At 43.9% G+C, this 144,179-nt stretch overlaps 3 protein-coding genes and 1 long non-coding RNA gene across 8 annotated transcripts in view; 3 read left to right on the forward strand and 1 right to left on the reverse strand.

Moving 5' to 3' along the window:
- Positions 1-17,439: 17,439 nt before the first annotated feature.
- Positions 17,440-47,632, forward strand: alpi.1 (alkaline phosphatase, intestinal, tandem duplicate 1). Its single transcript, XM_071342379.1, has 11 exons — positions 17,440-17,620; positions 18,253-18,378; positions 19,944-20,059; positions 20,773-20,947; positions 28,178-28,350; positions 29,132-29,266; positions 31,080-31,155; positions 31,763-31,897; positions 36,528-36,719; positions 36,922-37,038; positions 39,791-47,632. The coding sequence occupies exons 1-11, from the start codon at positions 17,524-17,526 to the stop codon at positions 40,060-40,062; spliced, it is 1,614 nt and encodes a 537-aa protein (XP_071198480.1). The 5' UTR covers positions 17,440-17,523; the 3' UTR covers positions 40,063-47,632.
- A 1,730-nt stretch (positions 47,633-49,362) lies between these two features.
- On the forward strand, positions 49,363-70,547 carry alpi.2 (alkaline phosphatase, intestinal, tandem duplicate 2). Of its 2 annotated transcripts, none has more exons than XM_071342380.1 (11): positions 49,363-49,511; positions 52,564-52,680; positions 56,759-56,874; positions 57,432-57,606; positions 60,018-60,190; positions 61,549-61,674; positions 61,947-62,016; positions 62,586-62,724; positions 63,791-63,981; positions 67,992-68,108; positions 68,604-70,547. In XM_071342380.1, the coding sequence occupies exons 1-11, from the start codon at positions 49,421-49,423 to the stop codon at positions 68,882-68,884; spliced, it is 1,596 nt and encodes a 531-aa protein (XP_071198481.1). In that variant the 5' UTR covers positions 49,363-49,420; the 3' UTR covers positions 68,885-70,547. The 2 variants fall into 2 exon arrangements, with proteins under 2 accessions (XP_071198481.1, XP_071198482.1); XM_071342381.1 differs by having other exon boundaries at positions 49,364-49,511; positions 62,586-62,720; positions 63,790-63,981.
- A 449-nt stretch (positions 70,548-70,996) lies between these two features.
- Positions 70,997-89,612, forward strand: LOC139539430 (uncharacterized). Its single transcript, XM_071342382.1, has 9 exons — positions 70,997-71,596; positions 71,996-72,148; positions 72,473-72,578; positions 78,654-78,774; positions 79,017-81,596; positions 84,731-84,905; positions 85,108-85,270; positions 85,526-85,658; positions 87,854-89,612. The coding sequence occupies exons 1-9, from the start codon at positions 71,529-71,531 to the stop codon at positions 88,024-88,026; spliced, it is 3,672 nt and encodes a 1,223-aa protein (XP_071198483.1). The 5' UTR covers positions 70,997-71,528; the 3' UTR covers positions 88,027-89,612.
- Positions 89,613-95,289: 5,677 nt separating this feature from the next.
- LOC139539431 (uncharacterized) overlaps positions 95,290-144,179 on the reverse strand; it is a 52,018-nt gene continuing 3,128 nt past the window's right edge. The window contains exons 2-5 of one of the 4 annotated variants that reach the window (XR_011667941.1): positions 122,480-122,622; positions 105,084-105,132; positions 101,793-101,859; positions 95,290-95,480 (exon numbers count right to left, since the gene is read on the reverse strand). This is a non-coding gene — a long non-coding RNA (uncharacterized lncRNA). Of the gene's footprint in view, positions 95,485-101,792; positions 101,860-105,083; positions 105,133-122,479; positions 122,623-144,179 lie in introns of all 4 variants that reach the window. The other 3 variants (XR_011667942.1, XR_011667940.1, XR_011667939.1) reach the window with 3 other exon arrangements.

Below are 144,179 nucleotides of genomic sequence, written 5' to 3' on the forward strand. Positions count from 1 at the left end.
TTTGATACAGGGCGAGATTGTTATTGGACCTTTCACATCTCCTCTTAAATCATCAGCTTCTTTGTATCCAACAAACTGTCCATCGTGTGAGGGATAAATTGCTTGTATGGCCCCAACAACAACACACACAGGTAAAGGGATTCTCCCCACTTAGAACAAACTCCAAAAGTAATCAGTAGGCCACCAAGCGGTATTGTCTGTCACAAAAACACTGTTAGACATTCATGGGATATCGTTGTGTACTGTCTGTATTCCTACTGTAGCAGCATGGTGTATAATATTAACACATCTCACAGACACGCGTTAGCTAGTTAGCTACAACACACAGGTATAGTTACTCCAAGACTAATATATGAGTCATAAAGCCAAAGGCATTCATGTGCTCTTCGTCATCATCATCACAACACATTTATCCAGTTTTACTCCTAATGAGATGCACTGAGGCTAGCTAGCTAACGTTAGCTAGCTATAATACGAGCTACAGTACATTATTTTGTATAGGCCAAAAAATTAGCTATCTCAACTTGGTGAAGTGGTACTAGCAAGCCCCGTTATAGCCGAATCGATCACAAAAGTATACTGTACTGAACAACACCGCCTCGTGAAATGAGAGTTTCTATTGCTAGCTAGCTAGTAAAAACAAAACAACTTTATTATTTTCCCTCCTGGTCCAGCTTGTAGAGGCTGCCGTCGCCAGTTGATCTCGGAGGTTCTGAGGAACATCTCCAGCACCCATCTATTCCTACATGCGTCAAAACCTTTATTGTCTGTCACACATACATGTTCCATAGGGTCTGCAGTGACCCTCTCCACTAAGAACTGTCCTTAATCTAATCCTTTGCAGCACAGACAATCCTGTTCTGTCTGCATGGCTGGACAGCACCCGCATAGACACCACCAGTCAGAGTCTGACCGTGGCTCCCCGTCAATGCTTGCTGGTTTCGCAATTCTTGTTCTCGCTGTCAACTCATCTTCAGTGTTTTCCGGCTCAAATGAATAGGGCAGTATGTCCTTCATGTTAGCATGTAAAAGAACATTAAAAAAACTGTTTTGTCGTCCAGCTCTTCTTGGAAAGAGGAATCGTCAGAAGTAACCATTATAATTATTTGGCAATCTTGGATAGACAGTGCATGGTAACATACAGTAGCTCCCATGAACCTGTATAATCGTTGAGACAAGTTCAATTACTCGATTGAAAAAGCGTGATCGTGCAATCTGTGTAACACAAAGGCCACAATAATTGCTACGAACATGACTCCATTTAGTTTTTAGATCAGACAGCAGGCTCAATCAACCAATGACATCATTGGTTGGAATCTCCCGGTGCAAAAATGTAAAAATACTGCTATAGTGTATAATTATGTCTGAAACACCTCTCATCCCTCATAATTAATAGTAAGACTGGAAAAATAACCCAAATAATGTCTAGCGAGGAAGTTTCCCTTTAGGATTATGTGACATTGTACATAAACGCTTCCCAAGGATTTCCCCACCTACCCTTTGACTTATGCAGCACCCCAAATGCACACAGAGGTTTAAGTATGGTGATTAGTAACTTGACAAAGAAGTCACTTTGCGTCAATGAGATCATATATTCACAATGTGATGGTAACGAAGAGGATGATAACGACGAGTGATTTTAGTTATATTGGTAACTATCAAAGCCACCTGCTCTTCAGACTCTTCAGTCATTTCCCAGAATCCACTCAGTTTAAGGACTTTGCTCTGCCACATTTCCTCTTGCCCTCTTACTCTCCTCAACTGCCTATACAATCTCACCCCGTCCGTCTGTAAAGTCATTCCACTGAAACGCATTGTGCCGTCACCCGGAGAAGTGAACTCACATGAATCCCTTCTGCACATGTGCAATGTGAGCGTGACCAAGTGAACGCAGATCACAAGGTTAATGTTTACATGTGCGGAGGAGATGTCCTTTGGCCCTGCCACGGTGGCCGACAATTCCCCTTCTAATCATACACGATACAACAGTCTTCTATTCCTATGCTTCTAAATACAAAACAATGTCGATTCCAAAAAAAAGAAAGTGGGCATTATGTCAAATGAAGGCAAACAGCATGGAAATACATTGCACACAGAGTATCAATCAATCAAATGTATTGATTAAGCCCTTTTTACATCAGCTCATGTCACAAAGTGCTATACAGAAACCCAGCCTAAATCCCCAAACAGCAAGCGATGCTGATGTAGAAGCACATAGAAGAGTCATAATGCAAGCTGCAGTTTTACAATCTGTTTTTGATCAGTTGGCCCTCCCTGCTAGAAAGGTTATGGTTCATTTAGAAGTGGAAAATGTTCTCTATGTATGAGTCTGCCATAACCTTTTTTTCATCAAGTAAGACACTAAATGCACCCCCCCAAAGTATCCATGATAATCCATGCAGATTAAAAGCTTCCTCGTATCATGCTACCTCATGCTTCAGTCATGTGGTGTCAAATTACAGTGTGAGTCATGATGCCAAAGGTACAAAAGACAAACACGTCTGAATACATGAGAATACAAAATACAATCATAAAACAATTACACAAAATACAATCATAAAACAATTACACGAAATATAATCATAAAACAATTACACATAAATACCATTGTCATATATGATATATACATATATTATGGAAGTTATGCTTGTAATGGTTGATATGTGGTTGTTTTACCTACTTGAGTTGAATGCACTGAACTGTAAGTCACTCTGTATAAGTGCGTCTGCTAAATGACTAAAATGCAATATCGGGTTACTAAGAACATCTAGTGAGGCACATTTCATTCAAAAGGCTCAGTCCCTCAGTCCCACAGTCCCTCAGTCCCTCAGTTCCTCAGTCCCTCAGTAACTCAGTCCCTCAGTCCCTCAGTCCCTCAGTCCCTCAGTCCCTCAGTCCCTCAGTAACTCAGTCCCTCAGTAACTCAGTCCCTCAGTCCCTCAGTCCCTCAGTAACTCAGTCCCTCAGTAACTCAGTCCCTCAGTCCCTCAGTAACTCAGTCCCTCAGTAACTCAGTAACTCAGTCCCTCAGTCCCTCAGTAACTCAGTCCCTCAGTAACTCAGTCCCTCAGTCCCTCAGTAACTCAGTCACTCAAACAAACGTCTAACTTCCAGATAGTTTCCATTTTCACACACACACACACACACACACACACACACACACACACACACACACACACACACACACACACACACACACACACACACACACACACACACACACACACACACACACACACACACACACACAGACACACACACAGACACACACACAGACACACAGACACACACACAGACACACGCATAGACATAGACATAAAGGCACACACATGCACACACACACACACACACACATAGACATAAAGGCACACACATGCACACACACACAGTCCCTCAGTAACTATAGATAGTTTCCATTTTCTTTCTTCTTCTGCAAAACGTTTCCCTTGAAAATTCCCCTGTTGTCCTAGTAACCTTTATCACAACATTGATTATTGATTGCACTTCCCGAAAGGTGTCAGAAGTGCACTTGAACAATCCGTACTTATATTGAGTACAAGCATGCCTCGTTTCACAACACACTGAGGATACGTTACAAATGGCACCCTATTCCCTATAGACCGTGGTCAAAAGTAGTACACTATATAGGGAATAGGGGGCCTTTTGGGACGCAGCCTCTTAGATTGTCACGGTTCAACCAACATTGGGTCAGAATACTAGCAAAAGCATTCAAAGTATTCAACTAAAACATACTTCTCATTTTACTCATTATTATGTTTGTTTTCATACACACAGTACCAGTCAAGAGTATATATATATATATATATATATATATATATATAGTACCAGTCAAAAGTATTATATATATACACACAGTACCAGTCAAAAGTATTGTACAGTACCAGTCAAGAGTATTATAAATATATATATATATAGTACCAGTCAAAAGTATTATATATATATATACAGTATCAGTCAAAAGTATGGACACACCTACTCATTCCATTGTTTTCTATATTTTTACTATTTTCTACATTGTAGAATAATAGTGAAGACATCAAAACTATGAAATAACACATGTGGGATCAAGTAGTAATCAAAAAAGTGTTAAACCAAATCAGAATATATTTTATAATTTAGATTCTTCAAAGTAAAGACCCTTTGCCTTGATAACAGCTTTGCACCCTCTTGCCATTCTCTTATCTAACGTCATGAAGTGTTGAATGAGTTCCCACATAAGCTGAGCACTTGTTGGCTGCTTTTCCTCCACTCTGCGGTCTGACTCATCCCAAACCATCTCAATTAGTTTGAGGTCAGGGGGTTGTGGAGGTCAGGTCATCTGAAGTGTATTTAACAAGTGACATCAATGAGGGATCATAGTATTTCACCTGGATTCACCTGGTCATGGAAAGAGCAGCTGTTCTTCATGTCTTGCACAGTCAGTGTGTTACCTACACTGTGACTTGTAGACTAAGCTACTGTTATACCCAGATGTTCTCAGAAGAAGCAGACCATTGTTGACGAACTCATGTTTTCCCACAAAGATGCCACTGTTACATATAATTAGTCTGGTATAAAAAAAAAAAACTTTTTCATGGGCAGGTTTTTTTTACTTGTCTTATTGCACGGTGTGGAAATGCCAGCTGAAAGCTTGGTCTACTCTAAAATCTACACTGGTAGCTAATGGCATTGAAATACTGTACCTTTCAGTTGCCTATGGTGATCCGATACTATACACAAATCGAGAGTGAAACTTTGCCAAAAATATCCTCCCGTACGTAGGTTTTGTAAATAATACCCAGTTATGCAGTAGAGGTCACCTCTGTTTTTTCTCAGTTTTTTTTGGGCCTTGTCTTGGGAACGCTTCTGTGTTGCTTTTCAATGGTCATTTCCATTAGTAGTCCTACATACATATATATCTTCATTTATTAATTTAGACAGGCCACAACCGACAAAGGACTCTTGCATTTACAGTATGTTCGTCATAGACCATGTTCACCATCTGCAGCCCACGGTGATGGTGTCCTGTGTTACTTCCAGTGAAAACCAATGCAGAAATGTCACGTTCCTGACCTATTTTTATGTTATTTTGATTATGTTTAGTTGGTCAGGGCGTGAGTTGGGGTGGGCATTGTATGTTGTGTGTGTTTGGTTAGTCTATGGGTGTTGTATGTGTATGGGATAGTGTTTGTTAGGTTGTCTAGTTATGTCTATGGCTGCCTAGATTGGGTCTCAATCAGAGACAGCTGTCATTCATTTGTCTCTGATTGGGAGCCATATTTAAGGTAGCCATAGGCAGTAGGCTTTTGTGGGTGTTTGTTTCCTGTGTCAGTGTTTGGACCACACAGGACTGTTTTGAGGTATGTCACGTTTGTTGTTTTGTAGTTTGTAGTGTTTTCTTGTTATTTACATTAAACATGTACAATTACCAATCCGCATCTTGGTCCGATCCATGCTCCTCCTCGTCTGAGGAGGAGAACGACTTTGACAGCCATTACAGAAACACCCACCAAACCAGGACCAAGCAGCGTAGCAATGGGGAGCAGCAGCGGCCCAGTACACAGGACTACTGGACACAGGAGGAATGGTCTTGGGAGATCATGGACGGAAAAGGACCCTGGGGAAGGGTTGGAGAGAATCGCCGCTCTCGGGAGGTGAAGGAGGCAGCCACAGCCCAGGAGCGGTGGATTGAGGAGGCAGCACGTAAGAGAGGCTGGAAGCCCGAGAGGCTCACCCAAAAATTTCTTGGGGGGTGGCTAAAGGGGAGTGTGGCGAAGCCGGGTAGGATACCTGAGCCAACTCCCCGGGCTTGCCGTGGAGTGAGAGGGCGTCGTACTGGTCAGACACCGTGTTATGCGGTAAAGCGCACGGTGTCCCCAGTACGCGTGCTTAGCCCAGTGCGGGCTATTCCACCTTGCCGCACTGGGAGGGCTAGGTTGGGCATCGAGCCGAGTGCCATGAAGCCGGCCCAACGTATCTGGTCTCCAGTACGTCTCCTCGGGCCGGCGTACATGGCACCAGCCTTACAGGTGGTGTCCCCGGTTCGCCTGCATAGCCCAGTGCGGGCTATTCCACCTCGCCGCACTGGCAGGGCTACGGGGACCATTCAACCTGGTAAGGTTGGGGAGGCTCGGTGCTCAAGAGCACGTGTCCTCCTTCACGGTCCGGTATATCCGGCGCCACCTTCCCACCCCAGCTCAGTACCACCAGTGCCTACACCACGCACCAGGCTTCCAGTGCATCTCCAGAGCCCTGTTCCTCCTCCACGCACTCTCCCTATGGTGCGTGTCTCCAGCCCAGTGCCTCCAGTTCCGGCACCACGCACCAAGCCTCCTGTGCGTCTCCAGAGCCCTGTGCGCACTGTTCCTTCTCCCCGCACTCGCCCTAAGGTGCGTGCCCTCAGCCCGGTACCTCCAGTTCCGGTACCACGCACCAGGCCTAGAGTGCGCCACGAGAGTCCAGTGTGCCCTGTTGTTGTTCCCCGCACTAGCCTGAAGGTGCGTGTCCTTAGCCCGGTACCTCCAGTTCCGGTACCACGCACCAGGCCTACAGTGCGTCTCAGCCGGCCAGAGTCTGCCGTCTGCCCAGCGGCGCCTGAACTGCCCGTCTGCCCAGCGGCGCCTGAACTGCCCGTCTGCCCAGCGGCGCCTGAACTGCCCGTCTGCCCAGCGGCGCCTGAACTGCCCGTCTGCCCAACGCCGTCTGAACTGTCCGTCTGCCATGAGCCTGCAAAGCCGCCCGTCTGCCATGAGCCTGCAAAGCCGCCCGTCTGCCATGAGCCTACAGAGCCGTCCGCCAGACAGGAGCCGCTAGAGCCGTCAGCCAGACAGGAGCCGCTAGAGCCGTCAGCCAGACCGGATCAGCCAGAGCCTTCCGCCAGACCGGATCAGCCAGAGCCTTCCGCCAGACCGGATCAGCCAGAGCCTTCCGCCAGACCGGATCAGCCAGAGCCTTCCGCCAGACCGGATCAGCCAGAGCCTTCCGCCAGACCGGATCAGCCAGAGCCTTCCGCCAGATCTGACCAGCCAGAGCCGTCAGCCAGCCATGACCAGCCAGAGCCGTCAGCCAGCCATGACCAGCCAGAGCCGTCAGCCAGCCATGACCAGTCAGAGCCGTCAGCCAGCCAGGATCCGCCAGCCAGCCAGGATCCGCCAGCCAGTCCGGAGCTGCCGTCCCTCAGCCCGGAGCTGCCGTCCCTCAGCCCGGAGCTGCCGTCCCTCAGCCCGGAGCTGCCGTCCCTCAGCCCGGAGCTGCCGTCCCTCATCCCGGTGCTGCCCCTTATCCCGGTGCTGCCCCTTATCCCGATGCTGCCCCTTCAGTTAGGTGGGTTTAGTTGGAGGGTGGTCATTGGGTGGGGGATACGGAAGCGGGGAATGACTATGGTGGTGTGGGGACAGCGTCCAGAGCCGGAGCCACCACCGTGGACAGATGCCCACCCAGACCCTCCCCTAGACTTTTGGTGGTGCGTTCGGAGTACGCACCTTGAGGGGGGGGTTATGTCACGTTCCTGACCTATTTTTATGTTATTTTGATTATGTTTAGTTGGTCAGGGCGTGAGTTGGGGTGGGCATTGTATGTTGTGTGTGTTTGGTTAGTCTATGGGTGTTGTATGTGTATGGGATAGTGTTTGTTAGGTTGTCTAGTTATGTCTATGGCTGCCTAGATTGGGTCTCAATCAGAGACAGCTGTCATTCATTTGTCTCTGATTGGGAGCCATATTTAAGGTAGCCATAGGCAGTAGGCTTTTGTGGGTGTTTGTTTCCTGTGTCAGTGTTTGGACCACACAGGACTGTTTTGAGGTATGTCACGTTTGTTGTTTTGTAGTTTGTAGTGTTTTCTTGTTATTTACATTAAATATGTACAATTACCAATCCGCATCTTGGTCCGATCCATGCTCCTCCTCGTCTGAGGAGGAGAACGACTTTGACAGCCATTACAAGAAAACTGACTCATACATAACTGTGTTTGATATCTAGCGAGACCATTGTATAAAATAGGTTTATTATTCATTTTGCAGATCCTTAGCAATGTAATAAAACAGATGTTTTATTATGGAGGAATCCATTCCCCGGCTAATACACTTGAAAAAAGAACAATCATGGGTGAATCTCGCTAGTCTCCAGCGCCTTCCTCTATTTGCCTCCTCCCATTTGCACTGAGAAGATAGCAAAGGCAAAGCAGAAAAGTCCACTCGTAGAAACAAAGGATTTGATATCAAATCAGAGAAGTTGAAGGGAAGGAGACAAGGAGAGGATATCGATTTAGACTATTGAGATCCACCCTTTCACCGGTTGAACGATAGAAGCACCATGATCCAGAGCTCCAGAGTGGTAAGCTTCTCTCCAGCTAATAGGCTATGTCTGGTCAACACCTGTTGGACGTGGAGGTCGCCGCAAGAGGATGTTTTTGGACTGGGGCCTTTCTGGCTAAATGCACGTGGGTAAATAATCCAGGGTCTGACCTCAAGCCCCATCGGTGGGACTGTTGACCTCCTTGTTGGGTAACATGTTCCCTCATGTGCGGTAACTGGAACGTCACGCCCCGGTGACCGTGCAGGAAAGATTACCCTCGTCCTTTAGGAAAAGAAACCACCAGCACCGTCAAGTCAGCAGGACACACACACACGCGCACACACACACACACACGCACACACACACACACACACACACACACACACACACACACACACACACACACACACACACACACACACACACACACACACACACACACACACACACACACACACACACACACACACACACACACACACACACACACACACACACACACACACACACACACACACACACACACACACACACACACACACACACACACACACACACACACACACACACACACACACACACATAGCCTCTCCTTAATGGTGAAACTGCCGCGTCTGTCAGGAAAAGAAAACAGCAGCATGGTCAAGTCAGCAGGACACACAGACACAAGCAGACGTTGACCACCATGCACAACCACACAGATTCTCTCCACCTTAATAAAGGAGACATGTTTAGACAACGTTGACCACCATAAAATGCTGACAGACTCTTTCACATTTCAGTATCTGGCAGCGGGTATCTATGCATGTGTATGTGCCCGGTCGATGGAGGGTTACTATATGGTGAAAATAAATGAAACAGCTGGAGGTCATTTGGTTTCAATGGAGTTAGAACGTGATTTAAATAGGTTAGCTCTTTCCTGGTATTTTTGTGTGAATGTACTATATCTAGGACAACATAACATTTAGAATGTACATTTTGATTTATGTTGGTACTAACATCGCTTTGTAATCGAGATGTCTTTGAAGTAAAAAAAATACAGGTTAGATTGAGAGTTGATTAAAGTGTACAGTTTTTTTTTCTCTCACTAGGATCGCCATCAAATCCTTCTTGGATACTACTGCCTTCTCGTCCCCTTTTTATATCAGTTTATCTATTATATCAGTATATCTATTATATCAGTACCTATTATATCAGTGTCTATTATATCAGTACCTATTATATCAGTACCTATTATATCAGTACCTATTATATCAGTATATCTATTATATCAGTATATCTATTATATCAGTATATCTATTATATCAGTGTCTATTATATCAGTACCTATTATATCAGTATCTGTTATATCAGTATATCTATTATATCAGTGACTATTATATCAGTACCTATTATATCAGTGTCTATTATATCAGTACCTATTATATCAGTATATCTATTATATCAGTATATCTATTATATCAGTATATCTATTATATCAGTGTCTATTATATCAGTACCTATTATATCAGTATATCTATTATATCAGTATATCTATTATATCAGTATATCTATTATATCAGTATATCTATTATATCAGTATATCTATTATATCAGTATATCTAGTATATCTATATATCTATATATCAGTACCTATTATATCAGTACCTATTATATCAGTATCTATTATGTCAGTGTATCTATTATATTAACATCTATTATATCAATATCTATTATGTAAGTATATCTATTATATCACTATAGACATTATATCAGTATATATTATATCAGTATATCTATTATATCAGTATATCTATTATATCAGTATATCTATTATATCAGTATATCTATATATCTATTATATCAGTACCTATTATATCAGTACCTATTATATCAGTATATCTATATATATATTATATCAATATATCTATATATCTATTATATCAGTATCTATTATATCAGTATATCTATATATCTATTATATCAGTACCTATTATATCAGTACCTATTATATCAGTATCTATTATGTCAGTGTATCTATTATATTAACATCTATTATATCAATATCTATTATGTAAGTATATCTATTATATCACTATAGACATTATATCAGTATATATTATATCAGTATATCTATTATATCAGTATATCTATTATATCAGTATATCTATGATATCAGTATATCTATATATCTATTATATCAGTACCTAATATATCAGTACCTATTATATCAGTATATCTATATATATATTATATCTATTATATCAGTATCTATTATATCAGTATATCTATATATCTATTATATCAGTACCTATTATATCAGTATATCTATATATCAGTACCTATTATATCAGTATATCTATATATCTATTATATCAGTGTCTATTATATCAGTATATCTATTATATCAGTATATCTATTATATCAGTACTGTATATCTATTATATCAGTATATCTATTATATCAGTATATCTATATATCTATTATATCAGTATATCTATTATATCAGTATATCTATTATATCAGTATATATTATGTCTATATATCTATTATATCAGTATCTATTATATCTGTGTATCTATTATATCAGTATATCTATTATATCAGTTTATCTGTTATATCAATATATATTATATCATATATCTATTATATCAGTATATCTATTATATCAGTATATCTATTATATCAGTATATCTATTATATCAGTATATCTATTATATCAGTATATCTATATATCTATTATATCAGTATATCTATTATATCAGTATATCTATTATATCAGTATATATTATGTCAGTATATCTATATATCTATTATATCAGTATATCTATTATATCAGTATATCAGTATATCTATATATCTATTATATCAGTATATCTATTATATCAGTTTATCTATTATATCAGTATATCTATTATATCAGTATCTATTATATCAGTATATCTATTATATCAGTATATATTATGTCAGTATATCTATATATCTATTATATCAGTATATCTATTATATCAGTATATCAGTATATCTATATATCTATTATATCAGTATATCTATTATATCAGTTTATCTATTATATCAGTATATCTATATATCAGTTTATATCAGTATATCTATTATATCAGTTTATCTATTATATCAGTATATCTATTATATCAGTACCTATTATATCAGTATATCTATATACCTATTATATCAGTATATCTATTATATCAGTATATCTATTATATCAGTATATCTATTATATCAGTATATCTATTATATCAGTATGTTTACATGTAACTCCTTTGCCAGCTGTGGTTGTGTCTCTTTGTGACTGTTTCTAAGTGTGTGTGTGTGTGTGTGTGTGTGTGTGTGTACAGTATGTGTGTGTGTGTGTGTGTGTGTGTGTGTGTGTGTGTGTGTGTGTGTGTGTGTGTGTGTGTGTGTGTGTGTGTGTGTGTGTGTGTGTGTGTGTGTGTGTGTGTGTGTGTGTGTGTGTGTACAGTATGTGTGCCTGTGCCTATTTCTTTCTCTCCTCCTCATGAACCCTCAGTCCCTCTTCGGTTCCTCACAAATAAATTCAGAGAAGAAACCTACATATAGCTACAAAGCCCCACAACCTGAGAAAGTGACGGAACATAACCTAACAGGCTTGTGTTCACAAAGATAAAGAACAAAATCGGACTTCAAGTGTGCTACTGTGGTGGAGAGAGAGAACAGGAATGGGCCATCTAGCTTTCAAAGCACAGGGATATTTCTGACGTGAACGTTTGTAAATGGTCAAAATCAAAAGGTGAGTGGTGTTTTTACTTTGATTTCTCCTTCCCCCTCCTCTTTAACACAATAAAATGAGGAGCTACGCTGTGGAAGTAGGGGGATGGAAGCTAGCTAGTGTTTACGTCCATAATTTATGACTTCTGTAATTCCCAGAGGTGAGAAACTTTGCCAGCCATTGTTGTGGAAGGCCTTTTAAGAGGCAGATTGCAGATCTGGTGTTAATGGTAACATAGAGAGGGATACAAGACTTAAATAGAAAGACTCAACGTCAGAGATTCTGAGGACGAAGATACTGTACAGACCAAGATACTGTACGGACCAAGATACTGTACGGACCAAGATGCTGTACTGTCCTAGGGCACACGGGGCAAGATGAGGCTTGTGGCGCTGTACCTGCTGGTATTTTCTGTGGATGCTGCTGCTCTGCAGATGTAGATTCAGGTGTTGTATCTTGGTTGACAATTTAATGGGCACACATCCATAATGAGGAGTAAACATGAATAGCAGAGTGGTAACACGTGAAATTCTAATGAGATTATAAATACTGTAGAACAGTAGTCACCAACCTTTTTTTGAGTCAAGATCATTTTCTGAGTAAAAATGCAGGCCGCTCAGATTTTTTTCAAAATGACTTGCAACATTAACCAATTAAAAACAGTTCTGTAGCAAATGACGTTTGTGCAGTAAGCTATAGGCCCATTACATTATTACTGCATTCTGGCTAGGCTTAAATTGAAAATAATATAGGTATTTGATTACACTGATCATGTGTTGTATTAATTGTGAGGCACAGCTCCCTCCACTCACCGTCCCTCCACTCTCCCTCCCTCCTCTCTCACTCCCTCCACTCCCCGTCCCTCCTCTCTCACTCCCTCCACTCATCGTCCCTCCTCTCTCACTCCCTCCTCTCTCACTCCCTCCACTCATCGTCCCTCCTCTCTCCCTCCCTCCACTCACCGTCCCTCCTCTCTCAATCACTCCCTCCACTCACCCTCCCTCCACTCACCGTCCCTCCTCTCTCACTCCCTCCACTCTCACTCCCTCCACTCACCGTCCCTCCTCTCTCACTCCCTCCACTCCCTCCCTCCACTCACCGTCCCTCCTCTCTCACTCCCTCCACTCTCCCTCCCTCCACTCACCGCCCCTCCTCTCTCACTCCCTCCACTCACTGGTCCCTCCTCTCTCCCTCCCTCCACTCACCGTCCCTCCTCTCTCACTTCCTCCACTCTCCCTCCCTCCTCTCTCACTCCCTCCACTCCCCGTCCCTCCTCTCTCACTCCCTCCACTCCCCGTCCCTCCTCTCTCACTCCCTCCTCTCTCACTCCCTCCACTCATCGTCCCTCCTCTCTCACTCCCTCCACTCTCCCTCCCTCCACTCACCGTCCCTCCTCTCTCAATTACTCCCTCCACTCACCCTCCCTCCACTCACCGTCCCTCCTCTCTCACTCCCTCCACTCACCCTCCCTCCTCTCACCCTCCCTCCTCTCACCCTCCCTCCACTCTCACTCCCTCCACTCACCCTCCCTCCACTCACCCTCCCTCCACTCACCCTTCCTCCACTCACCCTCCCTCCTCTCTCACTCCCTCCACTCTCACTCCCTCTACTCTCACTCCCTCCACTCTCACTCCCTCCACTCTCACTCCCTCCACTCACCGTCCCTCCTCTCTCACTCCCTCCACTCCCTCCCTCCACTCACCGTCCCTCCTCTCTCACTCCCTCCTCTCTCCCTCCCTCCACTCACCGTCCCTCCTCTCTCACTTCCTCCACTCTCCGTCCCTCCTCTCTCCCTCCCTCCACTCTCCCTCCTTCCACTCACCGTCCCTCCTCTCTCACTTCACACGTGTATACAGGGTTAGTGTGTAATGGTGTATCCAGGGTACATATTTATGGTGTATACAGGGTACATATTTATAGTGTATACAGGGTACATATTTGTGGTATATACAGGGTCAGTATTTATGATGTTAACAGGGTTAGTGTTTAATGCTGTATACAGGGTACATATTTATGGTGTATACAGGGTCAGTATTTATGATGTTAACAGGGTTAGTGTTTAATGGTGTACATGGTTAGTGTTTAATGTTGTATACAGGGTTAGTGTGGTGTATACAGGGTACATTCTAATGGTGTATACAGGGTTAGTGTGGTGCATACAGGGTACATATTTATGGTATATACAGGGAACATATTAATGGTGTATACAGGGTTAGTGTTTAATGGTGTAAATATGGTTAGTGTTTAATGGTGTATACAGGGTTAGTGTTTATCGTGTATACAGGGTACATATTTATGGTATATACAGGGTACATATTAATGGTGTATACAGGGTTAGTCTTTAATGGTATATACAGGGTCAGTATTTATGGTGTATACAGGGTGAGTGTTTAATGGTGTATACAGGGTTAGTGTTTAATTGTATACACAGGGTCAGTGTTTAATGGTGTGTATAGGGTTAGTGTTTAATGGTGTATAGAGGGTTAGTGTTTACGGTGTTTACAGGGTTAGTGTTTAATGGTGTATACAGGGTTAGTGTTTAATGGTGTATACAGGGTTAGTGTTTAATGGTGTATACAGGGTTAGTATGTATGGTGTACACAGGGTTAGAGTTTAATGGTGTATACAGGGTTAGTGTTTAATGGTGTGTACAGGGTTAGAGTTTAATGGTGTATACAGGGTTAGTGTTTAATGGTGTATACAGGGTTAGTGTGGTGCATATAGGGTACAATCTAATGGTGTATACATGGTTAGCGTTTAATGGTGTGTACAGGGTTAGTGTGGTGTATAGAGGGTTAGTGTGGTGTATACAGGGTTAGCGTTTAATGGTGTATACAGGGTTAGCGTTTAATGGTATATACAGGGTTAGTGTTTAATGGTGTATACAGGGTACATTCTAATGGTGTATACAGGGTTAGCGTTTAATGGTGTATACAGGGTACATTCTAATGGTGTATACAGGGTTAGCGTTTAATGGTGTGTACAGGGTTAGTGTTTAATGGTGTATACAAGGTTAGTTGTTAATGGTGTGTACAGGGTTAGTGTTTAATGGTGTATACAGGGTTAGTGTTTAATGGTGTATACAGGGTTAGTGTTTAATGGTGTGTACAGGGTTAGTGTTTAATGGTGTATACAGGGTTAGTGTGTAATGGTGTACACAGGGTTAGGGTTATAATAAAGTGAGTTTCCATGACATTCCACTCTGTCACTCTCCACAGTAATAGAGTCTTGGAGCATGTTGACAAGTTCATCATGATAGAATTATCACAGTAAGTCATTAGTCATCTGCTGAAGAAGTCAAATTTGGTGACTGCCGTACTCTTCTGTGCTTTAGGAGAAAAACTCAGCCTGTTAAAACACGCTTTTTTAAGTAAGTAATTAACTTACAGACGTGAGTTGTTGGTGGAAGTTGAAGCTGTGTTAAGACCGGCAGATCTTGTGGTATTTCCACTTGTCTTGATGGAAACCCAGCAACTCTCTCTAAATAAACCAGCCTTCCTTTTAGAGTCGAGAGACAGATCCCTCATTATAATAGACAGACTTGCCTCCACAAGCTCAGAGGCTCTCGTGTCTGCTCTGGTATTTTGGTTGGTGTTGGTGCAACGTAGAAATAGAATGACTTGAACACAGTGGTGGAAAAAGTCCCCAATTGTCATACTTGAGTAAAAGTATAGAAACCTTAATAGAAATTTACTCAAGTAAAAGTAAAAGTCACTGAAATTCTACTTGAGTAAAAGCCTAAAAGTATTTGGTTCTAAATATACTTAAGTATCAAGAGTAAATGTAATTGCTCAAATATAGTAAAAGTGTAAATCATTTTAAATTCCTTCTATTAATAAGCAAAGCAGGCGGCACCATTTTCTTGTTTTTAACACTCAGACATCATTTACAAAAGATGCATGTGTGTTTAGTGAGTCCGCCAGATCAGAGGCAGAAGGGATGGCCACGTGTTCTCTTGATAAGTGTGCGAATTGGACAATTTGACTGTCTTGCTAAGCATTCAAAATGTAACGAGTACTTTGGGTGTCACGTAAAATGTATGGAGTAAAAATAACATTATTTCCTTTAGGAATGTAGTGAAGTAAAAGTTGAAAGTTGTCAAAAATACAAATAGTAGATTAAAAAACATGAGCTGGCGCACACCCAGAAAAAATAGTTTGTGTGGAGGTGCTGACTAACGGCGCATAAACTATAAACTATGCAAAATAAAGAAAGTCGCACACGGCAGGGAAAATATAAATAGTAAAGTAAAGTACAGATACCCCACAAAAATACTTAAGTAAAAATACTTTAAAGTACTACTTAAGTACTTTACACCACTGCTTGAACAGACATCCTCCCCATTCAAGTCAATGTTCTGTGATGGAGCTTTGACTTGCCTAGTTAAATAAAGGTTAAACATTTCCCCCATTCTAGTTATTCTGTTTCCATGGTGGTATATGTGCTGTTACCCAAATCATGTGATGCCCCTCTGCTCTGATTCCTCTTCTTGATTAGGCACACTGTACACGTGACTAACCACAATCTGCTACTCTGCGTGTGAGTCACTATGACATGGCAGAGGTTTCTCATGGCAACAGGGATAACAGGATGCAGTCCCCTCTACAAGCCTTTGTTTTTTTTCACATCAACATTCGACATTCAACATCAAGACCCAAACCTTGGAGTCAGTCAGTGGTTGTAGGAGGAACAATGTTGGCTCCCGTCACTTCGTTTCACACACTAACTGTTGTCTTTGTGTGATGTTTTATTTTATTAACACCACAGGCAGTCTCCACTACCTCACGGAAGAAAAATGCAACCCACTTTATATCCCATTACTTCCCATCAAAAACAGCCACCATTTCTGGATTATTATTTACCGTACGGTAGAAGGTCTTTTACATGCAAAGAACACATTTCACATTGTTTTGGAGTGAATTTCCCCTTTAAAGGAAAGAAAATTTGAAATTTGAACCTTTTCCAACATGAAAAGCACAGCACAGATCATGACTCAATAAAACATCCCCAAGAATAAGAATGGGGAATTGTACATTCTCACATTTTTAAGAAATGAAAAGAGTAATTTATGATTTGCACTACAGTACGTCAATGCCAACACACATTGGGCAGCCATTTTTCCTTTCTGTTAAATTAACTGGCGTATAAAAATACACATTAGAGCATTTCCCACATCAAAGAAACATTTCCATTTTAAATAATACACATTTTTAGAGAGTGAGCTGGAGAGAAGAGAGAGGGGGGGGTGGGGGCAAGCCTTTTAAGAGAGAGGGGCTCCTCTGAGTGTGGAACGATACTGGAGGAGTTTGGTCTTGTGTGGTCCCTGCTTCCCCTTTCTCTCTCTCTCACTCTGCCTAAGCCTATGAGCTGGCTAGGGCCCTTTGCTTACAGCACACCCTGAGCTTTAAAAGGCTGGGCTGGAGGTCTGAGGAGGTACACTCTCCTCTCCTCCTGAGTGCTGTGTGGGTCGGTGGGACAGCTTTTCCATCCTCCAGGCCAGTAATGCAGGCATCACCACAGAGCTGGGCCTTCAGGCTGCTCCCTCTCCTCCTGGCCTCTCTCCTGCTTGCCGTTACCGGGAGTACTGTCACAGTTGAAGGTGAGGATTCAGGACCCAGCAGTGGCATTGTCACTGCCGGTCATATTACCAGGGGTCTGGGTGGACGGGCGGATGGATGGGGCTTACAGCTAACTTCAGCCGCGGTTAGTCTCACAGTTAACCTCAGCCGCGGTTCATCTCACAGTTAACCTCAGCCGTGGTTTGTCTTACAGGTATTTTACCCTGATGACGACAGCTTGCCTGTCGAAACGGTGGTTATTAAATTATTGCATCTGAGCTCCTAGACTGTGAGGCTGTGAACTTTTTAAAGTCATCTCACATGTAACCTTAGGCTTGGTTCGTCTCACAGGTAACCTCAGCTGTGGTAATTGTGGTCAGGTGTGTGAGTGGAGAGAAAGAAAGTGTGTGTGTGTGTGTGTCAGATCCAGCTTATGTAAATTGTTATGACACAACGGGATGGATGGACTGTTTGTCTTTCCGTTGTTTTTGTGTGCAGTCTTCCTCACACCATCAGGACTGCTGCCACTATTCTGAGACTGAGAGGCATCAAGGTGTTTCTTAACTGGTTTTGTCCATTTTTGACGCCTCCTCAGAACCCAAGTCCCCTAGGAAAAATGTCTACTCAATTGTCTCAACTGTAACGTGCTTTTGTGTTTTTTTTTCCAATATAGAGGAGCAGGAGAAAGAGAGGGACCCAGCCTATTGGAATGCTCAGGCCAAGGAGACACTCCAAGCCGCGCTGAGACTCCGCCCCCGAGTGCACCGCGCCAAGAACATCATCCTCTTCCTGGGGGACGGTAAAGAGGCAGAACCATAGACATACGATAACCAGATGGTGTTTACGTAAAGCACAGCATTATCTGGCACTGCAGAGCACAGCCACTTCACTATCTAGCACAGGGATTTCTTTGTCAATTACAGGAGTAAAACTGGAGGAATACTGTTGGATAAATAATTGGAATTGTAGTTATCGAGGCCCAGGCGTGCATCCAACGAACGTGGTTTAAAGAGAGTAGAGCGGCTTTGAGATGCACACTTAGAGGGACACAAGGTCTCAGTGTTTCTGTCATTGGCTGACAGAATTTCTACTCTAGATGAAAAGGTCTATTTTGTGATATTTATGAGGAAGTTCTTCTCCTTCTTCTCCTTCATGAGTCATTTACATTGCCATTTGAGTTATTTAGCAGACGCTCGTATCCAGAGTTAGTGCATTCATCTTAATTAAAACAGCTAGGTGAGACATCCACATATCACAGGCACATTACAGTCACAGTAAATACATTTTTCCTCAAGAAAGTAGACATTAGCAAAGTTAGAGCTAGTCTGAAATGAAGAGTAATGTGAGTGTCATTTTACAAACTGTGGGGGGGGGGGGGGGGGGGGGTGTATTTAAGATACTCTTTGAAGAGGTTTCAGATGTTTTCAGAAGATGGGACTCTGTTGTACTAGCTTCAGGGTGAAGCTGGTTCCACCATTGGGGTGACAGGACAGAGAAGAGCTTGGACTGGGCTGAGTGGGAGGGTCAAGAGACCAGAGGTTGGCAGAACGGTGTGGGAGGGTTGGGGTGTTGGGTTTGAGCATAGCCTGAAGTTAGGGAGGGGCAGTTCCTCTTGCTGTTCCGTAGGCAAGTACCATGGTCTTATAGTGTATGCGAGCTTCGACTGGAAGCCAGTGGAGTGTGCGGAGAAGCGGGGTGACATGGGAAGGTTGAACACCAGGCGGGCTGCAAAGTTCTGGATAAGTCGCAGGGGTTTGATGGCACACGCAGGGAGCCCAGTCAACAGCGAGTTGCAGTAGTCCAGAATGGGAGATGACAAGTGACTGAACTAGGACCTGATCCGTTTCCTGTATGACGTTGGGTCGTACTCTACGAATGTTGTAGAGCATGAACCTGCAGGAGCGAGTCACTGTTTTGATGTTTTCAGAGAAAGACAGGGTGTTGTCCGAGGTCACGCCAAGGTTCTTAGTAAAGCCCTTTTGTAAGGAAAAACGAATTATGATTGGCTGGGACTGGATCCCCAGTGGGTCGGTCTGGCTTCCAAGTGGGTGGGCCTATGCCCTCCCAGGCCAACACATGGCTGCGCCCCTGCCCAGTCATGTGAAATCCATGAATTAGGGCCTCATTTATGTATTTATGTCTTGTGAAATCCATGAATTAGGGCCTCATTTATTTATTTATATGAACTGTAATTCAGATATTTTAAATTGTTGTATGTTGCGTCTATATTTTTGTTCAGTATAAATAGAATTGTATCAATATAAGAGGCTTCTCAATTAAAAACATTAGGAAATACGTTGTGTTTGGTCTTAGAGCACATTAATGAGGGAGGATAACATCATTGTCATCTCATTTGTCACTCAGGGATGGGTGTGTCCACTGTGTCCGCGGCTCGCATCCTGAGGGGCCAGATGGACGGAAGGTCGGGGGAGGAGACAGTGCTCGCCATGGATACCTTCCCTTACCTTGCGCTCTCTAAGGTCGGATGGAACCCTGCACTATTTCACCCTAAACCTCTCACTATGCATCCATTCAATTCACTCAGTCCTTGGTTTCATTTCAGGAAGATGTTTTGCATGCTCTGTTCTCTTGACATGTTGTATCTTGTCGTATTTCACCCTACTACAGCTCAGTACAGTCCTCTTGGTGTTGTTGTAAGAAAATGTTACACAGCTTAAGTTGAATTTGACAATTTAAATTTAAATGCAACCATTGTGGTGAAAGCAGGAAACACAGAATTTAGGTCTATGGTCAGATAGAAGTTAGCCAAACATAATTCCAAAATCTTTTCATTCTCCATTGAATTCTACACATTTTGATAAGAATTTCCGGTCTCTTCGATGTCCTTTCCAGCTTCTCTCACATTCATCAGATAAGGTGCACTGAATGGCAAAGAAAATAATGTAATTTACAGGGACTCAATGACCCCTCCTTTTTTTTTTTTTTTATGTTTCCCTAAGATTCCAACCCAAGATAGACTGCAAAGTTGTACGTTATCTTATAAACTAGTGTTTAAGAGTCAAGAAGAGACTTCGGACTTTGGACTTTAGTAGCTATTGCAGCTTAGCTGTTACGCAAAGAGCTCTAAGCCTCTTGGCGAGGTTCCTAGGTGTTGGGGAAAGGTTGTTCCAGTACTTATGTATCGCTATGCCCCATAATTTGAGTGTGTATGTGTTTGTTTTGTGCCATACAGACGTACAGCGTTGATAAGCAGGTAGCAGACAGCGCTAGCACAGCTACAGCGTACCACTGCGGAGTGAAGGCTAACGCTAAGACAGTGGGCCTTAGCGCCAATGCAGTGGCCTACGAGTGCAACACCACGTTTGGGAATGAAGTGTACTCCGTGCTACATCGCGCCAAAGCACAAGGTATGTTGTACCGCAACACATACACACTCATTTTATACAGACAAGCAAAAACAAAAAACACACAAACGCTCACTTCCACTACCCATCCACAGCCACCCCATACACATTCCATTGCACAATTGACCCTTCGCTAAGTCCCGCCCCAAACATTTTGGAAAACCAATCGCAACGCTCCGGTGGATAGCAACTGTCGCTAACCTGTTTTGTGTTTGTAGCTATAGTATCGGAGTCGTCGGAGTCAACACTCTCAATTCTGACTCCAATTTGACAAGACTGGACCAAAATGAGCTAAAAAATAGTTACAGCTGCAATGCCAGCGTAGACATGGCAAACATGTTTAGACAATGTCTGGTATATCATCAAAAGTCATTAATCTCAGCACATTTTTGGACTCATTCAGCAGTTTTTAACCTGATTAAGTTGAATACTATTGAAAACATAAGTTCAAAATTATGCTGTCACTGCTTCCTGTCAGTAACTTTTGATAAATAGACAGATGTACAGTTTTAAAGTTTCCAAATCACTAACCAATATGCAGAAACAGTTTGTGATATATTGAAACCTAAACATAAAATGTACTATCTACATATACGCTCCACTACATACATTTATTTACATGGACAGTGAAGCAAAACCTTTCACTTTGGCTCTATACTCCATCATTTTGGATTTGAGATGTTTTAATTTAAGGCGACAGTACAGAATGTCACCTTTAATTTGAGGGGATTTTCATACCTATCTGTTTGACCTTTAGAATTGAATGCCCTTGATGTATCTAGTCCCCCCATTTAAAGGTGTCATAAGTATGTGGACAAATTCACTTACAGTGTATCAAAGTAGTCAAAAGTTTAGTATTTGGTCCTAAATTCTTGGCAATGATTACATCAAGCTTGTGATTCAACAAACTCGTTGGATGCATTTTCTGTTTGTTTTGTTTGTGTTTCAGATTATTTTATGCCCAATAAGAATGAATGGTAAATAATGTACTGTGTCATTACGGAGTCACTTTTATTGTAAATAAGAATATAATGTGTTTCTGAACACGTCTACATTCATGTGAATGCTACCACGGTTAAGGATAATCATGAAGGAAATGTGAATAATGATGAGTGAAAAAGTTACTGATATGGTATGATATTTATACCTCTGTAACTTTCAATTTAACCTTTTACTGCGGTGGGCTAAATGAAGGGGGAAGAAAGGGGGATATCTAGTCAGTTGTACAACTGAATGCATTCAACTGAAAAGTGTCGTCTGCATTTTAACCCAAAACCTCTGAATCAGAGAGGTGTGGAAGGCTGCCTTAATCGACATCCACATCTTTGGCGCGCGGGGAACAGGGGGCTAATTGCCTTGCTCAGGAGTAGAACAACAGAGTTTTAACTTGTCAGCTTGGGGCTTTGATCCAACAACCTTTTGGTTACTGGCTCAACACTCCTAACCACCAGGCTACCTGCCACCAGGGTCACACAGAGTATTTCTTGGTAGTCTTAAACAAATCTACTTTGAAACAAAAGTATACACCTCACACACATGGTTATGGGCTTTAAAAAAAGTTGATACCTGTACCATGTCAGAAAAAGAGGTTGCGTCCCAATATTACCTTTTTATATACATCACAGAAGACTGAAATATAACAAAACTGTTTGACATAGCAACACACAATTTTCGCAGTAAAAAAATAAATATATATCTTTATTAATTATGAATTTCTAAAATATAATAGGCTGAAGGGGGCGCTTTTGGTCATTGACTTCAGGAAAGGGCTATGAAGACAGTATACAGGTAACTGCCAAAAAAAGGAAGCACTTGAGTAAATGAGAGATACCAAGTACAATATATAGAAAGCAGGGGCTTCCACACATGGTCAAGTAAAAAAAATGGTGGGCAGGTCATTATTTTGGCTACCATGGCTACGCCCCTATAGGATGACAATGCCCCCATCCACAGGGCACGAGAGGTACCTGAATGCTTTGATGAGCATGTAAACGATGTAAACCATATGCCATTGCTGTCTCAGTCACCAGATCTCAACCCGATTTAACACTGATGGGAGATTCTGGAACAGTGCCTGAGACAGCGTTTTCCACCACCATAAAAAATACATTCAAATGATTGAATTTATTGTGGAAGAACGGTGTCGCATCCCTTCAATAGAGTTCCAGACACTTGTAGAATCTAAGCCAAGGTGCATTGAAGCTGTTCTGGCTCGTGGTGGCCCAAGACCCTATCAGGACACTTTATGTTGGTGTTTCCTTTATTTTGGCAGTTACCTGTATGTTAAACACAAATTATTGCCACAATTACAGTAACAGTCAAATGTTTGGACACACCTACTCATTCAAGGGTTTTTCTTTATTTTTTACTATTTTCTACATTGTAGAATAATAGTGAAGACATCAGAACTATGAAATAACACATATGGAATCATGTAGTAACCAAACAGGTGATAAACAAATCAAAATCTATTATATAAATTAAAGTAAAGTAGCCACTCCTTGCCTTGATGACAGCTTTGCACACTCTTGGCATTATCTCAACCAGCTTAATGAGGTCGTCACCTGGAATGCATTTCAATTGGCAGGTGTGCCTTGTTAAAAGTTAATTTGTGGAATTTTTCCCTCTTAATGCATTTGAGCCAATCAGTTGTGTTGTAACAAGGTAGGGGTGGTATACAGAAGATAGCCCTATTTGGTAAAATATCAAGCCCATATTATGGCAAGAACAGCTCAAATAAGCAAAGAGAAATGACAGTCCATCATTACTTTAAGACATGAAGGTCAGTCAATATGGAATAAAATCAAATCAAATTTATTTATATAGCCCTTCGTACATCAGCTGATATCTCAAAGTGCTGTACAGAAACCCAGCCTAAAACCCCAAACAGCAAGCAATGCAGGTGTAGAAGCACGGTGGCTAGGAAAAACTCCATAGAAAGGCCAAAACCTAGGAAGAAACCTAGAGAGGAACCAGGCTATGAGGGGTGGCCAGTCCTCTTCTGGCTGTGCCGGGTGGAGATTATAACAGAACATGGCCAAGATGTTCAAATGTTCATAAATGACCAGCATGGTCAAATAATAATAATCACAGTAGTTGTCGAGGGTGCAGCACCTCAGGAGTAAATGTCAGTTGGCTTTTCATAGCCGATCATTAAGAGTATCTCTACCGCTCCTGCGGTCTCTAGAGAGTTGAAAACAGCAGGTCTGGGACAGGTAGCACGTCCGGTGAACAGGTCAGGGTTCCATAGCCGCAGGCAGAACAGTTGAAACTGGAGCAGCAGCACGGCCAGGTGGACTGGGGACAGCAAGGAGTCATCATGTCAGGTCGTCCTGAGGCATGGTCCTAGGGCTCAGGTCCTCCGAGAGAGAGAAAGAAAGAGAGAAAGAGAGAATTAGAGAGAGCATACTTAAATTCACACAGGACACCGGATAAGACAGAAGTACTCCAGATATAACAGACTGACCCTAGCCCCCCGACACATAAACTAATGCAGCATAAATACTGGAGGCTGAGACAGGAGGGGTCAGGAGACACTGTGGCCCCATCCGATGATACCCCCGGACAGGGCCAAACAGGAAGGATATAACCCCACCCACTTTGCCAAGGCACAGCCCCCACACCACTAGAGGGATATCTTCAACCACCAACTGGAAAATTTGTGCAGTCGCAAACACCATCAAGCGCTATGATGAAACTGGCACTCATGAGGACCGCCACAGGAAAGGAAGACCCAGAGTTACCTCTGCTGCAGAGGATAAGTTCATTAGAGTTATCGGCCTCAGAAATTGCAGCCTAAATAAATGCTTCACAGAGTTCAAGTAATAGATATATCTCAACATCAACTGTTCAGAGGAGACTGCGTGAATCAGGCCTTCATGGTCGAATTTCAGCAAAGAAACCACTACTAAAGGACACCAATAAGAAGAGACTTGCCTGGGCAGAGAAACATGAGCAATGGACATTAGACTGGTGGAACTCGGTCCTTTGGTCTGATGAGTCCAAATTTGTGATTTTTGTTTCCAACTGCTCTTTCACAAAAAAATAAAAAAATAATTGTTAGGGGAACGGATGATCTCCGCATGTGTGGTTCCCACCGTAAAGCATGGAGGAGGAGGTGTTTTGCTGTTTACACTGTCAGTGATTTATTTAGAATTCAAGGCACACTTAACCAGCATGGATACCACAGCGGTCTGCAGCGATACGTCATCCCATCTGGTTTGCGCTTAGTGGGACTATCATTTGTTTTTCAACATGATCCAAAACACACTTTCAGGCTGTGTAAGGGCGATTTGACCAAGAAGGAGGGTGATGGAGTGCTGCATCAGATGACCTGGCCTCCACAGTCACCCGACTTCAACCCAATTGAGATGGTTTGGGATGAGTTTGGGATGAGTTGGACTGCAGAGTGAAGGAAAGCAGCAGTGGTTTAAAGTACTTAAGTAAAAGTACTTCAAAGTACTACTTAACTAGATTTTGGGGGTATCTGTACTTTACTATTTATATAGTATTTACTTCACTACATTCCTAATGAAAATAATGTACTTTTTACTCCATACATTTTCCATGACACCTAAAAGTTCTCATTACATTTTGAATGCTTAGCAGGAAAATATATTTTTTTAACATTTAAAAATAGATGGGCCGTCTGGTTTGCTTAATATAACCAATTTGAAATGATTTATACTTTTACTTTTGTACATAAGTGTTTTTAGCAATTACATTCACTTTTGATACTTAAGTATATTTAAAATGTATACTTTTACACAAGTAATATTTACTGGGTGACTTTCACTTTTACTTGAGTCATTTTCTATTAAGGTATCTTTACTTTTACTTAAGTTTGACAATTTAGTACTTTTTCTACCACTGAAATGCAGCCAACAAATGCTCAGCATATGTGGGAACTCCTTCAAGACTGTTAGAAAAGCATTCCAGGTGAAGCTGGTTGAGAGAATGTCAAGAGTGCAAAGCTGTTATCAAGACAAAGGGTGGCTACTTTGAAGAATCTAAAATATATTTTAAATTGTTTAACACTTTCTTGGATACTACATGATCCCATAAGTGTTATTTCATAGTGTTGATGTCTTTCATAGTGTTGATGTTCTACAATGTAGAAAATTGTAAAAATAAAGAAAAACCCTTGAATGAGTAGGTGTGTCCAAACTTTTAACTGGTATTGTATATATACTGTGTGTCTCACTAGCTTAATTACCATTTAAAGAGTTAAAAAATGCTAACCCTAATGATCTGGGTAATTGATTAGCAATACACATGGAGCCTTCTTACAATCTCTACTTACCAAAATATTCAAGGATAACCAGTAACCTACGTCAGCCTAGCTGCCTAGACAGGAGTCAAGGAGTCGAGGAATCTTCTCTTCTGAAGTCGACTCTCCACCATTAAGTTTCAAACGTATTGGAAGCCAATGAGGACAATGGCAAAAGTCGTACTGGCAGAGTCTTTTCATGAAAAAATGTATCGCTTAAACGGCTAAATAATTGAACTGTGCACCAGGGGTAGTCACGACTGTGATTCCTGAAATACAGAGCCTATTGATGGAGTATTTTACAAATCAGAAAATGATGCGAAGATGTATTGTTTGGTAGCTGGTTAGCTAGCTCTCAGTCTTGGTCTTGTCTTAGTCTCAGTGTCTCATTGACCACCATTGCTAACGTTAGCTAGTCAGTTAATATAACTTGTTTTCTCCAAATGCATGTTAGCTAGCTAAGTTAGCCAACGTTATATTATGAATACAACTCTCATCTACTGTTGACAGCAGGATATGATTTTAGATGACTAATTAGTTCCAAAATTCAGGGTGAAGCTGGTTCCACCATTGGGGTGACAGGACAAAAATTGGTTAGTAGCTTTGACTGCACGCTGACAATGCATTCAGAGCCATCCAGTGGCTAGCCAGACTACAAACTTGATTTTAACCAGGTTTATTTTTACCAATTTTACCGTCAAGCAGTTTTAATGACAGTTCAACAAAAGCGAGTCTCCAGATTAGCAAGGGGTAGTTTGTGTTTGATTTCATTGTCAAAAACACAGTTTGAGTTCATCGAGTGGAGTTTTCTCCAGTAGTTTCAAAGTGTAATTGAAACGGTTGATTGAGGTAGCAACAGTAACCAAGGGGGCGGGGCTTACAAATGGTCAAGGTTCACTATCATTATATATATATCTTGTATCCACACCCTCACACACTCCACCATAGATAGATAGATGAGGATGATAGGATTGCAAGGTTATCTAAAGTGCAATGTTCTCAACTCGTTATCTACTGTGTCTGGGAGTAAAACGATAATCTGATATTAAGTAACCCTTAAAGGTCCAGTGCAGTCCAAATTATATTTTTTCCCCTGTGTTTTATATTATATTTTACAACAGCTGATGAAACTAACACTGTAAAAGTGTGAACAAATTCCTCATAGTTGCTGTTTGAAAATAAAATCGGCACAGGACCTTCTAATCAGCAGGTTAGCTTGGGTGGGAGTTTCGGCTTTCCATGGTGACATCACCATGTGGTAAATTGGTTAATAGACCAATAACAAAAAGAGTTCCAAACCTCTCTGCCAATAACAGCTAGTTTTCCCTTTTCCCATCCCCACTCGGAGCACTTACAGGCAGTTGTAGCACATTTCTTGCTTGAGAAATAGTTTTTTGCTAAAAAGCAATTTTTGCCCATTTTAATGGAAATCTATTACTGTAAAGTACTTAATTGTTACACAGAAATGATTTGATATTGATTTAAAATGGCTGCATTGGGCCTTTAAGACCCATAACCCTTATACTTGTTAATCATTGATTCTTATATTTAAGGCCGGGATTCATTCCTACACAGATTAACGACCTGCACACAATAAAATACTTTTAAACGCAATTTCCCAGACATTTGTGGACATTGAGTTGGTAGTTACCATGCTGTAGATGTAGACTCAAGTAGAAATCATTTTGTGAGCTGCAGGTAGCCCAGTGGTTGGCTAGTAACCAAAGGTTGCTAGTTCCAAACCCTGAGCCGACTATGTGAACATGCTGTTAGTCACTAAGAATAAGAGCGTCTATTTAAAATGTTTGTATGCCTCAATATAATTTCATAGATGGAGTACCATTGTAGAATCAGTTGTTTTTGTGTCTGTCAGTGACTAGTGTGTGCATGTCTAGGGTGTGGACGTGTGTCCTAATATGGACACCGTACACCTCTGTGTTTTGTCAATGGGATATGTGTTCCAGGGAAGTCAGTGGGCATCGTGACCACCACTCGTGTACAGCATGCCTCTCCTGCTGCCGCCTATGCCCACTCGGTGAGCCGCAGCTGGTACAGCGATGCTGACATTCCCTCTAGTGCCCGCCGACAGGGCTGTGTCGACATTGCCACACAGCTGGTGACCAACGTTGACATTGATGTAAGTCTCCCTGAAGGCCTTTTATTGGTATCACAGTGTATATATACTATCATCTCCAGTCATTGCTTTTCACTGCAGTATTTCCCAAACCTGGTCCTAACCCACTGGGCACAGATGTCAGTTCAACGACTATTTTTGATTTGGTTCAGTTGTCAACTAAACTGAATTTAACACGAAATTGACAAAATAATTCACCATGTCATTGGATTTAGGTTAAACATTGAGTGAAAAATATAAAACAGAAATTCCCTTACATAGATTTTTATTCAAATACAAAAATGTTTCCACTTTGATTCAATGTCATCACATTGACTTTTTTTGGGTTGAAATGATGTAGAAATATCATTAATCCCAACCAATGGTTTGCCCAGTGGGTAGAGTCCCAAAGGGATGCAGATTTTAGTTTTGGGCCCGAGCACTCAACAAGGACAGAGAGAGTCTTTTTTTGAAACTGCACTGTTGGTTAGGGGCTCGTAAGTAAGCATTTCACTGTGAGGTCTACACCTGTTGTATTCGGCGCATGTGCCTAATACAATTTGATATGATTTGGAAGAGGGAGGAGGAGAGAAAATAGAGAAAACAGAATCTGGGGAAAGCAGTTCACCCTGTGGTAACAGTAATCAACATCAAGCATTTGACCTGATTTACGTGTGTTAGTCCAAGGGCAAAAAACTCAAATATGCACACCTTTAGGTCCCCAGGACCAGGATTGGGACATACTGTACTACTTACTGTGTGTGGAATGTACACAGTAATATGAAGTATCTATCTGGTGCATCAGGTTATCCTGGGTGGGGGGCGGATGTATATGACACCAAAGGGAACTCCAGACCCTGAGTACCCCACTTCCTCGTCCCGGAAAGGGGATCGGAAAGATAAGAGGAACCTCATTGACGTCTGGATGAAGGCCCAGCAGGTACACATTGATAATGTCCGTTGTTGGTCACATTCAGGGGATATTGTATGAGCCTTTACATCTAAGGATGTGTTAGTGTTCTGGAACCTGTTGTCTGTTAGAACCCCACAAAACTGTGTTAGTGTTCTGTAACCTGTTGTCTGTTAGAACCCCACAGAACTGTGTTAGTGTTCTGGAACCTGTTGTCTGTTAGAACCCCACAGAACTGTAGTTTTCTGGAAACTGAACCCCACAGAACTTCAGCCAGTTCCCTTATGAAAGTGGAAAAATAACTTTCATGGTCATGTTCATTCGGGCACACAATGTAAAACTAATTGCAACAGATTATTTGTTACTCTACAATACTAACCTAATTGACATAGTGAAAATAAGGAATATTCCAAAACATGCAGCCTGCTTGCAACAAGGCAATAAAGTACTACTGCAAAAAAGGTGGCAAAGATATTAACTTAATGTCCTGAATACAAAGCTTTATGTTGGCGCAAATTCATTACAGCTCATCACAGAGTACCACTCTTCATATTTTCAAGCATGGTGGTGGCTGCATCATGTTATGCGTATGCTTGTCATCGGCAAATGGAGGGAGGATAAAAAGAAAATGAATAGAGCTGAGCACAGGAAAAATCATAGAGGAAAACTTGGTTCAGTCTGCTTTCCAACAAACACTGGGAGACAAACTTACCTTTCATCAGGACAATAACCTAAAACATAAGGCCAAATATACACTGGAGTTGCATACCATGACGAAATTGAAAGTTCTGAGTGGCCCAGTTACAGTTTTGACTTAAATCAGCTTGAAAATATATGGCAAGACTTGAAAATGGCTGTCTAGCAATGATCAACAACTGACTTGACAGAGCATGCAAATATTGTTCAATCCAGATGTGCAAAGCTCTTAGAGACTTACCGTGAAAGACTCAGCTGTATTCACTGCCAAAGGTGATTCTAAGATGTATACACTCAGAGGTGGTGAATACTGATGTAAATTAGATATTTATGTATGTTTCACTTTGTCATTATGGGATATTGTGTGTATATGGGTGAGAAGAAATTGTATTTAATCAATTTTGAATTCAGCCTGTAACACAACAAAATGTGGAGTAAGTCAAGGGGTATAGATAGTTTCTGAAGGCATGGTGTGTATAGAGAGTATGGACAGTATATGAATAGAAAAGGTGTGTACAGCAGTAGTTAAATAGGATGAGCCATGACTAGAATACAGTATTATACATATGGAATAGGTAAAACAGTATGCAAACATTATTAGTGACCAGTGTTCCATTATTAGTGACCAGTGTTCCATTATTAGTGACTAGTGTTCCATTTTTTAAATGACCAGTGTTCCATTATTAGTGACCAGTGTTCCATTATTAGTGACTAGTGTTCCATTTTTAAAATGACCAGTGTTCCATTATTAATGACCAGTGTTCCATTATTAAAGTGACTAGTGTTCCATTATTAAAATGACCAGTGTTCCATTATTAGTGACCAGTGTTCCATTATTAAAATGGCCAGTGTTCCATGTCTATGTACATAGGGCAGCAGTCTCTAAGGTGCAGGGTTGAGTACCAGGTGGTAGCAGGCTAGTAACAGTGACTAAGTCCAGGTTGATATCCTGTTCCAGTCTGTTTTCTTCCATTTGTTACCCGCTGAACATGAGCCAGGCGTAATTTACAGCTTAGGCCTGTATTTACTACTTAATTGCCAGTAAAAATTGTTAGGTGCAACTGATGTTGTGTTATCGCTTGACGTCAATGTAAAGCTATGAATCAAACAGTGTCCTCTGTGTCTCTCTATGATGTCTGTGTTTCAGCACAAGAATTCCCAGTATGTTTGGCACAGGAAGCAGTTTGACGAGATTAATGTAAAGACTACCGACCGTCTCCTGGGTAGGTTGGTTTTTATCAACATTCTGTATAAATGGACACACACACACACACACATCAGAGGCGGCTGGTCGGAGGAGCTATAGGAGGATGTAACGTCTGGAATGGAATACATGGAACGGAGTCAAACGTGGTTTCCATGGTTTCCATATGTTTGATACGTTTTCTACCGTTATGTCTTTTTTCTCCATTCCAGCCATTACAATGAGCCCGTCTTCCTATAGCTCCTCTCCCCAGCCTCCTCTATGTCACACACATATGCGCACACCCTACACACAGCCCCACGTACTATCAAACACACTCACAAACACCCACAAACATACATTCCCTTAGCCGCTAGTGTATATGAATGTTTTTTGGTGTTGGTGTTATATATACCATGCCATTCTATTGACTAAGTAATGAATGATAAGACTGTCACTGAAGTTTTGTCTGAGAATTGATGATTTCCTAATATGGATGACGTACACGGGGGGCTTCATTTTTTCTTCACCAGGAAAAACGTACCTCTGTCATTAACCGTTACCCAAAGGTGAACTGCGTTCCCAACATTGTGTTCTCTCTTTTATTACTTTCTTCCTCCCTCTCTCTTTCCTTCTTGTGGCGGCAGGTCTCTTTGAGCCAAAGGACATGCGGTTTGAGGTTTTCCGGAATGCCACACGTGACCCGTCCATCGTCGAGATGACAGAGAAAGCCATTCAGATCCTCAGCAAGAACCCCAAAGGCTACTTCCTCTTTGTAGAAGATGAGTACCTTTATTTAAAACCCAAAGGCTACTTCCTCTTTGTAAAAGATGAGTACCATTTATTTAAAACCCAAAGGCTACTTCCTCTTTGTAGAAGATGAGAACCTTTATTTAAAACCCAAAGGCTACTTCCTCTTTGTAGAAGATGAGTACCTTTATTTAAAACCCAAAGGCTACTTCCTCTTTGTAAAATATTCTTTGTAAAAGATGAGTACCATTTATTTAAAACCCAAAGGCTACTTCCTCTTTGTAAAAGATGAGTACCTTTATTTAAACACATACTGTAGCAGGGGCTACTATTAAATATACAACAAGAACTGCTAAGATGAAACATTTACCCAGGCTGCATCCTGTTTTGCATTTATGATATTGTAATTTTTGACAGCAATTACTGACAGCATGTATTGACAGCTGTGGTTGTATTGACAGCTGTGGTTGCATTGTCAGCTGTGATTGTATTGACAGCAGTGGTTGTATTGAAAGCTGTGGTTGTATTGAAAGCTGTGGTTGTATTGAAAGCTGTGATTGTATTGACAGTTGTGGTTGTATTGACAGCTGTGGTTGTAATGACAGCTGTGGTTGTAATGACAGCTGTGGTCTGCTTCAAGATTGTTTTGATCACGTGGACTGGGATATGGTTTGGGTAGCCTCTGAGAATAACATCGACGAACATACAGATACGGTGACTGAGTTCATCAGGAAGTGTATAGGAGATGTTGTACCCACTGTGACTACTAAAACCTACCCAAACCAGAAACTGTGGATAGATGGCAGCATTCGCGCAAAACTGAAAGCGCAAACCATTTAACCATGGCAAGGTGACTGGGAATATGGCCGAATACAAACAGTGTAGTTATTTCCTCCGTAAGGCAATCAAACAGGCAACAAGTCAGCACAGAGACAAAGTGGAGTCATAATTCAACAGCTCAGACACGAGACGTATGTGGCAGGGTCTACAGACAATCAAAGGGAAAACCAACTACAAAGGGAAAACCAGTCACTTCCCGGACACCGACGTCTTGGTTACGGACAAGCTAAACACCTTCTTCGCCCACTTTGAGGACGACACAGTGCGATGACGCGGCCTGCAACCAAGGACTGTGGGCTCTCCTTCTCCGTGGCCGACGTGAGTAAAACATTTAAGCGTGTTAACTCTTGACATGTAAGACATTTTAAGCGGGTTAATGTTGACATTTACGCGTGTTAACCCCTCACAAGACGGCATCCCTAGCCGTCATCCTCAGAGCATGCACAGACCAGCTGGCTGGACTGTTTACGGACATATTCAATCTCTCCGTATACCAGTCTGTTGTCCCCACTTGCTTCAAGATGTCCACCATTGTTCCTGTACCAAAGCAAGCAAAGGTAACAGAACTAAATGACTATCGCCCCGTAGCACTCACTTCTGTCATCATGCTTTGAGAGTTAAGGATCATATCACCTCTACCTTACCTGACACCCTAGATCATCTTCAATTTGCTTACCGCCCCAATAGATCCACAGACAATGCAATCGCCATCGCACTGCACACTGCCCTATCCCATCTGGACAAGAGGAATACCTATGTAAGAATGCTGTTCATTGACTATAGTTCAGCATTCAACACCATAGTACCCTCCAAGCTCTTCATTAAGCTCGGGGCCCTAGGTCTGAACCCCGCCCTGTGCAACTGGGTCCTGGACTTCCTGACGGGCCGCCCCCCCAGGTGGTAAAGGTAGGAAACAACACCTCCACTTTGATGTCCTCAACACTGGGGCCCCACAAGGGTGCGTGCTCAGCTCCCTCCTGTACTCCCTGTTCACCCATCACTGCGTGGCCACGCACGCCTCCAACTCAATCATCAAGTTTGCTGACGACACAACAGTAGTAGGCCTGATTACCAACAATGACGAGACAGCCTACAGCGAGGAGGTGAGGGCCCTCAGAGTGTGGTCCCAGGAAAATAACCTCTCACTCAACGTCAACAAAACAAAGGAGCTGATCGGGGACTTCAGGAAACAGCAGAAGAAGCACATCCCCCATCCACATCGACAGGATCTCAGTGGAGAAAGTTCCTCGCCGTACAAATCACTCACGATCCGAAATGGTCCACCCCCACAGACAGTTTGGTGAAGAAGGCGCAACAGCACCTCTTCAACCTCAGGACGCTGAATAAATTTGACTTGCCCCCTAAAACCCTCACAAACTTTTACAGATGAACCATCGAGAGCTCCCCTATCACTGCCTGGTATGGCAACTGCACCACCCGCAACCGCAGGCCTCTCCAGCGGGTGGTGCGGTCTGCCCAACGCATCACCGGGGGCAAACTACCTCCCCTCCAGGACACCTACAGCACCCGATGTCACAGGAAGCCCAAAAAGATCATAAAGGACATCAACCACCCGAGCCTGTTCACCCCGCTATCATCCAGAAGGCGAGGTCAGTACAGGTGCATCAAAGATGGGACCGAGAGACTGAAAAACAGCTTCTATGTCAAGGCCATCAGACTGTTAAACAGCCATCACTAGCCGGCTACCACCCGGTTATGTAACCCTGCACCTCAGAGGCTGCTGCCCTATATGCATAGACTTAGAATCACTGGTCACTTTAATAATGTTTAAATAATGTTTACATACTGCTTTACTCATCTCATGTATATACTATGTTCTATTCTACTGTATTTTAGTTAATGCCACTCCAACATTGCTCAATCTAATATATATTTATTTCTTAATTCCATTCTTTTACTTTTAGATTTGTATGTATTGTTGTGAATTGTTTTAGATACTACTGCACTGCTTGATACTACTGGACTGCTTGATACTACTGGACTGCTTGATACTACTGGACTGCTTGATACTACTGGACTGCTTGATACTACTGGACTGTTGGAGCTTGGAAGACAAGCATTTCTCTACACCCGAATTAACATCTGCTAAATATATGTAATGTGACCAATACAATTTGATTTGATTTAATGGCAGCAGTGGTTGTAATGGCAGCTGTGGTTGTGTTGACAGCTGTGGTTGTATTGACAGCTGTGGTTTTATTGACAACTGTGGTTGAATCGGCAGCTGTGGTTATAATGACAGCTGTGGTTGTGTGGTTGTAACGGCAGCTGTGGTTGTATTGACAGCTGTGTTTGCATTGACCACTGTGGTTGTAATGGCAGCTGTGGTTGTAATGGCAGCTGTGGTTGTAATGACAGCTGTGGTTGGAATGGCAGCTGTGGATGTATTGACAGCTGTGGTTGTAATGACAGCTGTGGTTTTGTGTTTGTAGCAGCAGCTGTGGTTGCATTGACAGCTGTAGTTACATTGTCAGCTATGGTTGTATTGACAGCTGTGGTTGCATTGTCAGCTGTGGTTGTATTGGCAGCTGTGGTTGTATTGACAGCTGTGGTTTTATTGAAAGCTGTGGTTGTAATGGCAGCTGTGGTTGTGTTGACAGCTGTGGTTGTGTGGTTGAATTGGCAGCTGTGGTTTTGTGTTTGTAACAGCAGCTGTGGTTGCATTGTCAGCTGTGGTTATAACGGCAGCTATGAATGTAATGATAGCTGTGGTTGCATTGTCAGCTGTGGTTGTATTGGCAGCTTTGGTTGTATTGACAGCTGTGGTTTTATTGACAGCTATGGTTGTATTGACAGCTGTGGTTGCATTGTCAGCTGTGGTTGTAATGGCAGCTGTGGTTGTATTGGCACCTGTGGTTGTATTGACAGCTGTGGTTGTATTGACAGCTGTGGTTGTATTGACAGCTGTGGTTGTAATGACAGCTGTGGTTGTAATGACAGCTGTGGTTGTAATGACAGCTGTAGTTGTGTGTTTGTAACAGCAGCTGTGGTTGTATTGTCAGCTGTGGTTGTAATGATAGCTGTGGTTGTATTGACAGCTGTGGTTGTAATGATAGCTGTGGTTGCATTGTCAGCTGTGGTTGTAATGATAGCTGTGGTTGCATTGTCAGCTGTGGTTGTATTAACAGATGTGGTTGTAGTGGCAGCTGTGGTTGTATTGACAGCTGTGGTTGTATTGACAGCTGTGGTTGTATTGACAGCTGTGGTTGTAATGATAGCTGTGGTTGTATTAACAGATGTGGTTGTAGTGGCAGCTGAATTGTTTTTTGTTAGTTAACAAAGTGAAGTTCTACTTGATTTTGAAACAATATTGTTCAAGATGGGTCAAGTCCTAAATTGCGATAGGCTACTCAAATGTTCACACAATTTTCACAATTAATGATTCATGCAGATGTGTTCATTTTGAGGATCTCAATTTAGGATTCAATGATAAAGGAGTAGAAAGATGTCCATTTTTAGGACACCCTCAGTCTTAAGACCCCCCCCCTTCTTGAGTCAATCATCAACTCTCCTTGAGTCAATCATCAACTCTCCTTGAGTCAATCATCAACACTCCTTGAGTCAATCATCAACTCTCCTTGAGTCAATCATCAACTCTCCTTGAGTCAATCATCAACTCTCTTTGAGTCAATCATCAACTCTCTTTGAGTCAATCATCAACTCTCTTTGAGTCAATCATCAACTCTCTTTGAGTCAATCATCAACTCTCCTTGAGTCAATCATCAACTCTCCTTGAGTCAATCATCAACTCTCCTTGAGTCAATCATCAACTCTGTCTGTGTTGTGTTGTTCTTGTTTTACGAGGGAGAATTGACCACGGACACCATGATGGCATTGCCAAGCTGGCGCTGACTGAGGCTGTGATGTTTGACCGGGCGGTGCAACGAGCCTCCCGGCTCACCAGAGAATCAGACACCCTCACTGTCGTAACCGCAGACCACTCCCACGTCTTCACCTTCGGAGGAAACACCCCCCGTGGAAACCCCATCTTTGGTACGGCCCAAAACAGTCGTAGTCCCATGTGTGTTACAGATAGTACTGTGTATATTTTAGGAGATCCTCAAGGATCGCAAGGATGTCCTACAATGTACACTGTACTGTATGATATACAGTCAAGGGTGCGATGTCATATATTTTTGTGTCCAGCATAGAATGTAATGTTCACCGTCATGTTATGTCAACCATTTTGTGTCAGGTTTGGCACACAAGAAGGCAGATGATAGGATGCCATTCACTAGCATCCTGTATGCCAACGGTCCTGGTTATGTACATGTGAATGGAACGAGAGGAAACATCACATTGGTGGATTACTGTAAGTATACTTCAACTATTAAAGTAATACAGGCGGTAGCTGTTTTGTAAAATGTGTGCGCATGGGAATTGTTTGTGTGTGTGTGTTTGTTTGTGTGTGTACAAGCGTGCATGCATGTACATGTATACTTGCAGACGTGCTCATGATCCTCTTTCGCACATGACTGTGGTATAGTGTAGTGCTTTTCATACTGTTTTGTTCTTAGCCCCTGGCTAGACTGGCGCTGGGCTAGCTTATTCTGTGTTCACACAAGCATATGTTAACACAGGGCTAAGGATTCACACTTGTATTCCAAAGCCCTGGGCTAACGGACAAACACACATGCGAACAACATTCTATCTCTGCCACATGACCAACATTCTTTCTCTGCCAGGGGACCAACATTCTATCCCTGCCACATGACCAACATTCTTTCTCTGCCAGGGGACCAACATTCTATCCCTGCCACATGACCAACATTCTATCTCTGCCAGGGGACCAACATTCTATCCCTGCCACATGACCAACATTATATCTCTGCCAGGGGACCAACATTCTATCCCTGCCACATGACCAACATTCTTTCTCTGCCAGGGGACCAACATTCTATCCCTGCCACATGACCAACATTCTATCTCTGCCAGGGGACCAACATTATATCCCTGCCACATGACCAACATTCTATCTCTGCCAGGGGACCAACATTCTATCCCTGCCACATGACCAACATTCTATCCCTGCCAGGGGACCAACATTCTATCTCTGCCAGGGGACCAACATGCTATCTCTGCCAGGGTACCAACATTCTATCCCTGCCAGGGGACCAACATTCTATCTCTGCCAGGGGACCAACATTCTATCTCTGCCAGGGTACCAACATTCTATCCCTGCCAGGGGACCAACATTCTATCTCTGCCAGGGGACCAACATTCTATCTCTGCCAGGGGACCAACATTCTATCTCTGCCAGGGTACCAACATTCTATCCCTGCCAGGGGACCAACATTATATCCCTGCCAGGGGACCAACATTCTATCTCTGCCAGGGGAACAACATTCTATCCCTGCCAGGGGACCAACATTCTATCCCTGCCAGGGGATCAACATTCTATCCCTGCCAGGGGACCAACCTTCTATCTCTGCCACATGAACAACATTCTATCTCTGCCAAATGACCAACATTCTATCTCTGCCAGGGTACCAACATTCTATCCCTGCCAGGGGACCAACATTCTATCCCTGCCAGGGGACCAACATTCTATTCCTGCCAGGGGACCAACATTCTATCTCTGCCAGGGGACCAACATTCTTTCTCTGCCAGGGGACCAACATTCTTTCTCTGCCAGGGGACCAACATTCTATCCCTGCCAGGGGACCAACATTATATCCCTGCCAGGGGACCAACATTCTATCCCTGCCAGGGGACCAACATTCTATCCCTGCCAGGGGACCAACATTCTATCCCTGCCAGGGGACCAACATTCTATTCCTGCCAGGGGACCAACATTCTATCTTGCCAGGGGACCAACATTCTTTCTCTGCCAGGGGACCAACATTCTTTCTCTGCCAGGGGACCAACATTCTATCCCTGCCAGGGGACCAACATTCTATCTTGCCAGGGGACCAACATTCTTTCTCTGCCAGGGGACCAACATTCTATCCCTGCCAGGGGACCAACATTATATCCCTGCCAGGGGACCAACATTCTTTCTCTGCCAGGGGACCAACATTCTATTCCTGCCAGGGGACCAAAATTATATCTCTGCCAGGGGACCAACATTCTATCCCTGCCAGGGGACCAACATTCTATCCCTGCCAGGGGACCAACATTCTATCTTGCCAGGGGACCAACATTCTTTCTCTGCCAGGGGACCAACATTCTTTCTCTGCCAGGGGACCAACATTATATCCCTGCCAGGGGACCAACATTCTTTCTCTGCCAGGGGACCAACATTCTATTCCTGCCAGGGGACCAAAATTATATCTCTGCCAGGGGACCAACATTCTATCTCTGCCAGGGGACCAACATTCTATCCCTGCCAGGGGACCAACCTTCTATCCCTGCCAAATGACCAACATTCTATCTCTGCCATGAAATTCACAGAGATTGCTGTGAAGGAACGAGACATCAACTGTTCTGATCTAGGCGAAATCATGCAACAATATCATTATCATGGATATATCCAATTAAATGTCAATAGAAAAGCTATGAAAACAGAGGAGTGTTTCCTGCCCGTCCAGCTGTAGCTTTAGTTGGCTACATGAGAAGATGTTAGCCAGCTGGCATAGCAACCATTTTTTGTTAGGCATAGCCAATTATGTTTTTGCATTGATGAAAGTATTTTGTTTTTTGTCCTAGAAGGATGAAATAGTATGGACTTACTTATAAAAAATAAAATGCAGAACACATTAAAGGCATCACCAGCATATGTAAATTAGGTGTCAGTGCAGCTTTTGTGATTGGACAGTCAGCAGTCTAGGCGTGGTTATTGTCCCCGTTTCACACGGGCTATTTTGGCACTGTTTTTCTGGGGCTAACTTCAAAAAGTTGGTGCTAACCCTGCTCGGGAGCAGGGCCAGCTAGCCCTGGGCTAATGTTGGTGCTAGCCCACTTACAATGTTCAAGTGTGAACACTCGCTTAGCCCCGGGCTAAAATCTCCCTTAGCTCAGGCTCTCAGGAGGCTCTTAGCCCAGGTGCAGTGTGAGCGCGCCTTGTATGTGTTTATAAACATGTAGACAAATTGGGCTTTAACCACTACCTCTCTGGTTCTCAGACGATGAAGAGTACATGCAGCAGGCTGCAGTTCCTCTGGACTCTGAGACCCACGGCGGGGAGGACGTGGCCATCTACGCCAAAGGCCCCATGGCGCACCTCTTTCACGGGGTCAAAGAGCAGAACTATATCGCCCACGCCATGGCCTACGCAGCCTGCATCCCACCCTACACGGACTGCCCACCACATCCGCCCGCCTCAACCGGACACACACACACTCTCTCCGGGTTGCTTCTCTGTCTGGCCAGCCTCCTCTGGCTCCTGTTCAGATGACGACACACAATCCGACAATCATGGGTACAGTGTACATATTAGGACAGTTACCGGTCCACGAAAGTTGTGTCAGAGATGGTGGAAACGGGATAGTTCTAGGTTGTCTATTTTGGAGAAGTGTTTGCTATGTCATATTGCACTGCAGCAATTTTTAACCATCCTCATAAGGTTCTAAATGGAACATGTAAGGTGCTATAAAGATCATTTTGTTAAGGTTCTATAAAGAACCGTTAAGAAAGATTCAATATAGCACCAAAACAGGGTTCCGCTATGCTTACAACCCTGTTTGGGACTATAAAGAACCCTTTTTTATGGTTCTTTATAGAACCTTTATGGAGAATGGATCTATAAATAACTTTTCACAATCTGAAAGGTTCTTTGTAGATCCTTTTGAAGAACCATAAAGGGTCTTTTAATCTGGTCAGCCATATTATATTGTTAAAATTCCATCTGTGTTATTATTGTGTTAATTGACAAGTAGAATCAAGCGAGCTACCTCTGGAACAACTGGGGGTCCTTGTGGAGAGAATTGAGAAGTACTGATTGATTTAGTCAACCGTTCTCAATTGACACAAGGTCATACGCGAGTCTTTCACAAGACACCGTCACTGGCCACAGTCATATATAATATGTCATGGAATAACACGACACATTAGATGAACTGAAAGACAGACACCTGAAACCCCACCTCTTTAAGGAATACCTAGGATAGGATAAAGTAATCCTTCTAACCCCCCCCTCCCCCTTAAAAGAGTTAGATGCACTATTGTAAAGTGGCTGTTCCACTGGATATCATAAGGTGAATGCACCAATTTGTAAGTCGCTCTGGATAAGAGCGTCTGCTAAATGACTTAAATGTAAATGTAAATGAACTGGAATTACACTCTTACTCACGGTTGCACGAAAAGAGCTGTGACTAAAACCACGGTCCAAAATATTCACATGAGCCACTAAGAGAGCAAAGAATCATTTTCTGAACTGTAAAGAACCATTTGGTTATTGGAGTCATTATGGTTCCACTTAGAACCATCACAAATCCCAAAAGAACCCCTTGAGGAACCCTCATTATTTAGTGTGTACGCTATTAATGTGGTTTGCAGTGAAACTGTAAAAAAGGAGACCTGGAATATCACCAAGATGTATTTCCTAGTAGAAGTAGGCCTTACTATAAACTCCGAAGAGATGGGGTCTGTATATTTTATTTGCAATCACTAATAGCTGTACTAAGCCAATGAGATGGCTGGTAACTAAAGAAGATGTAGTGGCTGAAGTAGTATGGTCAGGGATCTAAATCGTTACTATGGCAATTTAAAATGGAGCTGACCATAGCTCAAATAAACCTAAATACTAAATATAGAGATGTTTTTATGTTAAATGCACATGTTTAGTATTAGTGGATTAAATACATCTCTTTGCTTAGATGTATTTCCTGAAGTGTTTCCATTCTCCTTTAAGCAGTATGGTCAGGTATCCCAGACACAGGTCAATGCCTTTGAGCAGACCCGCTAGAGGGACAACTTCCGGTGAAACTGGAGGGCGCGCAATTCAAATAAATAATCATACAAATTATGGATATTTAACATTTAGGTACATACAAGTGTCTTATATCGGTTGAAAGCTTACATTCTTGTTAATCTAACTGCACTGTCCGATTTACAGTAGCTATTACAGAGAAAGCATGCCATGCGATTGTTTGAGGACGGCGCCCCACATCAAAATATTTTTCCACCGGCACAGGTTTCATAAATTCACAAATAGCGATTAAATATTCACTTACTTTTTGAAAATCTTCCTCTGATTTGTCATCCAAAGGCTCCCAGTAGGGACGTCACTAGAGATTCATGGATAGGGGGGGGCTAAGCCTCTTTTAGGGGGGTCTGGGCACACTCCCCCAGGATTTGTTTTAAAGCCCCCAAAATCATCATGTATTTTTAGAGTGACGGGTGTAAAATTGATCAAAATAAGGTTATTTTTGGTCAAGTTTGGCTAAAAGTATACCTGTCTCATAGTTTGTGTTAGACACTGATCTGATATGACTTACTTACATTCTATCCAAATAAAGAAATTAAAGTCCACTCTGTCCCCATCCATCCAACACCAACAAAAGGCACAAAAATGGCTGCACTATCTAGCCAAAATACTTTTTGGATGTTATTTTGAGAGAGAGAGCGAGAGAGAGCGAGAGAGAGAGAGAAATGTGAAGACATGCAGGTCATATTATACCATGAGAAAAAAATCTTTATTTAAATTTGTTGCTCAAAATTAACCCAATAATTCAGACACATGGAACCTCTTAAACAGTATCATCCACAATGGTGGGGCAAAACTAAATTCAACTAATGAGCTGAATACGATTTTAAAAACTGAAAAATAATTAGGAATAAAATCTGATAAAGTAAGATTCAAAACAAATATTATAACCTATGTTACAGAACTTCTCCTCCTGCTTCTCTCTTTTGATGCTTATTTTGTGGGTGGACGCATCAAAGTGTACTTCCTATTTTTAAAGGTGGCAAAGCGATCAATAACACTATTGTGGCTTAGTGGCACAAGCACTTCACCCTCAATGGACATGGCTGCAAGACTTGCAAGCCTTTTCTGACCTATTGTCTTACGCAACCAGGAGTGCAGCCGGCGCAGTGCACTAAAGGACCTTTCACAGGAGCAGCTGCTCACAGGAACTGTGAGGGCAACCTGAATGATTTCCTTCCGAGAAGGAAACACATCATCATCCAGGAGGTTATGCACAGCAAGCATATCTTTGGGAGGACATCCAGTCTCTCTTTTCCAGACAAGAAAGTGTCTGGCCACCAACATCTCTTCTGTTTTAACATCAATACCGTAGTGCTTGGCAAACTCAGTTAAGCATGATGTATCTAGGAAGTTTTTTGAGTTGGGGCTGCATGCCTGTATGCCTTTGAGCAGACCTGCATCTACAGTCAAGAATCGCTGGCCAAGCTCACAAACCATCCTGTCCAAGCAGGGGAGCAACATCTCTGTTTTCATTGTTTGGGAACATGACAATTCTGTGCCTAAACCCAAGGAGGTCTCCACCACAAAATCTTCCATTTTCCTTTGTTTGCGCTTTCTTGCTGCATCTGCCTCTGGAATATTGTGAATTTCACAGAGTGCTTTGGGTTCTGTCATAAAGTTCTGCGGCAAATGCATCTGTGCGTTTGCCTATCAGTGTGTCACATACAGCTTGTTTGCCGAAACAAGCTTCTCCCAGGTCTACAGTCTCTTTCTGGAGGAGCTTGTGTTGTCCCTCAGTTATAGAAAGAAGGGACTGAAACTTCAGTAGTAAATACACAGTGGAGAACTTATGAAGTCCCTCAGTTATAGAAAGAAGGGACTGAAACATCAGTAGTAAATACACGGTGGAGAACTGATGAAGCTTTGCTCTCAGACCAACAGCCATGGGGGATCCAATGGCAGATAGACAATCGAAAATAGCAGTTAAAGTGTCCGGGACTGGATTTATGGACCACAGCTGGCATGCCCAGCGAGTGTTTGAGAGCTGTACAAATTCAGCTGATGCTATTCCAAGTTTAGACTGAGCTTCTTTGAACTTGTGGTGGTTAACTAGGGATGTACTGAAAAACGAATACACATTCTCCAAGAAACTGGAAAACTCAGCAGCCTCCGAAATAGCCCTGCAAGTATGACACAACACCAAGTTAAGCTCATGAGCATAGCAATGTACATAAATTGCCTCCGGATGCAGCACTCTGAAATGTGCTGCACAGCTCCTTTGGATCCTCTCATGACAGCTGCACCATCATAGGTCTGTGCAACCCACTTCAGGCCTGCTACCCCTCTCATTTGGAGCTGCTGTTGCAACTCATTTGCTATCGATTGGGGATCAAATGACTTGATTTCTGCTAGTGCTAATAAACGCTCTTTAACTGTCCCCTCTGTCACATACCTAACACACAGAGCCAACTGTTCAGACTGCCCATCCCTGGCCTCATCTGCCGTAATGGCATACATTCCAGATTCTGACATCTCAGAGACCATGGTGTCCATAATCTCTTGAGCACAGCATTCGATCATGTCATTCTGAGATTCTGGAGAGACATACGTCGCATTTGATGGAGTATTGTACCTTTGCAGGAAAGGTTCAAACTCCTTCAAAAGCTCCATACATTCAAGAAAGTTCCCTCTATTTGTGCTTTCACTAGATTCATCATTGGCACAGAAAGAGAGTCCCTGTCTTCCTAACATTGATGTGACCGCAACAATTCTCCTCAGATACTCCCTTCTCTCTGCAATATCACTAGCATGGGCAGATGTTAAAATCTGAGCAATGTTCCCATGAGTGCTAGTTGCCTGGTAGCTTTGCCATGCCACAACACTGTCTCTGTGTGTTTGTGCCATTTCATGTTTACCGAAGATAAACAAAGCTTTTTTTTCACATTTTTGCAGCCATTACTGAAAAAAAGAATCTAATTGAATGTTTTTGCCAAAAACTCAACATGGAAAGCAGAAAGCTGCGTTTTTGTGGACAGAGTACTCTACCCAATTGTATTTCTCAAACCAGCATTGCTGGAATGCCCTTTTCTGTGTACCAAAACCAAAGCTATTCAGCTTCACTTGTCTGAGCCCAGTGTCTTTGTCCCCTAAATCGCTCTCATTTCTGGAAGGAGTTGCTGCAGCGGCTTGATTACTTTCTCTCTCTGGATCGGTTTGTTGTCCCTCTCTCTCTGGATCTGTTTGTTGTCCCTCTCTCTCTGCATCTGTTTGTTGTCCCTCTCTCTCTGGATCTGTTTCTCGTCCCTCTTTCTCCGGGAATACTTGCTCTCTCTGGATCTGTTTCTTGTCCCTCTTTCTCCAGGAATACTTGCTCTCTCTGGATCTGTTTCTCGTCCCTCTTTCTCCGGGAATACTTGCTCTCTCTGGATCTGTTTCTCGTCCCTCTTTCTCCGGGAATACTTGCTCTCTCTGGATCTGTTTCTCGTCCCTCTTTCTCCGGGAATACTTGCTCTCTCTGGATCTGTTTCTCGTCCCTCTTTCTCCGGGAATACTTGCTCTCTCTGGATCTGTTTCTCGTCCCTCTTTCTCCGGGAATACTTGCTCTCTCTGGATCTGTTTCTCGTCCCTCTTTCTCCGGGAATACTTGCTCTCTCTCACTTATACAGCTCGCATGTTTATCTCTGCCTTGCATAGAAGCCTCTCTTTCTGCATGACCATTTAAGAATTCATGAACATCATTTATTTATGCCTAACAAAAGTAAGATACATGCTGTACAAATTTAACTGAAAGCTTAAACATCTACTTGCTTTTTTCATCACTAACCTTCATCAGACATGCTCCCTCAGCCCTGTCAGCCTCCAGCTTCTTTCCCTCATTCTTGTCTGCTGTGTTTTGACATGTATTGTTATTCAACTCATATAGACAATAACTCAAGGCTTAATAGGTGATTAATCAGTTTAAGTTTTAATTTGTTTGTTTGAACTGGTAAAATCTTCATTTCTCACCGGATTGGCCTTCGGCAGAGCTGCTGGCACTGCCTCTCTTGAAGAATTTTGTTAGCTAGCCAACAGTAGAAAAACTGAGGATAATACAATGACATTGTGATCAACACTGTCACCTTTTCTACACATGACCTACTGATAATTGTTTTACAATGGCCTACTGAATGAAAGCAATTGAGTATGAAAAGATATGTGCAAGATGTTACGTCATCTGTCTCATTTATAGCCTGGCACAGATAGCAAGACTACATTAAATACAACGTTAACTAGATATCATCTGTGTCATTTATAGCCTGGCACAGATAGCAAGACTACATTAAATACAACGTTAACTAGATATCCTCTGTGTCATTTATAGCCTGGCACAGATAGCAAGACTACATTAAATACAATGTTAACTAGATATCATCTGTCTCATTTATAGCCTGGCACAGGTAGCAAAACTACATGAAATACAACGTTAACTAGATATCATTGCCACATAACTTATGTCGAGTTTAAAAGACACCATTACCGTTAGCTAGCTCGCAACGTCTGTTACACTGTAACTTACAGGCAGCCTCACATAAACACATATTCGTTAACAAAGCTTTGATTATGACCAAAGTCTATAGTAGTGAATACTCTCTCTCTCTCTGTTCCAACTTCCCACAAATTCACATCGTAGCCTATCTGCTTGAATCCGTCCTGTCAGAGCCTTTTCCTGTCAGTTTACTGTTAGCTAGCAGTCTCAAGCCACAGTAGTAGCTAAAGTTAACCAAAATGTTAGATACAAGTAGACCTAACTGTCACTAGAGTGTGCAGCAGTCTCTGCAGCAGCAGCCTCCCCCAGGTCCTAGTGCCGTCCGGTAAGCAGTTTAAGATGCGATGGAACGGTTGATGAAAAAAAAGAAGAAATGACAGAGAAAATATATTGACTGATATATTGATTCATTTAGGGGGGGGGCTAACAACATCCCCGGGTCCCAGCTTTAACATGCAGTGTCGTTTTATTAGATAAAATCCTTTTTTATATCCCAAAAAGTCTGTTTGGTTGGCGCCATTGATTTTAGTAATCCACTTGTTCAACTTGCAAAGAAAGGAATCCGAAAATCTACCCCTAAACTTTGTTTCAACAAGTCAAAATATGTTTCTATTCATTCCTCAGATACCCTAAAATGTAATCAAACTATAATATTTCTTACGGAAAGAAGTATGTTAATAGGAAACAGGTGTGTCTTGTCTTCTTGGTCGCCCGCAAACACGGATTTCCAAGACCGTGTCCCTGTACTAAATCTGTTATTTCTTACTCGTTTTTCAAGTTACAAGCCTGAAACCTTGAACATAGACTACTGACACCAAGTGGAAGCCATAGGAGTTGCATCTTGGGAGCTTGAATTGAGTATGCCCTTATACGGGCCATTGGAAGAGCATGGTCTCTCAAAAAAACTAAATTTCCAGTTGGTTTTTCTTTGGAGTTTCTCCTATCATATCTTTTGTGTTATACTCGCCTACATTATTGTAACATTTATACAAACTTCAAAGTGTTTTTTTTCAATGGTACCAATTATATGCATATCCTGGCTTCTAGGCCTGACTAACAGGCAGTTTACTTTGGGCACGTCATTCAGACAGGAAGTGGAGAAAAAAGGAGCCTTATGAAGTTAAGCCTAGTCCGTACTAAAAAACATGTTCAATATGCTTCTTATTATGTGTCTGGGGAATGGAAAATACAGCTCATTCTAATTTCATCAGTCTTTACCCTGTTATTGCTTAGATCCCTTGGCTTGGCCAATGGTCAAAGGAAGTCAACGGTTGTTCTGTTGTTGTTCTGAGAACATTTAGGATGAAATGCTCCCACTGAACTGTGTTATGGACACAGTTTAGAAGTAAGCAGGAAGTTAACTGCCATTTAGCAAAAGTTTAAATGGTGTATTTTGACCTTTTTGTTACCAGATCAATTGTCTTCCTCAGATTGTACCTCATATTAGCATTATAATCTTGTTTTTGTTGTTGATTTTGAAAATGAATGTTTTTTGTATGAAGACCTTGTATTTTTATACATTTGTAGAAATTTCTTTTGAATATCTCCAAAAATAAAAACTCAATTTGTTGATTTGCTCTCCTTCCTCCTTGAATCCAACTCACCATACAATGGAAGGGTCAGTTATACTACTGTACCAAGGTACGTACGATATATACGAAACCTTAAAAAATACTGTCTGAAATTAACTTTAATGAAATATTCTCACATTGCAGCCATTTTGTTTCACTCAGCCATGGCTGATATATTTGGCCAATTTCCACAACTTATTTCCTTCTGTGTTTCATTAACCTCTTTTCCTTAAGTTTTCATGTACCTGCGTGAGTTTAATGTGTTTCCGTTCCATTTGACACTCTATGAATAGTTTTGCCACACAAACTGTTGCGATGTAATGACAGACTTGCCCAATCTGGTTTTCACCGATGCGCTGTAGACAACAGTTTACTAATGAAGTGGACACAGGACAGGATAGGTTATATGATCAGATGATTAACTTACACTTTCGGGGCGGCAGGTAGCTCTAGTGGTTAGAACGTTGGACCAGTAACTGAAAGGATGCTGGATTGAATCCCCGAGTTGACAAGGTAAAAAATCTGTTGTTCTGCTCCTGAACAAGGTAGTTGTTCAGGGTAAGAACTGCTCCCAGGTAGGCTGTTATTGTAAATAAGAATTTGTGACTTGCCTAGTTAAATTTTAAAAATTAAGAGTAAGATCATTTTATTTGTAAATTGGCAGCTAAGCACACTGGAGTAGCACACTCCCCTGGATATAGATAGGGTTACGTAGTGGATATATATAGGGTGGTGTAGAGAATATATAGAGGGTTATGTAGTGTATATATATATATACATACTTCCGTTCAAAAGTTTTGGGTCACTTAGAAATGTCCTTGTTTTTTAAAGAAAGCAAATTTTTTGTCAATTAAAATAACATACAATTGGTCAGAGATACAGTGTAGACATTGTTAATGTTGTAAATGGCTATTATAGCTGGAAACGGCAGATTTTTTATGGAATGTCTACAAAGGCGTGCAGAGGCCCATTATCAGCAACCATTACTCCTGCGTTCCAATGGCGCATTGTGTTAGCTAATCCAAGTGTATCATTTTAAAAGGCAAATTGATCATTAGAAAACCTGTTTGCAATTATGTTAGCACAGCTGAAAACTGTTGTTTAAAAAAGCAATAAAACTGGCCTTCTTTAGACTACTTGAGTATCTGGAGCATCAGCATTTGTGGGTTCGATTACAGGATCAAAATGGCCAGAAACAAATAACTTTCTTCTGAAACTCATCAGTCTATTCTTGTTCTGAGAAATGAAGGCTATTCCATGAGAATAATTACCAAAAAACTGAAGATCTCGTACAACGCTGTGTACTACTCCCTTCACAGAACAGTGCAAACTGGTTCTACCAGAATAGAAAGAGGAGTGGGAGGCACTGAGCAATAGGACAATTACATTAGAGTGTCTAGTTTGAGAAACAGATGCCTCACAAGTCCTCAACTGGCAGCTTCATTAAATTGTAGCCTCAAAACACCAGTCTCAACGTCAACAGTCAAGAGGCCACTCCGGGATGCTGGCCTTCTAGGAAGAGTTCCTCTGTCCAGAGTCTGTGTTCTTTCGCCCATCTTAGTCTTTTCTTTTTATTGGCCAGTCTGATATATGGCTTTTTCTTTGCAACTCTGCGTGTGTGTGTGTGTGTGTGTGTGAGAGAGAGTGTGCGTGTGCGTGTGTGTGTGTCCTCTCACATGGGAAGGATTACACATTTGCCCTTTGAACCCACCACATTCAGGTCATAAATGGGACCACTAACAGTGCTTCGACCTTCCTAACTTTGTTCAGATGTCCTAATGTCATTACTATGCACATAGCACACATCATGGCTAGTCAACATACCCTCATTGGATTACTCCTATTTCTATCGGTGGATTGGACTTTATCTGTCATTCCAGGTAAACAACTGTTTTATTTGCTTGCTATATGTATACCAATTAAGCAATTCATTTATGGTATTCTTACATTATCTGAAATTAATTGGTTATTGATTACTATTCATACATGTTGAACAATAGTGAATTCAAAATATTTTTAACAAGAGACACCTGTCTTTAGACAGTATCAGCAGTCATTTCAAAAGGTACATACAGTAACATAGATCTACTCATCAGGATGATGGACAGACTTTTCTTTTTAATTATTTTAGGAGTAACAACTGTTATGTGTGACACAAAGTGTGACAATAAATGATAGGGACTAACATAAATAAATGTAATGCAATATGGCATGTATCAGACATCACATGTACAGTTGAAGTCGGAAGTTGACATATACCTTAGCCAAATACATTTAAACTCAGTTTTTCACAATTCTTGACATTTAATCCAAGTACAAATTACCTGTTTTAGGTCAGTTAGGATTACCACTTTATTTTAAGAAGGTGAAATGTCAGAATAATAGTAGAGAGAATGATTTATTTCAGCTTTTATTTCTTTCATCACATTCCCAGTGGGTCAGAAGTTTACATACACTCAATTAGTATTTGGTGGCATTGCCTTTCAATTGTTTAACTTGGGTCAAACGTTTTGGGTAGCCTTCCACAAGCTTCCCATAATAAGTTGGGTGAATTTTGGCCCATTCCTCCCGACAGAGCTGGTGTAACTGAGTCAGGTTTGTAGGCCTCCTTGCTCGCACACGCTTTTTCAGTTCTGCCCACACATTTTCTATAGGATTGAGGTCAGGGTTTTGTGATGGCCACTCCAATACCTTGACTTCGTTGTCCTTAAGCCATTTTGCCACAACTTTGGAAGTATGCTTGGGGTCATTGTCCATTTGGAAGACCCATTTGCTACAAAGCTTTAACTACCTGACTGATGCCTTGAGATGTTGCTTCAATATACCCACATAATTTTCCTGCCTCATGATGCCATCTATTTTGTGAAGTGCACCAGTCCCTCCTGCAGCAAAGCACTCCCACAACATGATGCTGCCACCTCTGTGCTTCACGGTTTAGATGGTGTACCTTTGGCTTGCAAGCCGAATGTCCTCCAAACACAACGATGGTCATCATGGCCAAACAGTTATATTTTTGTTTCATCAGACCAGAGGACATTTCTCCAAAAAGTACGATCTTTGTCCCAATGAGCAGTTGCAAACCTGCTGTTGTGACCTTGAGCAAGGCGCTTAACCCCCCACAAAAATAGCCTGCCGCACCTCTCCAAAAACCTGTTTATTTATGTACAGTACCAGTCAAAAGTTTAGACACACCTACTCACCCACTCAGGGTTTTTCTTTATTTGTACTATTTTCTACAATGTAGAATAATAGTGAAAGACATCAAAACTATAAAATAATACATATGGAATCAAGTAGTAACCAAAAAAGTGTTAAACAAATCAAAATATATTTTATATTTGATATTCTTCAAAGAAGCTACCCTTTGCCTTGATTACAGCTTTGCACACTCTTTGCATTCCCTCATCCAGGTTCACATGGAATGCTTTTCCAACAGTCTTGAAGGAGATCCCTCATACGCTGAGCACTTGGCTGCTTTTTGTTCACTCTGCGGGCCAACTCATCCCAAACCATCTCAATTGGGTTGAGGTTGGGTGGTTGTGGAGGCCAGATGCAGCAGTCCATTATTCTCCTTCTTGGTCTGGGAGGTGTGTTCGGTCATTTTTCTGTTGAAAAACAAATGATATTCCCACTAAGCGCAAACCAGATGGGATGGTATATCACTGCAGAATGCTGTGGTTGTCATGCTGGTTAAGTGTTCCTTGAATTCTAAATAAATCGCTGACAAATGTCAGCAGCAAAGCAACCCCACACCATCACACCTCCTCCACCATGCTTCACGGTGGGAACCACACATGCGGAGATCTACTCTGCCTCTCACAAAGACACGGCAGTTGGAATCAAAAATCAAAAAATTGGATTCATCAGACCAAAAGGACAGAGTTCCACCGGTCTAATGTCCATTGCTCGTGTTTCTTGGCCCAAGCAAGTTTCTTCTTCTTATTGGTGTCCCTTAGTAGTGGTTTCTTTAAAGCAATTTGACCATGAAGGCCTGATTCACGCAGTCTCCTCTGAACAGTTAATGTTGAGATGTGTCTGTTACTTGAACTCTGTAAAGCATTTATTTGGGCTGCAATTTCTGAGGCTGGTAACTCTAATGAACTTATACTCTGCAGCAGAGGTAACTCTGGATCTTCCTTTCCTGTGGCGGTCCTCATGAGAGACAGTTTCATCATAGCGCTTGATGTTTTTTGCGACTGCACTTGAAGAAACTTTCAAAGTTCTTGAAATTGACTGACCTTCATGTCTTAATGTAATTATGGACTGTCGTTTCTCTTTGCTTATTTGAGCTGTCATTTGCCATAATATGGACTTGGTCATTTAACAAATAGGGCTATCTTCTGTATACCACCCCTAACTTGTCACAACACAACTGATTGGCTCAAACGCATTAAGGAAAGAGATTCCACAAATTAACATTTACGAAGACACACCTGTTAATTGAAATGCATTCCAGGTGACTACCTTGTGAAGCTGGTTGAGATAATGCCAAGAGTGTGCGAAGCTGTCATCAAAGCAAACGGTGGCAATTCTTTGAAGAATCTCAAATATAAAATATATTTAGATTTTTTTTTTTTATGTTTGGTTACTACATGATTCCAGATTTGTGATTTCATAGTTTTGATGTCTTCACTATTATTCTACAATGTAGAAAATAGAAAAAAAATAGAAAGAAACCTGGAATGATTCGGTGTGTCCAAACTGTGTCTTTTGGAGGGGATTGGTTAAAGTAAAATTTTGGTTGGACCTTGTAGGCAATTGACCAATAAAGTGATCTTAAACACCAATTATATCTGACCCAAGCAGGAATCACAACCATTGGAAACCTCCAACCCTGATATTTCCAGAACCAAAGTCTCTGAGCTATTGGAACTACATGGACTATGTCATGAATAAAAACCAACGTAACAAAATGTTGATGCTCTTCCTTAGAGAATGAGAAGCACCCCAGCTACTGGAACAACAAGGGGAAGCAGGCCCTCCACAAAGCTCTGGATATGAAGCCAAATGTCCGCCGGGCTAAGAACTCCATTCTGTTCCTGGGAGATGGTGAGTGAGATGAGGCTAAGTGTTGGCATGATTTGCACTATAGACAGGACGAAGGGAGGGGGGACATGTCCCCCCCACACTTAAAAATGTGTCTATTTATGTGATTTAAAGGGTAACATTTGAATTCATGGAAACTAAAGCCCAATAAAATAAAATTAGCTTTGAATGGCAAAACATTTTCAGACAGATCCGTTCTGTTTATCCCCATATGCAGTCAAAGTTACTCCCAGGGATAGGTTATTGAATGGGCAAAATGCTTGGAGGGGAATAAGCTTTGCTGAATGACGTATGCTCTATGCATGTGTCAAAACACAGGTTCTACCAATACCAGGCCACCACAGACAAGTTTTAAAAGGCAATTTGCTTGTAAGACTTGGGAAGGTTACAAACATTCAAAAACACAAGACAACTCATTCCCAAGATGAAGTCCGAGAGGCTGATGAGGTGAACAGTATAGCCACCACTACCGGTAGGTTGTTCATCCAGCAAGGGTCAGGGGGGAGAAGAGAGCAGGGGTCAGGGGTCAAATAGAGTAGGGGTCGGGGAGGGGGGGGGGGGGGCAGAGCAGGGGTCAGGGGGGAAGAACAGCAGGGGTTAGGGGGAAGAGAGCAGGGGTTAGGGGGGAAGAACAGCAGGGGTTAGGGGGGAAGAACAGCAGGGGTTAGGGGGGAAGAGAGCAGGGGTTAGGGGGGAAGAACAGCAGGGGTTAGGGGGGAAGAACAGCAGGGGTTAGGGGGGAAGAGAGCAGGGGTTAGGGGGGAAGAACAGCAGGGGTTAGGGGGGAAGAACAGCAGGGGTTAGGGGGGAAGAACAGCAGGGGTTAGGGGGGAAGAACAGCAGGGGTTAGGGGGGAGGAACAGCAGGGGTTAGGGGGGAAGAACAGCAGGGGTTAGGGGGGAAGAACAGCAGGGGTTAGGGGGGAAGAACAGCAGGGGTTAGGGGGGAAGAACAGCAGGGGTTAGGGGGGAAGAACAGCAGGGGTTAGGGGGGAGGAACAGCAGGGGTTAGGGGGGAAGAACAGCAGGGGTTAGGGGGGAAGAACAGCAGGGGTTAGGGGGGAAGAACAGCAGGGGTTAGGGGGGAGGAACAGCAGGGGTTAGGGGGGAAGAACAGCAGGGGTTAGGGGGGGAAAACAGCAGGGGTTAGGGGGGAAGAACAGCAGGGGTTAGGGGGGAAGAACAGCAGGGGTTAGGGGGGAAGAACAGCAGGGGTTAGGGGGGAAGAACAGCAGGGGTTAGGGGGGAAGAACAGAGCAGGGGTTAGGGGGGAAGAACAGCAGGGGTTAGGGGGGAAGAACATAGCATGGTTCAGGGGGAAAGAATGTGGCAGGGGTCAGGGGGAAGAACATAGCAGGGGTCGGTGGTCAAAGAGAGCATGGTTCGGGGGGAAAGAACAGCAGAGATCAGGGGTCAAACAGATCAGTGGTCAGGGGGGAAAGAACAGAGCAGGGGTCAGGGGTCAAACAGAGCAGGGGTCAGTGGTCAAACAGAGAAGGGGTGAGCGAGTAAAGAACAGAGCAGGATTCAGGCATCTAACAGAGCAGGGGTCAAACAGAGCATGGTTTTGTCATGCTCGTGGTATACGGTCTGATATACCACAGCTGTCAGCCTATCAGCATTCAGGGCTGGAACCACCCAGTTTATAATGCATTATGAAGCAGTCATTAAAGCATATATTACAAGCAGGATGAGGATGGAAAGGATGCTATTCTCTCTGTGTACAAACAATAGATTTAAACAATTCAAATGTAAAACATAGTGAGAGTCAATAATGACCCTTATTATAAATCAATCATAAATAAATCATAAATAAATAAACAATTTAGCAAAATATATCAGCTTTCATCTGGTTGAAAACTGACTAACGCAGTTGGTTGGATTGATAGTTCAGCTATTTCATGATGATGAGCTCATCAATAATATTGTTGGATAACTTTACATCACCTGCTCATGAATGGCATGTTCATGACATATAGGGCAGATGAGCAACAGGTATGATCAAGTAAGTCAGTGGCATATCAATGTATTATTATTTAAATTAATAAGCATATTTATTTTCTATTTCACCTTGATTTTACCAGGTAGGCCAGTTGAGAACAAGTTCTCAAACTATTAATTCTAGTCAGTCTATTATTTTTTTAATGATATCCAATTTGATATCCTGTCTTTCATTTGATAAATCTAAGGAGTAGCTGGCTGGCACATATGAATAATTTAGCAGACAATCTAATCCGGAGCAATGTGGATACTGTACTGGTCCCCGGTGGGATTCGAACCCACGACCCAGGCGATGAAAGCACCATGTTCTACCAACTGAGCCACACATGACCTCGCATTTGGCCTCACTTGAACAGTGTTCACTTTAAGGTGAAGGAGATATCCAATAAGCAGCATAGCATCCCATTGCACCAGACATGCTCAATCGAGCGCCGGTAAAGTATTTGATAGAAAACTAACCCAGATCTGAAAACCAATAGATTCCCATTTAGCATCCATGTAGTTTCAATCAAAGTAATGAAAAAACCATATAGCTCTCTCTCAAATCACAAGGTTGACATTTTATCAAGTTAAACTCATTGTAGTGAGAACTCATTTAGGTTTGGGACAGGCTTCCCAGCATGCTAGCTGTTCCTGGAATCCATGAGTTCATTTGACTCTGACTAAGTAGAATAAGGGTTTAGTTACCAACATTTCACACTATCCCTTTAATAGATAACAAGCAGCATGCAACCACAATATACTGTAAATGTTCACCGAGCTGGATTCAGCACCTACATTCAATGTTAGAGCTGATATACTGTAGTCACCCATCAATGTTAGAGCTGATATACTGTAGCTCATTGAACCACGCAATCATTATCAGGTCTTGCGGCAAGACAGTGGAAGTTATAAATTGTATTAGTCATACACTACCAGTCAAAAGATTTTAGAACACCTACTCATTCAAGGGTTTTCTTTATTTTTTACTATTTTCTACATTGTAGAATAATAGTGAAGACATCAAAACTATGAAATAACACATATGGAATCTTATAATAACCAAAAAGGTGTTAAACAAATAAAAAATATATTTTATATTTGAGATGCTTCAAAGTAGCCACCCTTTGCCTTGATGGCAGCTTTGCACACTCTTGGCGTTCTGTCAACTAGCTTCACCTGCAATGCTTTTCAAACAGTCTTGAAGGAGTTCCCACATATGCTGAGCAGCTTGTTGGCTGCTTTTCCTTCACTCTGCTGTCTGACTCATCCCAAACCATCTCAATTGGGTTGAAGTCAGGGGATTGTGGAGGCTTCTGTGACAGCCTGGGCAGCACCATTGAGGTGCTTATTTCTCCATTCCAAAATAAGAAATGTCTTCTTCTACTTCTTTAAGTGTATTGGCAGTTCATAAATAATGTGATAAGATGTGTACTGCCACCTACTGTGCTGCAGTAGGTATAAAGCCAAGGTTGGTGATTTACTGTCACCTGGAGTTATGGAATGTTTGCTCAGGAGTATAATTAATTCCTTGGCTGACCTGTTGACTGAGTATCGGTACCCCTTGTATATAGCCTTGTTATTGTTATTTTATAGTGATACTTTTTATTTTATTTTTTTAACTTTGTAAGTATTTTCTTAACTCTATTTCTTGAACTGCATTGTTGGTTAAGGGCTTGTAAGTAAGCATTTCACAGTAAGGTCTACACCTGTTGTATTCAGCACATGTGACAAATAACATTTGATTCATCTTCCACCCAGCACAGAGCATTTTTTACTGAAACTTTATTTAAAAAGGGAAGTCAGTTAAGAACAAATTCTTATTTACAATGACAGCCTACCAGGGAACAGTGCCTTGTTCAGGGGCAGAACTACAGATTTTTTCCCTTGTCAGCTCAGGGGAATCAATCCAGCAACTTTTTGGTTACTGGCCCAACGCCCTAACCACCTGCCGCCCCAGGAGAAGCTGTAAAAACGTTATCTGTCAATTCAGGTGAAGTTGGCTAAAGGTTGTGTGTCTGTCAGGAGAAGCTGTAAAAACGTTATCTGTCAATTCAGGTGAAGTTGTCAAAAGGTTGTGTGCTCTGCCAATGTCCATGCAGGTATGGGCATCCCCACAGTGACTGCAGCGAGGATCCTCAAAGGGCAGATGAATGGAGGGAACGGAGAGGAGTTTAGTCTGGCAATGGACACCTTCCCACATTTAGCCCTGTCTAAGGTCTGTCCAATCTCCTCTCATGAAGACAATATCATTTGAACCTCATCATTTTTTCATTTTGATGTCAGATATTTCAAATCTGTATTACGCTCACTACTTTGAACAGGCCTACTGCTGTAAAGATGTGAAGATAACCCACCTGATGGCCTTTATGACTTCAGGATACTAGTAATATCATTATACTACTATTATAATGATAGTGTTTATACCAGGGGAGGGTTCCATTCCACTGTAAAATAATCCATTCAGGAAATAAATTACGAAAAATAAAATAGTTATATATTTATCCAATTAATTTAATGGAGAACTGAACTCAACACTGGTACAACGGAGACATGTAAATTAAGATGTTTCACTGGTTTACAACAAATCTGTGTGTGTGTGTGTGTGTGTGTGTGTGTGTGTGTGTGTGTGTGTGTGTGTGTGTGTGTGTGTGTGTGTGTGTGTGTGTGTGTGTGTGTGTGTGTGTGTGTGTGTGTGTGTGTGTGTGTGTGTGTGTGTGTGTGTGTGTGTGTGTGTGTGTGTGTGTGTGTGTGTGTGTGTATTTGACCCTGAAGACGTACAACGTGGACCAGCAGATGCCTGATAGTGCCGGCACGGCCACGGCCTACCTGTGTGGTGTGAAGGCCAACTATGGAACTCTGGGTCTCAGTGCCTCAGCTCTCCGCTACAACTGCAACAGCACCTTCGGAAACGAGGTGGAATCTGTCCTTCACCGCGCCAAGATGGCAGGTAGGGGGTTAAATAGGGTCCTTGTCTGAATGGTCTAGGCTTTTCCTAACTCAGTCCTGAGGCACTACACACAGGGTTGGGTAGATTACTTTCTAAATGTAATCCATTACAGTTACTAGTTACCTGTCCAAACTTGTAATCAGTAATGTAATTTTTTGGATTAACACAAACTCAGTAATAACGTAATCTGATTACATTCAGTTACTTTTAGATTACTTTCCCCTTAAGAGGCATTAGAAGAAGACAAAACATGTATGTTACCAATTGAACGACATCAATTGCAGGATAAATCAATGTTAAAGTTTTCTCAAATATTACTTAATGGGTTGGTTATGTAGGCTTCTTCTAACCCATCACTTTCTACTACATATAATAATACGATAAAAACATTTTTTTTAAATGGATTTAGCAACTACAGATTGCCCCTTTAAGTCTATCAAAAGTGTGTGAGTTTGATCATGTGTCCATTAGGCATTTGGATATTTATTTTATCAGCATGGTTTAGATTGAGCGATAAAAGCCCCACTTTTATTCCATAGGCTGGGATCCGCACTATGCAGCTGTTGCAAGAGTGCATTTTTCACTGGCTGTCCACTGGTTTCAAAAACAATGATTGATAGGCAGCTTAAACTTCTTGAATTCAACCATTATTGGGTTCAAATACACATTTAGATTTGTGAACAGCCATCCACACCAACCACAATCCTTAAGGCGCAAATACCTAAATGAGAGAGCAACAGTGTGATTCACATCAATGCGCTACGTAGATATCAATAATAAGTGATATCCGTATCGTCGTAGACTACACCACTACTATCATCCTTACCGCCAAGCGTTTATTCAAATGGTATAATCCTTGGATGACGACAGCAGTCGCACCATTGGAAGACATAGCTTGGACTGTAGCCTACAAAAGCCTATTCCTGCTCTTTCCCCCGATCCATCAAACACATTTGGTGTGTCATCATAGTGGTCTATGACTCGTGGTCAGACTCGCTCAGGTGGAACAAACTTAAACTTGCGCCTTTTTTTTCAATGCTGATTTGAACGTGTCAAAGATTTTTTTTTGCAAACATCCTTTCTGAATGTAAAAGTCATCCTCAAAGTAATCATCTAGTTTTTCAAAAGTATCTATAACCTGAGTACAATATTTTTGTTGGTAACGGATTACAGTTACCAGTTTTTTTGTAATCCCTTACATGTAATCTGTTACTCCCCAACCCTGACTACACAGCGGATTCAAATAATCTAAACTTGACGAAGAGTTGGTTATTTGAATCAGCTGTGTACAGTAGTGCTAGGTCAAGAACCAAAACGTGCTCCCAGGGGGGGCCCCAGGACCTAGTTTGGGAAACCCTGATCTAGTGGAATAGATTCCTCCTTTCGTCTCCTTTTTTTTCAGATCTAAAAGGGATTGTACTGGAGATGGACCTTTGGTGGAAATCCATCCAGAGCTTTCAATAAATTAGGGGTCATCAGTGGTCATCCGTGGTCATCAGTGAAAAAAAAGGAAAGGAGACTATTTTTAAGTGTATTGAGACACAACCCGGGACTATTTTTAAGTGTATTGAGACACTACCCGGGACTATTTTTAACCTCTACGGGACCGGTGTCCCCCCACGGGAGCTAACGTGTGCGAATGTGATTAGCATGGATACACGTGTCTTATATGGGTAGAAAACTTAAATTCTTGTTTATCTAACTGCACTGTCCAATTTACAGTAGCTATTACAGTGAAATAATACCATGCTATTGTTTGAGGAGAGTGCACAGTTATGAACTTGAAAATGTATCAATAAACCAGTTAGGGACATTTGGGCAGACTTAATAAAACATTTTGAACTGTTATGCGATGGTTCATTGGATCAGTCTAAAAATGTAACAATACACTGCTGCCATCTAGCGGCCAAAATCTAAATTGTGCCTCAACTGCAATATTACATTATGGACATTCTCTTGCATTTCAAAGATGATATAAAAAAAAGAAAAAACATGTTTTTTCTTTGTATTATCTTTTAACCGGTTCTAATGTGTTATATTCTCCTACATTAATTTCCTATTTCCACAAACTTCAAAGTGTTTCCTTTCAAATGGTATCAAGAATATGCATATCCTTGCTCCAGGTCCTGAGCTACAGGCAGTTAGATTTGGATATGTAATTTTAGGTGATTTTTTGTTTTAAAGGGTCCGATCCTCCACCTGTCAAAGGGGAAATATCACATTGGTATTTTCAGAGTTAGAGTAGTTAGCTAGATATTGAGACGGTTCAGAGACCATAGAAAAACATCAGGAGGTTAGAAAATATAAATTAGTGTTTCTTATTGAACAAGTTGTACTTTCCCTCAGTTTCACTCAGTTTCTCTCCCGTTGGTGCCTTATGAACATGAGCCTGTGGTTGTGATGCGTTTCAGGGAAGTCGGTGGGCATCGTCTCTACTGCCCGTGTGCAACACGCCTCTCCTGGAGCCGCCTACTCCCACACAGCCAACCGAGGCTGGTACGCCGACTCTGACATGAACGTCGCAGACATCGCAGCAGGATGCCGTGACATCGCCTACCAGCTGGTCCACAACACTGACATCAATGTAAGACCCCAGACGTGGCCATCTTAGATAACAGACAAGATGGCTGACTTTCAAGGATATTGAGCACCATAATGCGTATTATCTTATGTGAATGAAACATTTTGAATGTGTATTGTTTACATTGCAAGACATATAATTTGAGTCAGGCCAGTTAACTCATCCAGCAAGATAATTCAAGATAGCATACAGGATTACATTTAAAAAAGTAATTCCACACTTTCCAAGCTTTATTGGAATGTAGCATTTTGAAACATTAAATTAGCCTGCTTCCAAAACGTTTTCCTGGTGGAACCAGCCTGATCGCTGCATCCACCATTCTATTATCCTGGTGGAACCAGCTCAACCAGCTTTGTGGTTGCCCCGGTGTGAGGAGTTTGGGGTTGCCCCGATGGGAGGAGTTTGTGGTTACCCCGGTGGGAGGAGATTTGTGTTTCCCCAGTGGGAGGAGTTTGGGGTTGCCCCGGTGGGAGGAGTTTGGGGTTGCCCCGGTGGGAGGAGTTTGTGGTTACCCCGGTGGGAGGATTCTGCAGTGCCCCGGTGGGAGGAGTTTGGTGTTTCCCCAGTAGGAGCCGTTTGGAATTGCCCCGGTGGGAGGAGTTTGGTGTTGTCCTGGCTGGAGGAGTTTGGTGTTGCCCTGGTGGGAGTAGTTTGGTGTTGCCCCGGTGGGAGGAGTTTGGTGTTGCCCCGGTGGGAGGAGTTTGGTGTTGCCCTGATGGAGGGAGTTTGGTGTTGCTCTAGTGGAAGGAGTTTGCACCGGAATTCATTTTGGAACTAGGCTGCCTCCCGGGCGTGAGCCAGGTGCCCTGCTCTGGTCGACAACAACGTCGCCTCAAAACTAAAGTGACATAGGATAAACACATGGAGTAATGAGTAGGATTCTGTGTTCACATGCTAAAGGGATGGCTTTGGATAAACACGCTTTATCTGCCTATATTTGACTTCCCAGTAAGAACTAGTTTGAAAATTAAAAAATTTATTTTATGGAAAAGAGATTTCTGAATGATGCATCCATCCTGCCTTGTTGACAACATGACCGAACGACGCGGTTCACTGTTCCATTTGAACAGGGTGCTCCTCCCTCACCACTTTGGTCTGTTCACGTCACGGGCCATAGACCGGTGCACCACGTTTCAGCTTTATCAAACTCCCTCACTGTGCTTTGAATTAAGCCTTCCCCTGATTGGTTGAAAGTAACCCAATTGCTGACAAGTTGATTGTCAGTGAAGTTAAATAGAATGGTGAGCGATCAGACTGCTTCCACCAGGCTACCAAAATGTATCCCACAGCATGAACATTGATCCATACATGGAAACCAACCAGCATCTACTGTTCATTAACCTCCACGTGTCCTGTGACAGGTCATTCTTGGTGGAGGACGAAAATATATGTTTTCCAATGAGACACAGGACCCAGAGTACCCATCGTACAAAGGAGTCCGTAACGACAAGTTTGACCTCACCGCAGTGTGGCTTAATAACAAACAGGTAAAACATGGCTGCAGACACTAAACCTTCACTACAATTGTATCAATGACTCATTCACAGCAATGCGGTAATGCTGGGCTGAAGGTGTTATACCAGCTAAGACAACTTTGGCAATTGGTGACCATTGTGTTATTGGTATCTGTAGGCTGAACAAAAGAAAGTCTGAATCTGGACAATAAGTCACAATGAGATCAGACAACTTTCACTTTCCTGCTTCTTCACCATTTTTCAACCCTTTTCAATAAACCCTTACCCTTACCTCTGCTTTATAGAATGCAAAGTATGTGTGGAACAAAGATGAATTTGACAAAGTGAATCCCGAAAAAACAGACTATCTGATGGGTAAGAATCTACGTACATCTTGCTCTGCTAGAAAGCAACAATGAGCTTTTAGTAATCAGAAATTATTATTTTAAATGTATATATTTTTTTATTTAGGTGGTAGATCAGCTTATATTAGATTGTAGCTTGCATCAATGTAATTGTCTGCATCACTTCCAATCCCCCATATTTATTTGCAAATATATAGAGTTGAAGTCGGAAGTTTACATACACCTTAGCCAAATACAAGTAAACTCAGTTTTTCACAATTCCTGACATTTAATCCGAGTAAATATTCCCTGTGTTAGGTCAGTTAGGATCACCACTTTATCTTAAGAATGTGAAATGTCAGAATAATAGTAAAGAGAATGATTTATTTCAGCTTTTATTTCTTTCATCACATTCCCAGTGGGTCAGAAGTTTACATACACCTTAGCCAAATACATTTCAAATAATTTTTTTCACAAATGAGTGTATGTAAACCTCCGACTTCAACTGTTAAAACGTGCATTCTATTCGCCCACATCTTGTAACAATGGATTGGCCATTTTACCTGGAGATTTTTTACCTGTGTTTTTTTTCGAATCCAGGTCTGTTTGAGCCAAGTGACTGCCGCTATGAGCTAGAGCGTGACCCTACCATGGACCCTTCCCTCACTGAGATGGTGGACAAAGCCATCAAGATCCTCCGCAGGAACCCCAAAGGCTTCTACCTCTTTGTGGAAGATGAGTATAATACTTGGATGACCTTGGGCCACAGCATCCCCAAATTATGATGTCCTGTGTAAGAGAACCTAGGCCAGGATAATCAAATTAGGAGGACGAGAGCTTTTCAGTGTAAACTAATGCAGATGACAGTAGTTGGGGAGTGTATTGTACGGGAGTAATTGTGGATGAAATCATACCTATATAGGGTACTTAACTCAAGCCCTATGAATCAATGACTGTCAAGTATGTCATTCCATTTTAGTTCTTACATGTTGTTGACAATTGGTACATGGTGTTCCTTCTTACAGTGACATCATCTCTCCAATATGGAGTACAGTTTTGACAGTGACATCATCTCTCCTAGATGGAGTACAGTTTTGACAGTGACATCATCTCTCCAAGATGGAGTACAGTTTTGACAGTGACATCATCTCTCCTAGATGGAGTACAGTTTTGACAGTGACATCATCTCTCCAAGATGGAGTACAGTTTTGAGTGACATCATCTCTCCTAGATGGAGTACAGTTTTGACAGTGACATCATCTCTCCAATATGGAGTACAGTTTTGACAGTGACATCATCTCTCCTAGATGGAGTACAGTTTTGAGTGACATCATCTCTCCTAGATGGAGTACAGTTTTGACAGTGACATCATCTCTCCTAGATGGAGTACAGTTTTGACAGTGACATCATCTCTCCAAGATGGAGTACAGTTTTGACAGTGACATCATCTCTCCAAGATGGAGTACAGTTTTGAGTGACATCATCTTTCCTAGATGGAGTACAGTTTTGAGTGACATCATCTTTCCTAGATGGAGTACAGTTTTGACAGTGACATCATCTCTCCAAGATGGAGTACAGTTTTGACAGTGACATCATCTCTCCTAGATGGAGTACAGTTTTGACAGTGACATCATCTCTCCTAGATGGAGTACAGTTTTGACAGTGACATCATCTCTCCTAGATGGAGTACAGTTTTGACAGCCTATTACATATATTTAAAGCTTCTGCGAGTGAGGGGACTAATACAGATAATTCATAAAGATCATATTGTATTGACAATTGCTGGGGGGGTTTTTCACTTCAAGGGGGAGAATTGATCACGGTCACCATAGCAGCGGGGCCAAATTTGCCCTGACGGAGGCGGTGGAGTTTGACAATGCCATCGAGCGGGCGGCAGAACTGACCAGTGAGCTGGACACTCTGTCTGTGGTCACTGCTGACCACTCCCACGTCTTCTCCTTTGGAGGGCACTCCGACAGAGGGAACCCCGTCTTGGGTAGGTTACATCATGAAGTCCATACTTAGGCCTAGGGTTGCAAAGCTACAGGTAATTTGCCAAAGTAAACATATTAAACACCAATGGTATTCACTAAGTTGATGGTTTATATTTATGATATTGTTTTACAGCTTTGTCATAATTTGTTTTATTATAAAATCATCTTATTTGATTATTTGCCATTGGAAAGTATTCATACCCCTTGACTTTTTTCACATTTTGTTACATTACAGACTTATTTTAAAATTGATTAAATAAAAAAATGTCCTCAGCAATCTAGACACAATAACCTATATTGACAAAAATAAAACAAGTTTTACATAAATGTTTGCAAATGTATTAGAAATAAAAAATATAAATACTTTATTGACATAAGTATTCAGACCCTTTGCTATGAGACTCGAAATTGAGCTCAGCTGCATCCTGTTCCATTGATCATCCTTGAGATGTTTCTACAACTTAATTGGAGTCCACCTGTGGTAAATTCAATTGATTAGACATGATTTGGAAAGGCACACACGTCTATATAAGGTCCCATAGTTGACAGTGCATGTCAGAGCAAAAACCAAGCCATGAGGTCGACGGAATTGTCCGTAGAGCTCGCTCCGAGACAGGATTGTGTCGAGGCACAGATCTGGGGAATGGTACCAAAAAATGTCTGCAGACTTGAAGGTCCTCAAGAACACAGTTGCCTCCATTATTCTTAAAAGGAAGAAGTTTGTAACCACCAAGACTCTTCCTACAGCCCACTTGGAGTTTGCCAAAGGCACCTAAAGGACTCCCAGACCATGAGAAACAAGATTCTCTGGTCTGATGAAACCAAGATTAAAATCTTTGGCCTGAATGCCAAGCGACACGTCTGAAAGAAACCTGGCACCATGCCTATGGTGAAGCATGGTGGTGCTGTGCCAAGAGTGTGCAAAGCTTTCATCAAGGCAAAGAGTGGCTACTTTGAATTATCTCAAATATAACAAATATTTTGATTTGTTTAACACTTTTTTGGTTACTACATGATTCCATATGTGTTATTTCATAGTTTTTATGTTTTCACTATTATTCTACAATGTAGAAAATAGTAAACATAAAGAAAAACCCTGGAATGAGTAGGTGTCCAAACTTTTGACTGATACTGTACGTAAATGTGATATTATTATTATTATATATATTTTTAAAATGTGCAAAAATGTCTAAACTTATTTTTGCTTTGCCATCATGGGGAATTGTGTGCAGATTGACGAGGGGAAAAAATGATTTAATACATTTTAGAGTAAGGCTGTAACGTAACAAAATGTGGAGAAAGTCAAGGGTACTTTCTGAATGCACTGTATATTACATGTGATGAGGCCACGCAGGGGCACCCGAGGGGACACTATTTTATTTTACAGCTCCCGAGTGGCGCAGCGGTCTAAGGCACTGCATCTCAGTGCTAGAGGTGCCACTACAGACCCTGGTTCGATCCCGGGCTGTATCACAACCGGTCGAGATCAGAAGTCCCATAGTGCAGCGTATAATTGACCCAGTGTCGTTAGTGTAGGCCGTAGGCCGAGGTAGACCGCCATTGTAAAGATAATTGCAGACACATTTTGATAATCTGAAGTACCCAAAAAAAGACCACTAGATGTCATGTTATAAAATAAAGTTTAAATAAACTTGAAAACGGGATGGAACCGAAATAATTTTCCAGTCGTTTCGTTCTGAACAGAACCCCCCCCCCCCCCCCCTTTATACTACAAAATAAAGTTGTGAACCGGTTCGAACCCCCCCAAAACTACCGGCTTATACATATAGTCTACAAAACATTAGGGACACCTGCTCTTTACATGACACAGACTGATCAGGTGAATCCAGGTGAAAGCTATGATCCCTTATTGATGTCACTTGTTAAATCCACTTCAATCAGTGTAGATGAAGGGGAGGAGACAGGTTAAATAAGGATTTTCAAGCCTTTTCACAATTGAGACATGGATTGTTTGCCATTCAGAGGGGTAATGTGCTAAACAAAAGATTTAAGTGCCTTTGAATGGGTTGTGGTAGTAGGTGTTAGGCACACTGTTTTGAGTGTGAAAAGAACTACAACACTGCTGGGTTTCACAGTTTCCCCGTGTGTATCAAGAATGGTCCACCACCTAAAGGACATCCAGCCAACTTGACACAACTGTGGGAAGCATAGGAGTCAACATGGGCCAGCATCCCTGTGGAACGCTTTCGACATCTTGCAGAGTCCATGCCCTGATGAATTGAAGCTGTTCTGAGGGCAATATTAGGAAGGTATCCTTAGTGTTTTGTACACTCAGTGGATAGTTTTTTTTCTGTTCCGTTTTAAACCTCTGAAATCAACTTATTTTAAATTACTTCACCAATCAGTGCTGATAGAGCAGCTTGTATTGGAAAGTGCAAGCTATAGTTGTTTACATGTGCGATGGACAGACAGGTGACGTGAGATGCGATTGAAATTTTGCTGGTCACAAGAGAGAGTGAGAGAGGGTGAGGCTAGGCTTGAAGCGCTGGGCATCTTGTTATGACATGCATTGTCTGAATTAGACCTACTGAATCATACCTACGGAGGAGTGGCTTCTATGGAGGAACTTTGAATGTCTTTGAACTTCCTAGAGTTTGCTTAACGTTGGACCAGAGCGAGCAAGCTAACTAGATAACAAGCTTGTGTGTCCAGAGTGGCACCAGAATAAAAACACATCTTACCTTTTTTTGGTTAATAAATCCAATGTGAAACGTAATAACTATAGTATAATGTAATACAAAATATCTCCCTAATTTCTACAGTAACCTAGGCTTTGGAGGGGGAGGGGCTACAGTAACCTAGGCTTTGGAGGGGGAGGGGCTACAGTAACCTAGGCTTTGGAGGGGGAGGGGCTACAGTAACCTAGGCTTCGGAGGGGGAGGGGCTACAGTAACCTAGGCTTTGGAGGGGGAGGGGCTACAGTAACCTAGGATTGGGGAGCGGCTACAGTAACCTAGGCTTTGGAGGGGCTACAGTAACCTAGGCTTTGGAGGGGGAGGGGCTACAGTAACCTAGGATTGGGGGGGGGCTACAGTAACCTAGGCTTTGGAGGGGGAGGGGCTACAGTAACCTAGGCTTAGGCTTTGGAGGGGGAGGGGCTACAGTAACCTAGGCTTCGGAGGGGGAGGGGCTACAGTAACCTAGGCTTAGGCTTTGGAGGGGGAGGGGCTACAGTAACCTAGGCTTTGGAGGAGGAGGGGCTACAGTGACCTAGGATTGGGGGGGGGCTACAGTAACCTAGGCTTTGGAGGGGCTACAGTAACCTAGGCTTCGGAGGGGGAGAGGCTACTGTAACCTAGGCTTTGGAGGGGGAGGGACTACAGTAACCTAGGCTTTGGAGGGGGAGGGGCTACAGTGACCTAGGATTCGGAGGGGGAGGGGCTACAGTAACCTAGGCTTTGGCGGGGGAGGGGCAGGTAGCCTACACAAGTACACACACTGGCAAAGATTTTCAGCTGGAAAGCAGACACTGGAATACGTTTCTGAGTGACAACGTAAGTGGTTTGCATAGGTGCTTTGTGTTTTTTTGTGGGACTGGAAAAAATGCCTAGAAAGTAAAATAACTTTATTAACCGGTTCCCATACCTTTAAAAAAAAAGTTATTTTCTGGAACAGTATAGATCACTTTCGTTCCAGGTTCTGATTTCGCTCTTTTACTGTTTTCGTTTTTTTTCCCTGAACCGGTTCAAACCCTTGCTTGAAAGCTACTAAGATGTTGGTAGTTTACAGGTAAACTTAGGAAGTTTCCAGTAATATACGCACTCTTTGCATCCCTAGGTAGGCCACATCATACATGGTCCATCAAATATGGCCAAAAAATGCAGTGTATTGATCAGGCCCCCTATTCCATTTGCTTTAATGGTATTTTTGGGGGCTAAACAGAGGGGTTTATATAATTATGTGGTCAAGGGGGCTGTTATGTTTATTTGAGCAAGCTTAGCGTTAGACTGACAAAATCTAATGTCATGCTGGTATGCATTGTGTCTTGAAGGTCTGTCCCGTAACTTGGCTGACGATAAAAAGAGCTTTACCACCACACTCTATGGAAATGGACCAGGATACAAGTTAGTCAATGGATCTCGTGCAGATGTGAACACAACGGAAGCAGGTACGTTTTGCTTTTGAGCAATGCATCATAATAAGGAACTCTAAATTTGACAGAATGTGTAGAGGAAAATGACAGCAAAATAAGATAATCTTGACTGATCAAATGGAAAAATGGTGTTGGCAAAAAAATGAGGGGGTGGCAGTACATTTAGGAAGAAATTTGCATTTAAAATAAAATTTAAAAAATACAACTTTTGAAAAAAATATATTCTACTTTCATTTTATTGAGAAGTCTTGCAAAAATATAATTAAAATGTTAGTTTATTTCCCAAATTGACTGTCTTCAATTCAAATTGACCCCAATCCCTGACATCAGTTAATGAAGATTCAAATACTGTAGTTTCAATGCGTTTATCATGCAGATAATCGTAGGAAATGAACATCAAAACGAAAGCCAATGATTGTATTTGTTTATTAATTATCCTCCTTAAAAGGCCTACAGTTTCCATGACAGCATGTATATTTTCTCTCTTCTAACTCTCCTTCTCACCTCCAGATCACAAAGATTACAAGCAGCAGTCAGCTGTACCTCTGGACTCCGAGACCCACGGCTCAGAGGACGTGGCCATCTTTGCCAAGGGCCCCATGGCCCACCTCTTCCACGGGGTCCAGGAGCAGAGCTACATTGCCCACGTCATGGCCTACGCAGCCTGCATTGAGCCCTACACAGAATGCTTCATCCCAGACCTAGAGCCAGAGCCTGGCCACACAGGAGCCACCAACCCCAGCCTCATAGTGTTGCTGATGGGCCTCATACCTGCCCTCCTCTCCCTCTGATGGGCCTCATACCTACCCTCGTCTCTCTCTTCACTGTCTGATGGGCCTCATACCTGCCCTCCTCTCCCTCTGATGGGCCTCATACCTGTCCTCCTCTACCTCTTCTCTGTCTGATGGGCCTCATACCTGCCCTCATCTCCCTCTGATGGGCCTCATACCTACCCTCGTCTCTCTCTTCACTGTCTGATGGGCCTCATACCTGCCCTCCTCTCCCTCTGATGGGCCTCATACCTGTCCTCCTCTACCTCTTCACTGTCTGATGGGCCTCATACCTGCCCTCCTCTCCCTCCTCTCCCTCTGATGGGCCTCATACCTACCCTCGTCTCTCTCTGATGGGCCTCATACCAACTCTCGTCTCTCTCTTCACTGTCTGATGGGCCTCATACCTGCCCTCCTCTCCCTCTGATGGGCCTCATACCTGTCCTCCTCTACCTCTGATGGGCCTCATACCAACTCTCGTCTCTCTCTTCACTGTCTGATGGGCCTCATACCTGTCCTCCTCTCCCTCCTCTCCCTCTGATGGGCCTCATACCTGCCCTCCTCTCCCTCTGATGGGCCTCATACCTGCCCTCCTCTCTCTCTTCACTGTCTGATGGGCCTCATACCTGCCCTCCTCTCTCTCTTCACTGTCTGATGGGCCTCATACCTGCCCTCCTCTCCTCTGTCTGATATACTTCATACCTGCCCTCCTCTCCATTATATCTGTCTGATTAGGAAACATGTGGAGCACCACCTATAATTAATCTACTGAGATTGATCAGATATTCCACCACACAGACATTTTACATTTGAGTCATTTAGCAGATACTCTTACAGTAGGGAGTGCATCCATTTTTGTACTGGGGAGTCGAACCCACATCCCTGGCGCTGCAAGCACCATGCTTTACCAACTGACCTACACGGGACCAATAGCTACACCCGGATAGCTCTTCTGTCCTGCAATATTGATATACCTTATTTGTTGGCATTGCTAATGTTCAATCAAGATATGGGTAATCATGTTCAACCCATGTTTGTTTGTTATTAAGGTATGGATAGTAATGTTTGCTATTGAGGTATGGGTTATGTTTGTTATTTAGGAAAGGGAAAGGGTATGGATAGTAATGTTTATTTAGGAAAGGGGTATGGATAGTAATGTTTATTTAGGAAAGGGGTATGGATAGTAATGTTTATTTAGGAAAGGGGTATGGATAGTAATGTTTATTTAGGAAAGGGGTATGGATAGTAATGTTTATTTAGGAAAGGGGTATGGATAGTAATGTTTATTTAGGAAAGGGGTATGGATAGTAATGTTTATTTAGGAAAGGGGTATGGATAGTAATGTTTATTTAGGAAAGCGGTATGGATAGTAATGGCGTTGTGTAAACTGAGCTGATCTACAGTATATCCTCCATTGACACTCCATAAATATCCAAATGTACTTGCAATTAGTCTAATTCATTTCAAATAAAATTACATTTTTGGTAGGAAACAATTATTCTTGAAGAAGTTAATGCTTGTTTAACCATTTTATTGTCAAAGTTAGTAACATGACTATTGAAAGGAAAAGATAAACGGATATGGCTTCAGTCAGTAAATCTACTATGAAACGCAATACTGTGGACAACAAATGAAGTCCTGTTTTTAAATTAAAATTTTGGAATATAGAATGAAAAGTTTTAAATACATGTAGCCGGGTATTTCTTTAGAGTATATATGTGCTGATTGATTATTCAAAAAGGACGGGATGAAACAGGCGTTTCCCAAACATAACCGGAAGGTAGCAAGATCAAATCCCAGAGCAGACAAGGTAAACATCTGTTGTTATGCCCCTGAACAAGGCAGTTAACCCACTGTTCCTAGGCCATCATTGAAAATTAGTATTTGTTCTTTAACTGACTTGCCTCGTTAAATAAAGGTAAAATAAAAATACATGCCACCCAGTTTTGATGGTAGAGTCTAATTGGTCCGAATGCTGACAAATGCTAGATTAAACCAATCAGTATTACTTGTAGGCGGGATATTGGACTTCTGCGCAAAATAGGCTGATGCTGGGTCATAGTGGATTGGAAGTGTGTTATTGTTAGTGGGGGAAAACCCAGATGGGAGGTGTGAGGAATGTGTTGAGGTACAGATTGTGAAGCATGTCCTGTTATATTGCAGGCGGTATACTGAGGATAGGAGGACATTTTTCTGTGAGATGGCTGAGTTGGGTGTCACCACATTTTCGCTCGTAACAATTTTGGGCTCAAATGACAGGCATAACGAAATAGCAAGGGAATTGTTGTGGTTTCTCTCCACCGGCCTGCAACTAGGGTTGTGAGGCTATTAGGTATTTAAATGTGTAATTCGCACTCCGACCTGAGAAAGGCAGCGATACGTAATACTGCATCTCGTCTGCCGGAAACGGACAAGAACAATACGAAGTAGACGGGGTTTATGAAGTTGGAGGGAACTTCAACACAGGAAACCAAGGAAGGAAATCGAAGATGAAATGTGTATTTGTGTTTATCAAATTTGCAAAACATAAATAAATATACGAAGCCGATCAATCTCAATTATATTGAATCCGACGTGCACGAGAACTTCGATTGCATGCTTTTAGTTCGGTAGCTAACGTAATAGCTTTGATGACCAGACGAAATATTGCAAAAGTACGCTAGTCATGCAGCATCGAAGCAAGACCAGTCTGGTAACACAGCTGTGCAAAGCTGTGAATGATGGAGAACCAAGGTGATGTGCTGTCATCTCTTTACCTAACTGGCTAACGTTACTACCAAAGAGTATCCATCTGTGCTACTTTAACGTTACTAGCTAGTAGCTTCATAATTTACAGCTATAGCAAGCATGTATCATTGGAGTTATGAGAAGGGCCAGAGTTACTAGGCTAACGTTACCACAGATGCAAGGGGATCATAACATGTGCTACTGTACAGAACGTAACGTTAACTATCTAACGTAACTATTTATAGTTGGCTAGATAACAACAGGGCTAGTTAACTATTTAGTTCTATGCTATTTAACTTTAACCTTGTTGTCTATAAGGTTTATACCAATTTTAATACATTTACATACATGCAATTTTAACACTACCTGTGACAAAACAAAACAATTTTCTGAACATTATTTTAGATCCGTGCAGATTCTTCTCGCACAAGGAGCAAATCCAAATCTTGTCGGAAGCAAAGGTGTTGCTGCTGTGCATTTGGCAGTTGGCAAAGAGACTGAGAAAAGTATACGCTGCCTGAAGTTAATTCTACAACATGGGGCAGACCCCAACATCAGGTACTGTAGACCTAAATTCAACTAAATAGGCTCTACTGTAAAACAACCTTATCTACTGTTTTTCAATGTGCAGAACATGTTGCTTGCCATTATGTTGTATAGCTAGACATTCCGTACATCTTGCGACATGGCTATAATATAAATCAAATCAAATTTTAGTGGTCACATATTTAGCAGATGTTATTGCGGGTGTAGTGTGAAATGCTTGTGAGCTAGAATCAGAGCTGACATGTCTGTCGACTCCATTCCATTACATGCTTATTACATGTCATAAACATGCATGCAGCAAAGCTTTGCATCAAATGAGCTTTTTTTCCCATCCAGGTCTTCGGATGGCTTGACACCCCTGCACGTAGCTGCAGTATGGGGTTGCTGTCAGAATCTCAAACTGCTGTTAAAGAATGGAGGGAACGCAAACTTAAAGGATCAGGTGGGAGAGGTTACATTTGGGTCTGATTTCACTCAGCTTTTATTGCACTTATGTTTAAAATGTAGACTACAGTAGGTATGAGTTACGTTACTGTAAGACTTGTAAGTAGTCACAATGCTGTAAGAATGCCGGAGGAGCAAAGGAGGGTTACATTTACATATTAAATATGTTCTTCTGTACAGTGTTCTGTAAAACAACATGAATCAACTCTGTCTCTCTCTCTGTCTCTCTCTCTTTCTCTCTGTCTCTCTCTCTGTCTCTCTGTCTCTCTCTAGCCTACTTTGAGTTGTTCTGGTGTGGTGGTCATTATTACAGGGCAATTCCATGATAACATAGTGAGATTTTTCACTTTAAAATGTATGTAAAAAAACCAACAACAAAAAACAATGATTGCAAAGTTAAAACCTTTTGTCAATAGGGGGCGCTGTTAGCACTTCCTCTTTTTTTGCATCTCCAAATTAAACTGCCTCGTACTCAATTCTTGCTCGTACAATATGCATATTATTATTACTATTGGATAGAAAACAATCTCTAGTTTCTAAAACCGTTTGAATTATGTCTGTGGGTGAACCAGAACTCCATCTACAGCGAAATTCCTGACATGACTTGTGGAGGTCTGAAAAGTAGCCTCTGATCTGGGTTCAGTTTAAAAGTCTGTGTATATCCTATGGCTGGAAATGAACTGCACCCGCCTTCCCCTGGATGTCAGTAACCAATGAGAAGTGGAATGGGCTCTCTACGTGTTTGTCAGAGTTTATAAAAGGGGATGGAGTGACGTGTCCCTTCCTTTCGACCGCTCGCCAGGACGCAGAAGGGACATCAGAATTGCATGCTCAAAAGCACTCTTTATTGACCAAAGATATATCCGTCTGTGATTTAATTCGTTATAGGTGTTAGAAACATCATAAATAAGTTATTTGAAATCGATTTATATCAGTTTATGCGAGTATATTGCTATTTTTCTGAATTTCCTTAGTATTGCGTTTGAGGATTTGGACATGTGTGTGCCGTGTAGCTATCGTTAGCTGCTAGTTTCGAAGTTGAGGAGGTCGTTTTACAACAAAGCAACGATTCTTTTGGAGAAAGGACACTTTGCCCAAGATACTGATGGAAGCTCGTCCAAAAGTAAGAACTATTTATGATGTTATTCCGTATTTATGTGGAAAAATGTAATAGTGTTTGATCACCATGTTTGCAGGCACTGGTCTGGCTGCAACGCACACTATATGTCTAGTAACGTTAATTTTAAAAATCTAACACAGCGATTGCATTAAGAACTAATTTATCTTTCAATTGGTGTCCAACTTATATTTTTTAGTCAAGTTTATGAATAGTTTTTTTATTATAATAGGCGCTTCTCCAAGATGGCGCCGGCCAGAATGCATGCAATGTTTTTACAGATTACATTGTATAACCACGATTTATGCTGCTAAATATGCACATTTTCGAACAAAAGCTATATGCATTGTGTAATATGATGTTACAGGACTGTCATCTGAAGAATTCTGAGAAGGTTAGTGAAAAAATTAATATATTTTGGTGGCGATAACGTTATCGACCCTTTTGGCTTGATTCAGTGCTGGGTGATGTTAGCTCATGTGGTATGCTAATATAACGATATATTGTGTTTTCGCTGTAAAACACTTAGAAAATCTGAAACATTGTCTGGATTCACAAGATCTGTGTCTTTCGATTGCTGTATGCTGTGTATTTTTCAGAAATGTTTTAGGATGAGTATTTTGGTAATTGACGTCGGTCTCTGTAATTATTCCGGCTGCTTCCAACGCTATTTCAGATTGCAGCTGCAATGTAGAAATGTGATTTATACCTGAAATATGCACATTTTTCTAAAAAAAACTATCCTATACCATGAATATGTTATCAGACTGTCATCTTATGAAGTTGTTTCTTGGTTAGTGGCTGTATATATCTTTATTTAGTCGAATTAGTGATAGCTACTGATGCAGGAAAAAAATGGTGGAGAAAAAAAGTGGTGTCTTTTGCTATCGTGGTTAGCTAATAGATTTACATATTGTGTCTTCCCTGTATAACATTTTAAAAATCAGAAATGATGGCTGGATTCACAAGATCTGTATCTTTCATCTGGTGTCTTGGACTTGTGATTTAATGATATTTGGTACATCCGGCGCCGAAACGAGATGGCCGCCTCGCTTCGCGTTCCTTGGAAAATATGCAGTATTTTGTTTTTTTATGTGTTATTTCTTACATCGGTACCCCAGGTAATCTTAGGTTTCATTACATACAGTCGGGAGGAACTACTGAATATACGATTAACGTCAACTCATCATCGTTCCTACCAGGAATATGACTTTCCCGAAACGGATCCATTGTTTTGCCTTCCACCCAATACAATGGATCTGATCCCAGCCGGCGACCCTGTGCGACGCCGTAAAAGGGGCAAACGAGGCGGTCTCCTGGTCAGGCTTCGGAGACGGGCACATCGCGCTCCACTCCCTAGCATACTGCTCGCCAATGTCCAGTCTCTTGACAATAAGGTTGATGAAATCCGAGCACGGGTAGCATTCCAGAGAGACATCAGGGATTGCAACGTGCTCTGCTTCACGGAAACGTGGCTAACTCAAGAGACGCTAACGGAGTCGGTGCAGCCAGCTGGTTTCTTCATGCATCGCGCCGACAGAAACAAACATCTTTCTGGTAAGAAGAGGGGCGGGGGGGTATGCCTTATGATTAACGAGACGTGGTGTGATCATCATAACAACACACAGGAACTCAAGTCATTCTGTTCACCTGATCTAGAACTCCTCACAATCAAATGTCGACCGCATTATCTACCAAGGGAATTCTCTTCGATCATAATCACAGCCGTATATATTCCCCCCCAAGCAGACACATCGATGGCCCTGAACGAACTTTATCTGACTCTTTGTAAACTGGAAACCACACACCCTGAGGCTGCATTCATCGTAGCTGGGGATTTTAACAAGGCTAATCTAAAAACAAAACTCCCTAAATTCTATCAGCATATCGATTGTGCTACCAGGGCTGGAAAAACCCTAGATCATTGTTATACTAATTTCCGCGACGCATATAAGGCCCTCCCCCGCCCCCCTTTCGGAAAAGCTGACCACGACTCCATTTTGTTGATTCCAGCCTACAAACAGAAACTAAAACAACAAGCTCCCGCGCTCAGGTCTGTTCAACGCTGGTCCGACCAATCTGATTCCACGCTTCAAGACTGCTTCGATCACGCGGATTGGAATATGTTCCGCATTGCGTCCAACAACAATATTGACGAATATGCTGATTCGGTGAGCGAGTTCATTAGGAAGTGCATTGACGATGTCGTACCCACAGCAACGATTAAAACATTCCCAAACCAGAAACCGTGGATTGACGGCAGCATTCGCGTGAAACTGAAAGCGCGAACCACTGCTTTTAACCAGGGCAAGGTGACCGGAAGCATGACCGAATACAAACAGTGTAGCTATTCTCTCCGCAAGGCAATCAAACAGGCTAAGTCCCAGTACAGAGACAAAATCGAGTCGCAATTCAACAGCTCAGACACAAGAGGTATGTGGCAGGGTCTACAGTCAATCACGGATTACAAAAAGAAAACCAGCCCCGTCGCGGACCAGGATGTCTTGCTCCCAGACAGGCTAAACAACTTTTTTGCCCGCTTTGAGGACAATACAGTGCCACTGACACGGCCCCCTACCAAAACCTGCGGGCTCTCCTTCACTGCAGCCGAGGTGAGTAAAACATTTAAACGTGTTAACCCTCGCAAGGCTGCAGGCCCAGACGGCATTCCCAGCCGCGTCCTCAGAGCATGCGCAGACCAGCTGGCTGGTGTGTTTACGGACATATTCAATCAATCCTTATCCCAGTCTGCTGTTCCCACATGCTTCAAGAGGGCCACCATTGTTCCTGTTCCCAAGAAAGCTAAGGTAACTGAGCTAAACGACTACCGCCCCGTAGCACTCACTTCCGTCATCATGAAGTGCTTTGAGAGACTAGTCAAGGACCATATCACCTCCACCCTACCGGACACCCTAGACCCACTCCAATTTGCTTACCGACCCAATAGGTCCACAGACGACGCAATCGCAACCACACTGCACACTGCCCTAACCCATCTGGACAAGAGGAATACCCATGTGAGAATGCTGTTCATCGATTACAGCTCAGCATTTAACACCATAGTACCCTCCAAACTCGTCATCAAGCTCGAGACCCTGGGTCTCGACCCCGCCCTGTGCAACTGGGTCCTGGACTTCCTGACGGGCCGCCCCCAGGTGGTGAGGGTAGGTAACAACATCTCCACCCCGCTGATCCTCAACACTGGGGCCCCACAAGGGTGCGTTCTGAGCCCTCTCCTGTACTCCCTGTTCACCCACGACTGCGTGGCCATGCACGCCTCCAACTCAATCATCAAGTTTGCGGATGACACTACAGTGGTAGGCTTGATTACCAACAACGACGAGACGGCCTACAGGGAGGAGGTGAGGGCCCTCGGAGTGTGGTGTCAGGAAAATAACCTCACACTCAACGTCAACAAAACAAAGGAGATGATTGTGGACTTCAGGAAACAGCAGAGGGAGCACCCCCCTATCCACATCGACGGGTCAGTAGTGGAGAAGGTGGAAAGTTTTAAGTTCCTCGGTGTACACATCACGGACAAACTGAATTGGTCCACCCACACAGACAGCGTCGTGAAGAAGGCGCAGCAGCGCCTCTTCAACCTCAGGAGGCTGAAGAAATTCGGCTTGTCACCAAAAGCACTCACAAACTTCTACAGATGCACAATCGAGAGCATCCTGTCGGGCTGTATCACCGCCTGGTACGGCAACTGCTCCGCCCACAACCGTAAGGCTCTCCAGAGGGTAGTGAGGTCTGCAGAACGCATCACCGGGGGCAAACTACCTGCCCTCCAGGACACCTACACCACCCGATGTCACAGGAAGGCCATAAAGATCATCAAGGACAACAACCACCCAAGCCACTGCCTGTTCACCCCGCTATCATCCAGAAGGCGAGGTCAGTACAGGTGCATCAAAGCAGGGACCGAGAGACTGAAAAACAGCTTCTATCTCAAGGCCATCAGACTGTTAAACAGCCACCACTAACATTTAGCGGCCGCTGCCAACATACTGACTCAACTCCAGCCACTTAAAAATGGGAATTGATGGAAATTATGTAAAAATGTACCACTAGCCACTTTAAACAATGCCACTTAATATAATGTTTACATACCCTACATTACCCATCTCATATGTATATACTGTACTCTATATCATCTACTGCATCTTGCCATCTTTATGTAATACATGTACCACTAGCCACTTTAAACTATGCCACTTTATGTTTACATACCCTACAGTACTCATCTCATATGTATATACCGTACTCTATACCATCTACTGCATCTTGCCTATGCCGTTCTGTACCACCACTCATTCATATATCTTTATGTACATATTCTTTATCCCTTTACACTTGTGTGTGTATAAGGTAGTAGTTGTGGAATTGTTAGGTTAGATTACTTGTTGGTTATTACTGCATTGTCGGAACTAGAAGCACAAGCATTTCGCTACACTCGCATTAACATCTGCTAACCATGTGTATGTGACTAATAAAATTTGATTTGATTTGATATTTAGATGCTTGTATTTACTTGTGACGCTATGCTAGGCTATGCTAGTCAGCTTTTTTACTGTGGGGGGTGCTCCCGGATCCGGGATTGGGAGGAACTAGAAGTTTTAAACAAACCATACAACTCTATGAAAAAATTACTACTTTTACCAATTTCCACTGAACATTTGCAAAAACACATTTACTTGAAGAACAGTGCAGATGCAAAGTTTGTAACAGAATAACAGTTTGTGCCGTCATTCTGTTACCAAACTTTGCATCATAATTTTTTTTATAAAAATCTGAGTCTCACTATGTTACCAGAAAATTAAACACTGGACAATATCTACTTTTTCCCCCGTCCAGATTTTGAAACAATCACCACGTTTTCCTTCTTCATAACCCCATTTACAGTATGGCAATCAGCCTCACCTACTCCTTATGTTGTCTCATTGCTCTCGTCAGGAAGGGAACAAACCAGGTGATCTGGCACAACAACAGGAGAACCACAAATGTGCCCACCTCCTTCAGGAGCACCAGTCTCAGTCCTCGGACACAGAGGAAGATCTGCCTCAATTCCAATACTGTAAGACATTGTTTTGACCATTTGTGCTGCTTCACATTACAAACTCTGTGACGTGTCACTGTGTGGCTTGATTGGTAAGAGTAAGGCGCTAGTGACGCCCAGGTCACGGGTTCAATTCCCTTGGGTCACAGACTGACTGTTGTAAGATGTGTTGGATAAAAGCATATGAAAAATGTCATATGTTATTATAATTGTCTGATTTTCTAAGACTCTAATTACTTTGTCCTTTCTATTTCCTGCAGCTGTTTACAATGGCCAAGGTGACGCGTCAAGCTACACTGACTCCGAAGACTGTAGTGTTATCTCTCACAGCATGTCCTTGCTGAGTGACTTTGTGGAGGGTCCACTGAGTAGCACGCGTCAGACCTCATTCTTTGAATTGTCTGCTATTAGCAACAGGCACAGTTGGAGAGGAGGATCCCATTCAGGGGCGTCTGATTATAAATCTAACCCTCAGGTGCGCCACACCAATGAGTGGGACATGGACTCTGACTGGGAGCCTCCATCAATGTTATCCAGCACTCGTATGTCCGTCGCAGGTCCTAGAGCCGCACTTCCTGTACTTCAGGAGGACGTACCACTCACTGACTGCAGTGCGCTGCATCTGCCTGTAAATGGGAACAGACTCTCTCCTCAGTTGGACCTCCTCCCGCCTTGCTTTTCACGACGCACGAGCCGCAAGAGTGTGAGCTTCAGAGAGGAAGTGGACGAATACTTCCCTGTTTTTAGTTCAGAATCTCTGAGGCAGGAGCCAGCGGGTCAGGGTATTGCCTACTCTAAAGACTGTACTCTCGACTTCTCTGAATACTCTGAGTTCCTGGATCCAGAGCGCATGGCCACCGTCCTACATCACCAGGGGATCGACGTCACGTCCCCTGAACATGTGTTTGTATTCTCCAAGGATAATAATGAGTGCACTGAGATTGACATGGAAAAAACAGTTGTTGGACACTTCCCATTTGAGGAAGAGAACGGAGAAGTCATTGAGAACCAGGTAGAAGAAGTGAAGGTCCCTGAACGAGCGTTATGTGTCTCTGCTAGCAGCAGCAGTAGCAGCGGAGCTAGTAGGTACAGCAGCTGTGATAGTGACCATTACATTACGACCCTGGAGGCGTCCCCCAGGCGGGTCTCACCCTCTGACGAGGAGCGTAAAGTGAGAAGCAGAGGTGTGGAAGACGACAAACACACACAAAATCCAATGAACACTAACAATGTAGATACTGATGAAACTCCCAACAGCTCAAAGAGGTCAAAACCAGCCATGGAAGAACTACCAGGCATGTTAGATAACCTTACATTGACTGACAAAATATCTCCAACCAAAGGTCCAGGTTGTGAAGAGATATTTCCAGATGCTGTCTTAGCGGGTAATGGTGAAGAGTTGTCAACAAGACCGACTGAATGCACTCCCAGGCCGACTGAATGCACTCCCAGGCCGACTGAATGCACTCCCAGGCCGACTGAATGCACTCCCAGACCTGGTTCTACTCAAGCATTGGAGGAGGACCTGCCTCTGACCCCAAGTCCCTTTGTCACTGGTAGGACGCACTCGCGGCTGAGTCGTTGCTCGGTAATTAGCAGCAAGACCCCCGAGAGCCTCCTCTCCACCTCCTCGCTGTTTGAGCAGACCTTGCCTACGCCGACACGCACACGCCGCCAAAACATCAAGTCGCAAGGCAGCGACAACGTCTTTTACGACACGCCATGCGGTCGTAGTCGCACCCCAGTCTATTCTGGAAACAGGACAGGTAGTACTTCCGGGGACTCATTTGTCATCTATGAGAGCCAAGAGCCTCAATCTAGCACTCTCAGAGCTGACAGAGGTCAAGGGTCATATGTCAGTGCCAGCCAAGCGGACACCCTCATCATCGCTAAGGACGACAGAGGTCAGGGTTCTTGTGTTAGTGCCAGCCAAGCGGACACCCTCATCATCGCTAAGGACGACAGAGGTCAGGGTTCTTGTGTTAGTGCCAGCCAAGCGGACACCCTCATCTCTAGAACCATGGCCGACGCAGTCATCATAACTCCAAGTTTAGCTGACAAATTCTCTTCACTGGATCGTTACTTTTTAAAAAATCCTCACAAAGAGACTTTACCCACTAACCTGAGAAAAGATGTTCTTGACGGTGGTGAATTTCTAACCGACGATTTGTCCAGCTCCAGTGATGCAGTGACCAAGGATGGGACAGTTGGTAGCTTTGGGCCAAGAGTGGAGGAATCCTGGACCACAGAGGAGGCCGACTCAAGCTCATCCTTGTCAAGTTCTCAGACTCCATCATCATCCAGCTCCAGTTACTTCTCTCCAAAAAGAGATCGGCCCCCCTCGACCCCGGGCACTACCCCACGCTACAGCATGAGCCGACTCTCCCGCTTCCACAAACCCCAGCGGCTGGCCAGCCTCTCCTACACCCCAGGCGGACGTCCTCTAATACCAGACCTGGAGGAACCGGTGGAGTACCTCTACACGGACACGGAGCAGGGTCACGAACTGATTGAGACCCACGTCCCACCTGCGGCCAACACCTCACTCAGCTCCAGCATGAGCACGTCCAGCAGCGAGGACACAGTGCTGTACGACTGGCGCTCCCTGCAGGGCGGTGGAGGAACGGTGGTCAAAGGGAAGGAGAACCAGGAGCCCGTGGTGGCTCAGGAGTTGTCAGAGACCAAAGGCCTGACGGACAAGGAGCTGAGACGCAGGCTTGTGGAGATGGGAGAGAGTCCGGGACCCATAAGTAACCGCACCCGGCCAGTGTACATGCAGAGGCTAAGGCGGCTGTTGCTGGAGCCGGCCACTCAACAACAACTGTCGGACCAACCCCAAGGTAATGTTCCTTTCAGTTGTGTTAACTCTCAATCAAACTTCATGATGACGTCATTAAGGTTAGATCAGAGATGTAAATGAGGGGGTAAACACTGTTGATTATGCAAATAACATTTAATTCGTCACATGTAGACGAACCAAACGAGTGTGTTCGCATACTCCCTTAAAAGACCTTCACTTGAAAAACAAGAAGAAAACGGCAATAGTACTGTTTGTCCATTTTGAGACGCCGTAGCCGGTATACACTTCCTCAAAATAGTCAGAATCTAAGATAACTCAAGAATTCTGTCATTAATTTTGACGTTTTTGTTGAGATCTTAGTCTCGCAATTTTACATCTGACAAATATGTTTGGTTCAGTATTTCTCAAGTGAAAAAAAATTGCTAATAAAATGATTCCTCCTTCATTGAATGACAACAAAAATCTCTACTGTTGACCAAACGCAGACGAAGGGCCTATAGACTTCAGCTACCCAATTTGGCGCACCTCAAGAAAGATGTTTGTGTACACGAACCACCGGGGGGAGAAAACTAGCCGAAGACCACGAACTGTTTTGAGTGGGAAGCATGAGGACGCCTTAACAGTGAAATGCTTACTTATGGGCTCTTCCCAACAATGCAGAGCGAGATAGAATTGAAAAGTAATAACACGTAATAATAAATACACAATGATTAACGATAACATGGTTATATACACAGAGTGCCAGGTAATAACACGGTTATATACACAGAGTGCCAGGTAATAACATGGTTATATACACAGAGTGCCAGGTAATAACATGGTTATATACACAGAGTGCCAGGTAATAACATGGTTATATACACAGAGTGCCAGGTAATAACATGGTTATATACACAGAGTGCCAGGTAATAACATGGTTATATACACAGAGTGCCAGGTAATAACATGGTTATATACACAGAGTGCCAGGTAATAACATGGTTATATACACAGAGTGCCAGGTAATAACGTGGTTATATACACAGAGTGCCAGGAAATAACGTGGTTATATACACAGAGTGCCAGGTAATAACATGGTTATATACACAGAGTGCCAGGTAATAACGTGGTTATATACACAGAGTGCCAGGTAATAACGTGGTTATATACACAGAGTACCAGGTAATAACGTGGTTATATACACCGAGTACCAGGTAATAACGTGGCTATATACACCGAGTACCAGGTAATAACGTGGCTATATACACCGAGTACCAGGTAATAACGTGGCTATATACACAGAGTACCAGGTAATAACGTGGCTATATACACAGAGTACCAGGTAATAACGTGGCTATATACACAGAGTACCAGGTAATAACGTGGCTAAATACACAAAGTACCAGGTAATAACGTGGCTAAATACACAGAGTACCAGGTAATAACGTGGCTAAATACACAGAGTACCAGGTAATAACGTGGCTAAATACACAAAGTACCAGGTAATAACGTGGCTAAATACATGGGGTACCAGTACTGAGTCCATGTGCAGGGGTACGAGGTAATTGAGGTAGATGCACTATATATACAAAAGTATGTGGACACCCCTTCAAATTAGTGGATTTGGTTATTTAAGCCATACCTGTTGCTGACAGGTGAATAAAATCGAGCACACAGCCATGCAATCTCCATAATCTAACATTGGCAGTAGAATGGCCTTACTGAAGAGCTCAGTGACTTTCAACATAGCACCATCATAAGATGCCACCTTTCCAACAAGTCAGTTTGTCAAATTTCTGCCCTGCTGGAGCTGCCCCGGTCAACTGTAAGTGCTGTTATTGTGAAGTGGAAACGTCTAGGAGCAACAACGGCTCAGCCGTGAAGTGGTAGGCCACACAAGCTCACAGAATGGGACCGCCGAGTGCTGAAGCGTGTAGCGTGTAAAAATCGTCTGTCCTCGGTTGCAAAACTCACTACCGAGTTCCAAACTGCCTCTGGAAGTAATGTTAGCACAATAACTATTTGTTGGGAGCTTCATGAAATGGGTTTCCGTGGCCTTGCAGCCGCATACAAGCCTAAGATCCCCAATGCGCCATGCCAAGCGTCGGCTGGAGTGGTGTAAAGCTCACGGCCATTGGACTCTGGAGCAGTGGAAACGAGTTCTCTGGAGTGATGAATCACGCTTCACCATCTGGCAGTCCGACGGACTAATCTATTTGGCGGTTGCCAGGAGAACGCTACCTGCCCCAATGCACAGTGTCAACTGTAAAGTTTGGTGGAGGAGGAATAATGGTCTGGGGCTGTTTTTCATGGTTCGGCTAGGCCCCTTAGTTCCAGTGAATGGAAATCTTAACGCTACAGCATACAATGACATTCAAGACGATTCTGTGCTTCCAACTCAGTGGCAACAGTTTGGGAAAGGCCCTTTCCTGTTTTAGCATGACAATGCCCCTGTGCACAAAGAGAGGTCCATACAGAAATTGTTTGTCGAGATCGGTGTGGAAGAACTTCACTGGCCCGCACAGAGCCCTGACCTCAACCCCATTTGAATACATTTGGGATGAATTGGAACGCCGACTGCGAGCCAGGCCTAATCGCCCCAAAATCATTGCCCGACCTCAGTAATACTCGTGGCTGAATGGAAGCAAGTCCCCCACAACAATGTTCCAACGTCTAGTGGAAAGCCTTCCCAGAAGAGTGGAGGCTGTTATAGCAGTAAACGTGGGGGCCCACTCCATATTAATGGCCATCATTTTGGAATGAGATGTTTGACAAGCAGGTGTCCACATACTTTTAGTGATGTAGTATATATACTGTAGGTAGGGATAACGTGACTAGTCAATGGGATGGATAATCAACAGTAACAGCAGCGTATGTGCTGAGTCAAAAAAGTGAGTGGGTCAATGCAGATAGTCCAGGTAGCTATTTGGTAAACTATTTATCAGTCTTATGGATTGAGGGTAGAAGATGTTAAGGGTCCTGTTGATTCCAGACTTGGTGCAAGTTAGTTGTTAGCATAAAGTGGATGGTTACTCACACCCAGTCAGGTGTTCAGTGTTTACCCACCTTTTGATTTTTCACCACTACATCCCTGGGTTAGTAACCTTTTGAAAGATTATCCAATTAACTATTAGTACTTATGAAAATGCTACTCTTTTCTGCTGTGTTGACTGACTGAGCTATGTGTGTTTTTAGGTCCTGTGCAGGGACACAGTCCAGAGCTGTGTGTAGCCCTGCGGACGTTGGTGCTGCCCGACTGCCAGGAAGACGAGCTGGCGCTGTGCCAGCAGTTTGACCAACCAGACCAGAACAGGAAGTGGCGTGAGGGCGTCATCAAGTCCAGCTTCAACTACCTGCTACTGGACCCCAGGTCAGTTGTAATCGTTTGGCTTTTCCAATGCCTAAAATGAATCTTTCCTTGCATCCTCTCACCAGAGAATCACCCTGCACCTTCTCCTCCAATGGGGTGCATTTCATTGCAAATAGGCGGATTTGATATTGAGCCTGCGTCATTTTTAAACAACGTCGTTTCATTATCTATGTTCCTCTTCCGGCCCTTTTTCCTGCATCAGAGTAACAAAGAACCTACCGTATCGGAGTCATTCCATGAGCCCTATGGATTGTTTTCAGACTTTCATCAGTGCTATATTCTACGTGGGCAAGGGCAAGCGCTCCCGACCCTACAGTCATCTGTACGAGGCTCTAGACTACCACCGAGGAGATAAGACTTCTAAGGTTGGAGTCACTTTCTTTAACTACATTTGAACTTTCGTAGGCGTTTCTGTTGTTTTTCTCTTGTTCTAGGTCTATGTGGTTTTTCCAGTCGGTTGGCTGTATTGTAAAAGACAGTATTGGTGCAGTGACAAAACAACAATGGCTACCAACGTTCAAATGTAATATAAATGGCCAAGTGTAAAGTCATGTGAAATGGGATGTGGTCCACATCAATACGTTAACGTCCGCATCGTTCCTCCTATTTTTTGGGGACAGAAACTGTGCTCCAAGGTGCAGCACATCCTCCAGGTTTGGAAGGCAGAGCAGGGTGTGATCTCTCTGCACTGCTTCCAGAACGTCATCCCTGTGGAGGCCTACACGCGTGAGGCCGTCATGGTGGACGCCATTGGTGAGTGACCATTCTTTTATTTGAGATCCATCTCAGTAGTCTAAAGTGACTTATCCTCCTGTCCTTCGTTTAAAAAAAATTTTTTTACTCGTCTGAAAATACAGGCTAAAAAAACAAGTCGATATTGAGGATGACTTTCAGTCATTTCCTTTCACTGGTGTAGTTTGTAACGGTCAGTGAAGATGGAGAAAGGGAGATGAGGAAAACATCTCATGTAGCCTGGTTGTACTTCTATGTTATGTGGCTCCCGAGTGGCGCAGCGGTCTAAGACACTGCATCTCAGTGCTAGAGGCGTCACTACAGACCCTGGTTCCATTCCAGGCTGTATCACAGCGGTCTAAGACACTGCATCTCAGTGCTAGAGGCGTCACTACAGACCCTGGTTCCATTCCAGGCTGTATCACAGCGGTCTAAGACACTGCATCTCAGTGCTAGAGGCATCACTACAGACCCTGGTTCCATTCCAGGCTGTATCACAGTGGTCTAAGACACTGCATCTCAGTGCTAAGAGGCATCACTACAGACCCTGGTTCCATTCCAGGCTGTATCACAGCGGTCTAAGACACTGCATCTCAGTGCTAGAGGCATCACTACAGACCCTGGTTCCATTCCAGGCTGTATCACAGCGGTCTAAGACACTGCATCTCAGTGCTAGAGGCATCACTACAGACCCTGGTTCCATTCCAGGCTGTATCACAGCGGTCTAAGACACTGCATCTCAGTGCTAGAGGCGTCACTACAGACCCTGGTTCCATTCCAGGCTGTATCACAGCGGTCTAAGACACTGCATCTCAGTGCTAGAGGCATCACTACAGACCCTGGTTCCATTCCAGGCTGTATCACAGCGGTCTAAGACACTGCATCTCAGTGCTAGAGGCGTCACTACAGACCCTGGTTCCATTCCAGGCTGTATCACAGCGGTCTAAGACACTGCATCTCAGTGCTAAGAGGCATCACTACAGACCCTGGTTCCATTCCAGGCTGTATCACAGCGGTCTAAGACACTGCATCTCAGTGCTAAGAGGCATCACTACAGACCCTGGTTCCATTCCAGGCTGTATCACAGCGGTCTAAGACACTGCATCTCAGTGCTAGAGGCATCACTACAGACCCTGGTTCCATTCCAGGCTGTATCACAGCGGTCTAAGACACTGCATCTCAGTGCTAGAGGCATCACTACAGACCCTGGTTCCATTCCAGGCTGTATCACAGCGGTCTAAGACACTGCATCTCAGTGCTAAGAGGCATCACTACAGACCCTGGTTCCATTCCAGGCTGTATCACAGCGGTCTAAGACACTGCATCTCAGTGCTAGAGGCATCACTACAGACCCTGGTTCCATTCCAGGCTGTATCACAGCGGTCTAAGACACTGCATCTCAGTGCTAAGAGGCATCACTACAGACCCTGGTTCCATTCCAGGCTGTATCACAGCGGTCTAAGACACTGCATCTCAGTGCTAGAGGCGTCACTACAGACCCTGGTTCCATTCCAGGCTGTATCACAGCGGTCTAAGACACTGCATCTCAGTGCTAGAGGCGTCACTACAGACCCTGGTTCCATTCCAGGCTGTATCACAGCGGTCTAAGACACTGCATCTCAGTGCTAAGAGGCATCACTACAGACCCTGGTTCCATTCCAGGCTGTATCACAGCGGTCTAAGACACTGCATCTCAGTGCTAAGAGGCATCACTACAGACCCTGGTTCCATTCCAGGCTGTATCACAGCGGTCTAAGACACTGCATCTCAGTGCTAAGAGGCATCACTACAGACCCTGGTTCCATTCCAGACTGTATCACAGCCGGCCGTGATTTGGAGTCCCATAGGGTGCCGCACAATTGGCCAAGAGTCATCCGGGTTTGGCCGGTGTAGGCCGTCATTGTTAATAAGAACTTGTTCTTAACTGACTTGCCTTGTTAAATAAAGGTTACATTTAAATATATATATAATGTTAAGATGGATGTCTTGAGGTCTGATCTGCATCCTGGACTACATGACAATTTTAAGTGTGTTTAGGTCTATTTTTCCCCTCATTTCTTTCTAATTTATCATTTTGAGTCTCATTTAAAGTTTAGTTTTTTTTATCATACGAATTGTTAAAAAAAAAAGTAAAGTATTGCCTATTTATACGAAACTAAAATGAATGCAACGAAATAAGATAAACAGTTTCAACAAAAGAAACCTTCCCATTGCAGGATTGAAGATGCTGACCAATCAGAAGCGAGGGGACTACTACGGGGTGGTGTCCACGTGGCAGTTGAAGAGGAAGAGGGAGCTGGGGGTGCACCTGCTCTACAGGGCCATGCAGATCTTCCTGGCTGAGGGTGAGAGGCAGCTCAGACCTCCTGATATCAGGGTGGGACAGTAGTGACCCCCAGTGGGTAGAGTTGGGTACTGCACCAACAGAAAATGAAAGTGTTTATTGAACAAGGTGTTGACTATTTTGCTCTATTCTGACAAAACTTGGGTTTAAAGGTCCAATGCAGCTGTTTTTTATCTCAGTATCAAATAATTTCCGAGTAACAATTAAGTACCTTATTGTGATTTGTTTTCAATTAAAATGGTTAAAAAGGAACAAAAATAGCTTCTTAGACAAAGAGCAATTTCTCAAGCAAGAATTTTGATAGGGCTGTCTAGGAGTGGTCTGAGTGGGGAGAGGAACATTGAAAATGGACTAATTTACTGCCAGGTGATGTCACCAGGCGGGCCAAAACTCCATCCCACCAAGACAGGCTGACATTTCAGACGGTCGTTTCAGACAGCTCTTACACTAAAAGGGCATTATCATAATTTTCACAATATTATTTCAGGCTCATAGTGTGGGAATTTAATAAAACACAGGGAAACCACATTTTTGAGTGTACTGGGCCCATTTAAAGTGTAAATGTTTTAGTTATTGATGTAGAAGAGATTGGCTTGTTGGAACACGGGACCAAGATATAGGTCATTTTTCTATACATTTTTGTGACCATGTCGTACCAGGGCTCCTCAACCAGATTCACCTTGGAGCTCTAATGGTTGTCATTTCACCTTTCTGTCAGCTCTCTAATCCCATCTCCTCGCCTCCTTCTCTAATCCCGCCTCCTTCTCGAATCCCATCTCCTCGCCTCCTTCTCGAATCCCATCTCCTCGCCTCCTTCTCTAATCTCATCTCCTCGCCTCCTTCTCTAATCCCATCTCCTCGCCTCCTTCTCTAATCCCATCTCCTCGCCTCCTTCTCTAATCCCATCTCCTCGCCTCCTTCTCTAATCCCATCTCCTCGCCTCCTTCTCAACCGCATTGGAAGAGAAGTTCCAAGGTCCCTCCTGTCGGACCTTCTTCGGAGCCGAAGAGAAAGGTGATGAATTGAGAAAGAGACAGAATGAGTCACTGGAAGAAAGACTGATATGGAAAGCTTGTCCACTTACCTTAGCATCAGTTAAATATGTACGTCCATTAAATATGATGCAAATACATGTATTTCTTTAGCAGGAAAACCATTAGGCTTGTATTGTTAGTAGTATGATCATGTTGTATGTATTTGTAGATAAAGTTTACCACCAGAATGAAAGCACTAAAGGAAAGAAACCATATTTTTTTTTAAGAATCTTGTCACAACCGATGTATGTCTCTGGTCAAAACACTGGGTGGAAGGAAAAACACATTTACACACGTTTTGAGGATTTTGTTATTTACCTCGGTCAAATCAATTACAGATTAACTTGATTGAACTATTTCCCTTTTAACAAGTGATATGATCAATGCATAGTTAAAATGAAGGTACCAAACAAATGTCAATATCATTAGCTATATGCCTATGCCGGTTGTGCTATGTCAAACTGGCCAAAAGTTTACGTGTTCGAATCATCTCATGCACAGAATCTTTCAACTGTCTACAGACGATTTCATCAATGTAGCATTCTTTTTCTTTGTATGTAAGGATCTTCTTTTATAAAAACAAAAATACCGAAGTAATTGACTGTTTGTCACCTTTCATTTCAGTTGACCCTGACATTTCACTATAACAGCATTTGGCATTGACCTGAACAATAGGCTGTAAAAGGTGTGCTTGCGTTCCAGCATAATTTGAACAATAGGAGGATGGCAATTTCATTTCCTTGATTCCTCCCATCCTCTCTTCAATTGTAGCTTCCTCCTCAAAACCCATTGGATGAGAAGTTATGAGACCTCTGACCTCATCCAATGGGGTTTGAGAAGGAGGCAAGGAAATGCTAGAGATTCTCACACAGTCTTGTTAAGTGATTTATATTTTTTTGAGTTATTGAAATAATTTCAAAATTGTAAAAGATATGTATTTTTTTATGTTTATAATTTTACCTTTTAAATAAAAGGCAAGTCAGTTAAGATCAAATTCTTATTTACAATGATGGCCTACCCCGGACAAACCCAATCACGGCCGGATGTGATACAGCCTGGATTCGAACCAGGGACTGTAGTGATGCTTCTTGCACTGAGAAGCAGTGCCTTACACCGCTGCGCCACTCGGAAGCTAAATGAAGGACATGCTAGCTTTGCTGTACGAGTCTCTTCAACCAGCTAGAGTTTGATTTCAATGGTAGTTAGGTAATTGGACCTGAAGATATATGTAATGACTAGATGTACAGATGCATATATGGATGCATGTATTGTAATGACTTTAAAATACAAACATTTTATAATATAGCAGTGAACTTCAAATGGGTACACACATTTACCATACTGTACTCAGTGGTCTGAATGTCCTGCAATGATGGTGTCTATCACCACGTCAGAGTTCCCTCTAGTGGTCTTCTGATGGTGTCTGTATCACGTCAGAGTTCCCTCTAGTGGTCTTCTGATGGTGTCTATCACCACGTCAGAGTTCCCTCTAGTGGTCTTCTGATGGTGTCTGTATCACGTCAGAATTCCCTCTAGTGGTCTTCTGATGGTGTCTATCACCACGTCAGAGTTCCCTCTAGTAGTCTTCTGATGGTGTCTATCACCACGTCAGAGTTCCCTCTAGTGGTCTTCTGATGGTGTCTATCACCACGTCAGAGTTCCCTCTAGTAGTCTTCTGATGGTGTCTATCACCACGTCAGAGTTCCCTCTAGTAGTCTTCTGATGGTGTCTATCACCACGTCAGAGTTCCCTCTAGTGGTCTTCTGATGGTGTCTATCACCACGTCAGAGTTCCCTCTAGTGGTCTTCTGATGGTGTCTATCACCACGTCAGAGTTCCCTCTAGTGGTCTTCTGATGGTGTCTATCACCACGTCAGAGTTCCCTCTAGTGGTCTTCTGATGGTGTCTGTATCACGTCAGAGTTCCCTCTAGTGGTCTTCTGATGGTGTCTATCACCACGTCAGAGTTCCCTCTAGTGGTCTTCTGATGGTGTCTGTACCACGTCAGAGTTCCCTCTAGTGGTCTTCTGATGGTGTCTATCACCACGTCAGAGTTCCCTCTAGTGGTCTTCTGATGGTGTCTATCACCATGTCAGAGTTCCCTCTAGGGGTCTTCTGATGGTGTCTGTATCACGTCAGAGTTCCCTCTAGTGGTCTTCTGATGGTGTCTATCACCACGTCAGAGTTCCCTCTAGTGGTCTTCTGATGGTGTCTGTACCACGTCAGAGTTCCCTCTAGTGGTCTTCTGATGGTGTCTATCACCACGTCAGAGTTCCCTCTAGTAGTCTTCTGATGGTGTCTATCACCACGTCAGAGTTCCCTCTAGTGGTCTTCTGATGGTGTCTATCACCACGTCAGAGTTCCCTCTAGTGGTCTTCTGATGGTGTCTGTATCACGTCAGAGTTCCCTCTAGTGGTCTTCTGATGGTGTCTGTATCACGTCAGAGTTCCCTCTAGTGGTCTTCTGATGGTGTCTATCACCACGTCAGAGTTCCCTCTAGTGGTCTTCTGATGGTGTCTATCACCACGTCAGAGTTCCCTCTAGTGGTCTTCTGATGGTGTCTATCACCACGTCAGAGTTCCCTCTAGTGGTCTTCTGATGGTGTCTATCACCACGTCAGAGTTCCCTCTAGTGGTCTTCTGATGGTGTCTGTATCACGTCAGAGTTCCCTCTAGTGGTCTTCTGATGGTGTCTGTATCACGTCAGAGTTCCCTCTAGTGGTCTTCTGATGGTGTCTATCACCACGTCAGAGTTCCCTCTAGTGGTCTTCTGATGGTGTCTATCACCATGTCAGAGTTCCTTCATAGAGTTATCTATTTTACTTTGGATGGAAACACTCCTAAACTTTTGTCATTGGCAAAATCTTGTGTTCCCCATGTATTGTTTGAGTTCTAAACAGTGGAGTCTGGGATTATTGGATCTCTTGATAAAGATGAGCAAAAAAAGAGACTATCAAATAATATAAATACTGAGCTATATTGCAAAAAAATATATACAAAATTATATTATTTTATACTAACACAATTACTCAGAGAAAGAGATTTTGTAGTAAATATATATAAAAAAAATAAAAAAACATTCTCAAAAAGTTCTCCCCCTTGTGAGGATAACAGCACTGAGCCTTTTTCTAAAATGTTTTATGACATTGGAGAACACATTGGGATGGATCTTAGACCAGTCCTCCATACAGAATCTTACCACATCCTTGATATCCTTCATCTGCACTTATGGACTATCCTCTTCAAAATCAAACCACATGTCCGGAGAATGAGATGGCCAAGCATATCTTTGTAGATTTTGATGTGTGCTTGTGGTTATTATCTTGCACGAAGATTCAAATACAACCAGGTTTTTGACTAAAATGTCTTAGTCCTTGTTAAAGTTCATAATGTCACTGACCTTAACAAGGGCCCCAGGACCAGTGGAAGCAAAAATAGCCCCATTACATCAAAAGATCCACCACCATATTTTACAGTAGGTATGGGGTTCTTTTCTGCTTATGTATTGTTCTTTCGAAGGCCAAACCCACCGTTGGTGTTCGTGGCCAAAGACTTATGACCACAGCACTGATTCCAATGCAAGTGCCAAGGCCGTTTAGCCAACTCCAGGCAGTGATATGGTCAGGTGCTGGAGTATTGAAAACAGGGGATCCAATCATTTTGACACCTATCTTTCAGGGAGCTTTTTTTGTTTGTTGTTGCATTACTTGTTAAACAAAATAATTCTGAGCAATTGTATTAGTATGAACGAATATAATTGTTTGAGCATTCCCATATAGTGGTATATATAGTATTTATCAAGGGATCCTATAATTCCAGACCCCACTGTATCTGAAGCTGGACTACATTTATATAAGTAACAGCATAACGTGTCTCCAATTCTTCTCATTATATTATTCAAGTGTTATTTTCTGGAAGATAAAAAGGACTAGATAAATGTCAAATTAGATTATGAGAACAAAATGTAAAAATGTATTTAAAGTAATCAAATTCCAGACACACAACTAGTTGGAAATCTTATGTATAATATGAGTTGCCATCGTCCTTGTTATGAGGTATAGTAGCATTCCCTTTATGGATTCACAGAACTTCTCTCTCTACATTTATTATATAATTCCTACTAAATACCTTTAAATCCCTACAGGTGGGGTGGTGTAATGCACTGTTTCTCCAAGATGATTAGTGGGGCTATTGCCTTCAGGACATATCAAATCTAAATCAAACTTTATTTGTCATATGCGCCGAATACAACAGGTGAAATGCTTACTTACAAGCCCTTAACCAACGATGCAGTTTTAAGATAATATCTAAAAATATTTTTTTTGTTGTTGAAAAAAGTAAGATAAGAAAAACAAATAATTAAAGAGCAGCAGTAAATAACAATAGCGGGGCTATATACAGGGGGCACCGGTACAGAGTCAATGTGCGGGGGCACCGGTGTCAAGGTATTTGAGATAATTATGTACATGCAGGTAGGGTTGTTAAAGTGGCTATGCACAGATAATAACAGAGAGTAGTAGCAGCGTTGTGGGAGGGTGGGGGGGGTGCAAATAGTCTGGGTAGCCATTTGATTAGCTGTTCAGGAGTCTTATGGCTCAGGGGTAGAAGCGGTTTAGAAGCCTCTTGGACCTAGACTTGGCGCTCCGGTACCGCTTGCCGTGCGGTAGCAGAGAGAACAGTCCGACTAGGGTGGCTGGAGTCTGACGATTTTTTAGGGCCTTCCTCTTACACCGCCTGGTAGAGGTCATGGATGGCTTGGCCCCGGTGATGTACTGGGCCGTACGCACTACCCTCTGTAGTGCCTTGCAGTTGGAGGCCGAGCAGTTGCCATACCAGGCAGTGATGCAACCCATCAGGATGCTCTCGATGGTGCAGCTGTAAAATCTTTTGAGGATCTGAGGACCCGTGCCAAATCTCCTAAGGGGGAATAGGTAATGATTGTGTTGGAGTTGTGCCTGGCCGTGCAGTCATCCTGTCCTCCATCTGTCAAACTAGACCAATTTAGTGTTATAATCAAATAATCTTACAGTAGGTTGCCTTTGTGCTAAGTTTGACAGTCGCCCACACTGTGAAAGAGTGATGGGTTAAAACGTGTCTTTAGATTTTCAGTTAATTCCTGTCTCTAATCCTTGGTAATGACAGTCTGTGGTTTATTGGTATTTAGGGCTCTATTCAATCTGTGTCGCTGAAGCGTTAGAGATTCTGCGATAGAAATGTAAAATGGCAGCTGAAACCAGTCTCTACTAATGCCTTTTTAAAAATGTTAAAATCACACTGTAACGGTGAACTTTAGCGACACGGATGGAATAGAGACCTTAGCCTTTATTTTTCTCATTGAGATACAAATCTATGTTGGAAGAGAGACCTATAATATCTGCCTTTTTAAAATCCGTTTGACCCTCAGTCAAAAAATAGAAACCCACACAGAATCACAGAATCATACGAAATATACATTTTATTCCCCCCTCTCCCATAGCCACATAAGAAGTCTCCACCAGCATGATCAAGATGAGATATGATGCAATGTCTACTTACATTCTCCATAAAATACTGTACATACATATCTATCTATCTATACATATATACACACATACCAGAATCAGCATATCAGAACGAGATCCCCTCTGATGGTTGATTGCTGCGAAAATCTGGGACACAGTTGCATTCATTGTTCAGCGAGTTTTTCCACATAATTAAACCCACCGACAGCAATGAATGTTGATTGTGACCTTTGTTGTGGTTTGGGGCTAGAGGCTTTTCTTTCAGGAGAGTTGTTCTGAACGAAAGGATACAGGATGTGGGCTGGGGTGGGTGGGTGTTCGGGGTGGGGTGTGGTAGTGGTGAGGCGTGGGTGGAGGGGGTGTGGTAGTGGTGAGGCGTGGGTGGAGGGGGTGTGGTAGTGGTGGGGCGTGGGTGGAGGGGGGGGGGGGGGGGGGAGGCAGATGGGACCATAGTGTTCTTCGTCTGGTTATAATGAGTTAGTAGCCATGCGCGTCGATCATCAAGCGACAAGGGCTGGCCACAGGGTACAATCAACGGTCGATGGTCTTTGTCAATTTAGCTCAAAACTCACCGACAGCGTTGAATGTTCACCGGGGCGAACGGGGCCTGATAGTGAGCAAGGTTGACAGTCTGACGCTTGGAGATTCAGAGAGATGAGCACAGTGGGCGACTGGGCCTATCATTTCCTCTCTCTCTCTCTCGGGGGAGCTAGAAGGACACTACAAAGACACAGCCATTATCCCTCATATCTCAAGTCACTTTTCAGACAGCTCTCTTTACCGGTTTATCAGAGGATGGTTATTTAATGTTTCGCAGAAGACACTCAATTCCTTTTTTGCTGTTGTTACATTCTACTTCAATGACTGAAACCGTTTCATAATTGCAGCCCGTGTGAAAAGGTGTGTAGAGAGACTGAAGGCTTGGAAATGAATGCGGACGGTCTCTTCTTGCCCCTGGTCTTGTCCTCTGGCTGACAAAGAGAGGGAGAGAAAGAAAGGCAGGAATTAAGAATTCAAAAAACCATCTCTTCCATTTGGTTAATAAACCTGAATCTCAAATAAAGTCCCATTATCAATTTTGTTTCAGACTGTTTAAATGTCTTGATGTAATTTAATATAATCATAATATTCTTATTTTGCTCAGAGAGTTTAAGCGTCAGTTCAGCTCCTTTTCTTTGACTGCTATAACACGGTATAAAAACTGTACACGGGGCAGGAAAACATGTTTATTTTCTCTCTCGGTAGCGGTTGGGGCTTTAGTCATCTCTAAAGTCCTGACTCATTTTGAGTTTTGGTAAACAGCACACTGTGGGAATACAAGGGGTGGTATCACAGTGGCCTATCTGCGTATGCGTTGCTTACCTCAACTGAGCGGTTTTAGCGGCAATTAGCTTCAGTGGGTGGAGGTGACCCCTAACCGTAACCCAGAGGGCTCATCTCAGAGCTCAGGATGAGACAGTGTCGGACTCGCAACCTGCTTGGGTCATGATAATTGATAGCATCTGGAGACTATGATGTGGGGCATGGCCGCAGGAAAATGCGGTGTAAAAAAAAAAATTATAATAATAATCCCCTTTATAATAAAGTATATAGTGGCACACAGTAGAGAGCAGGGATGTTTTAGTATTTACACCTTTTTCACAGGGTCTGGAAAAACCCGGGGTGAAAAATGGCCTTTTATAAATACATTTCATGACATTCTACGTAATTTGCATGACAGAACACAACAGAACCGTTTGAAATACCACACAAAAGGCTACTCTGTCAAACAGATCAATAAAAACGACCAGATATTGAATGCAAACAAATAGCCCAGGCCAATTACACACACACACACAATTGACATACATGTTAGTGTTTGGCCGGTGTAGGCCGTCATTGTAAATAAGAAATTGTTCTTAACTGACTTCCCTTTTTAAATAAAGGTTCAGTATAAAAGAGAAAAAATTAAAGTGCCTTTGAACAGGGTATGGTAGTAGTTGCCAGGCGCACTGGTTAGAGTGTGTTAAGAACTGCAACAGTGTTGGGTTTTTCCACACTCAACAGTTTCCCGTGTGTATCAAGAATGGTCCACCACCCAAAGGACATCCAGCCAACTTGACAACTGTGGGAAGCATTGGAGTCCATGCCCCAATTAATTGAGGCTGTTCTGAGGGCAAAAGGGGGTGCAACTCAATATTAGGAAGGTGTTCTTAATGTTTTGTACACTCAAGTGTATATAGTGAACCGTCTATATGTGACCCGTCTATATAGTGACCTGTCTTGATTAGCTACTATCTTTTGTGTATTCCCTCAACAAGCTCCTAACCGGGCATTTAATGGCTTGCTCCAGAGACATTACCAAATGTGCAGTCAGTCCATGCTCGAGGGCCACATCAAACTCCCTGACCCCTGGCCCCTTGTAAAGCCATTGGACTAACATTGTGTGAATTGACAGAAGTGGATTAGCAGAGGTGGCAGTGTACTGTAAGGTCTTCTACTGGCCAGAGGACAAGATGACAGAGACTTGTTAAGCCAGGAGTCAGAGAGAACCAGAGAGGTGCCCTGAACTGACATCCAAGCCCATATCAGAGTGACAGGGCTGGGCATCACAGGCGGGACGTGTCAGGGTGGATGGTGGAAAAGGGGGAAGTTTACAGTACATGGGAATGGAGGAGGAGGAGGAGAGGGAGGAGGGGGGGTTGGTAGTCTGTCCCTTAATGGCGCCGGCAGCTCTGACATTTAACCACTTCATGGTTGTAAATCAGATGATGGAGACTGTTGTGTCAGAAGTGGATGTGTCTATAGTCATAAAGCATGTGACTACAGATAAATAATTGACTAACAGGGCGGAACATATGGTTTCTATCGCTGAAGCAAATCCTCGTGACTAAAAAACTAGAAAAATACTGTAAATACGATATCATTTATTTTTTGTATAAAATAAAGAAAAAGACAGAGCGAACAACATATTAACTAAAGTGTAAACACATATTCAGACCCCTCCCCCCTCTGAAAAGCACAGAAACTCCAGAATGACAAATCGCCTAGCGCGATCGAATTACTGAAAAAGAACAAAAAGGGAGGTGTCGGCACATTGCTATCGTAGCAGCCGTGTGAACTATATTACTGCTCAGAGATCTGCTTTCAACCACAGGGAAGGGTGGTATTACACAACTAGCTCAGCGACGACACGGGAACACTTTGTGACACTGGTTAGGGAGAACCAGGCAACACTTTACAGGACACCAGGCTACTGTGTCATGTTCATTAGGGAAACCGGTTAAAACTGGTTTCCCACAAGGCAGCATGCTACTGGGTCATGTTGTATTACAGGACGCTATCAGGGTAAAGGGAACTGTTGTATTACAGGATGCTATCAGGGTAAAGGGAACTGTTGTATTACAGGATGCTATCAGGGTAAAGGGAACTGTTGTATTACAGGATGCTATCAGGGTAAAGGGAACTGTTGTATTACAGGATGCTATCAGGGTAAAGGGAACTGTTGTATTACAGGATGCTATCAGGGTAAAGGGAACTGTTGTATTACAGGATGCTATCAGGGTAAAGGGAACTGTTGTATTACAGGATGCTATCAGGGTAAAGGGAACTGTTGTATTACAGGATGCTATCAGGGTAAAGGGACCTGTTGTATTACAGGATGCTATCAGGGTAAAGGGACCTGTTGTATTACAGGACGCTATCAGGGTAAAGGGAACTGTTGTATTACAGGATGCTATCAGGGTAAAGGGAACTGTTGTATTACAGGATGCTATCAGGGTAAAGGGAACTGTTGTATTACAGGATGCTATCAGGGTAAAGGGAACTGTTGTATTACAGGATGCTATCAGGGTAAAGGGAACTGTTGTATTACAGGATGCTATCAGGGTAAAGGGACCTGTTGTATTACAGGACGCTATCAGGGTAAAGGGAACTGTTGTATTACAGGATGCTATCAGGGTAAAGGGAACTGTTGTATTACAGGATGCTATCAGGGTAAAGGGAACTGTTGTATTACAGGATGCTATCAGGGTAAAGGGAACTGTTGTATTACAGGACGCTATCAGGGTAAAGGGAACTGTTGTATTACAGGACGCTATCAGGGTAAAGGGAACTGTTGTATTACAGGATGCTATCAGGGTAAAGGGAACTGTTGTATTACAGGATGCTATCAGGGTAAAGGGAACTGTTGTATTACAGGATGCTATCAGGGTAAAGGGAACTGTTGTATTACAGGATGCTATCAGGGTAAAGGGACCTGTTGTATTACAGGATGCTATCAGGGTAAAGGGAACTGTTGTATTACAGGACGCTATCAGGGTAAAGGGACCTGTTGTATTACAGGACGCTATCAGGGTAAAGGGACCTGTTGTATTACAGGACGCTATCAGGGTAAAGGGACCTGTTGTATTACAGGATGCTATCAGGGTAAAGGGAACTGTTGTATTACAGGATGCTATCAGGGTAAAGGGAACTGTTGTATTACAGGATGCTATCAGGGTAAAGGGAACTGTTGTATTACAGGATGCTATCAGGGTAAAGGGACCTGTTGTATTACAGGATGCTATCAGGGTAAAGGGAACTGTTGTATTACAGGATGCTATCAGGGTAAAGGGAACTGTTGTATTACAGGATGCTATCAGGGTAAAGGGAACTGTTGTATTACAGGATGCTATCAGGGTAAAGGGACCTGTTGTATTACAGGATGCTATCAGGGTAAAGGGAACTGTTGTATTACAGGATGCTATCAGGGTAAAGGGACCTGTTGTATTACAGGATGCTATCAGGGTAAAGGGAACTGTTGTATTACAGGATGCTATCAGGGTAAAGGGAACTGTTGTATTACAGGACGCTATCAGGGTAAAGGGAACTGTTGTATTACAGGATGCTATCAGGGTAAAGGGAACTGTTGTATTACAGGATGCTATCAGGGTAAAGGGAACTGTTGTATTACAGGATGCTATCAGGGTAAAGGGAACTGTTGTATTACAGGACGCTATCAGGGTAAAGGGAACTGTTGTATTACAGGATGCTATCAGGGTAAAGGGAACTGTTGTATTACAGGATGCTATCAGGGTAAAGGGAACTGTTGTATTACAGGATGCTATCAGGGTAAAGGGAACTGTTGTATTACAGGACGCTATCAGGGTAAAGGGAACTGTTGTATTACAGGATGCTATCAGGGTAAAGGGAACTGTTGTATTACAGGATGCTATCAGGGTAAAGGGAACTGTTGTATTACAGGATGCTATCAGGGTAAAGGGAACTGTTGTATTACAGGATGCTATCAGGGTAAAGGGACCTGTTGTATTACAGGACGCTATCAGGGTAAAGGGACCTGTTGTATTACAGGACGCTATCAGGGTAAAGGGACCTGTTGTATTACAGGATGCTATCAGGGTAAAGGGAACTGTTGTATTACAGGATGCTATCAGGGTAAAGGGAACTGTTGTATTACAGGATGCTATCAGGGTAAAGGGAACTGTTGTATTACAGGATGCTATCAGGGTAAAGGGACCTGTTGTATTACAGGATGCTATCAGGGTAAAGGGAACTGTTGTATTACAGGATGCTATCAGGGTAAAGGGAACTGTTGTATTACAGGATGCTATCAGGGTAAAGGGAACTGTTGTATTACAGGACGCTATCAGGGTAAAGGGAACTGTTGTATTACAGGATGCTATCAGGGTAAAGGGAACTGTTGTATTACAGGATGCTATCAGGGTAAAGGGAACTGTTGTATTACAGGATGCTATCAGGGTAAAGGGAACTGTTGTATTACAGGACGCTATCAGGGTAAAGGGAACTGTTGTATTACAGGATGCTATCAGGGTAAAGGGAACTGTTGTATTACAGGATGCTATCAGGGTAAAGGGAACTGTTGTATTACAGGACGCTATCAGGGTAAAGGGACCTGTTGTATTACAGGACGCTATCAGGGTAAAGGGACCTGTTGTATTACAGGACGCTATCAGGGTAAAGGGACCTGTTGTATTACAGGATGCTATCAGGGTAAAGGGAACTGTTGTATTACAGGATGCTATCAGGGTAAAGGGAACTGTTTTATTACAGGATGCTATCAGGGTAAAGGGAACTGTTGTATTACAGGATGCTATCAGGGTAAAGGGACCTGTTGTATTACAGGATGCTATCAGGGTAAAGGGAACTGTTGTATTACAGGATGCTATCAGGGTAAAGGGAACTGTTGTATTACAGGATGCTATCAGGGTAAAGGGACCTGTTGTATTACAGGATGCTATCAGGGTAAAGGGAACTGTTGTATTACAGGATGCTATCAGGGTAAAGGGACCTGTTGTATTACAGGATGCTATCAGGGTAAAGGGAACTGTTGTATTACAGGATGCTATCAGGGTAAAGGGAACTGTTGTATTACACGACGCTATCAGGGTAAAGGGAACTGTTGTATTACAGGATGCTATCAGGGTAAAGGGAACTGTTGTATTACAGGATGCTATCAGGGTAAAGGGAACTGTTGTATTACAGGATGCTATCAGGGTAAAGTAGTTCTGTTGTATTACAGGACGCTATCAGGGTAAAGGGAACTGTTGTATTACAGGACGCTATCAGGGTAAAGGGAACTGTTGTATTACAGGATGCTATCAGGGTAAAGGGAACTGTTGTATTACAGGATGCTATCAGGGTAAAGGGAACTGTTGTATTACAGGACGCTATCAGGGTAAAGGGAACTGTTGTATTACAGGACGCTATCAGGGTAAAGGGAACTGTTGTATTACAGGATGCTATCAGGGTAAAGGGAACTGTTGTATTACAGGATGCTATCAGGGTAAAGGGAACTGTTGTATTACAGGACGCTATCAGGGTAAAGGGAACTGTTGTATTACAGGATGCTATCAGGGTAAAGGGAACTGTTGTATTACAGGACGCTATCAGGGTAAAGGGAACTGTTGTATTACAGGACGCTATCAGGGTAAAGGGAACTGTTGTATTACAGGATGCTATCAGGGTAAAGGGAACTGTTGTATTACAGGATGCTATCAGGGTAAAGGGACCTGTTGTATTACAGGATGCTATCAGGGTAAAGGGAACTGTTGTATTACAGGATGCTATCAGGGTAAAGGGAACTGTTGTATTACAGGATGCTATCAGGGTAAAGGGAACTGTTGTATTACAGGACGCTATCAGGGTAAAGGGAACTGTTGTATTACAGGACGCTATCAGGGTAAAGGGAACTGTTGTATTACAGGACGCTATCAGGGTAAAGGGAACTGTTGCAGACTGCAGGTTGTCCACCTGAAGAGGAAATTCCTTCCTAGATTACCTGCCCCCCCCCCCGCGTAGATCTACTGGCCCCACAGCTGAAAGGTCTTGAGTTCTTCTGTGATCTGCTGTCACACACGCAGGCAAGAGAATAAATATTAATACACTGTTACTATTTTGACATTTGAAAAATACAACAAGATATTTGAAGAATAGTTATAACAGCACAAGCATGTGTGTGTGTGTGGGATGCTGTGGCAGGAAGGTTGTTACGGAGTTACAGGCCGCGACACCCCTATCGACACCCAGACACTGAGCACTGACAAAAAACTCAGACCAAAACAAAATGGCAGCATTTTCTCAGCATCAGGCCACACAGAAAGACATCCTCCATTTGAGCTTTGTGCTGGTCTCACACACACACACACACACACACACACACACACACACACACACACACACACACACACACACACACACACACACACACACACACACACACACACACACACACACACACACACACACACACACACACACACACAGGGCTGAGCCGGGGAATGGGGCAGAGGCATTCCGTCTCACAGTATTAGCTGAGAAGAGGAGGTTGACAGAGACTTTATTATTGATGCCATGTGTTTCATAGAGGGGCCTAAGTGCCTTCGTGGCTACACATTCAATCCATTCATTTAAATCTATACATTAAAGCCATTGCTCAATAGGCCCTAGACATCTAGTATAATGTGCAATAAAACACTCCTTAGTACAGACCTATTGCCAAAACCCATTCACTCCTTAGTACAGACCTATTGCCAAAACCCATGCACTCCTTAGTACAGACCTATTGCCAAAACCCACTCACTCCTTAGTACAGACCTATTGCCAAAACCCATTCACTCCTTAGTACAGACCTATTGCCAAAACCCATTCACCCCTTAGTACAGACCTATTGACAAAACCCATTCACTCCTTAGTACAGACCTATTGCCAAAACCCACTCACTCCTTAGTACAGACCTATTGCCAAAACCCATTCACTCCTTAGTACAGACCTATTGACAAAACCCACTCACTCCTTAGTACAGACCTATTGCCAAAACCCACTCACTCCTTAGTACAGACCTATTGCCAAAACCCACTCACTCCTTAGTACAGACCTATTGCCAAAACCCACTCACTCCTTAGTACAGACCTATTGACAAAACCCATTAATTATTTGAAAAAATCCCCTCCATAATCTGACAACCCCTCTGAAGTTGCGCACCAGTGTGTACACCCCCGTGGTTTCTGGTCTTTTTAAAACACATCATGCTTTTCTCCAACGACTACGCACACGAAGCCTTGTGTGACGTGGACTGGGTAGACGTTTCGAGCCAGTCAGAGTGACCACAGGTGATAAAACCGTGTCCAGCCAGCTAGGCCACGTCGCCACCTCCGGTCAGCACACTGACATTGATGGCAGTGACACAGATCTGGGTTACGCTCATTAGGGCATGCAACCAAAACATTTTTTAAAAATGTTTTTGCAACTGGAAATGAAAACGTGGGTTTCTTATTGAACCAGGTCCAAGGAGTACCTCCTTGATTCAGTCAGTTCATGTTTTTTTTGGTGCCTAATGAACGCAACCCTGAGGTAGTACTTTGGGTCAAACCAGAATACAGGACAGGACAGGGTGTGTTAGGACCTCTGAATATGGACTTAGACAGGACAGGACAGGGTGTGTTAGGACCTCTGAATATGGACTTAGACAGGACAGGACAGGTTGTGTTAGGACCTCTGAATATGGACTTAGACAGGACAGGACAGGGTGTGTTAGGACCTCTGAATATGGACTTAGACAGGACAGGAGACACCTTGGTGTGTGAGAGTTAAAGAGAGAGACAGACCAGACACATCTGTCTGTGTACAGGGCAGGCTTCACATTGTCTCTATTCAGCCTATTTGACATTATTGAGAGAGAGAGAGAGAGAGACATTGAAATACAGAGAGAAGAGAGAGATACATGAAGAGAACGTCAACATCAAGCGCCAAGACAGAAACAGAGATGGAGAGTAAAAGAGTGAATAGTAACCTGCAATATCGTTATCATCCATCCCACTCTGTTATCGTCCGCCCTCCCTCTGTTATCGTCCGCCCTCCCCCTGTTATCGTCCGCCCTCCCCCTGTTATCGTCCGCCCTCCCCCTGTTATCGCCCGCCCTCCCCATGTTATCGCCCGCCCTCCCCCTGTTATCGCCCGCCCTCCCTCTGTTATCATCCAGCCCCCTGTTATCATCCAGCCCCCTCTGTTATCATCCCGCCATCCCTCTGTTATCATCCGCCCTCCCTCTGTTATCATCCGCCCTCCCTCTGTTATCATCCGCCCTCCCTCTGTTATCATCCATCCCCCTCTGTTATCGTCCGCCCTCACTCAGTTATCATTCACCCCCCTCAATTATCGTCTGTCCTCCCTCTGTTATCATTCATCCCCCTCAGAGGGAGAGAGAAAGAGCGAAGGGTTTCCATGGTAACCTGGGATGGCATCGCTCCAGTGTTTGTGAAGTGCAGTGGGGATGTTTCATTGTGGGAAAAATATAACTGGTGAGAGTAGGAGTGAGTGTGTGAGTGAGGGAGAGTGGGTGAGAGTGTGTGTCTATCTGTGAGTGAGTGAGTATAAAAGGTGATACGGGTCACAGGGTTTCATTAGGGAGTCTGACAGAGTGGATACACAGGCCAGTGTGAGGAAAGACACATAGTTCTCACTGCATAGGAGTTGTATTCACTAATATGCAACATTAATGTTTAACAAACACATGCATAAGTCCAGTACAGGTAGATTGTATCTTCTACTTATTGTATGTACTATGTAGTAGTAGTTTTATTTAGATTCGATACTCTCATCATCATTACATATCCAGTTATTACTACACATTGCTGTACAGTGTCTGGTTATTACCGTGGGCGGTGTACAGTCTGTCTGGTTGTGGGCGGTGTACAGTCTGTCTGGTTATTACCGTGGGCGGTGTACAGTCTGTCTGGTTGTGGGCGGTGTACAGTCTGTCTGGTTATTACCGTGGGCGGTGTACAGTCTGTCTGGTTGTGGGCGGTGTACAGTCTGTCTGGTTGTGGGCGGTGTACAGTCTGTCTGGTTATTACCGTGGGCGGTGTACAGTCTGTCTGGTTATGGGCGGTGTACAGTCTGTCTGGTTATTACCGTGGGCGGTGTACAGTCTGTCTGGTTATTACCATGGGCGGTGTACAGTCTGTCTGGTTATTACCGTGGGCGGTGTACAGTCTGTCTGGTTATTACCGTGGGCGGTGTACAGTCTGTCTGGTTATTACCGTGGGCGGTGTACAGTCTGTCTGGTTATTACCGTGGGCGGTGTACAGGATGTGTGTGTAGTGTCTCCTCCATATCTGGGCCTGAGGGAATGAACAGAGTAGAAACAAGGAGATGAACTCTGGTGTACTGTATGTACACAGGGTTATTGACCAGTCACACACACACACACACACACACACACACACACACACACACACACACACACACACACACACACACACACACACACACACACACACACACACACACACACACACACACACACACCTATGTGACGCAAAACATTAAACCCAAAGTCACACCGTTTGTGGATACGAATCCACTCACAACCTCATTCCTACACACCTCATGGGTGATCTACAGCTTTTCTGGTGCATTACTCTTAACCTAACTTGACTGTCATGTCACCCTTTTATATCACATGTAGAGAATGAGGAGTTTGTGAAACTTCACTTTTTTTCTCTCTTTCTCTCCAAAACAGACAACGCACAGTAGAACCTTGAGGTAGGAACGTAATCGAGGTAGGAACGTACTGAGGTAGGAACGTATCGAGGTGTTACAATTCAATCTGCAACATTACAGAACATTCAGATAGGAAATATATGATGTAGAACAGATATACAGTAATTGCCTATCATGAATAATAGGGAATTTTGTCAGCTCTATTCATTACATTTCTATACTTGCTTAAAGGAAAATTCCCGTTTGGTATTTGTCCACTGTTGATACAGTCCCAAAATGTGTTGCATGTCAGCGGTCAAGATATCAGGAAACAAAAAGTGTCACTTTGTTTAGTTTTTTGTTGTTGCAATATACTGAAAACTTTACTGCTGACATGCAAAACATGTTGGGACTGTATGAACACTGGACTAATGTAATATATATATATATAGTTTGAGCTAATTTTTCCTTTAATAGACCCTGGTTGCAGCTGGGAACATTCCGTCCAATGGTGTGAGATGTCCACATTGCTCAACTGGCCACGACTGTGGCATCAGACATTTCCCCCTGGTTAAAATACAGATGTGCTTTTCAACTTAGGACAAATAGATTCTATGCCAAATGGCACCCTATTAGCAATAGTGCACATTCGACCCTGGTCATAAGTAGTGCACTACATAGGGAATAGGGTGCCAAGGGGGATGGAGTCACAGAGTACCGTTCTATCTAATTAGTGTTACCCTCGATTAATGTGTTGATACTTTATTCCACCTAGGAAGGAAGGAGGGAGGACAGACACCTCTGGTTAGGTGATTATCAGTCTAGGAAGGAGGACAGACACCTCTGGTTAGGTGATTATCAGTCTAGGAAGGAAGGAGGGAGGACAGACACCTCTGGTTAGGTGATTATCAGTCTAGGAAGGAAGGAGGACAGACACCTCTGGTTAGGTGATTATCAGTCTAGGAAGGAAGGAGGACAGACACCTCTGGTTAGGTGATTATCAGTCTAGGAAGGAAGGAGGGAGGACAGACACCTCTGGTTAAGTGATTATCAGTCTAGGAAGGAAGGAGGGAGGACAGACACCTCTGGTTAGGTGATTATCAGTCTAGGAAGGAAGGAGGGAGGACAGACACCTCTGGTTAGGTGCTTATCAGTCTAGGAAGGAAGGAAGGAGGACAGACACCTCTGGTTAGGTGATTATCAGTCTAGGAAGGAAGGAGGGAGGACAGACACCTCTGGTTAGGTGATTATCAGTCTAGGAAGGAAGGAGGGAGGACAGACACCTCTGGTTAGGTGCTTATCAGTCTAGGAAGGAAGGAAGGAGGACAGACACCTCTGGTTAGGTGCTTATCAGTCTAGGAAGGAAGGAAGGAGGACAGACACCTCTGGTTAGGTGATTATCAGTCTAGGAAGGAAGGAAGGAGGACAGACACCTCTGGTTAGGTGATTATCAGTCTAGGAAGGAAGGATTGAGGACAGACACTTTTCTTCTTTGTACTGGTAATATACTATCTGAACAATGTATTGTTGCCTACTGTAGACCATATATAGACTGAAGAATTCTCTAGAAGAACTAATACATTTTTGATAAAACATTTAACCTCCCAAAATCTGGAAGGTTACAATACGTGCAGAAATACAGCACGTGAACTACTTAAATGGTTCTGCATTCACAGAGAAAGAACTGTGATTGACCCTGAGTTTGTGAGGAATTGCCTCGATTGTTCATACCTCACTTTGATGTTAAATATGACTGGGATGTTGGCAGTGCTGCTGTAGCCGAGATGAGAGCAGGAGGGAAAAATGATTCCGTTATTCCAGTGACTTTAAAAATGAGTCATTTATTCTCTCCCCCTCTCTTCCCTCCCGTTCCCTCTCTTCCCTCCCGTTCCCTCTCTTCCCTCCCGTTCCCTCTCTTCCCTCCCGTTCCCTCTCTTCCCTCCCGTTCCCTCCCGTTCCCTCTCTTCCCTCCCGTTCCCTCTCTTCCCTCCCGTTCCCTCTCTCTCCTTCTCTCTAACTCCAAGCATCAATGAGCAGACAGACGGGCTTGCTGAAACCAGGGAGGGCATTCTTCATTAGGACAGACACGGCACAGAGACTTGCCAATTTATTCCCTCATTAGCAAGTACATGTGCTGCACACTTCAGTAAAAACACGGGGACCACCCACGTAGTCATGCCCTCTCTAACAACTACGCACAATAAAGAGAGCAGCTCTCTGGTGACTAAATAGTGAAAGAGCTGTTTATTTGGCTCCCTGATTTGAATACTGCTACTTCTGCTTTTTGCACTCCAAAACAACAATTATCTGCTGATAAGTTACAAAATCAATCTCTGATCCTCACTGCAGAAACAATAAATAGTGGGAAGAACAAGTCATTCTGGTTCACGCACATTTTTGCAGTGTGTTAAAAGAAACATTTATTTTTTCTGCAGGTAATCAAATCCTTTGGCAAGGTAGAAATGTACTTGAACGAGCATTTCACACTGACAATGGCACCCTACTTTTAGGGTTTTCCATTGGAGATCAAAAATCATGGTCCAAGTCGATTCTTAAGCATTTTCCAACAAAGAGTCATTTGGGAGCCAAATGAACAGCTCCCAAATGATTCATAACGACTCACCCCCTCCCCCCCCCCCGTCCCTCCTCTCACCAGTCTAACAGTCTTCATCCTCTGGTGCCATTCTACTTACAGCACAGCTAAACACTAACATTAGGAAACCAATCCTAACGCAGCAATATCCCACTGGGCACAGACGTCAATTTAACGTCTACTCCACGTTGGTTCAGCGTAATTTCATTGAAATGCCCAGTGGGAAATGTCTTTATTGGAAGTCCTATCTAGAACTAATAGTTTATTAACGCTGTAAGCTAAACGTTCTGATCTGTTGCGTCAGCCTCAGTGCTTTTAAAAAGGGTTTTTGATGCTAGTGGTTGTATTCATTTGGGATCTATCACATCCCACAACTGTCCAGCCTTTTATTTTGAATATTTATTTTATGCACAGAAGGACAAGTTGACCTATTGAACAGGTTAACGTTTGTATTATGGGGGATAGTAGACTGACATAGGCTAGTGCATTTGCTGTTCGTTAGGCCTAGTCATCTTGTTGGCTGACGAAAAGTAGGCGGTTCTAACATCAATATGCTTCTCGGAATTCAATAAGAGGTGCGCACAGTTGTGTCCTCAATGTCTCTGTCTTCACTTGTAGCCTACTTCTTAGCTGTGATAAGAACCCGATCACATCATGGGCATTGGCTAATAAGAATTGAGATATCTGAGAGGTCCATGTGAGTGAGAGGTGGTTCGGAGCATGGCAGCCTGGAGAAGGGAATTATAATCAGCTCAAGGGTACAACAGCCACTCTGGCTGCAAAAAGCATGGATTTTTTTGGGGGGGCCATTACGGCCACACAAGGGGGATGCCACCGGGATATTCGAGGCCTGGTGAGAATATTATCAAGTGCTTGTCAAATTGTGAATGAGAGACTGATGAAATGTGTGCAGCCTGCGCAATTAAACATGCCTTTCATGTGACTTTTTTTTCAAACCATCATTAGTCTCATCATGCAGCCTTACAATGTATCAAAAATCTAAACATATAGCCCAACATTTGTATCACAACTAAAGTTACATAAGGAACTGTAAATGAAGCAGATATGAGGACCTGGTTCTCCGTTAACCGCTCAACACAGACTAGCCGCATGTGCGAACTCCCTTGGAAATCGTTTGGAGAAAATATCCGTTTTCTATTTTAAATCCGCTATGTTCAATTGAATTCTTCATACTATAAAATAATAAAAAATTTAAAAAGAATGCCACAGAATTCTAAGCAAATCTTGGTCTGCTAAATTAACTATTGTAGTCCACAGCCATATGGCATAGCCAGATCAGGGCCTAACATAAGGACAACTCAAGAGTATGTTATTCTGTTCTTCTGAAATAGGCTACATGTCCTTTGTGTCATGTTTCTTTAGACCCGTCTAAAATAAATAAGCCACTGATGTTCCAAAGGTCTGCATCTCTGGAAGCACAGAGATGCTAAATGTGTTTATGTTAATTAACGGTCAATTACCGTGAGACCGGCAGTTATTTGCTTGACAATCACCGGCTGACAACATTTCGTGACCCGCCACAGCCCTAGTTGTTATGCATACTTATGGATGTTATCATTATTGTGGCTTTGTTTACACGGGACTATTCATTTAAGTTGCACTGTATTAAAATGGCTCCTAATGGTTACCCATCGACAACAGCATTGAACTCCAGCGGAGGTTATGTGCTCAGTCTACAGAGATAGTCGGGAAAACACACTGACACACTCAAATCCTTTTGACTTCAAAGACGTGAGTCAAAAAAAAGAAGAAGAAAAAGCTCTATATCAAGCCATGCGCAGACAGACAGAGGAAGACCCGGAGATGAACGGAGAGAAAGAACAGAGACGTTGTAATGAAGGAGTGTCGGCAAAAAAAAAAGGAGCTGCTGTTGTGAAAACACTGCTGCAGTGCCTTTCAGAGGCCTGTAATTTTAAGATGGTAATATTCAGAGTGTCGAGGGATAGGCAGGACCCTGTGATCCTCTGACTGCCTCGCTCCTGAATGTTTTGTTTGGAAACAAATAGTTTAGATGCTTCCGCTAAAGCACAGCGACATTCCCATGCACTAAACAGCGCCCGAAAAGCCACTACACAAAAGAACACAAAGAACACTTCGAAAAAAGGGTTCTTTGGATGTCCTGGTATGAGAACCTTTCTTTGGTTCCAGGTACAGTAGAACCCTTTCACCCAACAAAGCACCCTTTGGAACCAATAAGCAATACCTACAGGGACAACCAAATAACCTTTATGGTGAAGAGAAGAAGAGTAAAAAATAAGGAAGCCAAGAGAGCGAGAAGTACCCCTCCCTCCTTTCCTCCTCGGCTACGAAATGTGCAAAAACAACTGTGTTGGATGTTAGCGCCGATACTATCAGAGGCCATTTATTCCAGGCCGTGTGGCTAATGACCCCTAACTGATGCTAGCAGTCGCTGGGCCGCGGGACAAGAGAAGGTAAGGAACCTTGTATATTACGGTTGGAGGGAGCCGAGTTTAGCCTAATGAGTGTCAACGGGCAATCCAGCATGAGTCACCTATTTAGAACTGGGTCGTATTCATTAGGACTACATCATCCAGCTAGGACTGGGTCGTATTCATTAGGACTACATCACCCAGCTAGGACTGGGTCGTATTCATTAGGACTACATCACCCAGCTAGGACTGGGTCGTATTCATTAGGACTACATCATCCAGCTAGGACTGGGTTGTATTCATTAGGACTACATCACCCAGCTAGGACTGGGTCGTATTCATTAGGGCTACATCATCCAGCTAGGACTGGGTCGTATTCATGAGGGCTACATCATCCAGCTAGGACTGGGTCGTATTCATTAGGACTACATCACCCAGCTAGGACTGGGTCGTATTCATTAGGGCTACATCATCCAGCTAGGACTGGGTCGTATTCATGAGGACTACATCACCCAGCTAGGACTGGGTCGTATTCATTAGGGCTACATCATCCAGCTAGAACTGGGTCGTATTCATTAGGACTACATCACCCAGCTAGGACTGGGTCGTATTCATTAGGGCTACATCATCCAGCTAGGACTGGGTCGTATTCATTAGGACTACATCACCCAGCTAGGACTGGGTCGTATTCATTAGGGCTACATCATCCAGCTTGGACTGGGTCGTTTTCATTAGGACTACATCACCCAGCTAGGACTGGGTCGTATTCATTAGGGCTACATCATCCAGCTAGAACTGGGTCGTATTCATTAGGACTACATCACCCAGCTAGGACTGGGTCGTATTCATTAGGACTAGGACTGGGTCGTATTCATTAGGACTACATCACCCAGCTAGAACTGGGTCGTATTCATTAGGACTACATCACCCAGCTAGAACTGGGTCGTATTCATTAGGACTACATCACCCAGCTAGGACTGGGTCGTATTCATTAGGACTACATCATCCAGCTAGGACTGGGTCGTATTCATTAGGACTACATCACCCAGCTAGGACTGGGTCGTATTCATTAGGGCTACATCATCCAGCTAGGACTGGGTCGTATTCATTAGGACTACATCATCCAGCTAGGACTGGGTCATATTCATTAGGACTACATCACCCAGCTAGGACTGGGTCGTATTCATTAGGACTACATCACCCAACTAGGACTGGGTCGTATTCATTAGGACTACATCATCCAGCTAGGACTGGGTCGTATTCATTAGGACTACATCACCCAGCTAGGACTGGGTCGTATTCATTAGGGCTACATCATCCAGCTAGGACTGGGTCGTATTCATTAGGACTATATCATCCAGCTAGGACTGGGTCATATTCATTAGGACTACATCACCCAGCTAGGACTGGGTCGTATTCATTAGGGCTAGGACTGGGTCGTATTCATTAGGGCTACATCACCCAGCTAGAACTGGGTCGTATTCATTAGGGCTAGGACTGGGTCGTATTCATTAGGGCTAGGACTGGGTCGTATTCATTAGGACTACATCACCCAGCTAGAACTGGGTCGTATTCATTAGGGCTAGGACTGGGTCGTATTCATTAGGACTACATCACCCAGCTAGGACTGGGTCGTATTCATTAGGACTACATCATCCAGCTAGGACTGGGTCGTATTCATTAGGGCTACATCATCCAGCTAGGACTGGGTCGTATTCATTAGGACTACATCATCCAGCTAGGACTGGGTCGTATTCATTAGGACTACATCATCCAGCTAGGACTGGGTCGTATTCATTAGGGCTACATCATCCAGCTAGGACTGGGTCGTATTCATTAGGACTACATCATCCAGCTAGGACTGGGTCGTATTCATTAGGACTACATCATCCAGCTAGGACTGGGTCGTATTCATTAGGACTACATCATCCAGCTAGGACTGGGTCGTATTCATTAGGACTACATCATCCAGCTAGGACTGGGTCGTATTCATTAGGACTACATCATCCAGCTAGGACTGGGTCGTATTCATTAGGGCACACGGTAGCAAAACGTTCTGCAACGGAAAATTAAGTTCAGGTGGTCCCTTCCTTTTTCGGTCCGCTTTCCTCTGTTTGGTGCCTAATGAATACGACCCAGGCAGTCATATAGCATCCCTTCTTCAGAGCTACTTATCCTCGTACACAGAGGGGGAGACTGAGGGGAGACGACCATTTTAGCTTCAGTGAACTGGCGCTGATGGGAACACAGCAGGGGGGCGGTGCACTATCCTCTCAACTTATTTGATTCGACTGTCTCTGTCACAACCACTAATGACGGATGCGGGAGAAGGTATGTGTGTGTGTGTCTGTGTGCGGCACCTGCTTGTGTGTGTGTGTGTGTGGGGAGGTAATGCCTCCAAGGGCAGCCTAATGCTACCTTTTATCGACACCCAGCAGTGAATATGAGCCTTTGTCTCCAGTCTCGGGAATTATTGAGAGTTTAAGGCTTCCTTTACCTAACCAGCTGATACACTAACACTAGAGCTCTCAACTAAGGTTACGTCCCAATTATCTCTCCTTCCTCCTGAAGTGTGGTCTCGTTCACTACTTCCAACACATTTTAAAATCATTGGATTGGTGTAGGCATGGGCGGGGAGTTTTCATATACCTGAAAGGAGACATTATTGGGACTAGGGACGGACACGGTTAACCGACGAATCAAATATCCGAACAGACGTTAGTATTCAACTACTTGACTGAGTATTTTGACAATGAAAAAGCTTTGTCTGAATTCCATTTGAATTATCCTTGTTACCTTGTTACCTACAAGGATATACCATGACATTTGAAATGCTTAATTTAAAAACAAACTTTTGATTGTAGTTTTTATAACCGTGCGTTGAACTACTGCTGTACATTTAGCCCTGCAGTCAGTTTATCATCTTCCCACCCTTAAAGAGCAATTACATGCGCATACCTAACAGAGTTTCCACAAGACCTGACAAAGATCAATGCAAAACACTCACTTTTTGTATCAGAATCAGTTCTATCATGGTGGAAATCTGACTTTGCTTTTCACTGTTAGTCAAAACTACCAGTGAAAAGCAGTCCGTCCTGTTTACCTCTGCCATGTGCATTTGCGTCATAAAAATGTTGACTATCCGGGTATGTCATGATGTTATTCAAATTGTAAAACAATTTCAAATAGCCATCTTTAATTGGGATGTACCCCTTTCAACCGAGAGGCTGAGGCAGCAGCCAGAGTAAATGATGTAGCCTAAAGTACTCTTTGAAAGCTGAGGAAGTTACTGAGTAAAAGAGAAAATAGGGAGAGTTGCTTTGCCTCTGGTCAAAAATATAGAAATGGTCTGAAAAAGGTGCTCCTTGGAAATAAGGTTCGAAATAGACTTGTCGTCTTTTATATAAAAATGTTTGTAGCAGTTTGGAAATGATCTCGTTCAATGATAATAATCATGATTGCTCTCAATCTACAGGCTAAAAGAGGCACAGAATGGAGAGCAGCACTAATTCAGTAAGTCCTTCATTAAAGAGAGGTCCCCTCGTTAAATCACTCACACACTGCAATTAGAGAAGAACCAGGAAACACACAACTTTATGGCCTTATATAAAAACGTTAGACCAAGCACACATCTCTCTCTCCAGAACAAGACTGCATGTCATCAGGACTATAATGAGGGTCTAGCTGTGGGTGATGTCTGCCTGCCTGTCTGTCTGTCTGTCTTTAGCAAATGGAAAAGGCTAACTTTAGGCTAGACGCTAATTTAGGCTAGAGGCTACACGTCTTGGTAGTTCTTGGTAGGTCTGCAGTCCTAAAATGACACAGAAAGAGCTGAAATGCACTGTGCTCCCAGTTTGAGCCCTCATTCACGGAGACGCCACACTCGAGAGGAAACCACTAGGCCTCCATGAATAAAGACCCAGGGTAGTGTTCATTAGGGCACAGATAATGTTTTAAAACGTCTCGCAACGGAAAACAAAAATGTGCGTTTCTTATTCACCAGACAGCCTTGCATCACAGGGAGCCATAAGAACAGTCAGGTGACATCCTGTCTTTAAAAACCACACTCCTATTCATTAGACACTAAACAAAAGAAAAACTTACTGAAACAGAAGGCAACACCTGAACTTGCTCGTTTTGTATTTTTTTGTTGCAAAAAGTTTTGCTACGTTTCGTCCTAATGAAAAGGACCCAGGGGGAGGTAAAGCAAAGTGGGGTTATTTGCTTGGAAGCCCTTACAGGAGGTTTCCTTGTAAAGAAACAAGGAGGTACCCTATATATCCCCTTAATCTCTTTCATCACCTCCTGCATTTAAAATGTGAAAACATGAAGCCTTTGTTGGAGGGCCTAGTAGGATGGAAGAGCAGTCACAGAGTAGTCAAGGGCCTGGGAACCACGGTGGGCCCAGTAGGATGGAAGAGCAGTCACAGAGTAGTCAAGGGCCTGGGAACCACGGTGGGCCCAGTAGGATGGAAGAGCAGTCACAGAGTAGTCAAGGGCCTGGGAACCACGGTGGGCCCAGTAGGATGGAAGAGCAGTCACAGAGTAGTCAAGGGCCTGGGAACCACGGTGGGCCCAGTAGGATGGAAGAGCAGTCACAGAGTAGTCAAGGGCCTGGGAACCACGGTGGGCCCAGTAGGATGGAAGAGCAGTCACAGAGTAGTCAAGGGCCTGGGAACCACGGTGGGCCCAGTAGGATGTAAGAGCAGTCACAGAGTAGTCAAGGGCCTGGGAACCACGGTGGGCCCAGTAGGATGGAAGAGCAATCACAGAGTAGTCAAGGGCCTGGGAACCACGGTGGGCCCAGTAGGATGGAAGAGCAGTCACAGAGTAGTCAAGGGCCTGGGAACCACGGAGGGCCCAGTAGGATGGAAGAGCAGTCACAGAGTAGTCAAGGGCCTGGGAACCACGGTGGGCCCAGTAGGATGGAAGAGCAGTCACAGAGTAGTCAAGGGCCTGGGAACCACAGTGGGCCCAGTAGGATGGAAGAGCAGTCACAGAGTAGTCAAGGGCCTGGGAACCACGGTGGGCCCAGTAGGATGGAAGAGCAGTCACAGAGTAGTCAAGGGCCTGGGAACCACGGTGGGCCCAGTAGGATGGAAGAGCAGTCACAGAGTAGTCAAGGGCCTGGGAACCACGGTGGGCCCAGTAGGACAGGAACTTGGAACTTGGACTGACGGTAACAACTGGATGCCAACAGCTTGCAGAAGGGGGGGGGGGGGGTGAACTGTGAAGGGGCTCTTGGAGAATGAGGAGAGAGAGAGAAAGAACGAGAACACCAATGTAGGTGTGGGTAAGGAGGACTTTTGTTTCCCGAGAAGTCGGCTACAGCAACTAAGTTACCACAACAGCTAGTTTGAAGCTACAGTGTTAAATATTTTCTACCTCCCACCACCCGGTTTTGAATTCTACCACAGAAGAGCGAAAGAGAGGAGAAGCGAAGAGAAGAAGAGAGGGAAGAAATGACAGCTTTCTGGCATTCCGCAGCCTCTTTATATCTCAGCCTAGAATCCTAGAGCCCCGGTCTGACCACGCTACAGACTAGCATTTGATTCACTGTAGCTTTTAGCCCGGGAGAGGGAAAGACAGATTGCTCGGAGGTTAAGTGGCAGAGACGTGGGAACCGTACAACACAATGCAGTAGCTGTCTTTCTCTTTGTGTTCCGTCCTTTCGCTCTGACCCGCTCACACATATGTTCTTTAGAACATACAACCTTGAGAGAGTTGTTTTTCTCAGATTGTGTTTTTCATTTAGACAGGGAGTCAATGCTGAGACCAAGGTGTCTTTATTTAGACAGGGAGTCAATGCTGAGACCAAGGTGTCTTTATTTAGACAGGGAGTCAATGCTGAGACCAAGGTGTCTTTATTTAGACAGGGAGTCAATGCTGAGACCAAGGTGTCTTTATTTAGACAGGGAGTCAATGCTGAGACCAAGGTGTCTTTATTTAGACGGGGAGTCAATGCTGAGACCAAGGTGTCTTCATTTAGACAGGGAGTCAATGCTGAGACCAAGGTGTCTTCATTTAGACAGGGAGTCAATGCTGAGACCAAGGTGTCTTCATTTAGACAGGGAGTCAATGCTGAGACCAAGGTGTCTTTATTTAGACAGGGAGTCAATGCTGAGACCAAGGTGTCTTCATTTAGACAGGGAGTCAATGCTGAGACCAAGGTGTCTTCATTTAGACAGGGAGTCAATGCTGAGACCAAGGTGTCTTTATTTAGACAGGGAGTCAATGCTGAGACCAAGGTGTCTTTATTTAGACGGGGAGTCAATGCTGAGACCAAGGTGTCTTTATTTAGACAGGGAGTCAATGCTGAGACCAAGGTGTCTTCATTTAGACAGGGAGTCAATGCTGAGACCAAGGTGTCTTCATTTAGACAGGGAGTCAATGCTGAGACCAAGGTGTCTTTATTTAGACAGGGAGTCAATGCTGAGACCAAGGTGTCTTCATTTAGACAGGGAGTCAATGCTGAGACCAAGGTGTCTTTATTTAGACAGGGAGTCAATGCTGAAACCAAGGTGTCTTTATTTAGACAGGGAGTCAATGCTGAGACCAAGGTGTCTTTATTTAGACAGGGAGTCAATGCTGAGACCAAGGTGTCTTTATTTAGACAAGGAGTCAATGCCGAGACCAAGGTGTCTTCATTTAGACAGGGAGTCAATACTGAAACCAAGGTGTCTTCATTTAGACAGGGAGTCAATGCTGAGACCAAGGTGTCTTCATTTAGACAGGGAGTCAATGCTGAAACCAAGGTGTCTTCATTTAGACAGGGAGTCAACGCTGAGACCAAGGTGTCTTCATTTAGACAGGGAGTCAATGCTGAGACCAAGGTGTCTTCATTTAGACAGGGAGTCAATGCTGAAACCAAGGTGTCTTTATTTAGACAGGGAGTCAATGCTGAGACCAAGGTGTCTTTATTTAGACAGGGAGTCAATGCTGAGACCAAGGTGTCTTTATTTAGACAGGGAGTCAATGCTGAGACCAAGGTGTCTTTATTTAGACGGGGAGTCAATGCTGAGACCAAGGTGTCTTCATTTAGACAGGGAGTCAATGCTGAGACCAAGGTGTCTTTATTTAGACGGGGAGTCAATGCTGAGACCAAGGTGTCTTCATTTAGACAGGGAGTCAATGCTGAGACCAAGGTGTCTTCATTTAGACAGGGAGTCAATGCTGAGACCAAGGTGTCTTCATTTAGACAGGGAGTCAATGCTGAGACCAAGGTGTCTTTATTTAGACAGGGAGTCAATGCTGAGACCAAGGTGTCTTCATTTAGACAGGGAGTCAATGCTGAGACCAAGGTGTCTTCATTTAGACAGGGAGTCAATGCTGAGACCAAGGTGTCTTTATTTAGACAGGGAGTCAATGCTGAGACCAAGGTGTCTTTATTTAGACGGGGAGTCAATGCTGAGACCAAGGTGTCTTTATTTAGACAGGGAGTCAATGCTGAGACCAAGGTGTCTTCATTTAGACAGGGAGTCAATGCTGAGACCAAGGTGTCTTCATTTAGACAGGGAGTCAATGCTGAGACCAAGGTATCTTTATTTAGACAGGGAGTCAATGCTGAGACCAAGGTGTCTTTATTTAGACAGGGAGTCAATGCTGAGACCAAGGTGTCTTCATTTAGACAGGGAGTCAATGCTGAGACCAAGGTGTCTTCATTTAGACAGGGAGTCAATGCTGAGACCAAGGTGTCTTTATTTAGACAGGGAGTCAATGCTGAGACCAAGGTGTCTTTATTTAGACGGGGAGTCAATGCTGAGACCAAGGTGTCTTTATTTAGACAGGGAGTCAATGCTGAGACCAAGGTGTCTTTATTTAGACAGGGAGTCAATGCTGAGACCAAGGTGTCTTCATTTAGACAGGGAGTCAATGCTGAGACCAAGGTGTCTTCATTTAGACAGGGAGTCAATGCTGAGACCAAGGTGTCTTTATTTAGACAGGGAGTCAATGCTGAAACCAAGGTGTCTTTATTTAGACAGGGAGTCAATGCTGAGACCAAGGTGTCTTTATTTAGACAGGGAGTCAATGCTGAGACCAAGGTGTCTTTATTTAGACAAGGAGTCAATGCCGAGACCAAGGTGTCTTCATTTAGACAGGGAGTCAATACTGAAACCAAGGTGTCTTCATTTAGACAGGGAGTCAATGCTGAGACCAAGGTGTCTTCATTTAGACAGGGAGTCAATGCTGAAACCAAGGTGTCTTCATTTAGACAGGGAGTCAACGCTGAGACCAAGGTGTCTTCATTTAGACAGGGAGTCAATGCTGAGACCAAGGTGTCTTCATTTAGACAGGGAGTCAATGCTGAAACCAAGGTGTCTTTATTTAGACAGGGAGTCAATGCTGAGACCAAGGTGTCTTTATTTAGACAGGGAGTCAATGCTGAGACCAAAGTGTCTTTATTTAGACAAGGAGTCAATGCCCAGACCAAGGTGTCTTCATTTAGACAGGGAGTCAATGCTGAAACCAAGGTGTCTTCATTTAGACAGGGAGTCAATGCTGAGACCAAGGTGTCTTCATTTAGACAGGGAGTCAATGCTGAAACCAAGGTGTCTTTATTTAGACAGGGAGTCAATGCTGAGACCAAGGTGTCTTCATTTAGACAGGGAGTCAATGCTGAGACCAAGGTGTCTTCATTTAGACAGGGAGTCAATGCTGAGACCAAGGTGTCTTCATTTAGACAGGGAGTCAATGCTGAGACCAAGGTGTCTTCATTTAGACAGGGAGTCAATGCTGAGACCAAGGTGTCTTTATTTAGACAGGGAGTCAATGCTGAGACCAAGGTGTCTTTATTTAGACAGGGAGTCAATGCTGAGACCAAGGTGTCTTTATTTAGACAGGGAGTCAATGCTGAGACCAAGGTGTCTTCATTTAGACAGGGAGTCAATGCTGAGACCAAGGTGTCTTTATTTAGACAGGGAGTCAATGCTGAGACCAAGGTGTCTTTATTTAGACAGGGAGTCAATGCTGAGACCAAGGTGTCTTTATTTAGACAGGGAGTCAATGCTGAGACCAAGGTGTCTTCATTTAGACAGGGAGTCAATGCTGAGACCAAGGTGTCTTCATTTAGACAGGGAGTCAATGCTGAGACCAAGGTGTCTTCATTTAGACAGGGAGTCAATGCTGAAACCAAGGTGTCTTTATTTAGACAGGGAGTCAATGCTGAGACCAAGGTGTCTTTATTTAGACAGGGAGTCAATGCTGAGACCAAGGTGTCTTTATTTAGACAAGGAGTCAATGCCGAGACCAAGGTGTCTTCATTTAGACAGGGAGTCAATGCTGAAACCAAGGTGTCTTCATTTAGACAGGGAGTCAATGCTGAGACCAAGGTTTCTTCATTTAGACAAGGAGTCAATGCTGAAACCAAGGTGTCTTCATTTAGACAGGGAGTCAATGCTGAGACCAAGGTGTCTTCATTTATACAGGGAGTCAATGCTGAGACCAAGGTGTCTTCATTTAGACAGGGAGTCAATGCTGAGACCAAGGTGTCTTTATTTAGACTGGGAGTCAATGCTGAGACCAAGGTGTCTTTATTTAGACAGGGAGTCAATGCTGAGACCAAGGTGTCTTTATTTAGACTGGGAGTCAATGCTGAGACCAAGGTGTCTTCATTTAGACAGGGAGTCAATGCTGAGACCAAGGTGTCTTTATTTAGACAGGGAGTCAATGCTGAGACCAAGCTGTCTTTATTTAGACTGGGAGTCAATGTCGAGACCAAGGTGTCTTTATTTAGACAGGGAGTCAATGCTGAGACCAAGGTGTCTTTATTTAGACAGGGAGTCAATGCTGAGACCAAGGTGTCTTCATTTAGACAGGGAGTCAATGCTGAGACCAAGGTGTCTTTATTTAGACAGGGAGTCAATGCTGAGACCAAGGTGTCTTCATTTAGACAGGGAGTCAATGACGAGACCAAGGTGTCTTTATTTAGACAGGGAGTCAATGCTGAGAACAAGGTGTCTTTATTTAGACAGGGAGTCAATGCTGAGACCAAGGTGTCTTTATTTAGACAGGGAGTCAATGCTGAGACCAAGGCGTCTTTATTTAGACAGGGAGTCAATGCTGAGACCAAGGAGTCTTTATTTAGACAGGAAGTCAATGCTGAGAACAAGGTGTCTTCATTTAGACAGGGAGTCAATGCTGAGACCAAGGTGTCTTTATTTAGACAGGGAGTCAATGCTGAGACCAAGGTGTCTTCATTTAGACAGGGAGTCAATGCTGAGACCAAGGTGTCTTCATTTAGACAGGGAGTCAATGCTGAGACCAAGGTGTCTTTATTTAGACAGGGAGTCAATGCTGAGACCAAGGTGTCTTGCTGATACCTTAAAATACACATTTAAATATGTTATACACAACAATACACAAAAAGCTAAACACAATCATAAAAGAAACAGACATTCTTCTGTAAAAAGGTCCCGAACAACCGTCTGAAATGACCTAGAGGCACCAATTCATCCCATTTTAAAGTGCATTGTAGATCATTCCACACGTAAGGTGCAAGGAAATTAAAGGTGGATTTATCTAACTCTCTTGATGCCAAAGGAGTCTCCCGCCTCGTGTGGTAGGGAGGGAGTCTCGTGTGGTAGGGGGCTGTAGTTAAAAGCCCAGAGTAAATCTCTTCGTCATGTGTTAAGGAGTTGCTTCACATTAGTAGCTTTTTGCTTGACACCAGCTATCAAATTGGGCTCATATTTTGGGTAACGCCATGAAAATGTCTCAGGCCTTTTAGTCAGTTGGCCCATTTAAAATACTTATTTGAATCCTAAGAGCAACCAATATCAGACCATCTTATCTATCCTCCCATGCTATGGTCGTTGTATAGCTAACAATACCTATTCTGTATTCCAGTATTCGGTCGATTGAACCAAGTTGACTTGGATGTGAAGCAAATACTATTTTCTGAAATACCAGGTGGGCGGGAGTTTCACTTTTGTGCAATCTGGAAAACTGTCCAATCCCTCTAGGGTGCTACTTCCTCATCTCTGCCACAACAAATTAATTCAGACACAGGCCACATTACGGGAAGACGCATTTAAAAACCATGTTATTTCATCTTTCTCTGAGAAAGAACTTCTAAGCCTACTCACAAGGATATTGGGCTGGATGCTGATAAGGGGAAAGTTGCTGAATGACCAAATAAATGATTGTCAAAGCTTTTCATTTAGGCTATTTACAGAAAAATAAGTCCTGAATGCTTTTTACATTTATTTTTATTTAAGCTTTATTTAACTAGGCAAGTCAGTTAAGAATTGGTCAATCTGATAAAAATAAAACATTTATATGCGAATGATACTATTATGTACTCAATTGCCCCAACTGCTGACCTGGCTGTGTCAAAACTACAGTCTGGTTTTGCAGTTGTGTAGGAAACCCTTACTGATTTAAAACTGGTATTTAATAAGTGGCAAAACTAAATATATGTTGTTTTTAAGTTCTGGTAAGATTGTCTCAGAAGGATGACATCTTTACTCATCGGAATGGTTCTATAAATCAAAACGAGTCCCTGCGTACAAATACCTTGGTATTTAGAATGATTTAGCGTTTAAAAAACACACGACTGAGCTTGTTAAGAAAGTGTTTAGAGTTTTTTTTACAGAAACAGATCTGGTCTCTCTCTGGTTCACCAGGAAGCAGATTGTACAGTCAACCTTTCTACCTGTTCTTGATTATGGAGATACTATTCATCAAAGTGCAGCTGCCTCTATTCTTAAACCCTTGGATGTTGTTTTTCATAGAGCCCTTTGTTTTATCACAGGAGACAGTTGTATTACTCATCATTGTAATTCTTTACCAAAAAGGTTGTCTGGACCTCTTTTAAAGTCACGTAGATCACATCATTAGACTCTTTTTGTTTACAAAGCCCTGCTCCATAAACATGGACTTACCTAACATCACTGTTACGATTTGAAATGACAAGTCCCTCTCCCTACTACACCCTCCCCTTCCCTACCCACACAAGGCTCCGTTTGACCTCAGGGCTCTTACCTCTATCACTCTTTCATGTCACAGCAGTTCTCCCTCCCTCCTTCTGGTTCTGCTCAGGGGCTTCTTCCATTCCTTCGCACCACTTCTCTTCATCCTCTCCTTCTCTCTCTCTCTCTCCATTTTCCTGTCAGCTTTCTGATAGCCTATGAAATGTAATAGGACAGAGGGAAACCGATAAAGAAATGGTTCCAGCGTATGGAGTCATCCTCATCTTCATAAGGCTGAGGGCAGGTAACTGGTTGAGGGCAGGGAACAGGCTGAGGGCAGGGAACAGGCTGAGGGCAGGTAACTGGCTGAGGGCAGGGAACAGGCTGAGGGCAGGGAACAGGCTGAGGGCAGGGAACAGGCTGAGGGCAGGGAACAGGCTGAGGGCAGGGAACAGGCTGAGGGCAGGGAACAGGCTGAGGGCAGGGAACAGGCTGAGGGCAGGGAACAGGCTGAGGGCAGGGAACAGGCTGAGGGCAGGGAACAGGCTGAGGGCAGGGAACAGGCTAAGGGCAGGGAACAGGCTGAGGGCAGGGAACAGGCTGAGGGCAGGGAACAGGCTGAGGGCAGGGAACAGGCTGAGGGCAGGGAACAGGCTAAGGGCAGGGAACATTCCATTAAAAACTACATTTGTCGAGAGAGTCGTGCCCAGGTTGTTGGATCCCAACCATTACATTAGTATTTCGATTATCTTTCAAAATGGTTACAACAAAGATATCAAATATTAGGGGGAAATAAAATCCTGAGAAATAATACCAGTGTGGATGAGAGCAGCTGTTTCTAATGCAGGGGCAAGATGGTGTCCAAAAGCTTCAATGCATTCAGTAGTTAAGAAAGGTGAGCAAAGCAGCGAAGCCAGAATAACGGACTGTGTTTGGGCCGAACAGCAGCCGCATACTGCAGGGAGATAACTTGTGTGGAGAGGGAGGGGGTCAGCTAAAGGGGAATCCACCGCTGTTATAAGTGTACTCATGAAATTGCTAACAGCTGTGCTCCTATTCAGCTAGTTAGAACCTCCCCCCCCCCCACCCGGCCTTTTTTTTGAACATACAGCTGCACAGATAGAGGGTTAAGCAAATATTACACAATGAACAGTAAAACACAGCAGACCTTCTACTCCTCGCACCTCGCTTCGGGAAACATGGGCAAGAGAACCCTACTGTGTGTGTGTGTGTGTGTGTCAGTGAACTCACTGCTTGTGCTATTTGTCTGTCTCAATATAACCCCTCTTAAGATTTTATTCTCTATTCTCTGCAACCTCCCGCCCTCCCAACACCCTCCCTCCCTCTTCTCCCGCACCGCCTGCCCCCGCCGACCCTCCCCAAAAACCTTGGGGAGGCAATGACAGTGCTCCTTTGTTCGCCCTCCTCTCCTCTCGCCGCGTCGCTCTCTCACTCCCTCTGTACCCACGTCGGTTGTGAGGGGAGGCATGCCTGGACAGGCGCAGGGAGGGAGGGAGAGCCAAGAGAAGGGTGAGGAGGGGAGGGGAGGGGGGGTCTCTCTCTCATTCCTCCACCTTTCCGTCAACTCGGCAATACCAGAGTGGGCTTGGTAGAGGGGGTCAGCAGTAAGGTTTGACCTCTGAACTAACCACTACAGGAGGTCAGCCACACCCCATAGCTGAGGCCTATATAAGGACTTTATATCAGAACATAAACAAAAGTCCAAACTAAACACTGGGGAGAGACGAAACCGTTTGACTTATGAGGCTCTGTGGCTTCACAAGAGCAACGAGAAAAGGTTTTATTTCTGCGTTCGTTTGGAAATAAAACAACATTCCAGACTACAGTAATAACGTGCCGTGGTATTGCTCAAGTCTCGGGTTATGCGGGGGGTTTTTCTTCGGGGGGGGGGGGGGGAGTACACATCTCCTTTAAAGCAAAGAAACATGGAGTCTGTTCATTATAGTCAGAGAGACAAGTTTTCTGAGCTGCTCCTTTAGCAAACCCATTCCCAAATAGTGGGCATAGAAACAGAATGGCTAGAATGGACCTTGTGTAATTATATTTCTATGCTATATGTTGCCTGCAGTACTGTAGGTGCCTGGTGGTAATCAGGGAGCCTCCCTGCTAAGAACAGCTCATTTTCCCCAACCCATACTTTAAAGACGCCTAGCCTCCCAGGCAATCGGATCATTAACCTCAGCTAATCTACAAACAATATGTTTAGAAAAAATGTCTTCCCAGGCTTAAACTCTGTGCACAGCCAAAGTGCCTTGCTTATTCATTTGGAGGGTGCAAGACTGACTGTGTGTGAGAGAGATGGAGTGTACACATGAGAGCATGTGTGTGTGTGCGAGTGTTGAGTGTGAGTGAGCGAGACTGAATTTTTATGTGCACGCGTGATTGCTACAAAAAAGAACAACAAAAAAATAAAACTCTGAGCAGCCTTGATGGTGTCTGTTGTCTCTCCTGCCAAGCCCCTGCTGGGGTCCCAATCAATAGGACCGATGAAGACACCCGTCGTGCCATGAGGGAAAACGTTAGTCTGTGTTTGAGACGGGCTGTCAATCCCCAAGGGTAGAGGGGGGCAGATATGCAAAGAGTTCCCTACATGTGCAAAGATAATCTGAACGTCACCCCACTGATTCTATGATTCGCATAAGAGTCCGTATATATATATATATATATATATATATATATATATATATATATATATATATATCTCTCTGAAAACCTAGCTTATGTATCTCTGAAAACCTAGCTTATGTATCTCTGAAAACCTAGCTTATATATCTCTGAAAACCTAGCTTATATATCTCTGAAAACCTAGCTTATATATCTCTGAAAACCTAGCTTATATATCTCTGAAAACCTAGCTTATATATCTCTGAAAACCTAGCTTATGTATCTCTGAAAACCTAGCTTATGTATCTCTGAAAACCTAGCTTATGTATCTCTGAAAACCTAGCTTATGTATCTCTGAAAACCTAGCTTATATATCTCTGAAAACCTAGCTTATATATCTCTGAAAACCTAGCTTATATATCTCTGAAAACCTAGCTTATGTATCTCTGAAAACCTAGCTTATATATCTCGAATGTGGAGATAAAAATGCACTGGCTCTAAAAACAGGGATTCAGTATCTGAAATGGTTTCTTATTCATTTGGGGATGAAACTGATTCTGGATGTGATTAATACAAAATGAGAAAATGCTAATTCACTCTCAGTGCAATAAAAATTGTTCGTACTATCTATCGTACTATTCTGAAAGTCTATCCCTCATCTTCCTTCAATGTAACCAACATGTACCCGCAATAAAAATGAACACATTTATGTGGTTTTATGGATTTTTCCTTCTCCTCTTTTAAAATGTGAATCCAGAGAAATTCATTAATAACTAAATATACAGTACTTCAATGCTTGTACGACCTGCTAGTTGAAGGCAATGTGGTGGAAGCTACCCCACTGCACTGCTAATCTCGATACACTCTTCAGATCTTAGAACAGTAAAACAGTTAGGGTAGGGAAGAGCTTGGCAGCAAATTGAGACTGCTCGGTTAGTCATGTCTTGCTCTTTATAGGCCCACGCCACATCTCTGACAGAGATGTGTGATCCAAGACTACAGCCAAAGTGTACACAGGTGATTGGGAGGCGTCCCACGTGAACATCTGCGAATCAAACTGTCAATCTCAGAACAGGGAGGTTTTGTGTGAACGGGGGAGTAGCTTCGGGTTCTCCTGACTTAACTGCCACGTTGGTCCGAGAACCAAGAAGCGTCCGGAAGCGATTCTGCGACTGTCATATTTACTAATCTCTGTGGTTAGAAGGAATGCCTTTGGGGAGCTTGGTTCAGCCAAGAATTATAATGTGAGATATCAGCCTAAAAATATGACTAGTGTTTCCCTTCGATTTATTTTAAACTTTCTTAAAAGACCTTGACAACTTCAGTAATATATAGACACAACATGTTATTTATAACATTATATGTTTCTTGCATTTGGATAAGCAGTATCATTCAGTCCAAAGGGTAGACTACGGCCCAGTGGGTAGACTACGGAGTGTTAAAAAAATAAATAAACCTGCGCTCTCAAAGTTGCCATCTAAATTTCATTTCCAGTTAATGTTTATTTTTCTTATTATTTTCTTCTACAACTGATGTCGCTACCACAGGAAGATTTTGTCATTTCAACCAGAGAACGTGCGTCATTTCCTGGTATTCCAACTTCCAGATGAAATCAACGCAACAGCTCAGATACCAATTCTACAACAATAACCTTTTAAAACGTTATCCACCCGTGGAAGTTGGGGACTTTTAATTGTGCATGTTTAAAATGCTTTATAATGTCATTGGTGACATGTATCAATGTGCACAATGTTCTTTTAGTTGGTAATATCTTGTAATAGAATGTCACTTTCTTTCAAACTTGAGGCTTCCCTATTCCTCTACTAAAACATGAGCCAATAGCAGCAGCAGCAGCATCATCCTCCTCCTGACCATCATATTTACCAAAGAGATTGTCAATAAACGTTTAAGAGGTGAGAATAAACTACCCAACATAGACCCTCGAGTGTTTCCAGCACCACTCAAAGGTTAATAGACGTGTCAATTCCCTAGCCGAGATGCCCTGACTGCACACCCCCCCCTCCCTCCCACTCCACGCTCCTAATCAGCCTCCGCAACCCTTCAGAGACCCCCCCCCCCCTAGCCAACTCCAGACACAGAGGGGCATTTATGAGGGGGACACTAACCGAATGAACGTCCTCCTGGGAACTATAGTTTAATTGTCCGTCCTCTCCTCTCTAAATTGAACAAGCTGCCGTACTCACACACGAGGCAATGCCTGATCTCTCTACCGTAAAAGACAGGCACGTTTCCATTATACTGCGTCGCCAAGTACTATACAGCTGTGTAGAATGGACCCCAAGGAGGTATCATCCCATCATACCGTCTGCAATTAAAAGGGAGGGAGACCCTGTCAGGTGAGATGCCCAGATGAACGTTTCTCATCACGAGTCTGACGGAAGTCCCACTGGGGATCCCCACTTCATTATGCTTAATGGCTCCTCTTATTGGCTGATGAAATAACTCTTCTGTGACCACAGTATCCTGTTCAAAATGGCGAGGGTTTGACGGAGGGCGGGATGAAGTGAAAATGTGTTGGATTTCAGGTGATAAAACAATGTCTCAAAGCGGTGCACTTCCCCCATGGGTGTGACGTAGAATGTCTTCCCCCATAGGTAGGATGTAGAATGTCTGTAGAATGTCTTCCCCCATAGCTGTGATGTAGAATGTCCTCCCCCATGGGTGTGATGTACAGTCGTGGCTAAAAGTCGAGAATGACACAAGAAAATTACTTTGCCCCAGTCCTCAGCAGTCCAATCCCTGCACCTTTTGCAGAATATCAGTCTGTCCCTGATGTTTTTCCTGGAGAGAAGTGGCTTCTTTGCTGCCCTTCTTGACACCAGGCCATCCTCCAAAAGTCTTCGCCTCACTGTGCGTGCAGATGCACTCACACCTGCCTGCTGCCATTCCTGAGCAAGCTCTGTACTGATGGTGCCCCGATCCCGCAGCTGAATCAACTTTAGGAGACGGTCCTGGCGCTTGCTGGACTTTCTTGGGTGCCCTGAAGCCTTCTTCACAACAATTGAACCGCTCTCCTTGAAGTTCTTGATGATCCAATAAATGGTTGATTTAGGTGCAATTTTACTGGCAGCAATATCCTTGCCTGTGAAGCCCTTTTTGTGCAAAGCAATGATGACGGCACGTGTTTCCTTGCAGGTAACCGTGGTTGACAGAGGAAGAACAATGATTCCAAGCACCACCCTCCTTTGGAAACTTCCAGTTTGTTATTCGAACTCAATCAGCATGACAGAGTGATCTCCAGCCGTGTCCTCGTCAACACTCACACCTGTGTTAACTTCTTTGGGGTAGGGGGCAGTATTTTCACGTCCGGATGAAAAGCATGCCCAGAGTAAACGGCCTGCTACAAAGCCATAAAAGCTAGAATATGCATACTATTAGTATATTTGGATAGAAAACACTCTGAAGTTTCTAAAACTGTTTGAATGATGTCTGTGAGTATAACAGAACTCATATGGCAGGCAAAAACCTGAGAAAAGATCCAACCAGGAAGTGGGAAATCTGAGGTTGGTCGATTTTCAACTCAGCTCCTATTGAAGATACAGTGGGATATTGGTAATGATGCACTTCCTAAGGCTTCCACTAGATGTCAACAGTCTTTAGAACCTTGTCTGATGCTTCTACTGTGAAGTGGGGCCGAATGAGAGGGGATTGAGTAAGGTCTACCATGACCTGAACATGCTCTGACCATGCGCGTTCATGTGAAGACAAAGACAAAGGAATTCTCCGGTTGGAACATTATTGAGAATTATGTTAAAAACATCCTAAAGATTGATTCAATACTTCGTTTGTCATGTTTTTACGGACTGTAATATAATTTGTTTAACTTTTCGTCCGAACTTTCCGCTGGACTTGAACGCGCGTCGTGAGTTTGGAAAGTGTACTGAACGCTAGAACAACAAGGAGGAATTTGTACATAAATGATGGTCATTATCGAACAAAACAAACATTTATTGTGGAACTGGGATTCCTGGGAGTGCATTCTGATGAAGATCATCAAAGGTAAGTGAATGTTTATAATGTTATTTCTGACTTCTGTTGACTGCACAATATGGCGTATATATATTTTTGTCTTGATTGGGCTCTGAGCGCCGACCTCAGATTATTGCATGGTTTGCTTATTCCGTAAAGCTTTTTTGAAATCTGACACAGCGGTTGCATTATGGAGAAGTGCATCTAAAATTCCATGCATAACAGTTGTATCTTTTAGCAATGTTTATTATGAGTATTCCTGTAAATTGATGTGGCTCTCTGCAAAATCACCGGATGTTTTGGAACTTCTGAACGTAATGCGCCAATGTAAACTCAGATTTTTGGATATAAATATGAACTTTACCGAACAAAACATACATGTATTGTGTTACATGAAGTCCTATGAGTGTCATCTGATGAACATCAAAGGTTAGTGATAAATTGTATCTATATTTCTGCTTTTTGTGACTCCTCTCTTTGGCTGGAAAAATGGCTGTTTTATTCTGTGAATAGGCACTCACCTAACATAATCGTTTGGTTTGCTTTCGTCGTAAAGCCGTTTTGAAATCGGACACTGTGGCTGGATTTACAACAAGTGTATCTTTAAAATGGTGTAAAACACATGTATGTTTGAGGAATTTTAATTATGGGATTTCTGTTGTTTTGAATTTGTCGCCCTGCAGTTTCACTGACTGTTGAAGAGGTGGGGCGCTACCGTCCCACGTACCCTAGAGAGGTTAACGAGAGAATCACTGACATGATATCAGCTGGTCCTTTTGTGGCAGGGCTGAAATGCAGTGGAACTGTTTTTTTGTGATTCAGTTCATTTGCATGGCAAAGAGGGACTGTGCAATTAGTTGCAATTCATCTGATCACTCTTCATAACATTCTGGAGTATATGCAAATTGCTATCATACAAACTGAGGCAGCAGACTGTGAAAATTAATATTTGTGTCATTCACAAAACATTTGGCCACGACTGTAGAATGTATTTCCCATTTTTGGGATGGACATCAGCAAGTGTGGAGCTCACCTCTCTTCCGGACTCTTCTCTTGTCCTCACCATTCCACACTTCTCCCACATTCCTCCTTTCCTTTCTTCTGTGAGTTGTAGTGTTTTCTTTCAAAAACCCTTCTATGTTTCTTAGGACAAGGAAGGGAGAAGTTGAACATGGTTCCAGTGTAGGTATCGCCCAGCACTACAGCGATTGGCACAAGTGACGAAATCATGTCTCTTTTTGCTGCAGGAGATCAAGTCAACTGTCAATTCCATCTTTCAAGGTTGAATTTGAACAAAAGTCAACTACAGGAATGATTTCATCTTTATCACTTAAAAGGCGATACATGCTCCATTTGAAGAAAATAAGCTTTAGCTGACAGACAGGCAACGTCTGTAGAATTTACAGTCGTTTGAAAAGAGAGAGGAAGTCGAGTGGCCATGTTCATCATTTACCTGGAAAGCGTTCAGTTGAAAAATGACTAACCGGCTTTGTCGCTTACCCACCATTTAAATAATTTCCCTCAGTGGCTGTTCAGCTTTGATATAACAACCCGACAAGACAAATACCGGTCTCATATGAAATTGTGCAAATTATTTTCTTTCATCTCAAATCCTAGCAGCATTGTTCCATTCCCCCCCCACCCCACTCGGGGTGCTAATCTGAGACAAACACTCGAAGACTCTGACACCTTGTCAAATCCCAAACTATCTAACCACAGACAGGAGAAGGGAGAGGGGATATCTAACCAGAGACGTGAGTAGGGAGAGGGAATATCTAACCAGAGACGTGAGTAGGGAGAGGGGATATCTAACCAGAGACGGGAGTAGGGAGAGGGGATATCTAACCAGAGACGGGAGAAGGGAGAGGGAATATCTAACCAGAGACGGGAGAAGGGAGAGGGAATATCTAACCAGAGACGTGAGTAGGGAGAGGGGATATCTAACCAGAGACGGGAGTAGGGAGAGGGGATATCTAACCAGAGACGGGAGTAGGGAGAGGGGATATCTAACCAGAGACGGGAGTAGGGAGAGGGGATATCTAACCAGAGACGGGAGTAGGGAGAGGGGATATCTAACCAGAGACGGGAGTAGGGAGAGGGGATATCTAACCAGAGACGGGAGAAGGGAGAGGGAATATCTAACCAGAGACGGGAGAAGGGAGAGGGGATATCTAACCAGAGACGGGAGAAGGGAGAGGGGATATCTAACCAGAGACGGGAGAAGGGAGAGGGGATATCTAACCAGAGACGGGAGAAGGGAGATCTAACCAGAGACGGGAGAAGGGAGAGGGGATATCTAACCAGAGACGGGAGAAGGGAGAGGGGATATCTAACCAGAGACGGGAGAAGGGAGAGGGGAAATCTAACCAGAGACGGGAGAAGGGAGAGGGGAAATCTAACCAGAGATGGGAGAAAGGATATCTAACCAGAGACGGGAGAAGGGAGATCTAACCAGAGACGGGAGAAGGGAGATCTAACCAGAGACGGGAGAACTAACCAGAGACGGGAGAAGGGAGATCTAACCAGAGACGGGAGACGGGAGATCTAACCAGACGGGAGAAGGGAGAGGGAATATCTAACCAGAGACGGGAGAAGGGAGAGGGAATATCTAACCAGAGACGTGAGTAGGGAGAGGGGATATCTAACCAGAGACGGGAGTAGGGAGAGGGGATATCTAACCAGAGACGGGAGTAGGGAGAGGGGATATCTAACCAGAGACGGGAGTAGGGAGAGGGGATATCTAACCAGAGACGGGAGTAGGGAGAGGGGATATCTAACCAGAGACGGGAGAAGGGAGAGGGAATATCTAACCAGAGACGGGAGAAGGGAGAGGGGATATCTAACCAGAGACGGGAGAAGGGAGAGGGGATATCTAACCAGAGACGGGAGAAGGGAGAGGGGATATCTAACCAGAGACGGGAGAAGGGAGATCTAACCAGAGACGGGAGAAGGGAGAGGGGATATCTAACCAGAGACGGGAGAAGGGAGAGGGGATATCTAACCAGAGACGGGAGAAGGGAGAGGGGAAATCTAACCAGAGACGGGAGAAGGGAGAGGGGAAATCTAACCAGAGACGGGAGAAAGGATATCTAACCAGAGACGGGAGAAGGGAGATCTAACCAGAGACGGGAGATCTAACCAGAGACGGGAGAACTAACCAGAGACGGGAGAAGGGAGATCTAACCAGAGACGGGAGACGGGAGATCTAACCAGACGGGAGAAGGGAGAGGGAATATCTAACCAGAGACGGGAGAAGGGAGAGGGAATATCTAACCAGAGACGGGAGATCTAACCAGACAGGAGAAGGGAGAGGGAATATCTAACCAGAGACGGGAGAAGGGAGAGGGAATATCTAACCAGAGACGGGAGAAGGGAGAGGGAATATCTAACCAGAGACGGGAGAAGGGAGATCTAACCAGACGGGAGAAGGGAGAGGGAATATCTAACCAGAGACGCGAGAAAGGAGAGGGAATATCTAACCAGAGAAGAGAGAAAGGAAATCTAACCAGAGACAGGAGAAAGGAAAGGGAATATCTAACCAGAGAAGGGAGAAAGGAAATCTAACCAGAGAAGGGAGAAAGGAAATCTAACCAGAGACGGGAGAAGGGAGATCTAACCAGAGACGGGAGAAGGGAGATCTAACCAGAGACGGGAGAAGGGAGATCTAACCAGAGACGGGAGAAGGGAGATCTAACCAGAGACGGGAGAAGGGAGATCTAACCAGAGACGGGAGAAGGGAGATCTAACCAGAGACGGGAGAAGGGAGATCTAACCAGAGACGGGAGAAGGGAGATCTAACCAGAGACGGGAGAAGGGAGATCTAACCAGAGACGGGAGAAGGGAGATCTAACCAGAGACGGGAGAAGGGAGATCTAACCAGAGACGGGAGAAGGGAGATCTAACCAGAGACGGGAGAAGGGAGATCTAACCAGAGACGGGAGAAGGGAGAGGGAATATCTAACCAGAGAAGGGAGAAAGGAAATCTAACCAGAGACGGGAGAAGGGAGAGGGAATATCTAACCAGAGACGGGATGCACCCAGTGGGGCTTTATTCTGTAGGCCTATCAGTATTTGGTTGCAGTCTCCAAGATCCAATCTTCTAATACACTGTGCCGGTCGGAAGGATATCTGTCAGATAGTGCTGCCCCAAGGCCTCTGCTGCGTAATCGGATTCCAGCAGAAGGGGAGTAATACTGGCCATGCCAACAGCCCTCTGCTCCACTCTCCCCTTACTGACCACCGCCAGGCTTCACCTCATCTTTCCACACACTGGGAATGGCGTGAATTATCCGTTTGTAACATGAGCTCCAAGATGAGGGAGGACACATGAGTGGACCGGACGCTAATCCTTTCTCTCTCTGTGATAAATGTCATTGACCGGTTCCGTTTCAGATAGCTCAAGGATAAGCAGACCCCTCCCTTTGGTAAGTGCTGCCTTCACCAAGATCAATGGCACATGCCGTCGACTGGCCAGTTCAGTCCCAGCAACATGCCGTCGACTGGCCAGTTCAATCCCAGCAACACGCCGTCGACCGGCCAGTTCAATCCCAGCAACATGCCGTCGACCGGCCAGTTCAATCCCAGCAACATGCCGTCGACCGGCCAGTTCAATCCCAGCAACATACCGTCGACCGGCCAGTTCAATCCCAGCAACATGCCGTCGACCGGCCAGTTCAATCCCAGCAACATGCCGTCGACCGGCCAGTTCAATCCCAGCAACATGCCGTCGACCGGCCAGTTCAATCCCAACAACATGCCGTCGACCGGCCAGTTCAATCCCAACAACATGCCGTCGACCGGCCAGTTCAATCCCAGCAACATGCCGTCGACCGGCCAGTTCAATCCCAGCAACATGCCGTCGACCGGCCAGTTCAATCCCAGCAACATGCCGTCGACCGGCCAGTTCAATCCCAGCAACATGCCGTCGACTGGCCAGTTCAGTCCCAGCAACACGCCGTCGACTGGCCAGTTCAATCCCAGCAACACGCCGTCGACTGGCCAGTTCAATCCCAGCAACATGCCGTCGACCGGCCAGTTCAATCCCAGCAACATGCCGTCGACCGGCCAGTTCAATCCCAGCAACATGCCGTCGACCGGCCAGTTCAATCCCAGCAACATGCCGTCGACCGGCCAGTTCAGTCCCAGCAACATGCCGTCGACCGGCCAGTTCAATCCCAGCAACATGCCGTCGACCGGCCAGTTCAATCCCAGCAACATGCCGTCGACCGGCCAGTTCAATCCCAGCAACATGCCGTCGACCGGCCAGTTCAATCCCAGCAACATACCGTCGACCGGCCAGTTCAATCCCAGCAACATGCCGTCGACCGGCCAGTTCAATCCCAGCAACATGCCGTCGACCGGCCAGTTCAATCCCAGCAACATGCCGTCGACCGGCCAGTTCAATCCCAGCAACATGCCGTCGACCGGCCAGTTCAATCCCAGCAACATGCCGTCGACCGGCCAGTTCAATCCCAGCAACATGCCGTCGACCGGCCAGTTCAATCCCAGCAACATGCCGTCGACCGGCCAGTTCAATCCCAGCAACATGCCGTCGACCGGCCAGTTCAATCCCAGCAACATGCCGTCGACCGGCCAGTTCAATCCCAGCAACATGCCGTCGACCGGCCAGTTCAATCCCAGCAACATGCCGTCGACCGGCCAGTTCAATCCCAACAACACGCCGTCGACCGGCCAGTTCAATCCCAACAACAATGGTGCAAAATCTCTGCACATTTTATGTGACCGCAATAGAACGACAACCGCAAGACGGTTAGTTTATACAGTTCATTTATCAAAACACTTCCGCTTAATGAGGCCAAAAGTCTGATTGACTTCTCATGGAGATCAGTCTGTGTAGAAAAGATACATTCCTCCTTGTCAACTCCCAAATCTATATGAAATAGGGCAGAGCATCTGTCTAGCCGCTCCATCCAGATGGCAGGAGAACAGATGTAATTTAGTTCATTAACCTAACAGCACTTAACCACTGGGCCATGTACTCTAGATGGTTCAGTCCATCAGAGCATTTTTTTATTTTAAAGAAAGCGTCTTAATAGCATCAGAAAACCTTAACTATTGTCACATGTGCTCTTTCTCCGGCCTCTAGGTCACCAGGCTGCTCGTTAGAGAGCACACCTGTTACCAGCGTTAACGCGCATAATGACACTGACCTGGACTCCATCACCTCCTTGATTACCTGCCCTTTATATGTCACTCCCTTTGGTTTCTTCCCCAGTCGTCATTGTTGCCGTTTCATGTCGCTACTCTAGAGCTACTCTGTTCATCATATATGCATAGTCACTTTAACCATATCTACATGTACATACCACCTCAATCAGCCTTACTAACCGGTGTCTGTATGTAGCCTCGCTACTGTTTTCACTGTCTTCTTTACTTACCCATTGTTCACCGAATACCTTTTTTGCACTATTGGTTAGAGCCTGTAAGTAAGCGTTTCACTGTAAGGTCTCTACACCTGCTGTATTCGGCGCACGTGACAAATAAACATTGATTTGATGTCGGTGCGCTGTTTGTATTTCTTGTTTTGTTCATTTATTTATTAAATATATTCACTCCCTGAACTTGCTTCCTGACTCTCAGCGTACTCGTTAAACTACGGCCAGGGGCTCATTTGCTCTGGCATTATCAAACGGTGTAATAATTATGACAAGCCTCTGATTTTAGGATCTTGTGATTATTACACCATGTCATAACATCTTAATTTTTCTTCATTATTTGAATATAGGGGCCTATGGGGCGGGGTTTAGACAACCCACTGAAAGAAGAGAATGCGGGAGAAATCACCACCCCCTTCCTGTTTAGAACCCTTGCCCCAAGCCAATACAATGACACCAAGACCTTCCTGTTTAGAACCCTCACCCGAGCCAATACAATGACACTAAGACCTTCCTGTTTAGAACCCTCGCCCCAAGCCAATACAATGACACTAAGACCTTCCTGTTTAGAACTCTCGCCCCAAGCCAATACAATGACACTAAGACCTTCCTGCTTAGAACCCTCACCTCGAGCCAATACAATGACAAAGACCTTCCTGCTTAGAACCATCACCTCGAGCCAATACAATGACACTAAGACCTTCCTGCTTAGAACCCTCACCTCGAGCCAATACAATGACAAAGACCTTCCTGCTTATAACCCTCACCTCGAGCCAATACAATGACACTAAGTCCTTCCTGTTCAGAACCCTCACCCCGAGCCAATACAATGACTTTCCTGCTTAGAACCCTCACCCCGAGCCAATACAATGACCTTCCTGCTTAGAACACTCACCCCGAGCCAATACAATGACAAAGACCTTCCTGCTTAGAACCCTCGCCCCAAGCCAATACAATGATAAAGACCTTCCTGCATAGAACCCTCACCCCGAGCCAATACATTGACACTAAGACCTTCCTGTTTAGAACCCTCACCCCAAGCCAATACAATGACACTAAGACCTTCCTGCTTAGAACCCTCACCCCGAGCCAATACAATGACACAAAGAGCTTCCTGCGTAGAACCCTCACCCCGAGCCAATACAATGACACAAAGACCTTCCTGTTCAGAACCCTCACCTCGAGCCAATACAATGATACAAAGAGGAGAAAAGACATGTGAAAAGGATCTGTGTGTTCACACAGCATTTCCCCCAGGTTCTCCAGTGTGTGTGAGCTCAGGCGGAGAGGGCTTGCACCTGGAGCAGTGAGGAGCATGCAATGTTAGGGTCTCCTCACGGGGCTAAAATGGGACTTGCTCGCTCTCCTGAGAAGGCCAGACTATCCCTGCGGCGGCGTCGCACAATATGGGCCTTTTTTCCCCTCTCCCGTTCCCCCTCTCCTTCTTCTCTTTCTTTTGGAGAAGCGCAGTAGTCCATAACACACGCAAAAACCAGCAGCTCAATTATCCTCACCGTAGCCCATTTTCTAAAACAATTAACCTCTTCATGGCCGCAGACTTTTCCAGGAAAGAGCACATGGGTAATTGAATGAATCCTCCATTTATAGTGACCCCAGGTCTCCGAGAAGGTCTCAGGGGGAGTTGGGATATGCAACAAAAAAATGGTTTCCAATTCACACATAAATATAAAGCACACTTGTACATTTGTGAATTAGGACAAATATAAGCACCCAGCTAATTATTGTTTTATTATTACATTTCTGACCGTGACATCGGTCTTTCATATGTAAATCTGACATCAGAAATCCTAAACGGTTCCTTTGTGATTGTCCAATGACCTTAGCAGCATGGGTGTTATATTATCATGCAATAAAGATAACAATTTATTTCTGTATAATTCTCAATAACTTTTGGCAAACAGTGATTCGCATAAGCAAACATTACTACTATTTTACGACCTACCCCTAATGCAATGTGGTTTTTGTCAGGTTTTGGCCAGGATTGTTTGGTTTTGTTCACGAGATGTCCCCCTTGCACCTTTTTTGTACCTTTTGTTTTTCTTGCCCTAATTATTGTTTGCACCTGTAAGTCATTCCCTTGTTAGTATTTAAACCCTGTGTGTTCCTTAGTTCCTTGCTCAGTGTTTGTATGTTAGCACCCAGCCCCAGCCTTTGTGAACATTTTTCTCTTGTTGGATTTTCCAGAGGTTCTCTGGTTTTGTTCTCGTGTATTTTTGGATTGGTCTTTTGAGGTTTGTTTTTTCCCTTGCTGTTTTTACCACTTTGTGGATTTTCTTTTGTATTTTGGAAGATATCTATTTGTTATTAAACCACCATCTCTAGTACTGCTGTCTGCCTCATCTTCTGGGTTCTGCCAATTATTAGTGACTGTTTCTCGCACCGGGTCCTGACAGAAACACTGAGCCATTAATATGAACCCAGAGGCAGCCAGTACCCAGGACTTTTTTCCCATGCTGTCCCACCACGAGGGGACTGTCCAACGTCACGAAGCTGCTCTGGTTCAGCAAGGGGCCTTACTGGCTGGACATTCTCAACTTCTGTCGGAGATGATGACTTCCATAAAGCGGATTTCTGATCAACTTTCTCCTGCAACCGCTTCTGCTCCAGTTCATCAGATTCAAGTGCCCGTGGCAGTTAACCCCCTGGCTGAACCTCGTCTGCCGCCTCCCCAACGGTTCTCAGGTGATCCGAGTGTTTGTAAGGGGTTTTTCACCCAATGTTCTCTCTCCTTCGAGCTGCAACCCTCGTCGTTTCCCACCGACCGGTCCAAGATAGCATACATCATCACCCTGCTGTCGGAAAAAGCACTAGCCTGGGCTACTGCTGTGTGGGATGCCCAAAGTCCCTGCTGTGCCAGCTACTCTACCTTTGCTGAAGAATTCAAGCGAGTGTTTCAAGGTCCTACCAGCGGTCCTGACTCAGCCAAACAGCTCCTGACTCTCCGCCAAGGTCGGCGCAGCGTGACGGACTATGCCATCCAGTTCCACACGGTGGCAGCAGCGAGTGGCTGGAACGACGAGGCGCTCACAGTGTGCTTTTTGAAGGGTCTTTCCGACACCATCCAAGATGAACTGGCCACTCGGGAACCACCAGACAACCTCGAGTCCCTGATCAAGTTGGCTTCACGCATAGACCAGCGTCTGAGAGAGAGAGAGCTCAACCGTAGATCTCTCACCCTAGCTCCTATCGGTCCCAGCTCCGAGTCTCCACCTTTATCCTCGCTGACTCCACCGGAACCCATGCAGGTTGGACGCATCTCCCAGGCTGAGAGAGACCGCCGGATGAGGGAGCGATGCTGTCTTTATTGCGGCAAACCGGGCCATTTCCTCTCCACGTGTCCCGGGCTCCAGGGAAAACGCACTCTCCCGTGCAGGCCTGGGAGGACTGTAACGGGAAACATAACCTCCTCCCATCCATCCAACTCCCGCCTGCTCATTCCAGTTACCCTTTCCTGGGACAACCACGAGCTTCCCCTTCAAGCCTTGGTAGACTCTGGAGCCGCAGGTAACTTCATGGATGGTGTCTGGGCGAAGGAAAATGGCGTTCCCTCTGAACCTCTAAGTGATCCCATAAGGGTTACTACGTTGGATGGAAGCCCTTTGGGATCTGGACTTGTCACTCGTGTCACTACCCCCTTGCGACTTTCAGTTTCCCAACACCAGGAAGTGATGAACTTTCATCTGACCTCGTGTTCCGAGTTCCCTCTCGTCCTTGGATACCCCTGGCTTCACAGCCATAACCCTCACATCGACTGGTCTGTGGGCACTATCAAGCAGTGGGGTCCTACGTGCCAAGCCACTTGTATCTTCCCAAGTTCCCAGAGTTCCCCTCCCGAGTCTCTAGAATCCATCGACCTGTCCCGAGTTCCCGAGTGTTACCATGACCTCAAACCGGTATTTAGCAAACAGAGGGCCACCAAACTACCACCCCATAGACCTTACGATTGCCCCATCGACCTGTTTCCGGGCACCTGCCCTCCCAGGGGTCGGATCTTTTCCCTATCTCCTCCCGAACGAGCTGCTATGGATACCTACATCAAGGACTCTCTGGCAGCAGGCCTCATGCGTCCATCCACCTCGCCGGCGGGAGCAGGGTTTTTCTTTGTGGCCAAAAAAGACGGGGGATTACGTCCTTGCATCGACTACCGGGGACTTAATGCCATAACCGTCCGTAACCGCTACCCGCTACCCCTTATGGCCACAGCCTTTGAGCTGCTCCAGGAAGCAGTGGTCTTCACTAAGCTTGACCTGCGGAACGCATACCATCTTGTGCGGATCAAACCCGGTGACGAGTGGAAGACCGCTTTCAACACGCCTACTGGTCACTACGAATACTTGGTGATGCCCTTCGGCCTGACCAACGCCCCGGCTGTGTTCCAAGCGCTCATAAACGATGTGCTTAGGGATATGCTTAACATTTTCGTGTTTGTTTACTTGGATGACATCCTCATCTTTTCGAGCTCCCTTCAAGAACACACTAAGCATGTCAGACAAGTGCTCAAACGCCTTCTAGACAGCCATTTGTACGTTAAGCCTGAAAAGTGTGAATTCCATTCCTCTCGAGTACAATTCCTGGGATTTGTAGTGGAACCCGGTCGAGTCCAGATGGATCCCAAGAAGGTAGGGGCGGTAGCAGATTGGCCCACCCCCAAGTCCGTTAAGGAAGTTCAGCGTTTCCTGGGCTTCACTAACTTCTACCGCAAGTTCATCAAGAACTTCAGCTCGGTGGCAGCCCCTCTCTCAGCGTTAACCAAGGGTGGCAACACAAGGTTTCTGTGGGGAAGAGAAGCTGAGACGGCCTTCCAAGGACTCAAGCAGCGCATCCTCTCTGCTCCCATCCTGACACTACCGACGGCGGATGAACCTTTTGTGGTGGAGGTAGACGCATCAGAGGTGGGTGTTGGAGCTGTCCTGTCTCAGAGGGGTGAAGACAAGAGGCTTCATCCTTGCGCCTTCTTCTCTCACCGGCTTACCCCGGCCGAGAGGAATTACGATGTGGGGGATCGTGAGCTCCTAGCGGTTAAGATGGCATTGAAGGAATGGAGACACTGGCTCGAGGGGGCTTCTCAACCGTTTCAAGTGCTTACGGACCACAAAAATCTGGAGTATATCCAGCAGGCGAAGCGGTTGAACTCCAGACAAGCTCGATGGTCTCTTTTCTTCAGCCGATTCCAGTTTATTCTCACCTATAGACCCGGGTCGAAGAATCTCAAACCGGACGCCTTGTCACGAATCTACTCTCCTGCCATTCGAGAAGATACTGACATGACTGTCCTTCTGGCCGCTAAGATCGTGGCTCCGATCTCGTGGCAAGTGGAGGATACCGTGAAACAAGCCCAAGCCATCGAACCGGGCCCTGGAGGAGGTCCTGCTAATCGGTTGTTTGTTCCCAAGGCAGCAAGGTCCCAAGTCCTTCTGTGGGGGCACTCCTCTCGCCTCACCTGTCACCCGGGCGTAGGTCGCACCTTGGAGTTCATCCAGCGTAAGTTCTGGTGGCCCACCATAAAAGAAGACGTTGCCACTTTCGTCAAGGCCTGTTCCGTGTGCTGCCAGGGCAAATCTTCTCACCTCCGCCCTCAAGGACTCCTTCACCCTCTATCTATTCCCCACCGACCCTGGTCCCATATCTCATTGGACTTTATTACTGGCCTTCCTCCGTCCCATGGTAATACTACTATCCTAGTCATCATCGACAGGTTTTCTAAGGCGGCCAGATTCGTTCCCTTGACTAAGTTACCTTCTGCCAAGGAAACAGCTGAGTTGGTGATTAACCATGTGTTCCGAGTCTTTGGTATCCCGCAAGATATGGTTTCCGACAGAGGTCCCCAGTTCGCCTCAAGGTTTTGGAAGGCCTTCTGCCAACTCATAGGGGCCACGGCCAGTTTATCTTCAGGGTACCATCCGGAGTCCAACGGCCAAACTGAGAGGATGAATCAGGAGCTGGAAACCACCCTCAGATGTATGGTTTCCAACAACCCGTCCACATGGTCATCCTTCATTGTTTGGGCCGAGTACGCGCACAACACCTTGTGCTCCTCCTCCACTGGTATGTCTCCGCATGAGTGTCAGTTTGGCTATGCTCCGCTATTGTTCCCGGACCAGGAGGCAGAAGTCAGAGTGCCTTCAGCCTCGAGGTTCATCAGACGCTGTCGGCTTACGTGGAAGAAGGCCCGTCTTAATCTTCTGCGTTCCTCACAGCAGTACCAGCGACAAGCCAACAGACGTCGCCGTCCCGGTCCTACCCTGTACCCCGGCCAGAGAGTATGGCTCTCAACAAAAGACTTACCGCTAAGGGTGGAGTCTCGCAAGCTGTCCCAGAGATTCATCGGTCCCTTTAAGATTGCCAGGAGAGTCAATCCCGTTACTTTTCGCCTGCACTTACCCAGATCCCTTAAAATCAATCCCACATTTCACATTTCTTTATTAAAACCTGTTGTTTTTTCTCCCCTTATCCCGGCAGGCAGACCTCCCCCTCCGCCCCGTGTCATCGGAGGCCAGTCGGCTTATACCGTCCACCGGATACTGGATTCCCGCCGGGTGCAGCGGTCCTGGCAGTATCTGGTGGACTGGGAAGGCTACGGTCCCGAGGAGCGCTCCTGGGTTCCTGCCAAGGACATACTGGACCCTGACCTCATTCGTCAGTTCAGGGTCCTCCACCCTGAGAAGGCTGGTAGGAACGTCAGGAGCCGTTCCTAGGGGGGGGATTCTGTCAGGTTTTGGCCAGGATTGTTTGGTTTTGTTCACGAGATGTCCCCCTTGCACCTTTTTTGTACCTTTTGTTTTTCTTGCCCTAATTATTGTTTGCACCTGTAAGTCATTCCCTTGTTAGTATTTAAACCCTGTGTGTTCCTTAGTTCCTTGCTCAGTGTTTGTATGTTAGCACCCAGCCCCAGCCTTTGTGAACATTTTTCTCTTGTTGGATTTTCCAGAGGTTCTCTGGTTTTGTTCTCGTGTATTTTTGGATTGGTCTTTTGAGGTTTGTTTTTTCCCTTGCTGTTTTTACCACTTTGTGGATTTTCTTTTGTATTTTGGAAGATATCTATTTTTTATTAAACCACCATCTCTAGTACTGCTGTGTCTGCCTCATCTTCTGGGTTCTGCCAATTATTAGTGACTGTTTCTCGCACCGGGTCCTGACAGTTTTGTGTTAAGATGAATGCGGAATGAAAAGGTAAGGTGCGACACAAAATCCAGTGCAACATCAATTTCCAAAGGAAACGAAGAAAAATCCCTACACATTAGAATTTAGCTAAATTCAACCAAGATAATTCAAATATACTGAACATCTAAACTAATAGGGCAAATATGAGATGCATAGTGTGTAACCTATACAGTGTGTTGTGAAACAGAAATGTTTTTTTGTTGCACATCTCAACTCCCCCTCGGAGAGTGGGGTCACGGCCAGGGATCAGCCGTTATCAACAGCGACCCGGGAATAATAAGGGTTAAGTGTCTTGCTCAAGGGCAGATCGACAGATGTATTTTTTTTTTTATCTAGTCGGCTCGGGGATTCGAACTACCTTTTGGTTACTGGCCCAATGCTAACCGCTAGGCTATCTGTTGCCCTATCTTATAGAGCATAATCAATGTTCTTAAAAAAAAAAAAAGATTTGGAGAGGTAGAGCCTGGCTTTTGACTCAGAAAGTGATCAAATCAAATGTTTTATTTGTCACATGCGCTGAATACAACAGGTATTTATTTACCTTACAGTGAAATACTTACTTACAAGCCCTTAACCAACAATGCAGTTTTAAGAAAAATAAGTGTTAAGTAAAAAATGGGAAAAAAAAGTTACAAATAATTAAAGAGCAGCAGTAAAATAACAGTAGCGATGCTATATACAGGGTGTTACGGTACAGAGTCAATGTGGAGGCTATATACAGGGTGTTACGGTACAGAGTCAATGTGGAGGCTATATACAGGGTGTTACGGTACAGAGTCAATGTGGAGGCTATATACAGGGTGTTACGGTACAGAGTCAATGTGGAGGCTATATACAGGGTGTTACGGTACAGAGTCAATGTGGAGGCTATATACAGGGGGTACCGGTACAGAGTCAATGTGGAGGCTATATACAGGGTGTTACGGTACAGAGTCAATGTGGAGGTTATATACAGGGGGTACCGGTACAGAGTCAATGTGGAGGCTATATACAGGGTGTTACGGTACAGAGTCAATGTGGAGGCTATATACAGGGGGTACCGGTACAGAGTCAATGTGGAGGCTATATACAGGGTGTTACGGTACAGAGTCAATGTGGAGGCTATATACAGGGTGTTACGGTACAGAGTCAATGTGGAGGCTATATACAGGGGGTACCGGTACAAAGTCAATGTGGAGGCTATATACAGGGGTTACCGGTACAGAGTCAATGTGGAGGCTATATACAGGGTGTACCGGTACAGAGTCAATGTGGAGGCTATATACAGGGTGTTACGGTACAGAGTCAATGTGGAGGCTATATACAGGGGGTGCCGGTACAGAGTCAATGTGGAGGCTATATACAGGGGGTACCGGTACAGAGTCAATGTGGAGGCTATATACAGGGGGTACCGGTACAGAGTCAATGTGGAAGCTATATACAGGGGGTACCGGTACAGAGTCAATGTGCGGGGGCACCGGTTAATCTAGGTAATATGTACATGTAGGTAGAGTTAAAGTGACTTTGCATAGATAATAAACAGAGAGTAGCAGCAGTGTAAAAAAGATGGGGGGGGGGGCAATGCAAATAGTCTGGGTAGCC

The sequence above is a fragment of the Salvelinus alpinus genome, chromosome 15 (assembly GCF_045679555.1).
Source record: "Salvelinus alpinus chromosome 15, SLU_Salpinus.1, whole genome shotgun sequence".
NCBI classification, from domain to species: domain Eukaryota; kingdom Metazoa; phylum Chordata; class Actinopteri; order Salmoniformes; family Salmonidae; genus Salvelinus; species Salvelinus alpinus.

Coding starts and splice junctions, on each gene's coding strand:
- alpi.1 (XM_071342379.1), top strand. CDS start 17,524: ATGCAGGCATCACCACAGAGCTGGGCCTTCAGGCTGCTCCCTCTCCTC. Junction 17,621..18,252: donor GAGTACTGTCACAGTTGAAG/GTGAGGATTCAG, acceptor TTTCCAATATAG/AGGAGCAGGAGAAAGAGAGG. Junction 36,720..36,921: donor CCGTGGAAACCCCATCTTTG/GTACGGCCCAAA, acceptor ATTTTGTGTCAG/GTTTGGCACACAAGAAGGCA.
- alpi.2 (XM_071342380.1), top strand. CDS start 49,421: ATGCACATAGCACACATCATGGCTAGTCAACATACCCTCATTGGATTA. Junction 52,681..56,758: donor CATTCTGTTCCTGGGAGATG/GTGAGTGAGATG, acceptor ATGTCCATGCAG/GTATGGGCATCCCCACAGTG. Junction 61,675..61,946: donor TGTGGCTTAATAACAAACAG/GTAAAACATGGC, acceptor TCTGCTTTATAG/AATGCAAAGTATGTGTGGAA.
- LOC139539430 (XM_071342382.1), top strand. CDS start 71,529: ATGCAGCATCGAAGCAAGACCAGTCTGGTAACACAGCTGTGCAAAGCT. Junction 72,149..72,472: donor GGGGCAGACCCCAACATCAG/GTACTGTAGACC, acceptor TTTCCCATCCAG/GTCTTCGGATGGCTTGACAC. Junction 78,775..79,016: donor TCTGCCTCAATTCCAATACT/GTAAGACATTGT, acceptor TATTTCCTGCAG/CTGTTTACAATGGCCAAGGT.